The sequence below is a fragment of the Panthera tigris genome, chromosome B3, assembly GCF_018350195.1.
Source record: "Panthera tigris isolate Pti1 chromosome B3, P.tigris_Pti1_mat1.1, whole genome shotgun sequence".
In the NCBI taxonomy this organism is placed as follows: domain Eukaryota; kingdom Metazoa; phylum Chordata; class Mammalia; order Carnivora; family Felidae; genus Panthera; species Panthera tigris.
This window is the reverse complement of record NC_056665.1, coordinates 114,387,696-114,510,455: the sequence shown is the minus strand read 5'-3', so window position 1 is coordinate 114,510,455 and position 122,760 is coordinate 114,387,696. Positions and strand designations below refer to the sequence as shown.

The 122,760-nt window shown below is 50.5% G+C and overlaps 1 protein-coding gene, 1 long non-coding RNA gene, 1 other non-coding gene and 1 pseudogene across 5 annotated transcripts; 2 read left to right on the top strand and 2 right to left on the bottom strand.

Moving 5' to 3' along the window:
- Positions 1 to 15,879: 15,879 nt before the first annotated feature.
- GALNT16 (polypeptide N-acetylgalactosaminyltransferase 16) lies at positions 15,880 to 108,949 on the bottom strand. Its single transcript, XM_042989986.1, has 16 exons — positions 108,864 to 108,949; positions 108,188 to 108,477; positions 48,809 to 48,966; positions 44,737 to 44,835; positions 43,745 to 43,812; positions 42,964 to 43,029; positions 40,754 to 40,875; positions 38,409 to 38,496; positions 36,570 to 36,654; positions 36,169 to 36,272; positions 30,731 to 30,857; positions 29,367 to 29,459; positions 27,649 to 27,732; positions 22,272 to 22,413; positions 21,448 to 21,570; positions 15,880 to 18,030 (listed from the first exon to the last, which is right to left on the bottom strand). The coding sequence occupies exons 2-16, from the start codon at positions 108,362 to 108,364 to the stop codon at positions 17,893 to 17,895; spliced, it is 1,674 nt and encodes a 557-aa protein (XP_042845920.1). The 5' UTR covers positions 108,365 to 108,477; positions 108,864 to 108,949; the 3' UTR covers positions 15,880 to 17,892.
- Positions 32,923 to 32,995, bottom strand: TRNAQ-CUG. The gene has a single exon. It is a non-coding gene; the product is annotated as a tRNA-Gln (tRNA).
- On the top strand, positions 108,086 to 112,722 carry LOC122239644. Of its 3 annotated transcripts, XR_006218950.1 has the most exons (8): positions 108,086 to 108,326; positions 108,571 to 108,955; positions 110,120 to 110,307; positions 110,612 to 110,729; positions 111,196 to 111,322; positions 111,406 to 111,623; positions 111,855 to 111,924; positions 112,155 to 112,722. It is a non-coding gene; the product is annotated as an uncharacterized LOC122239644 (long non-coding RNA). The 3 variants fall into 3 exon arrangements; XR_006218949.1 differs by lacking the exons at positions 108,086 to 108,326; positions 108,571 to 108,955 and adding an exon at positions 109,174 to 109,488; XR_006218951.1 differs by lacking the exons at positions 108,086 to 108,326; positions 108,571 to 108,955 and adding an exon at positions 109,174 to 109,488 and having other exon boundaries at positions 111,778 to 111,924.
- A 7,147-nt stretch (positions 112,723 to 119,869) lies between these two features.
- On the top strand, positions 119,870 to 120,117 carry LOC107180870 (annotated as a pseudogene).
- The last annotated feature ends 2,643 nt before the right edge of the window (positions 120,118 to 122,760 follow it).

Here is a 122,760-nt window from a genome sequence, read left to right as displayed (position 1 = left end):
ATACAGTTTCTGGTATTGGGCTTAAAGAGGAAAATACGATTTTCCTAAGGAATGTGGAAGACATCCGGGTCCTAGATGTTGGATAATGAGAGCAAAGAGGAAGAGATCAGTATTTTGGATGATACTTTATAAGGCTTAAGGAAGAGTAGGACTGGAATAAATGTGGAGAAATACACATTTAACTATGTCCAGCATTACACAGAAAAGGAGCAGAGGGAGACTCATTGTTGAGGTGAAGTCTTCGATAAAACCTTCAGCGGTTTGGCCAAGCTACAGCCACTGTTCCCCTGTTGTTCAAGGGTTGGAGTATTGATTGTGTGGCCTTTCCCCAACCACAAGTAAAACAGGTTTGATTTCTGTTCATATAGCGATCGTTTATACTGCTACCTAAAAGTGAAACCTGCACCGGACCAATTACAAAGTTCCCGATTCTCTAATGTACCTTATTTTATATACCTGAGCATTTCTAAAATATTTCTTGACAATACTACTTCTCTCAGCATTCGATCTAAGAAGTTGTAGGAGTGTAAAGGAAGATTTTAACTGTTTGACTTCACTTGTGCTTCTCTGGTTTAAAATATTTATAGCAACTCATTAAATGCCTTGGGCATTATTTGGACAAGATACATATCTTACTCCTATTGTTTGGGGTGGGAAAATATTATTACCTTTGTTCAGATACATTTAGAAGAAAGGCCATTAATTTATGTGTTAGTGTAAAGCTCCTAGCAATAGCACTTAGGCATAGCATTTACGGCTAAGGAAACATTTCTACATAGATCTTATTTAATCATCATGGCAGCCCTTTGAGGTTGGAGATAATTGTTCCTCTATTAATGGCGAAAAAATAGGTTCAGATTGTTCAAATCCTTCACCCAGGTCACACAGCATAACCACAAAGATTTTGCTAGGTGTAAAAGACATGGTCTTAACCTCAGATCTTGAGGGAAGTAGGAAGCCCCCACAAAATGAATAGCTGTGAGCTAAATAATGGATCTCTGACACTTTTCAAAGGGAGCTTTTGCGATTCGAGTATTTAGATTCACAAGACCTGAATAAGGTCCCATTTGTCACCAGTTGAATCAAAAGCATACAGGACAGGGCGCCTGCGTGGCTCAGTTGGTTGCATGTCCGAGACTCTTGATTTTGGCTCAGGTCGTGATCCCAGCTTTGTGGGTTCGAGCCCTGTGCCTGGCTCCACACTGAGTGTGGGGCCTGCTTAAGAATGTGTCCACCATATTTTTCCTAACCCAAGGTCAAATTTGTCCATGGAGCAGAAGTTTTGCTAATTCTTTATCCATAGGTGTTTAAGAAGTGTGAGATGACACACCTAGCTGGCTTTCATGCAGAAGCTAACACTTGAGCTGGGCCTCGAGAAACGGCTGAGCTTGGAAAATAGGACAACAGGACAGAAGTGATAACAAGGTAGTAAAGCACTGTAACGTTTGAAGAACAGCAAGGAAGCCATGGCCAGGGTAGGTAAAGTGCGTATTTAGGTGAGCAGTGGTATAAAGGCCGGGAAAGCTAGTAGTCGAACCCCTTGAACATAAAGCTGCAGACTTGAACTTCGTAGGCTTTTGTGAATAATCTTTAAAGATTTTTAAGGCAAACCTGTCAAAGCTGCATTAGGAGGATTAAATCCACTGCTCTGTGTAGACTAGATTGGAGAACTGGAGACTATAATGTCCCAGAAGCCAAGTCAAGAGAATTTTTCAGTGAGACAGGTAAGATGAGGAATTATAAAAAGGCTTGGGTTTGGAATTCAGGAAATTTTTTCAGGAGTGTAACGTGAAGACAAAAACCACTTGCAGATAAAAAGTACAGGAAATGACGAAGCATAGGCAAGAAAGGCAAAGTCCACTGGAAACTTGAAAGAAGAAAGTGGTAATACGGAATGAGGAGTTGGAAGGACACATGTTTTTTTTTTTTTAAATACAGGTAATTTGTTCATGTATATAAGTAGAGGAAGGATCTAAGATTTAAAAAATTTATCATAATACATCCATAATCGTAGGTCACAAGCACATCAAAAGGCTAACCATGAAAATAATGTAACATTGTATGGCGATTATACTTGGAAAAAAAAAACAGCCAAGCTCTAGGCTACACAGAAAGGCAAGTGAGGGATGGGCCAAGAGATGAGGGGCTGAGAGACTGAAATCATGAAGACATTTGGGAGAGAAGTTATAAGAGGCTAGATGATAGTCCGAGGGGAATTTCAATGATAGAAACTTGGAAGGGAATAATTTCTCGGTGATTCATTTTCCTGTCTCCTCCACTACTTAATTCTACCTGGAAGCCTGATCTAAGAAAGATATTTGCCCTTTGAAGACAATAGTAGTCCTTTCAGCTACATTTAGAGATCCCGTGTCAACTTACCTGGCACACTCTTTTTTTACAATCACATGCTTTAACTAGGTATTCGATTTGAGGCATACTGTGCAGAGCTTGGTTTAAAAGTCTCTTCTGTGCCAAAGGTAATTTTCTTTATGCTTTCCAAGAGAGTGGGGAGAAGGCTAATGAGGACTGATTAGATCACTTAACTGAGACAGGCCCTCTGTCCTTGTCAACAGATGTTTGAATTTAAAGTCTCTAGACTGGAAGAGAAATGGGATAGAGCATGATTTTTCCCTTGGAAGCCTGAGGGAGGAGGGGTTGCCATGGTAACGCTAACTCACTCACTTACTGGCGTTAGTTGTGGACTATCTACTCAGTTCCAGGACCCCCCAGGCCTGGCCAATTACAGTGGCTCTCTAGTCTGAGAAAAAGAGTATGTTTGAGTCTTGCTCCAGGGTGAACAATTTTGAAGAGCATCTAACAATGCTGGGGCCCTTCTTCCCAGTGGCCCTGGCCCTTCCAGAGACTGCTTTGTCCTTGACACTGACAGCGGGCCCAGATGTGTGTTGGAAGCATGGTTACCCACTTTCTTCACCCACCATGCAACTCCGGGAAGGATTACTGTAATGCCCTTCCAGTTATTAAGCAAGTCCCAGTAGGAGGTTGCAGTTGTAGTGAGGGAGGGGGGTTAGCCTCATACTCCCTTCAGAGGAGTGTTAAAAAGGATTCAAAAGTACGGGTACCGAAAGGCCATTTGAGTGCATGTGCTCATTCATATGAAGTCCCGACGCAGCTCTTCGGGATCTCCAAAGGTGGGAAGTCTTCATACTCCAGTGATTGGGTGGCATCTCCGAGCCAGGTCCTCTCTGCCTCTGTTCAAGTACTTGGATGGGGAAATTACACTTTCCCTTCAAGCAAAAGGCTAATGGTAACTACTTGCTAGAGTATTTGAATCCCGTGTGACCTGTTACGTGAACAGTGACCATCTCTAACATATCCCAGCAATCCCTGCAACTGGACAACCTAGATACTGGGATTGTACGGTTTGTATGAAGGATTCTGTATCCCCCTTTCAGTGGACCACCCAACAGTAAGTCGGTGTCGGTGCTCAACATGGAGCACGCTGTCCTGAGAGTCCGTGGATAGGGAAGGATCACTCATTCCCCCCAAGGACAGCCTCCTCACGCCCCCCGGGCTCTGACAGCACCCCCCATCTGGCCACCTTCTGTATGGGCATCTCTCCCCACTTAGCCCAACTTCCCGCTCCATGCCACCCCTCACGGGCCCTTCTCCTGCTTCTCCATAAAGATGGTTTCACGTGGTAAACATTTACATGGCCATATGATAGAAACGCTACCCTAATAGCAGTTGTGCTGTTCATCGCATTTCCAGTGTTTATCTTACTCCTTAGGACAAATGTAAAGCTTTGTAACTGTTACTACAAAACCATTAAACTCCTAAGAATATTGTGCATGTATATATGTGTGTATATGTGTATATATGTGTGTGTATATGTATATATGTATACGTATATGTTACACTTTAATAAAGTTTATTCTAAAGACATATTTAATACTGTTATTAAAACAAACAACCAGAAAGAAGTCTAAGAAAAGTCATGTTACCATAATCATCCCTGTACCTCTCTAGAGGCCTGGGACTCCGTGGCAGTCCAGACCCCAGCTGATCAAAGATTTTTCCAACACCTGCTGGCTCTCTAACAGGCTGTCCTGTAACACTGGGAAATATCAGAAGACCTGATAAAAATGCGAGGGGTTGCTGTTTTCTTTCCCTTCTCTATTAAGCCTTTTCAAGAAATGTTTTAAAATTACTAACGTTGCAGGGCGCCTTGACTGGCTCAGGCGGTGGAGCATGGGACTCTTGATCTCGGGTCATGAGTTCGAGCCCCCGTGTTGGATGTAGAGATCACTTTAAAAAAAAATAAAATCTTTACAAACAAAAAATGAAATTACTAAAGTTGCCAAGCACATCAGTGGTGATCCAAGTGTGGGCATAACCGTGTCTCACCTTGATCCCATGCCTTTTTCATTGTCTTGCATTTGACGTGTTGTTCCTGTTAGAAATCAGGGTTGAAAACGAAGGGCGTGCGGGAACCTCCCATCACCGGTGTAGATTCCATCAGCATTAAGGAATTATTATGAGGTTTTTTGGTTATCTTTTAGAGCCTGTACTGAACTATTGTCAGATAAAATGACATCGTATCTGTGATTTGTTTCAGAATAATCCAGTACGAGTAATGGAGATGAAACAAACGAGATTGGTCATACATTGATAATTGTTGAAGCTGGGTGGTGGGTATTCATCTCCTTGCTTTTTTACATGCTTGAAATTTTCCACAATGAAAAGTTTAAAAAAAAAAAAAATTGAGAGTGTAATGACAATCCTGTCTTGACGACTGCATAGCTATGGTGTTGCAGCCAGTCTGGTCGTCTCTGGGGCTGGCGACGAGCACCTGTCCCTTGCGCCTGTACCGCACCGTGCCTCGTGTTCTCTGCCCCATCCAGCCCGGAACCCTGCCCGGCTCCCACACATCACGAGCCCGGAAGAGGAAACGCCACATTCTCAAGGCAGGACATATTTGGGTCACAAATGAAGCCTCGCTCTACAACCTGGCCACTCGGGCGGGAGGAACTTGCACGGAAACCGAGCTAGTGTGCTGTGTCAGGCTGGTATTCTGGGAGCCCGAGAGCAGCAGCGGATGTTTGGAGCCACTGAAGCTGCCTTTCTGACACATGCTAATGAGCTGCGTTCCGGGATGTAAACAGAGTCAGCACTTCAAACTGAATTCTGGTAGAATTTAACAACCTTTGCTTAACCATCTCCCTAGTTTGCTTCTGACCGGACACAGCGCGCCAGTCTGAAAGGAGGCATTCCCACCTCTGACAGCTTTACAACGACAGTTTTTAAAAAGCTGCCAACTCACGCCCAGCCTCAGTGTGGGTAATTGCACTTGGCACGTCGTTCCTGTTAGAGGAAAGCAAATGTGTTTTCTGAATACCCAATTTCAAGCTTCTCGGCCCCTCTCCGTAATCTTCCTCAGTCTGGTTGGGAGGTGAGCTGTCATACAGGGGGACCATGTGCTAGGAGTCAGAAGGACTCGTTAGGCTGACACTTGAGAGCTGATTTTGTCCTGCTAACTTCAGTCCCTTCCTAAGTGAGGACCACCAGTCCCCGAGGAGACTGTGATCATTGCCGGTTTGCAAAATTAGGTCTTTCTCTACAGAGTAAATATGCTTCGAGTGCAGGTAATTGTATCAGTTGGTTACATGGTCAGAGCGAAGGAGGCCCACACATGAATGTCCCTCCTGTAGATGGGTTAACTTTTCTGTTCCCTAAGAGCAGACACTCATCTTGAAAACACAGGCCAGTTCCAGAGGGAACTCGTCACCCCTCCCCACTGACCCCATCCAAAACAGCCCTTCCCATCTTAAACAGGGCTGCCAACCAGCCATTGCACGGGCAGCAATAGAGGGGGTGTGGCTTATTGGGTCATATGTCAAACTGCAGGAGAAGCCAGAACACAGATGAATCTCCGGGTCAAACAAAACCAGAAACATGGGCAGTCAGGAATGCCTACCAGTTCTGGTCTCTGTCCCCCTTTATGTGTCAGCTCCGTTTGTCCCAAAGATCAGCTTCTTCCACTTAGTGGGCAACACGGCTGTCTGCAGAGTCTTTAAACCAGTTTAGACTCATCTCTCTGGCTCTTTTTTTTAAAAATTTTTTAAAGCTTATTTATTTGAGAGAGAGAAAAGAGTGAGTATAGCATACACAAGCGAAAGAAGGGCAGAGAGAGGGAAAGAGAATCCCAAGCAGGCTCCACACTGCCAACACAGAGCCCTACGTGGGGCTCGAACTTACAAACTGCGAGATCAAGAGTCAACGCCTAACCGACTGAGCCACCCACGCACCCCGTAACCAGTAGTTTTTTAATGGTTATCACGTGCCAGACCTAATGGCAAGTTCCAGGACAAAGCAGACATGTTTCTACCCAGAACCCTGACTCAGAGCCAGCTTCATAGGCATACAACCTATGCACTTAAAAGTTGTACAGGGCCCCGGGCTTTGAGGGACCCACTCTGCCGTTGTCATTTTTGAAATTCTTAATAATTTATGAATTAGGTGACCCATAATTTTCATTTTACATTGAGCCCTGCAAATTACGTAGCCAGCCCTACCCTGGCGATAACTCCAGAAAGCTCCCCAGCTCTCTCAGAGCTGAAAACAGTTCAAGGACAAGCCAGTAACCCCTGCACACTGTCAATAATTTTAACAGGACTGTCTACTATATTTAAAGAGATGTAAAGAGTAAGTGATTTACAGAGATAGTTAGTTTAAGAATATAATTCTAGGAGGGGTGCTTCGGTGCCTCAGTGGGTTGAGCGTCTGACTTCGGCTCGGGTCATGATCTCACAGCTGGTGAATTCGAGCCCCGGGTCGGGCTCTGTGCTGATGGCTCGGAGCCTGGAGCCTGCTTCGGATTCTGTGTCTCCCTCTCTCTCTGCCCCATCCCTGCTCATGCTCTGTCTCTCTCTCTCTGTCAAAAATAAACATTAAAAAAAAAATTTTTTTTTAAATACTTAAAACCCTTAGGTCAAGTTTTGAGCATCCTGAAAGTGGGTCCAATTGCTCAACCACCTGTTCCCTTCTTCGTGCTCCCTTCCTTTGGCTCCCTCCACTCTCCCTCCACGCTCCTGGGGTGGAAGATCTGGGTCAATGTGAGTGGCTCTGAGGAGAATATTGAGGAGAAAAACCAAGGAATTATGGCCTTCAGGGAAACAATAACGTCTTACCTAAAAATTGTTTGAGCAAAGACTTTGTTGATGTTAGTAATTTGTATGCAAATAAAGACTCCTGCATCCTGAGCCAAGACCTGGCCCTGGACAAACGCTGCAAGGCCACAGCTTAGTACACAGAGAAGCCTTAGTCCTTTCTGCTGCCAGTTTAAACTAAAACTTCAGATCATCCCAAAGCTGTAGTTGTCGCTGCCTTAGCCTTGGACACATTCATTAGTATGTAAGGCAGTTTTCTCACCAGGCAGGTGCCTCTCCCTCTGTGTTTGCTGCACCATCTCTGCTGTCTCCCCTTGTTCTCACGTGCATTGTTTAATCAGGCACTGATTTGGCATTAACTTGCAAATGCTGGGTCTCCTGGGCCTGATGAAAAGGAATTTTTCCTGGTCAGACCTCATCTGATTGCTTAAAAACCCAAATCAACAGCCAGGTTAGAAGAGAAAGCTGAGGGGCACCTGGGTGGTTCAGTCAGTTAAGCGCCCGACTCTTGATTTCTGCTCAGGTCGTGATCTCATGGTTTGTGGGTTCAAGCCTCGCGTGGGGTGCTGTGCTGACAGTGTGGAGCCTGCTTGGGTTTCTCTCTCTCCCTCTGCCCCGCTCCCCGGCTCATGTTCTCTCTCTCTCTCAAAATAAATAAACATTTGGGGCGCCTGGGTGGCTTGGTCGGTTAAGCGTCCGACTTCGGCTCAGGTCATGATCTCATGGTCCGTGGGTTCCAGCCCTGCGTCGGGCTCTGTGCTGACAGCTCAGAGCCTGGAGCCTGTTTCGGATTCTGTGTCTCCCTCTCTCTCTGCCCCTCCCCTGTTCATGCTCTGTCTCTCTGTCTTAAAAAATAAATAAACGTTTAAAAAAATTAAAAAAATAAATAAATAAACATTAAAAAAGAAAAGAAAGCCGAGAACCCTGTGTTCCAAGACCAGACGTTCTCAGAACTGAGGGAGAATAGCAGTTTTTTTATACTCCTTTATTCCCTTGACACACATCTTTGTGCCAGGCATTGTCCGAGGTGCTGTGGACGTGTCTTTTTCTTCATGCAGTTTGCAATCTAGTGGGAGCATAGAAAAGTACAGGCAACTCCAATACAACCCTGATTCACAGTAGAAGGGGAAAGAATGGGCACTCGGGGAACCCCTAGGACTAGGGATGGAGGTGGAGAATCTCAGGGTTGCTCTTGGGCATTCTTGCCCATAAATTACATCCATTTGCCCATCTCTCAGCTCCATGCCTGCCAGTCTCCTCTGTCCACAAAGTTAATGAGCCTAACATGTATCTATCTTGAACACATGCCCCCCTTGGGAGTCCTGGGGACCCTGAGCTAGCGCTGGGACTAAGGTTGGAGTCAAGGGCTTCCCAGGGAGACTCAGTTGCCCCACACAGAGCTCCATTCATTCATTCATTCATTCACTCACTCATTCATTCACTCACAAACACTCTTGATCCCATTCTCTGTGTGAAGGTCTGATGGTCCAGCTGCGACAAGACAAACAGCCCCTCAAAGAGTCTGGGCCCTCCTCTGGCCAACCCCTCCACAAATGTCAGCCCGTTCAGATTTTACAGCATCCCTAAGAAGTAGGCGGTATTATCCCCGCTTTGCCAGTGAGAGGACTGAGGTTTAGAGGGGTCAAGTAACTTGCCACCTGCCGCCCAGGTACTAAGAGAAACAGCCAGGCTTCAGCTCTAGGTTTGGCTCCACAGCCCGTGCTCTTTGTGCCCTGCCAGGCAGAGTGAAGCCTGGGCCGAGAAGGGGCCGCCCAACCATGCCTTCCTCTGTGTCACTAAGTATCTCTGGGGCCTTCTCAATGGTGTGGCTTGGGCATCGCCCCTCAGGCCTTCTGAGAGAGGCAAGGCCGCATCCTGTGTGTCCTCCCACAGACAGAGGCTCCTGGCCTAGGACAGTCATCTCCTCTGCTCCCTGGGGCAGGCCCAGTGAACCCTACTCCATATCAGGGGTGGGGTGGAGGCATGCAGATGAGAGAGGGACCCCAGACGGAGCTACGCTTCCTGCCTCAGCCTCCCTCCCGGCTCCCGTCCTGGCTTACCCCAGGAGTCTGAAGGTTTTCAAAGCCTTCTTGTAACATCAAGTCCCCTGCTGGATATACTACTCTTGGTTCTCAAAGGGAAAAGCAAGTGCCACCAAAAAAGTTTTCATAGGCTTTTTTCATTAGCAGGAACAAGGCGGGACCCTGGACGCCGTACCCCTTCTTTCCTAGGCAGCTTCCCATCCCCTTGGGTCCCCCTGACTGAGCTCTGATGGCTGGAGCATGTCCTTAGCATCTGGAAAACCCTCAGCCTGGGGGTCTAGTAGCTCTGGCCTGCCCCAGGGGCAGAGACACTCCCCGTTTCCAGGCTGCTGCACATGCTTTCCCATCTACAAGGCACATTTTCTCATCTGATCTTTCCCTATGTCACTCCCATTTCTCAGAGGAGGACACTGAGGCTCAGGAAGCCTAAGTGGCTTGCCAGAGGTCACCCAGTACAGAATCATTGGGCCAGGGCTGGAGCAAGGCTCTTACTGCAAGGCTAGAGCTCTCCTCCTCCACCCTTGCCGGCACACAGTAAACCAGCCCGCAAATAACTGGCATGGACACATTTGGTTATGATACATTTAAAATAAGCCCAGCCGCTTGATGAGCATGCAAAGACCCAGGCTTCTGGTTCACACTGAGAGTGATCCCCTGGGCTCCACGAAGCATCCTCAAATCCCCGCCTAGCTGGACAAAGCCAGAGCGGCAGGTCTGCAGAAGATTCCACCCGAACAAGCACAAGGCGAGCTGTTGAGGAAAAATAATGCCTTTGGAAAACACTAGCCCTGGCCGGCATTCAGGGAGAAAGCAGACCACACAGCAAAGCAGCCTTCTGCCTGTGGGGCCAGATCATTCAGAAGGTCTCACCCTCCTGAGCTCCAGAGAAGACAGCTGGCACCAGGCAGAGCCATCAGCAAGTGCTTCTGTCACCGTGATGTGGACCGTCTTGTTCTCCGGTCTACTGAGTCCCGGTGCTTCCCATTTCCTGCCCCGTGGCTTGGGGCTCGTGGCCTCTCAGCCTTTTCTACATCTGTAGATGATGAGTCAACCCCGGCCACCCCTCCCTCTCAGGCTTCTATGAATCAGCTATGAAGCGATGTTGGCTGGCGGGGGACAAGTTTGGGGCCTTGGACTGAGACTGAGAGCTTTGCATGGGGCCTCAGTTTCCTTATGTGCAAGATGGGGAAAGAACAATGCAAAAGTGTTGGCGTCGGGGGCGCCTGGGTGGCTGAGACTCTTGATTTGCGCTCAGGTCACGACCTCACAGTTTGTGAGATCGAGCCCCGTGTCAGGCTCTGCGCTGACAGCACAGAGCCTGCTTGGGATTCCCTGTCTCCCTCTCTCTCTGCCCCTCCCCCCTTGTTCTCCTTCTCTCTCTCTCAACATAAATCAACATTATTTATTTGTGGTGTTGGTAGGAGGATATGAAGTCATATGTGAAGGGCGATAAAGGGCAGTGCAGAATATGGACCCTGGTTCAAACTTCATGATTTTCTTTTCTTTAAAAAAAATTGTTTTTTAGTGTTTATTTTTGAGAGAGAGAGACAGACAGACAGACAGAGCATGAGCAGGGGAGGGGCAGAGACAGAGACAGGGAATCCCAAGCAGGCTCTGTGCTCTCAGCGCAGAGCCTGACACGGGGCGCAATCTCACAAACTGTGAGGTTGTGACCCGAGCTGAAGTCAGCCGCCTAACTGGCTGAGCCGCCCAGGCCCTGCAGACTTTGTGATTTTACATCCTGGCTCTACCCCTAATGGCTGGGTGATCTTGGGCAAGCGTGTTAACCTCTCTGGGCCCCAGTTTCCTAGTTTGTAAATGGAGCGATAATGAAAACACCTACCTGACAGAGTTCCTGCGAGGATTCAAGAAGCTAAAATGTGCGAAGCTCGGTGACTGGCGACTAAGTGGTAGGATTGGCTATGAATGTCATCAGTCAGATGATCCGTAGGAAGGACTTGGCCGCATAACTCGTGGCAAAACGCATGCCTGTCCCGCAGGCTGCGGGGTGGAGTACTGATTCCTTGATTAATGAGTCTTCTAGGCTGAGAGCTCTTCTATAACCATGTCAGCCATCTGTGGCTGGTGTTGGGGAAGAAACTCATCAATCACACAGAGCGAGGTTGGCATGTGGCATCTGGCTCAGCAGCAAACCTTGGCTCAGTCTCATACCCACCCAGCCTCTGCCCCAGAGAGACCCATCACAGCCCAGGGCTCTGTGGGAGGCAGCCTGCCTAGCAGAGAGAGCACGGCCCGCAGCCCAAGCATCGGCTCTCCGAGCCAACTGTGCCAGGTGGTGACTCATGCCCTCCGGTCAGGGGACCAGGACCCATCCCAGTCACCGAACCAGTGACTCTCAAACTTGAGTGAGCATCAGAACCCTCTGGGGGCCGGTTACACTCCGGGCAAGTGCGTGAGGGCAAGCGCTGAGCCCCGCCACAGAAGGTCTGAGTGGGGCCCGAGAGTTTGCATTTCTAGTAGGTTCCCAGACGCGTCTGGTCCGTGGGACCACTCAACTTACACTTCTCTGGGACTGAGTTTAAACCTCGCTATGTGTCCTTGGGCAAGTTTCTTCTCCTGACTGAGCCACCCCTATCCCTCATCCATGAAGTGGGCAAACCAGAACCTACCTCACGAGAGGTGTTGGGGAGCCATGAAAGAATGCACATTTGGCATCTCAAGCTCAGGGCACCCGGGAAATGATCCATGTCAGCCCTCGGCATTACCAACGCATTGCTATTGAGGGCTTAGAGACAACGAAACATAAAAATGACAATTTGAAAATACAAGTAGGAAGGGTGGAGTTGTGAAGATATTGAGCTTTTAGGGACAAGTGAGAGGAAAAATGAACAAATATGGACTGAGTGCTTTCCGTATGCAATGTCCTATTTCCTAAAGGTAGAAATGCCTTGTCACTAAAACAAAACAAAACAGAACAAAACAAAGCAAAGCAAAACAAAATAAAAAGCCCCGCTGGAATCTGTGAGCTCATTCATTGGGCAAGCCAGACTTTACTGTGATTCGGAGAGCCAGGCTCTGTGCTGCGGCTATGGGGAGCAGACACGGGTCCTGTTATCCAAGAGCCACAGCCCACGGCAAAGAGGGGACAAAGAAGGACGAGAGAAGACAAGTCCTTGTCGCAGCACATGGAGGAAGGTGGCCAGCATGGCTGGAGAGGAACATTCAAGACATTGAAGAGACAGGTGGGAAAGGTGCCCTCAGACACATCGGTGACCCAGGGACATTTGCTCGTGGAAGTGGCATCTGTCTGGAAAAATGGGTAGCAGTGACCCATGGAGACAATAAGGTAGAGAGTGGAAGGAACAGCAAGCACAGTCAAGAGAGGGCAGAAAGAAACTTCAAGAAATGACATAGGTGAATGTGGCTGGATCCCAGGGTGAAGGACACGGGGTGGGAGCTGAGGTTGGCCTGGTGGTCTGGTGCCTGGCAATGGACAGCCTTGACCATTGGTGGTTTGCAGGACTCTCTGAGCCCATTGTCTGTCCTCTGGGGGAGGTGCTCAGCACATCACCCTGGGCTCGGTCATGTTCACGGTGAATACACCGCAGGTGTGAGAGACTGCATGATCCATGAGAGGCATCCCCGAAGAGCTCAGGCTCGTCCTGAGTCTCCCCTGCATGGCCTCTCCTCCCCGGGCCTCCAGTTCTCCTTCCTGCTTCAGAGGGTTGCAGACTTCAGGTGCATTTGTATCACCTAGGCCACTGGGCACACACAGAAATTCGGAGTCCGCAGGTCTGGGTCAGAGCCCGGGAACCGACATGCTTACGAGGCACCTCGAGTGATTCCAGCAGGTGATCTGGGCCAAACTTTGAGACACACTTATTTGAAAGGCAATCTGTTGAAAGACAGGCTTGGGTTTCAGGGGGTTTGAGTGTATCAGAGATAACCTGAACCGAGGAGGAAGGAGAAAACAAGTCTTTCTGGAACACCTCCTGGTCATTTGTGTTCATTCTTGCCAGATGAGAGTCATTAAAATTTTCAGGCCATCTATTTCCCCGTCCTTTCTTCTGCCCTCACCAAATAAAGGAAAGTGAGCCCTGGAGGAATGGCCAGTAGCTTAAGAAGCAAAGGGTTTGTCTGTTGGGGTTAAACCGCTGCCATAGCTCCCTTCTAAAATCCTTCTATGATTACGGGCTGGTCTGCATCACTACGATGCTGTGCGCACTGGGGTAACAAGTCTGGGCCACTCACCACTTCCTGCCGAGCTACGAGCCGGGCTGGCGTGGCTAGGGTCTGCCAGGCCTCATCCAGCCCGTTGCCCAGCCGAGGCAGGCATGGTCCAGAGTGCATCGGGACTCCCTGGCCCGAAGGCCACAGCGAGAGGCCCCTCCTTGCTGCTCCCATATTTCCCTGGGGCTTTTATGATGGCCTGTGTGGCCATGTCCCCTGCTAGAATATTTCTGGTTTTTTTTACGTTTGTGTCCCCACCCCTGGCAAAGTGCCTGGCATGTAGCAGGCACCCCGAAAGGCACTGCTTATTAGTAGTAGCACTCACACACGTTTACTAAGCTTTTAGAAAGATGCTTTGCACTCGTGAGGTAGATCAGTCCTCGCAAAACCCCTCCAGTGCTAGGAGTACCCCCAACTTCCACGTGAGGAAACCGAGGCTGAGAGATGAAGTAAGGGACTCAGGACCCCATGACCAGTAAGTGGCAGAGCGGGGACAGACTGGCTGACAGGAGCCTCAGGCCCACACTCCTATTTTCTTTGTAGTATAGAGGGATCGAGTCCCACAACAGAGGGCTGTCCTCAGATGGCTTTGGAGGCTCCATCCTGCTTGGTGACCTCATAGCCCGGCTGCGGGCCCAGGAGAGGGCGGCCCCGGCCTGCCACACCTGAGGTCTTTGCTAAGTGCCCACCAGTGAAGACCTTTTAAGATGAGAAGCTGCCTGTCCTGCCCCTCACCTTCTGGAGGAAATGGACTCAACCACTATAGGGGACATACAGCAATACCAGGGACACTGGGGACATTGTCGGGAATGAAGTTGTGGGTATCATGACCTGTAGCTTTTCCTTACCTGTTCCCTCGAACCCCATTTGGTGCTGGAAGATTCTCCACAGGCGTGGGGCTGCCAGACCCCTTGGAAGACAGGTATTGCCCACATTATTTCTCCCAACTGCGGATGGAGAGACACCTCCTGAGGGACGCAGGACAGAGCCTCTGTGAAAACTGAAGCCAAGGGGCACCTGGGTGGCTCAGGCGGTTAAGCTTCTGACTTCAGCTCAGCTCATGATCTCATAGTTTGGGAGTTCAAGCCCCGCATTGGGCTCTGTGCTGACAGCTCAGAGCCTGGAGTCTGCTTCAGATTCTGTGTCTCCCTCTCTCTGCCCCTCCCCTGCTTGTGCTCTCTCTCTCAAAAATAAATAAACATTTTAAAAAAGAAAGAAAAGAAAAGAAGAGAAAACTGAAGCCAAGTCACAGAGGCTCAGGGATGGAGGAACCCCTCCTTGCTGAACAAATGGGAGGCTGGCCTCACAGCCACGTCCTTCCTGCCCTCCCCACTTGTGTGCTCTTCGAGACTCTTCTGCTGGGTTCTGTAAGGTCCGTTGTTGCTAAGGGCCAACCTGAGAGCTTTTGCTCACCCCTCCAAGAGCTGGCTAAAGGCTACCAGTCTTACTTTCCAGAAAAAAAAGAAAAAAAAAAGGGTCAGAGAGACTGGGCCTCCAGAGAGGTGGGTTTGGAGGAGGGCAAGAAAGCACGACTCAGGAGAAGCAGCACCAGAGCCCTTTGAGGCTGGGAAGGAGAACAGACGGAAGGTGGAAAGCTGGCCCAGCCTGGCCAGGAGAGAGGCCGGAGAAGGCAGTGGGCAGTGGGATGTGCTCCTTGAGAGGATGGACAGACAGAGAGACTTCTGCAGTGAATTGTGCCCTGTGCCCAGTTAGCCCAAGCTGGGCTCTGCAGCCACACTCACCAGCCAGGGCTTTGCTCAGGGCCCGTCGGGCATGGCGGTCCACAGTTCTGGGGGGCCCCGGACGAGCAGCCCCGAGGTGAAGTGGGTGTGGGAGCAGAAATGGCTGTGTGCTGGACAGGTTTAGTTGCACACTGGCCTGCCCACCACGGTTCATCTATGCACTGAAGCGGCGTTTCTTTTTACCTGGGTAGGTTCGGCTTCTGTGATCAGAAGCGGTGGGGGCTTTCTATTGGTTTCCATGGAAACATTAGGCCAAGCATCTGCCATCAGATCAACAAGGCTAGGCTGGTAGGGCTCTTTCTGGAATTCTTTTGCTGTGCCTACCTTGGGAGATGTCCTGCCTGCACTTTACCGCTGCCTTCTTATGTGGTAGGGGTGGGGAAGAGCAGTTCTGAGGGGCTGGGGCTATCACCCAGGGAAGGAGAGAGGGTTGGTAAAAGGCAAGAATTTGGAAAAAAACCCCTTGGTTTCCACTCCAAAGCCCCACATAGGGCCCCAAGGAGGGCCCACGAGGTCACAGGAACCTGGCCTCTGGTGCCAGCCTGCTCCAGAAGCAGGGCCACCTGCCAGCTCCCCTGGAACAGCCAGTCTGTCATCCAGGACTCCTTGGGGTACCAGGGGGCACGTAGGCCGAGAAGCAAGCTGTCAGGCGCAGGAGGGGGTTAGACCCCCGTGTGTTTCATCTTGGCAGAATGGATGCCTCAACTTCCCCTCCATGAGGCAGGGGAGGGCAGCTCTGGCATCAGAAAGGAAGGCACTGGTGCACGTGTACGTGTGAGAAGTGGTTTTATTCCAGATGTGTGGTTCATAAAGACAAGGCCCTCGGGGACAGCTAGTGGCACATGCTTTGGTCAAGAGGAGGAAAAGCAAAACCAGAACAGGGCTGAGTCCCACAAAGGACGGCTGACAAGTGCAGCCTGACCACAGGGAAGGAACGGCTTCTCAGGGGCTTCCCTGAGCGGCAGTCCTCTTACATTCAACAAGGGAAGCCGTGCCCCCCTCCCCAAAGGTTCTCGCTGCCTGTGGGGTGGACTCACACGACAGAGATGGGGGTGGATGAAACATAGTGGCAGAGGACGGAAGATAGTGGCCCTGGGGGCCAAGGGCCCCTTGCTGGGGCACAGAAGCACTGCTTAAGAGGGCCCGGTGAGAGCCAGGAGGTGAGAGGAAGCCACTGAGAACCCCCCACCGTGGGGCTGCTGGCCGGAGGACAGCAAGGAAGAGGACACTAGCAGTTTAGGCACGCCAGGGAGGGAGAAGGGACACGGCAGCTCAGCTGGATGGTCGTGCCAATCCAGAGCAGAAGTTCAGATCCTTTGGGGATCGGGTACCTTTGTAAGAAGCTGGGGAAATCCACGGACCCTCTCCCCAGGAAAATGCATATATGCACGCACATGCACTATTTGGGGGACAATTTCAGAGGATTCCTAGGCCCTCTGGAATCCATGAATTCTCTAGGGGGCCCAGGCTGATTTGCTTTGGGAGGGGGGATTCCCAGGGGTCCTTGTACCACTGGTCTTTTGCTGAAGATCACGCTGCCTGAGCCAGTGGGGTTGGGCAAGAGGAGATGGGGAATAGCAGAAGCCCTTCTGAGACTAGGCCATGGCCCAGTGGCTGTGAGAAGGGGGCTCTCTACACAAACAGGAGCTGCCAGCCGGCCTCCTGGCCCACTGCGGGGACTGACCCTCTCAGGCCTCCCTCTTGCAGTGGGGAGGGGTGGGGATGAGGCTTAGGCTGTACGACTTCCTCCCTAATGTCTTAGGGAATGTTTAGCTCCAGAAGGTAGGTCCTGCTCATCCCAGCCACCTCAATGCCATGATACAGTATTTACAGAGGCAAAGGCTTTTGAGAAGGCAGGGGTCAAAAGGTCTGAATAAAGATGGGGCTGCTCAGCGGTGCGGGGCGGCCGCCTGTCCCTACAGGATCATCACCATGGACCCAGGCAGAGGGGACAGGGCATCAGCTGGTCTTAAGGTCCAAGAAAGAGGTCTTGGCCTGGCGCACGGCCAACCAGAAGTGGGATCTGTTTAATAAACTGTGTCCCAAGGCTGCCCCTGAACAGCCCCCTGCAGCCTCTTGTGCAGAGCATGAAGACCAGAGTGCAGGGCACGGCGCCCGGGGACTGGTACAGCATGGGAGGAAGGATGGGCTGTCGGGAGGAGAGTCACTCTTTTGGTGCTTCGCTGCTTTTCCATCAATGTCCTTCTGCAAATGACCCATCATCCTCTGCTCCAGATCCCATCCCTCCCGCACTCAACCCAGCACCTGCCTGGGACAGGCCACTGAGCTTCTCACCTCCTCCCTGTTCTCTCCCTGCCTTCAGGCTGCCCCCTCCCTGCCCTCCCCATCCACGCCGCCCACATTCGCCTCTCACGCTGACCCCACAGGCGGGCCCTGTGACCCAGCAGGGGCCCTGTGTGGGCTTCTGTCCTTGTTCTCCCCAGCCAACAGGCGAGGGCCCCCAAAACACGGTCCGGAACCCCAGGAGGGCGAAGGGAGGGAACAGAGGGCCAGGGGGCCTGCCCAGTCTCTGCCCAGCAGCAGTCCTGCATCCTGACCGTCTCCTCTTCCGGGGCGAGGCCGGGACGGCAGCCAGGGCGTCGGGGCCTGCTCCCCTGTGGCCCCCCCGGAACAAGCTTTGGAGAAACGTGTGTCGTGGCAGGGGGTGTTTGCTGATGATTCCGGCAGAAATGCGAGGAGATGGGAACGGCCTGCTTTACACTCCCCCACCCTAACCCGCTTCCAGTCCCAAAGTCTCATGCAAAAGGTACAGGAGGCCCCAGGCTACCGTCATGTGTGGGGCAACAGCTGCCACTGCTGGGCCGGGGCGTCGGCCTGGCACTTGCTGGTCACAAGCTGGGCGGGCTTGGCCTCCAGGCAGAGGCCGCTGACCGAGTGCTGGATGAAAGAGGCTTTTCTCCTCCATCTCTGGGGGGGGAAGGAGGATGACGAAAACACAATGATTAAAAATAGTAACAATGCTCAGAACTCCATTTCACATGTATGTAAGTGGCCTGAATATACCTAGGACACACCCTCCTCATTTGAAGCGGACTGTCCCCTACCCAAGAGCTCCCTGACACCGCACGCCTCCTTAACCCCCTCCCCTTCTGATGCACTCTTGCCTCATTCAGCAGTCTAGATCAGAGGCCCACGGGCTGAATGAATCAAACCCAGGGATGTATTTTGTTTGGCCTGCATAGTGTTTAAGCTTTGGCTTGGTCGTCACATGAAACTCTGTGTTTCCAGCTTCCCTTTAGATGTGGGCCCAGTTTCTCATGTGGCATCAGGCGGTTGGGGCTGAGCGGCTGCCCCCTGCTGCAGCTGGGACTCTTGCTGTCCACTGACCAAGGTCCTGCCCGGTCCCTATGTTCTCCTCCAGCACAGCCTGCCCCTCCCTGTTGGCGTTTGAGTCTGTGGGGCCTGGCCTGGTGCATCTTTTGCTTCTTCAAACAAGATTTCTTCTCCCTGCGGCTCTAAGGGTCTGACCTGGCCTGTAACTGTGCGGTGGGTGACCGACACCCTTGAGTGGGAACCGGCCACCATCTCTGCAGTGATGACTCAGTGAGCCCAGCAGGATGGTAGGAGGCCTGGGGTCCCCATCCCAGTGCCCACCCTGTGCCTCCCTTTCCCCAGGCTTCACAAAGGGGAAAAGAGGTGTTCCTGTGGAACATCTGGAGGTGCCTGGGAGGAGGATGGTGTGTCCTTTGGAACAATCAGGAGAAGGGGAGAGAGGCTGGCCCAGGCTTCAAGGGGGTAGGGAATGCTCGCCCACACATGGAGCCCCCAGGGCTCTGAAGGGTGAGGTCACACACTCAGCTGGAGTGCCAGCAGAAGGCCTGAGCCGTACCCAGCTACAGGGCCGGGTCTAGGGCTGCAGGGCCTGAGGTGGGCAGAGAAGGGAACTGACTTGGGAGGTGGACCGGGGGCGGGGGGGCAGGGGGAGTTGCGGGCTGCAGACTCCCCTTCGGAATGTATGCCTGTGGGGTGCCCACGCGGCCCCAGCAGTGAGGGGTCCCTGGCCTGAAAGTTGGGGCAGTGGGTAGGACAAGGCCTTGGTCCCTCTGGAACTCCCAGCATCGGTTGCTTTGTACCCCTCTAGTCCCTGACCTCCTGGAAGGGGCTGGCCACACTCGCCCCTACTGGGCAAAGGATATCCTTTGGCACAGGTAGGCACCTAGCACAGTGTTTACAAAGGATGAATGTGCGCATGAAGGAATGAATCACCCATCACTGGAGGTGGTCCTCAAACTGCAGGATTCTCACTTCTTACCCATGCTGTCATCGGGCAGTTACAGGGTCTTTCCAACTCTCTTGGCCACTCAGCCCTGGGCACTCTCCCATCTCTTCAGCCTCTGTTCTTACAGGTGCCTTGCAAGGCAGGCAGGGAGGAGACAGAGGCTCAGAGAGGTAAGGGGTGGTCGGGCTGGGGTCTGCCAATGCCATCATACTGGCTCCAATATATAGGGCCTCTTAGATACATGATACCCAAGTGGCCTTGGAGGCCAAAAGGGGAGCAAGGAGGGAGGCCTAGTTTTGAGAAGGCACCAGCAGTGGGAGACCTGCTCATCCTGTCCTCTTGGAGGAGAGGCCCCAGTGGCCCAGGGCACTGCTGGGGGCCTGGCAAGACTTGTAGGAGCAGAGTGAATGGGGCCAAGAGAAATTCCCACAAGCCCCTGGGGCTGGGTCAGCATGGAGGGGAAAGGATGCTTCAGCTCCAGAGAAATATTCAGCTGCCCCGGGAGCTACTTCCTAGCTCGGCCTCAGCAAGGAGGAATGGGAGTGGGCTCAATGCCTGATCCTCAGAAAGGTCTGAGACTCCCAGTGAAGGAGAGCCTGAGGGCCTCTCTCCCTGCGGGGCAGGGGCAGAGGGCGGGCAGCCTGAGGGGGCAGGACAAACTACATCTGCCAATCAGAAACTCCTCAGAAGTATCCCTCGGGCTCAGCAAGCAGATCATGGCACACAATTCACACGCGTGTGCATGCACACACACACACGCACTCACATACACCCAGAGGCTGGAGGAGAGGATCTGGCTGCTTTTCCAGAATGGAATAGCAAACTGCCAGTCATCCCTAAAGAAAGAGCTGACCCAGGCAAACAGGAAAAAGGTGGGAGGAAGCCCTGCAGGCCAAGTCAGAGAGCTAGGCGCTCTCCTCGTCCCTGAACTGTGCCGCTGGCTGGCCAGGGTCAGGCACAGAGAGGGAGAGGGGAGGCGGTTGGTGGGCAGAGAAAGGGCCGGAGCAGGCCACCAGCCTTTGTGTCCCATTCCTCGGGCAGAGGGGCACCCTCTCAGCCAGGAAGGGAGCCGGCTGTCACTGGCTGCTGTGTATTCTGAGCAAGTGATGTCATCTCTCTGAACATCGGTTTCTTCCTCAACAGGTGGGCCTGGCCTGTCTCCCAGGATTAATGGAAACAGGGTGGGTGAGTGTTTGACAAATGGAAAAAGCAGTGCTCCTGTGAGCCTGTCATGCCTGGAAATCAGTGTATCTGGATCTCAGTTTCCCAACAGCCACAATCAAGAAATATTTATTGAAGGCACCTGGGTGACTCAGTCGGTTGAGTGTCTGACTCTTGATTTCGGCTCAGGTCATGATCTCGCTGTCATGAGATAGAGCCCAGCATGGGGCTCCATGCCAACAGCACAGAGCCTGCTTGGGATCCTCACTCCCTCTCTCTCTGCCCCTCCCCTGCTTGCACTCTCTTTTTCTCTGAAGGAGAAGGAGAAGGAGAAGGAGAAGGAGAAGAAAGAAAGAAAGAGAAGAAAAGAAAAGAAAGGAAAAGAAAAGAAAAGACAGGAAAGGAAGTAGTTATCGAGCATCTACTGTGTTTTGGGTTAAGACTGTGGGCTTAGGGGTCACACTGACCTGGGTTTGAATCCTGGCTCCACCCCTTCCCAGCTGTGTTTCATCTGACACATGTCCCTTAAATTCAGTGAGCCTCAGTGTAACTCACCTATAAGATGTGGATAGTACTAGGGCCCAAGTCCCTGGGCTGCATGAGGATTAGATGAGATAATCTGTAAAACTCCGAGCATGGGCTCTTGGTAAAAGCCAACACGAGTTGGACTGTGGTGCTTGTCAGGGGCTAGGGATAGTGTTGTAGGGACACAAGACAGACAGTCCCTGCCCTCATGGAGCTCACAGGCTGGCAGGATTGGCATTTAACAGACATTTACTTGAAGAAGTGTTTCCCGGTGAGTGAAACAAGAGATTTGACCTAGATATTGACTTACAGTGACTCTTACTCTGGAGGGCTTACTTGAGTCTATCTGTTTCAACCCAGGGCTCCCCTGCTAGGAGCTGCCACCCCCTTGCATGTCCCCTGGGGGTGAGGAGGCTTACCTGCCTGCCTTCTCTTGGGTTGCACACCTGCAGAACGACGAGGGACCCCGGGGTGATGGAGGTGGAGGTGGCAGTCAGGCACTTCCCCTGCTGCTGGATGAGATGGTCACTGAACAGCCACGCCTACAAGGCAGGGACATCAAAGGCCAAGTCAAAATGCTCAGTGATGGATGGATAGATGGGTAGATTGGTAATAAAACAAATATACTGTGTATTTTGGTAGAATTTTCTACAAATAATAGGAGTGCATGGTATTCACCGTATAATTCTTTCAACTTTTCTGTATGTTTAAAAAATTTCATAATAAAGTATTAGGGGGGAGCTTAGCTGGAATGGCCAGAATAGCAATCAAGGATGTACCAAGGGATGCTGGGGGGATAGGGAGAAAGACAGGACATGGGGCCAGGGCAGCCGGGGGGTTTCCATGACCTGCACTAGTCTTGACATAGGTGCACCCGCACTTGTAGGTGGCACACGCATGCACACACAGGAGTCCGGGATGCTCTGCTGCCCATCATACATGCTGGCCATGGCTGCATCCCGGGGGAGAACTGGGTGCTGCTGGGTAGCATTTCTCCCTCAGCAAGGAGAAAGTGGGTGGTTCACAGAGGGCAACTGTGCGAAGTGTAGGAAAGGGGACGGGAATGTGGCAGAAGCAGAGCCAAGGAGCTGTGTGAGGGGATAACGTGCATGGTCCCCTGTGGAGGGAGCAAGCAGAGAGAAAATGAGCAGGAGCAGAGGGAAGCCCCACACCCCACTCCTGGATGATGACCATGGCTCTTTTCCCCGTCCTGGTCTGGACCTCAAGGCCCTAAGCAGCTTACCTGCGGTGCTGGGGGGTTCTTGGCGGACCCTCTGCAGATCCCCATTCCAAGCAGGAAGTTCCCGGCTGAGTCTTGGCCCTGGGATTCTAAGCAATTAACCCCTTGCTTAATGATGCCAGGGAGCACTTCCTTCACTGGGACTCTGAGAGAAAAGCGAATGGTCAGGCTTGTCCTCTGCCCCCTCCAGGCTCGCTCCTCCTTCAACCAGAGGGCAGCGCTTGGTCAGCTCCCCAGGCACCAAGGTCTGGCCTCAGTCTCACGGGAAGGGGCCCTGGGGAGCAGCCCTCGCCAGCAGGGGCAGGAGGGCAGGGGACAGGGAAAGAGCAGGGATGCCGCTGGGAAGATTGAGCCTCGCCCACTGGGTCTGAGCAGCTCTGGGAGCCCCAGAAGCCACGCCTTGGAAGGACCCTCGGGAGAGAGCTCAGATCAGAAACCCAGGGCTCCCCAGTCCAGAAAGAAGAAAGTGTGGGGAGAAGCTAGGGTCTAAATGTAGACTCAAAAGGCCATCTCAAAATGACAGGGAAGAAGTCACTTTGGAGAGGCAAATTTAACACCCACAAATATAAAAATGCATTCGATCTCACTAACGATCAAGGAAATATGTATTCGAGAGTTACCAGTATTTGTTTACCATATATATGTGCATAAAATATAATGTGTGATAAATATGTATTATTTCAACATATCGATTTATATAAAACGTATTATGTACCCACAATTATATCAACACCAATCAATATCAATCCCCAGTGTTGGCAATTGCTGCGGGATTGGATCTCCTCACACCCTGTGGGCGAGAGCATAAATTAGCCCAATGGTTCTGCAGGGCAATGCGGCATGATGTACCAAAAGCCTTAAAAATGTGCAAACACAGATAAAGGGGGTGGAGAGGTATGAACTACCAGTTGTAAAGTAAGTCAGAGAGAAGAAAAGTACAGCATATAGAGAATAGAGTCAATAATACAATAATACTGTAATAACGTTGTATGGTGGCCGGTGTGGTGACCACACTTATGGGGAGCACAGCATAATGTACACAGAATTATCGACTCACTGTGTTGTACACCTGAAATAAATACAACATTGTATGCCAACTGTACTCCAATAATAAAAAACACCCCCAAAATAATGTGCATACCTTTGACCTAACGATCCCAATCCTCATCCTGGGAATTTATTACACTGCCGCAATAATTACGGATGTTTGCAGAGATTAAATTTAAAAGACATCCATCTCTGAGTGATTGCTTATACTGAAAACATAGATATCCCCCAGTAGGGACGGGCTAAATAAATTCTGATTCATCTGTAGTAATGAAAACCCGGTAGCCATTAAAAATGACTGAATGAGTATCTGATAACATGGAAAAATGTTTATAACGTACTGTTAAGTAAAACAGGCATAGTTCAAAATATTGTATTATTGAAATATTGCTATGCCCAGGAAAATATGCTTATACACACATTATACACACACACACACACACACACACACACACACACACAAATGACACATCGTCTTACTCTGTGGACAATAAACCTAAGGAGACTGCTGGCCCCAGCTGATGCAGGCTTATATTCCTGGGTTCGGAATGTCATACCCTCTTGGATTGTGGCCCCAGAGGGTTAGGGGAACCAGGAGGGCTTAGAGTCTGGCCTAATCTTAACCACCTCTTGTTACTTCTGTCCGAAGAGAACCCGGGTGGGCAGCGGAGGGGGGCATCATAACACTTCCGGCATTCTTTGTTGTGGACACTTGCAGGATCTTGACCAAACCAAGTCTCCCTTCCTCAGGGCTGGCCGGAAGCTCCCAGAACCCCCAAACTGTGACTTACTCCCTCGGTGCGTCAGGAAGACACCTTCGCTTTCTCTCGCACGCCCCTGGCAGGAGCATCCACCTCCTCGAGGCCCCTCTTGAGAGTTTGCATAATTCTAGACCACAGGTTGAAAAACACTGGCCCCCAAGCTGAATCTGGCCCCAAACGTGTTCTGTCTGACCTGTATAGTATGGTTGTTGTTGCTGTTAATTAGTTGGCAATATTAAAACCCTGAGGGTTACACAAAGAAATCTGAATCCAGCTTCTCTTGAGAAAATAGGAAGATCAGGCCACACTGAGCTCGCCTTCCAGAGAGGTGCCACTTCACGGTGGTAGGTAGGAGCTGCCGCATGGCAGGGGGTGGGGTTGCATCCCAGTTTGCCACAGTCCCTACAACTCCCTAGTGTCTCATTGCTGCCCACCTGATTGATTTGCATCACCCATAGAATCAGTGTAGGATTTGAACTTGCAACCCCTGCCAGGTGCAAGGGCGTTGAGATGCAAAGACCCCACTGGAGCTGTGCTAAGGAATGGGACATGTGCAGGGCGATCCGCTTTCAGAGCTGAGGTGGGCACCGCCGTGCATGGCAATGGCCCCGGCACAAAGGAGAAAACCGGGAGCACGGGCAACAATCTCCAAAGCTGATGCGGCTCCTGTGTGTGTGTGTGTGTGTGTGTGTGTGTGGTAACAGCCCTGGAGCAGCTGGGATGGCCACCTTCACCATTCAGCACCCTTCCTCGGCTCCCTGGCCGAGCCAGGCTCAGCTACGTCAGCATCCGCTTCCCTCTCTGTGGGTCTCCTCCCAGCTGGGCTGCCATTAGCCCTTAAGATGCCCTTGCAGAAATAGCAAAAGGCGTCCCTTCCTCAAGACATTTTCCTTCCATCTGTTAGAAAACTGTCATAATATACTGGTTTTGTTGGAAGACTTTTGCCACCATCTGCCAGGAAGTGTTGTGATAAATGTACAATCTCTACTGTGTGACTGGCACCCTTGCAAACGCGGTGTGCACAGTTGTACAACTCTTCCTGACCATCCTAATAAGAGTCATAAATTAGCAATTGCTGAGTCCCGCTGCAGAGCTCGGATCCAAGAGGGGACAGGCAGGGCTGTGCTGGGATTACAGGCGGGCCTAGGAAAGCACAGGCCGCTGCCCTCGGCCTCCTCAGTCTCCTTGGTCTCCCCACTGACCATCTGCAAGTGTGGCAACCATGAGGGTCCCCTGCTTGGAGGAACGTTGGTATCCCTGGGCGTACACATGGCCTTCCAAACCAACCCGAGGCGCTCCTGGCCCCTCAGCCTGAGAGCCGAGGCAGGACGCGAACAGCGGACCGAGGGTGAGTAACCTGGACAGGAAGGAGGCGCGCAGTTTCTATCTGACCAACGAAACTACTTTTTAAAACGTCCCCGCAGTGCCAGAACAAACAGATGACTCATGCTCCTCATTTAACATGGCTGGTTTCAGCCTCTCTCCTGTCTCGTGATGGATCCAGCTTTCTGAGTGTTAGAAAATCCTTCTTCCTCCTGCTCCTCCGGGGATGACATGGGAGAATGTGTGTGGGGACGGGGCGTGGGGAGGAAAGGCACGTTCCGGCTCCTCCCCGATGCATCCCATGGGCTTCCCAGCTCCTGTGCGAGGCCTAGAGCCCATGGCTCCAGCCCAGTGTGGTCTGAACCCTGACAGGAGGTAAAGGGATGACTGTGCTTTTTCCCTCAGAAATGATACGTCTGGGTGAAACTTTCCCCTTAAGAGTGGCCACTGGAAAAAGCGGTTCATTTATTATACTTTTATAAATTAATGTTCTTCCCTTCACAGCCATCGTCGGGAGAGCTGGGTTTTCTAGAAAGGCCGCCGACCCTTTGCAAGGATGCTGCTGTTGCTCAAATTGTTTTGAAATTTTTTAAATCTGCTCCCAGAATCAGTTCATTCTTTTTTTTTAAATTTTTTAATGTTTATTTTTGAGAGAGAGAGAGACAGAGTGTGAGCTGGTGGTGGGGTGGGGGTGGTGGGCAGAGAGAGAGAGGGAGACACAGAATCTGAAGCAGGGTCCAGGCTCTGAGCTGTCAGCACAGAGCCTGACACGGGGCTCGAACTCATAAACCGCGAGATCATGACTGGAGCCAAAGTCGGACCTTAACCAACTGAGCCACCCAGGTGCCCCAGAATCAGTTCGTTCTTGACACTTGATTCAGTCCTTGTCATGCTCTGTGTGGGACCCAGGATCCATTATCTGGGGTAATCGTCTTATTCACTGCACTTGGCGACACCTAATATAGCTGTTTTCCAAAAATCAAATCTGCACTCAAGGAACAACAACTTGCCTTTTTCAAGGACATGCAGGCTCTGAGGGGTGGAGTGTTCTGGAAAGCAAAGCAGCATCCTTGGGAGAAAGCTGGCAGTAATGGAATAACCTGTTCCCTAAGGTGACAGTTATATAGAAGGGAGAATGCTAATTTCCAAGTTATTACTATTAAGGCTTATTAACCATGCAATTTATTCAGTTAAAAATATTTATCGAGCTGAGTGTCAGTTTTGTGACAGACACTGTCCTAGGGGCTGGAGCTAAAGCAGTGAACAAGCAGATGCACACCTCTACCCTCATGGAGCTTACTGTCACATGTGGGGAGGTGATGACAAAATTAACCAGCCACACAGGCGCTGGATGGTGATGAGGGTGAACTAGGCAGGGGATGCTGGGGGGAGGGGGCGGTCTGCAAACAAAGACTGTTTCGGGGAGGTGTCCCTCAGAAGGGGACATTGGAGTCAAGACCTGAAGGAAGTGAGGACATGAGCCATGTGGATGCAGTTAAGCTGCTGAAAAGGATTTTGCAACGAGAAAAAAGGAATCCTCACTGCCCCACCCCTGCCTTACAGCTTCACCCACAGTCCGGGAGCTCAGCTCGTGCACACACACACACACACACACACACACACACACTCAGATGCCCTAGGGCTCCAGCGGGCACGCCATTTGCATTCTCCCTTGAGTCTATCAGAGCAAACATTTGCCAGTGTTTTGTCAGTCTTTATGGTTGTAGTCTTAATGGATGCATAGTATTTGTTTAGACCCAGGAATTGGGACTCAGTAAACCAATCCCCTATTATTAGCTGTCTCTCGATTTTTCACAGCAGCAGAGAAGCCTACAACCGAACATCTGCTTGTCAATAGTTTTTTTTTTTGTTTTTTTGTTTTTTTTTTTTTTTGCTTTGGTTGTTCTTATTTCCTTAGGATAAACTCCCAGAAGGGAGGGAACAGAGTCGAAGGGGATGAATCTTTATTTCTGTGGCTTTTGCTACGTAATGCAGAGTTGTTTTCCTATGGGGACAAAGCCCATCTCTGGCGCTATGACCCAGTCTCTTAAAAGTTTGGCTCCTACCACATCTCACTTTTAACTCCTAGTGGTGTCCTTCCTATTCACCCAGAGCCTTCGTGTGAAGATACACACTGACAACTAGAAAGAGCCAGACTGCCCGCGATGAGGAGATCTCAGGGTGCGGGTCCCCCAAGCTAGCTGCTGGCCCCACCCAGGCTGGGTGTACCAGCTGAGGGCTATACTCACGTGAGCTCTGGGTAGACGTTATCCAGGTACCAGCGGAAGGACTTACAGTTCATCTTCTTCCTCTGCTCGATCCGTGTGGCTACACTGAAACAGTAAGAAAGGCTCAGGCTTTGGCAAGGGGGCCCAGGGAGGAAGCCCCAGGAGGCCAGCCCCCTCTGTCCACCTACCCCCAGGCTGGGTAGGACCAGCGGCTGTCTAAGCCTGCCCTCCAGCCACAAATCATTCTGCAACCTGCAAGGTCACTCCAAGTATCCCGGCGATTCCTCATTTCTTTCCTCAAATTCCCACTCACTTTGCAGGATCAGGGCAGCCCACGGAGGGTCCTGCTTTACCCTGGCTTCTCACTCCTCGACACCTCAGCACTCCCTAGTCCTTTGGGTTTTTTTTTTAAGTTTATTAATGTATTTACTTTGAGAGAGTGCATGAGCAGGGAAGGGGCAGAGAGAGAGAGAGAAGGAGAGAGAATCCCGGCTCAGAGAGAGAATCTAACAGCTCTGAGCCTGATGCAGGACTCGATCTCATGAACTGTGAGATCATGACCCAAGCCGAGATCAAGAATCAGATGCCTAAGTGACTGAGCCACCCAGGTGCCCCCTCCCTAGTCCTTATTTTCACAGAGAGCAGAGCCTCAGTGAACTCCAAGCTTTCCTTTCCTGCATTCCAGTTTTAGCAGAAAGGGTCAAAATAAGACAAGCACGCTTTAAACATCTTTGGGGAATTTTGGCAAATAAGAACCCTCCGATGTGCCCATGGATCCACAGTTTGATCTCCCCAGCTTCCTCAGCTTCACTGACCAGAATGGCCACTGACAGATGACCTTCACTGCCTCTCCGAGCCTCGGTTTCTTCTCTGGTAAACTGGGGACATGACTACCTATCTCGGAAGGTTTTCGGAGAATCAAATGAATTAAGAGGGCATAAGAGCCTACCACAGGGTAGTTAGTCAGTAAATGTCAGTTTGCCACTAACAGAAATAGTGACACAGCTTTTCTTTTTTAAAGGGCTAGGTATGCGTAAACAGAGGCGAGAAGATTCAGTGATGATTGCTAATGTTTTCAGTCTTCTGACCACAACCTTAAGTAAGAAATAAATACATCTTATACTGTGATCGAGTATTCCCATGTGCAAATACGGCTAAACACACACACACACATATAACTGAAATAAATTTCACCGAACAATACTTAGCCTTAACTGCAATCAAGTGCTATTTTCTAGTCTGCTCTGCACTAATCTATAGTGTTCTAGGTCTATCATTTTTTTTAAATGACTGTCACAACCCACGAAATCAATTTTATAACCAATCTACATTTTGAAAATGCTTAACTAGACGGTAGTCACACGAGTCCAGGACAGGAAAACAGGCTAACGGCAGGGGGTGGCGGCAAAACCCCAAGTGTTGTCCGCAGACAGCCGGGCAGGGCACTAAGTACTCCCACAGATGTCCTTTTTCCTGCAGGCAGCTTGTGAACGGGCAGCTCTTCGTAAGCGAGCCCTCTCTGCTTATTTCTCCCCAAGAGGCTGCATGCCCCTCAAGAACCCAGTCCTATCTCACATCGCATATCCTACCATATCCCCCGACTCCCAAGAGCCCAGTGGGGAGGGGCTCAGTTGCCGAGGAGACAGTGAGTTCTTCCCTGGCGTCCACGGTTTGTGTTTTGCTATGGCTGTGCTAACGTGGGCGGAGGGAGGCAAACGGGGCTGGTCGAGGGGGCCCACCTGCCAAAGGCCTTTCCGATGGCCGAGGGCCGGGCCTCATAGTAATACTGCTTGTATTCATCCATCCACACCTCTGCAGTGCGCTTGGTATTCCTAAAAGGGGAGGAAGGAACAAAACGAAGTCACCAGGGTGGTCACAGAGTTAGGATCAAGAGCAGCTCTGCGCAGCACAGGGTGTTGAGGACCTCGGGAGTGTGCGTGAAATAATACTGATGGTATAAATGACTATGTAATCTGACAACGTCCATCAGCTCATGTCTGTGTGCTCCCTGACACTCCACTTGAGGCATCTGTTCTGCCAAAATACCTACATGGGGGCAAAAGGACATGTACCAAATATTTGTTTAGTAAGACATGGGTGGCAACCTAAACGCCCACCAATAGGAGCATAATGACCCCTACTTCTCCAGGATGGAGTATGTTCCGTGGAAGGATGTCTAGAATTTAGTGTGAGCAGCAGGAAAGCACGTTGCAGAAAGAACACACAGCTTGACCCTATTTACGTAAAACACAAAGCTGTGGTATGTGTGCTTCCCTCCACCTAAAGTACGTGCATGAAAATGAGTCAAAGGGCCGAAATGAGAGACCAGAAATCTATACACAGTAGTTACTTCGAGAGAGCCAAGGGGGATAGGAGTCAGACTGGGTAAAAGGGACTTTTGCTTTTTTCTCCACATGTGATGTAAAGAGTAAAAGCACATGTGTGGACAGATATGTATATATAATATCTTGCATTTTACGGTGAACACGTGTTACTTTTATCATTATAGAGACAACGCAAAAAGGGGTGGGGGAGAAGCACACCGAAATATTAAGCCATTCGGTTAGCTAGACTGGGGAGCCACTGCTACAAACAAGGGAGCACGGGCCTGACAAGCCAAAAAACTGTCCTCAAAGGGGGTGCTCATGACACTCGTCCTCGCCTCCCCTTCCACCCCCTCCAGGAGAGCGGGCGATGGCTGGTCTCTAGGACCTTGACCACTCCCCCTCAAGACCAAGCACATCCTGGGGCTGGGGACATGGGTGGGCAGATGCTGACCAAGTCAGGGTCAGGACATGGCATCCATGACCAGAACTTGGGGCCCAGTGAGTGGGGGGCAGCTCCCAGGTAGGCATTGGGTCAGTTTTCCAATATACTCCAGGGCAAAGAGAGTCAAGACAAGGGAGGTCTGGCGTCCACACTCGGTTTCATCCTTCCACCCTTGAAAGTACCTGGAATCCCAGAATTGGAGGGAACAGATGGGGAAACTGAGGCCCAGAGAGGTGGGGTGGCTGCCCAGAGTCACACGAGTAACTGACTGGGCTGGGGTCTAGAAGCCAGGTGTCTTAGCTCCTAGCCTGGTGCCCTTTGCACTGTGACCTACCTGATGTAGGTGAGGGCATTGCCCTCAGGGAAGTTGTAGGGGTGCCGTTTCCTGAAGACGTGGCCCACCCGGCTGCAGGGCACGATCTCCAAGCTTCCACCGCACATCCACACCCTGAAGGAGAGCTCTGCAGGAAATGGCAGCCGTCAGGAGGGAAGAGCCCCTGGCAGGTCCCCACTGAGTGAAGGCCGGGAGGAGCTAGCCTCCCTTGCCTTTGGTGTCTCTTTGAAGGCATGTGCTGGGCTCAGGGTTCCTGGGGCCATTTACATGGGGTATGCCCAACCTTGAACATGTTCCTGACCGCTCGCTCCGTGCATGTACATACCCCCGCCCCCCAGCACACACACGCCCCCTCCACACACACCCCCACTACCCACACCACACACACACATACCCTCCATATACACCCCTTTGACCCACATTCCCCCCTCCACACACACCGCAAACACACACCCTCCACACACGTCCCCTCCATACCTACCACACATACACACCCTCCCTACATGCTCCCCATACACACTGCCCATATCTGAGCCCTAGGAGAGGAAAGGTTTTTTGTTTTGTTTTATTTTTTTGAGACAGAGAGAGAGAGAGAGAGAGAGAGACGGAATCCTAAGCAGGCTCCACATTCAGGGCAAAACCCAATGCAGGGCTCGATCCCATGACCCCGGGATCATGACCCAAGCTGAAATCAAGACTTGGAGGCTCAACAGACTGAGCCACCCAGGTGCCCAGGTGGGAAAGCTTTGAAGGAACACCAAGACCATGAGCAGAAGGAAAACCGAATCAAATGCGGCATCATTTCCAGCCTCTGACTACAAAGCCCCATCCAGACATTGCTAAGGAAGAATGCATTTGCTCGTCAGTCAGTCCTAAACACCCATGAGGCTGGGAAACCCACCACCAATCAGGCCACAGGCCACTCTTTCTGGCCCCGGACCTCCCTCTTGGCGCAGGTGGTCTCCATGCACAGGCTACCACCGGCCCTCTTGAGACACACTTCTGTTTGACAGTGGTTGGGATGCTGAATGAGCTTCTGCAGGTGACTGTGGTCCCTCTTAGTGCTGGGAGATGCAAGAAGGTGGCCATTCTGCTTCCCGGAAGGGAACAGCACAAGCTGCCTGCTCTATTCTCAAATTTTTTTTTTTTAACATTTATTTTAGTTTCAAGAGACACAGAGAGACAGAGTGTAAATGGGGGAGGGGCAGAGAGAGAGGGAGATACAGAACCGGAAGCAGACTCCAGGCTCTGAGCTGTCAGCACAGAGCCCGACGCGGGGCTTGAACCCACCAACAGTGAGATCATGACCTGAGCTGAAGTCGGATACTTAACCGACTGAGCCACTCAGGAGCCCCTGCCTACTCTACTCTACACTCAACAGTCATCACTTCTGGCAAGGACCCATCTTGGCAGCTTGCTGGACCTCACATCATCTCTTCTGATTACTCTTTCATATTAACCCTGCAGGTGGGCACCCAGTGACATTAAAACACCTCTTTCCTGTCCCAGAAAATGCATAATCCCTTTTTGTTTGTTTGTTTTTAATTGAAAAAAAGGAAGACTGTTTTCTCATGAGCTCTAGCCTTGGTCCATCTCCCACTCCCCAGTTGGCCATACAGACACTGGTCCCTGGCCAGGTCTGGGGCTTCTCACCTGGCACAGATGGTCAGGGCCCAAGCCCCCTTGCTGTGACTAACACCCACCTCTGGCTAGACTGTGTGCAGCAGGCAGCTTCCAGACACAGGCCAGGGGCGAGGACTGGACATGTGGCATATCCGGACCCATGCTCATGGTCGGGTATGCTAATGGGCTTCCCAGGTAGGCCTGTAGACTGCCGGGCTTGTGTCCCTTCTCCCGGGATGAGCTTTGCAACTGGTTCAACAACTGAGATTTAGAACTAGGGGCAGAACTGGGGGACAGAACAGTTACTTTCTAGTTCCATTTCTGCCAGACTAGCTTGGTTAGGCTAGTTAAGTCACTTCATCCCACCAGGCCGTACTGTCCATGCTGTTATTGTCATTATCCACAAGGCGGTAACGAACAGTAAGCATCACCCATTTACTGAGCACTTGCTATGTGCCATGCCAGGTCTAATTCTCACAGCAAGCAGATGAAGCTAGTATTATTATCCCCATGGGCTTTTTGTTTGTTTTATTTTTGTAAATTTATTTATTCTTTTTAAGTAGGCTCCATACCCAACGTGGGGCTTGAACTCATGACCCTGAGATCCAGAGTCACACGCTCTACCAACTGAGCCATCCAGGCACCCCTATCCCCATGTTCCTAATCAGGACTGGGAAGCTCAAACATCTTAACCTCTCCAAGATCACCCAAACACTCTGCTGCAGAATTACAATGTCAAGTTCACATTTTGTCCAGCAAGCTGCACTGTTTGAACCAGATTCTTTCGTTCATTCAGTAAAATTTTATTGGGAACCTGTTTATTATGTGTTGTATGCTGTTCTAGAATCCTTACACTGATGGGTAGGAGACAGGGACTCACTAAAATAAGAAAGAAAACGACAAGTAGACCATAAAATGAATAAAATACGTAGTCTATCTGGCGGTAGTAAGTACAATGGAGACAAAGGAAGCAGGTGGGGCTGAAGAAGGGGGAGCTGTTGGGGGGGGTGCTACAGTATTAATTAGACTGACTGGGAAGTTATCACTCAGAAGGGGACATTTGAGCTAAGTCCTGAAGGAGGTGAGGAAGCCAGTCGTGTGGCTTTTAGGGGACAAGCATTCCAGGCAGAGGGACCAGCAAGGGAAAAGAAGTAGAGGCTAGGGTAGGCGGCAAGTCCCAGGCGTGGCAAGTTGCAGGTGGTGGGAAAGAGGCCTAGCAGGGCTAGCTGCTGGAGTGGAGTGAGGCCGGGTGAGAGAGGCAGGAGATGTGGGCAGAGCTGGTAGTGTGCTGTGGGGGAAGGACCCAAGGCACGAGGACTTTGGGTTTTGCTGTCAGTGTTGAGGGAGTCCTTGCAGGGTCGCGAGCAGAGGAGCAGGGGACTGGCTTGATGGGACTGTCTTTTAAAAGGATCTCTAACTGAGAATACACTGAGGGTTGATGGGGGGGTGGGAGGGAGGGAGAGTGGGTGATGGGCACTGAGGAGGACACCTGTTGGGATGAGCACTGGGTGTTGTATGGAAACCAATTTGACAATAAATTTCATATTAAAAAAAAAAAAGAAAAAATAATGAAAGGCTCTTTAATGGGAATCCCAAGGTTTTCATGTTTGTCGCCTGCCCTTACGGTGGCCTCTGGGCTCTGAGTTTGGTTCTCTGAGGGGACGTGGGAATGAGTCTCAGTTTGGACATTTCCCTTCCTTCAACAAAGGAATAAAACGAAAGGCCCAAACCCACCAGCGGCAGGCCTCTCCTGGCTCAAAACTGCTCCCAGCAGCTGAACATCTGAGCACCATGGCTAGCCTAGAAATTTCTTTGAATTTCTTCTAAGAAACAAAACCCTTCCCAGAAACACTCTGTGGTTCACCTTTCAAGTTCCCCAACCACTGAGCCCTTGCCTCAGGCAGAGTTTGAAGTTAGCTATTTGATCAGTCACTTGTTTCTCTGTCAATCACCAGCCTTAAAAAAAAGAAAAGAAAAAAAAGACAAAAGAAAAAGGCTCCTGGATGCAGGAGAGACCATTAGTTTCCTAGTCCTCAGAATCTTTGCAGGAAACTGGCTTTGCCAAAGCTCCCAGGAACACACAGGAGGCCACTTGAGCCAAAAACATGTGCAAAGGAGGTCAGAACGGAAGGGTCAACGCACCCTAGTTCCCAGAATTTACTCCTCTAAAGGCCTGTCTGGAAACGGTTTCCAAGAGTAAGTTACAAAGGGGAGAACATTCCACGCCTGTTTCCACTCTAGTTGGTTTTGAGTTGGGATCAGGCCTGTTGTAAGCCCCGCTGCTCATCCGTGTCCTGACCAGGGAGAGTAAAGGAAGACCCCCTCCTCACCTCTCAGAAACCCAGCATTTGCTTTGATCACACCTCACAACATTTCAAGGGCTCTGGTAGAGGCACTCCATACCCCCGTCAGACGTGGAGCATCCTGACTGAAATCTGGAAGGCGGCGTCCACCTCAGTTTTCCCACCTGGCAAATGGGTGCAATACCACCAGCCATATTTACTTTGCAAGAAACCCGGTCAGGATGAAGAAGGAAACAGAGGGCTCTGCAAAGGACTGGGTCACCACAGGAGCAAGAACCGGAAACCCCCGAGCACTCACTCCCCATCCTTCACCCCACTCCCTGCCGCGTGGGCCGCACCACCAGGCTCCCATCTTGTGGGCTGGCAGGGTCGGTCAGAGCGAGGTGAGGGGAGAGTGAGGGTGGATGTTCATCCCCCCACACCCTCTACCTCGGTGCTGTGGGCTGGCTACAGGTGCCCTGAGACCACAGCTCCTGTCAGAGGGCACTCCCTCCCCGACTTTCAGACCTAGGGTGGCTACACTTCACAGCAGCCACCAGCCCAGCCCAGGACTGTCCCTGCGGCTGTCTGTATCTTGCCTGCGCTGTGTGAACTGGCTCTTTAGTAACCCCCCTTGAATTACCCATGTTGGGTGTTCCATCTGTACCGGGCCTTTATCTAACTGAACCTCACGGGTGACCTGGGGGTTTGCTGGGCTCCTGCCTTTCCTGCTGGAGCGAGAGGGCTCCCATGGCCCCGAAAGTAATGATAATGGCTGCCAGCACCGTGCCATATATTTTTTTAATCTTTTTTTTACATTTCTTTATTTTTGAGAGAGAGACAGAGTACGAGTGGGGGAGGGGCAGAGAGAGAAGGAGACACAGAATCCGAAGCAGGCCCCAGCCTCTGAGCTGCCAGCACCGAGCCCGATGCGGGGCTCGAACCCACGGACCGCGAGATCATGACCTGAGCCAAAGTCCGTTGCTCAACCGACTGAGCCACCCAGGCGCCCCCACGCCAAACATTTTTAACTCATCTCTCATTTAGTATTCATACTGGCCTCTTGAGGAAACAGACTTAGGGAGGCTTTAACTTGTCCAGGGCCAAACAGCTCTCAGGTAGTAGGGCCAGTATTTGTACCCAGGCCATCTGACCCCATTACTTACATTTGACCACCAAAGTCCACTCTGCCCCCGCCCGGCTCTTCTGGAAGAGAAGCTGCCGTATGTTTAAGCTGCAGTCCAGGCTACAAGTCTGTATGTTCTTTCACACACGTCTAGCCATGCGGCCACAGTCTCCCCCTGACCACCTAAATCTCTCTGGCTGCTAGCTGTGTGGCTCTGGACAAATTACTTAACCTCTCTCTCAGTTTCTTTATCAGTGAAATGGAGATAAAATAGTACTTACCTCAGATTGTTGTGAGGTGGTGAGGATGAAACACATTAATACATGTTTAGAACAGGGCCTTGGGCATAGAAAGTGCTCGAGCGGGTTATCTATTGTTATTATTGCTATTGTTATTTTCCAACTTACCAAAATTCTCTCCCCCCCAGATGTCCATCTGGGCATCATACTTTCCCAAATGGTTAAACCAGGACTTGTCGATCACGAAGATTCCCCCAGCTATGACGGGCGTCCTAGGAGCAAGGAGAGGAGAGAGGCAATGCATGAGCTGGAGAAGCTGGGAGCCCTTCTAGATGGTTCCAGAACCCCGGGCCATTTGCCCCGCAATCACCTGCTTGCAGAGTCACAGGGGCAGGATATCTGGCCAGCTCCCTGGCCTCTGTCCTCTCTGTCCCTGGGACCCGGAACCGAGTCAGCACTTAGGTCGTGCACCCACAGGAGCACCAGCAACTAAACGGCCCCCCAGCAGCCTCCCAGGCCCTCAACCCAGGGAAGGATGGGGTCTCTGCAGAGCCCAAAGCTGCACTGACCTTATGGGCTTGGTGGGGTCGGTCCTGGCAATCTTCTGCTCAAGAGGGATCTGCTCCCACTTGAAATGCAGGCTCCAGTCAAATCCTAAGGGACAGAGCAGAGTGAGGACAGAGCTCTGGGCAGAGCCCGCTGGCGGTGGCTGCTCCCTCGCTTTGCCAGCCCTTGGTGTCTCCCTTGATCAGAGCCCAGCTCATAGAGGGCCTTGGGCAATTCATGCAGTCGTTCCTTCACTCAGAATGAGACAGGCCCCTGTCCTCATTGAGTTTCAATCTACTAGGAAAGACAGAGACTACAAAGATAAATTAATAAAAGCATGATCTGCTAGTCGAAGGGGAAAGTGCTAAAAAGAAAAGTAAAAAAAAAAAAAAAAAAAAAAAGAAAGAAAGGTATCCATGCTATTCTAGTAAGGGTAGTCAGGAAAGACTCCCTAATGTCACATTTGACCTGAACGAAGGACTGATTCATGGAGATATCTGGGGAAAGGGAATTCTAGCTGGGGGAACAGCAAATGCAAAGGCCCCGAGGTGGTTTTCCTAAAGGAGAAATGCCTGGCTCCCTTCAGACTTCCACTCAACTCCCAAGATCTAAGGAACTGCTGTATCCATTTTTTGGAACTCTGGGCCCCAAATAGGAAAACCACTCTGCCCACTAGCTCCTAGCAACAGATTGTCTAGTGCAGCTTGTCCGATAGAACTTTCTGCAATGATGGTCATGTTCTGTATCTGCACTGTTTAATATGGTAAGCAGTCGCCACACGTGGTTACCGAGCTCTGGAAATGTGGCTAGTGCAACTTAGGAAGTAAATTTGAATTTTACCTAATTTTAATTAATTTAAGTTTAGGTAGCCAAATATGGCTATTCTATTGAACAGCACCGCTCTGAAGTCTAGACCAGAGCTGTCCAAAGGAAATAAGATGCAAGCCAGAAATGCAAGCCACATACATAATTGAAATTTTTCTAGTAGCCATATTCAAAAGTAAGAACATATGAAATTGATTTGCATAATATATTTAGTGCGATATATCCAATGTTTTCATTTCAAGATGTAATCAATACACAAAATCACTGAGGAGATACTAAAACAATTTTTTTCATGTTTATTTATTTTTGAGAGAGACAGACAGACGGACAGACAGACGGCAAGCAGAGGAGGGGCAGAGAAGGAGGGAGACAGAATCCGAAGCAGGCTCCAGGCTCCAAGCTGTCAGCACAGAGCCCGATGTGGGGCTCGAACCCATGAACCGCGAGATAATGACCTGGGCCGGCGTTGGATCAGTCATTTAATGGGCTGAGCCACCCAGGCGCCCCGTGAGGAGATGTTTTACATTCTTTCGTACTAAGACTTTGAAACTTGGTGCGTATTTTACACTTACAGCACATCTCAATTCAAACTGGCCACATTTGAAGAGCTCAATAGCCAAATGGAGCTAATAGCTACCGTATCAGACAGCCTGTGTCCACACCACCTCCAGCTATACGTATTAGAAGTCATGCAAGGTTGAGGACTCCCCTCCCACCCCCCAAGACACTGTCGTAATCATGCCTTCTGCCAGGACCTGTGGCCATGGTCCCGGGGCTGGCAGCATTGGGGAAGGATGTGTCAGTGTTTGCAGGGAGAGAAAGACAAAAGACTAGCTTGGAGCTATCACTGACTGTGCCAGAGGGCTTTGTCCCCAACCTCGGGGCTCTACACTATCCCTTTCCATGTTCTGGAGGTAAGGGGGTGGAGTGAGACGCTCCTGCACACCAGGAGGAAGAGCACCAAACCCAGGGCTTTAGGTTGCCCTCACCTGCCTCTTTCAAGCCTGCGGCCCCTCCCCCCAGGAGGCCAGACCCACCTCCTCGAAGATCCGCAGACGCAGCGAGGTAGGCAAAATTGTCCAGACTGATGACATCAATGATGGGGCTCACCACGCGGGTGTGGTCCTAGGCGAGGAACGAGAGATGGCGTGAGGCCAGGGACTCCTCGAAGAAAGGCCCAGCCGCCTGCTCTTCAAGGCGTGGGGCACCCAGCCCTTCCTGCAGGACATGTCAGGGTCCTGGAAGCCTGTCCTGCAGCACCACATCCAGGCTCCCGGAAGGTCCACCTGGGTTCCCTGGGCACAGTGCTCTCCCAGCCTCTTCTCACACCAGGTTGAGCCCTGCTGGGATCTCACCTCCTCAATGAAGCCCTGTCTGCTGCAGGCTGGGGATTTCTTCCTCTGTTGAGCTGTTCTCACAATTACAGTCCACACAATTCCTGGGGCACTGAGCCACTGACGTGGCTCTTCTGTTGCTGGTTTGAACTGTGGTTCTATTAACTGTCATCCACCTTTGTACACGTCTGCGTTGAGTCTTCCCAATAGGACCACCAGCAGCTTCAGGGCAGGGACTCTGCGGTCCTTGTGCAACAGGGTGTCACTCTCTTATGACACATCCACTTCAAGGAACCCTTCATCCCCCAAGACACAAATCCACCTCCATTGGTGGGTAATGTTAATTTTATCCAAGTTTTTTTTTTTGGGGGGGGGATAATGGTGTTGGTGGATCATGTCATATACCCTGTGCAAAATTATCAACTGCCATCAGCCTTCTCTTCTCTCTCTCTCCGTGGAGGGACACAGAACAGAGTCTCTTCTCTCCACGCATTCTGCGCGGACCCTCAAAATCCTCTTGTCCGCAACTTGGAACCCAGCTCTGCCCCTCAGTTCACATCCCATCTCAGGACCACAAGAGCCTGGGAGACGGCGGAGCATGGGAGACCACTCATGGTTTCTCACAGAGCCCTGCGGGGGCCTCGCCATCTCCTTTTTAAAGACCTTTTTGTCCTGAGATCTAATTCCCATTTTTATAACAATTTTATTAGCCATAATTGACATGTGATAAAATTCACCATTTTAAAGTATACAATTTGGTGGCTTATAATATATTCACAACATTGTGCACCCATCGCCCCTAATTCCAGAACATTTTCATCACCCCGACAAGAGCCCCTGTACCTGTTAACGGTCACTTCCCAACCGCCTCTCCCTGCTCTGACAACCGCTAATCTCCTTTCTATTTCTGTGGCTTTGTTTCATTCTAGACACTTCGTATCAGTGGAATCGTATAATATGTGGCCTTTTGTGACCTGCTTCGCTCACTTAGGGAAATGTTTTTATCCTTATTGTGGCATGTATCAGGACTTCATTCTTTTTTATGGCTAATATCCTATTGTATGGCTGCCTCACATTTGTTTGCCCATTCATCAGTTGGCAGACTTTGGGCTGTTTCCACAGTTTGGCTACTCTGAATAATACTGCTCTGAACACTCCTGTACAAGTTTTTGTGTGGAGTATGTTTTCATTTCTCTTGGGTATACACCCAGCAGCTGCAAGGGTCACGTGGTAACTCCATGTTTAAACTTTTGAGGAACTGCCAGACTGTTTTCCAAAGTGGCTGCACCATTCTACGTCCTCACCAGCAATGAGTGAAAAGGCTCCTACTTCTCCACATCCTCGTCAGCACTTGTTACTGTCCATCCTTTGGTTACAGCCATCCTGTACGTATCAAGTAGTATCTGACTGGGGTTTTGACTTGCATTTCCCTCAAGGCTTAATGTTAAGCATCTTTTCTTTTCTTTTTTCTTTTCTTTTCTTTTTAGCATCTTTTCATGTGCTTGTTGGCCATTTGTATCTGCCTTGAAGAAATGTCCATTCAAATCTTTTGCCCATTTTTAAGTTGGGTGGTCTTTTTATGGTTGATCTGTAATCACCTCATCCTATCCTCCATTTCTCCTACCCTTGCCCTTCTAGCATAAAACTGGCATGTAGTAAGGGCTCCCTGCCCTCATCTCTCCTTGAGGACACCATCCCCCTCTCCTTCCTTCTCAGGCTTCCCAGCCTTGACCTGAAAATACCCCCTGCCCCAGCACAGGACCCACCTCCCCCAGGAGGAAAACAACACCATTAGGAATAAGAGCTTTATAGCTCACCCAAGCTCTCATCCAAATGAATTCTCACAACAACCTCGTGAGACAAATATTACAATTACCCCCATTTTCGGAGGAGAAAGCTCCATAACATGGAGTCACTCCAGAGGGGGCAGACCCTTTAGGCCCCTACTCTGCCTGTCCAACTTCAAAGACTATTCACACGCCCTCATGCCAAGAACATGGCGGGCACATCCCAAGGGACAGAGATCCTGTAGGGACAGACAGACTCACCTCCTTTACCCGTTGCAGCATAGGCTGTAGCCACTCGGTATTCACTTCACAGTGGCTGTCCAGAAAGGTGAGGACAGCAGCTGTGGCCACATCTGCCCCACGGACTCGGGACCGGATCAGCCCTGCAATGGGAATGGACAGGGATTGGTAACTGGGACTGGGCCGATTTGCTTTCCCCCCGTCCCTCAAAAGTCTCAGGGCTCTGCACCCTTCAGGGGTCAAGGCTTCCTCTGAGTTACTGTGATTGAGGTTTACTTTGTATTTGTTTATTTCCTTCCTCACTCTCCTTTCTCTCATCTACCTGTCAACCATCGCTACTCAAGGTCATTCTCTGAGCACCCTCGATGTCTCAGACACTGTTCGGGACTCTGGGAACACACTGATACAGTCAGTTCAGTAAATGCCAAGTGCAATGAAGTGCGTTTGAGTATCCAAAGAAAAACCAGAAACCAAAACCCTTTCCCCACCTAACCCCGGGGACCTCAGGGCAGTCCCCTTCAGTTGCACCATCATGTGTGACATGGCTAGAATCTTCTAGACTAAGACAGGCTGGAGTTGGTATGGCAGCCCCTTCATTCACCTTAAGCATGTTATTTAACCTCCCTGAGCCTTGGTTGTCTTATCTAGAAGTTTCAGAGAGATTGATCCCTGCCCGTCTGGAAGAGTGCTTGGTGCCTGGGATGCCTACACATGCTAGATTCTGCTCTGCTTCTATCCCGCCCCCGACAGTCTTGCCAATGGTTCACCAACTGTCAGAGAGTGGCCTTGCTTCTGGCAGCTCCCTGGCCAGGGCTGGGGACTGACCTGGTCAGGAGAGAAAGGGCCCGGCTGGTCCTGCCGACAGAGCAGCCACTGGTGCCCTGTGAGCTGTGAAGACGGAAGGGCCTTGCTCTAAGAGCTCCGATTGGAGGGGTTTCCCTGGCCACACCTCTGCCCTGTACTCTGCCCCTGTCCATCTGATTATCCATAATATGTGCAAATATCCATCTGTCCCTTCCTTCCATCCCACAGGAAGCTAGAAAGCGCTTCATCAAAAGTTGACACCTGTGTTGGGCAAATCCCTCAGGAAACAATATATTCCTAGGCCTAAAGGTACCTACAGCCCTGTGCTTGCTAGAAGTCTCTCTCTGGCCTCTTCCACGCCAGTTAGAAGGTCTCCTTAGTCTCACAGTTCTTTCTTAATCACACCTCTCACCTCTCTCTCTAACCTTTAGTGGCTCCCTCCTACCTGCCTTATCAAGTCCAAATGCCTTTCTCTGGCTTCCAAGGTCCTCTGCCATCTATCCTCACCCCACCACTTCCCCTGCTGACCAGGCCCAGATTCTCCCTGGCAGGGAGGAGGTAAGGGAGGTTAAGAGTGGGGTCCCTCCTCCAGGTTGGAATTCTGGCTCCTCTACCCATTACCCTGGGCGCATTCCTAAACCTCCTTAAGCCCCATTTTCTTATGTGCTGTTATGTGGAGTGAACGTGAGAACGCAAGCAGGCAATGTGGTTGTCTGCTACGGGGAGGACTCAGGAAAAGGGCTGTTAGTATCCCATGTGTACCTGTGCCAGACCAATGTCAGTGCCTGCAGTGTCCTCGAGCCTGGACGGACTCCCCTGCCCGTTCCGGCTCCCCTGTCTCACAACGTCCTCACCCAGTCAAGGCCCACTCCCCAGTCCCTCCCCTGTCCTGCGGTCTCCATTCTACCCCCACATAATCATGGCCAGCCTGTCCCTGCGGTAGATTCGGACTCCTTGGCCTTACAATAAGCTCTCCAAGGGCAGGGACCACATTTTATACTTCAGAAGAAGTATAAAGTGCCTCCTAGAGTGCCATGTACAATCCTGTGCTGTGGACGATGCTCCAAAACTCTTCTTGATTGGAAATGAGGTTACATCTGCTTGATAGTGCCCTTTGATTTTCTCAAAGCATTTCCACATGGCCTATCCCATTTAATCCTTACAGTAGCCATGCAAGGCAGAAAGGGTACAATTATTGACTCCATTTCTCAGAAGAGACAACCGAGGCAGCCAGAAGTAGAGCAACTCGCCTACAGTCATGCCGTGGCTGTGGAAAGAAGCGTCTTTCCACAGACCTTGCTCCTGGCCACCCGGAATGCGGCAGGCGCGTGCTGGCTTACCGTGACATTGCTCCAAAAGGGAGTGGGGAGGGGCGGAGGTCTAGGCCAAAACAGGTCTGCGGTGACACCTCGGGTTCAAGAACTTACCTTCCCGCCGATCGTTGCGTAGGCACTTGACCTTGGGGATCCTGGTCAGGAGCAGACAGTCTTCAGCTGAAGGTGAGAAGAAGGAAGCAAGCTCATTCAGACAGGGGCATCAGGCCCTAACGGGTTCGGTAGCCCCTGGAACTGCCCAGAAGGTGTCCCATGGCGAGCCCAGGGAAGGGGCTGGGGTTGGGGAGGTACGCAGGAGCACGGTCATCTCTAATGGCCAAAGGATTGCCCTGTGCCCCACTCCCAGGCCAGACGGAGGAATGCCTGTACTAATGGGATTGCCCCCAGGGGGCGCCAGAGAGCACTAGTAGGGCGCGAGGCCAACACCAGCATAGCCACACTGAAGGGACAATCCTCAGCATATGGATGTTGTAATAACAAAGGAGGCTACTGGTGTTGTTTCAGTTGTTAAAAAGGTCATCTCTGGGGTGTCCCATCCAAAAACACCACCACTCTGGGATGCCTGGCTGGCTCAGTTGGAAGAGCGTGGACTCTTCCTCTCGGGGTGGTGAGTTTGAGCCCCACTTTGGGTGTAGAGATGACTTAAATAAATAAATAAATAAATAAATGAATACAGAACAAAACAAAACACCACTCTTTCCCCTCCTTTGGCACCTGGGAGCAGAGTCAGGGAGGGCACCCATAAAAGACTGAAGATCTGGTCGGGGGCAGAGGTCTGCCTGTGAGGTCCAGAATGACCTCCGGAGAGTTGGCCTCCACATTCTGGGGGAAGGAGGGTTTGGAGGGATGCGAAAAACAGAAAGTGGAAACTTACGATCTGAGCTGAAGTCATCCACTAAAATGATCTCCTGGATCAGGCCGGCTGGAGTTCGGTTCAGGACACTAGAAGGATGGGGACAGAGGATCCTGGATTCAGGGGCCACCTTCCATTTACCTCTCTTTGCCACAGAGCTCCCCCACCACCCAGCTCAAGGGCCAGCACACTGGCCACCGGCAGCTGCTTGCAAACCTCCTGGGCCCTGAGCAGCGGCTGAGGAACAATGTGTTCTCCGGGCTTTTCCGGAGACCCGGCCGCCCCTGCACCTGCGGGGACCTGTGCCGGACAGGTGATGGTAACTGCTCCAGTGTAGACAGGACCTGTAGCTGCCCTGGCTGCTTAGGCTTAACAAGCCCTGCCCGGGGGCAATACACAGCTGGACCCCAAACCGCCTGCCTAGAAGGCTAACGAGTCTCCTGGCCCGATGGGTTAGCAGGGGTGTTCCCAGGGAAGCCCTTTCCCGCTTTCCTTCCCACCGTCCTTCTTCCTCCACTCCCTGGTAAAAGAAACCCATGCTTCCTTAATCCCTGGAATACCACTGGGCATTCCTTTCCACATCCTGTTCTCATTAAAGAAATGGGGTAAGTAGGAGTTGTACTGGACCACAGGACCAAGTTTAGGAGGACAGAGGGGCACCTCCCTCTGAATCGTTGACACCACCTACTGGCCTGCCACCCATCCACCTGAGGCTTCATGTCCATTCCTGCCTCCCTCGGCCCCTGACCCTAGAATTTTTGCCCTTGTCCTGGGGACCTGACATTATGTTTGTGCATCCCAATATCAGTTGGATTTCCGGGGTCTCCCAGCCCCAGCCTCTCAGAAGGAGTGGACTCCCCCTCCCAGTGGCCGCGGTCTTCATGCTGCCTGGCCCAGCACCTTGTCCCAGTGTGCCCCCCTGCCCCCGTGCCCCCCTGCCAGGGGCTTGGCAGCACTCCCTGAGGCCTCGGGGAGCAGCACTACTGAGATGAGGGTCCCAAGGGGTGGCTTACCTCTTCACTGTGCGCAGGAGGGTGGAGCGGGCCTCATTGTGGAAGGTGATGATGACGCTGGTGGCTGGCAGGTCGGCGGAGTAGGCCACAGAGGGACAACTGAGAATGGAGCACAGAGGTCAGAAGGCACTGTGAGAGCCTCCTCAGGGCAGGCTTGAGGCTTCTCTCTGTCCAGCCTGCTGCCCCCTGGAATACCACTGCGGGATCGGGAAGGCCAGCCAAAACCAGGGTGCGAGCCTGCCCCTCCACGGTGTGCCCCTCCGTGCCCACACAGCCCACCCTGGAGCCACAGGTTGGGGCACCTTCCCAGGCCCAGTCACCTTTGCCAAAGACCTAGGAGTGAAGCGTTTAGGAGGGCTCTGGCCCACCATGTGCAGGTACCGTTCCAGGCCCCAGCCTGGGGCCAGCAGACAGAACTCCCCGCCCGATAGAGACAGAGACATGGGGGACAGGAGGCAACAGCCTCTGTTTTGTGCCTGGAACCTGTCGCTTCTTTCTCCTGGCTCATGACATTTGTAGGATCTGGAGAGGAATCACCCCCATTCTGCCCGCATGTGACTCCCGCTACTTACTGCCCAATACTGACAGCAGGCCGGTGACACCCGGCAGGGGAGCAGCCTCCCTCCTCCCAAGCCCTGGACCTCTGGAGCAAACAGAAGTCTCTGAGAAGACACCATAAGCAGCTCCTGCCACACTGCTCCCTCCCCGCACAGCTCTGGGCTCGCCTTCTCCCACATTTTTAGGCATTGGCTTCCCCCTCCTCAGGAAAAGGAATTAAAACAATCCATTCCTGCCAGCCTTCATCCCTGTTGCTACTGCGAATGCTTTTCTTCGTGTTCCTGGGGCCGGTGGGAAGGCAGTTGGTTTTCATGGCAATCTTCTTCTTTATTACAATTGCTCTCTGACTATTTCGGCAGTGACTGTTTTTTTATTCCAGCATTCATTCCACTGACAGCAGCTTATAGTCGAATTCCCAGGCCCATTTCCTGCCCTGCCGGAGCGGACTGGGTCAGGCAGGCAGGAGTTCCACCAGCCTGGGACCCCCCTGGGAGGAATCCTGTGAGGCTTTAAAATAATTCTCCTTCAGAAGCAATGCGGGGAGTAAGAGGGGTGGAGGGGTAGGGAGACTCACCCCTGCCCCCCTGAGAAGCCAGACTTTCCAAGTGCATCCTCCCAGAGGCATGTGGATTTGGGGTTGGGGGTGGGCTTGGCCTGCTGAGCTGGGGAGTGTTGGAAGAAGTAGCCACCTCCGGGGTGCCCAGCTCAGCCCCCCCCGGCACTGACCTCTAGGGGGCCAGGTCTCTCACTGTGAACCCTAACTATCCTGTGCCCAGGAAGCAGAGACCCTGGATAGTGATGCCCATTCTTCACCTGAAAGTGGCGAACCTCCCCATACCCCATCTGGGGGGGTGAACTTGACCCCCTCCCCACCCGCCCCCTCCAACCCTCTCCACTCTGCATTTCTCTGGGATTTATAACTATGAGGATGGGGATTAATCTGGCTCCCAGGAGCCAAGAGCCTCTGAAGAGGTTTGTTCCATGCCTACGTTTTGAGTTTGGGGCTGGTGGGGTTTTCTTTGTGATGCTAGTAGGTCTGCCCTGCCTGGTCTCTCTGCTCCCCTTGAGGGAGATCCAGGCTGGGCTAAGAACTAGCCTGACAGGGGGCGCCTGGGTGGCACAGTCGGTTAAGCGTCCGACTTCGGCTCAGGTCACGATCTCGCGGTCCGTGAGTTCGAGCCCCGCGTCGGGCTCTGTGCTGACTGCTCAGAGCCTGGAGCCTGTTTCAGATTCTGTGTCTCCCTCTCTCTCTGACCCTCCCCCATTCATGCTCTGTCTCTCTCTGTCTCAAAAATAAATAAACGTTAAAAAAAAAAAAAAAAAAAAAAAAAAAAAAAGAACTAGCCTGACAGTTTGGAGTCCAGCAGGAGCTGCAGTCTGGAGGGCCAGGAGAAGAGCGTGGCTCACCCCAGTGCACGAAAGCCAGCACCTTGGCTGCTCCCCCTACACACGCGTGCACTCATATGCACACACACCCAATCTACCTTGGGCTTCTGGGAGGGCGGGCAGCAGCCCTGGGGCAGGAGGGGAGGCTGACCTCACCAACCCACCCCTGCCTTGGATTTGAAGAGTCTCATTTTAAAACATGCGTCGTCCCAAGAGGAACTCCTCCTTTAAGTTCTTCAGTGAACACCTGAGAAGGTGGGGGTTGGGGGCTTGGTGGGAGGGAGGACAGAGGTGATCCAGGCTAACCCTGGGTCAGTTCAGAGATTCGGGTCTGCAGAACCTCTAGGCCTTGGGGTCTAGGTTGGCCATGGCCAGGGCTGCCAAGGAAGGTCTCCAAGTGGAGCCGTGTGGACATGGCCTCGTAGACCCCACAGTGCAGGTAGACTCTTGGCACCAGGACCAAGAAAGAGCTTCTGAGACCTGAGCTGGCCCCTGGACCTGGGTGGGGGTCTCCCCAAGTAGCAGGATTATTGTCCTATTTGGCAGCGTGAGTTTCTGGAGGCTGGCAGCACTGGGATTCCAGGACAGCGAGGACAGTTTGGGCCCCGCCCCCCAACTCAACATCCATCTCGCTCTGACAGGCTGTAAGCCCACTGGATTTCAGGCGCCTCTCCATGACCGACAAGGAAGGTGCTAGAAGCCTGTCCCCTTCTGCACCCTTACTTCATACACCTTTTGTGCTGTGGAGCAGCCGCTTCAGAAGGAAAAGCAACGTTGGCCCGTGTCATCCTCACCTACCCTCAAATCAGGACCAGCCTGGCCCTAGGTACACAGCTAGGTCCAGCCCAGCCCATGATGGTCACTCAAAACGGCAGGCCCGTGAGTGGTCAGCTCCAACAGGCCCTTGCTGACCTGTCTGCACAGAGTACAGAGGAAGCCCCCAAACCAGCCTGGGTCGGCAAGGAGCCTTGCCCGGAGGAGAGGACACTGAGGGGTGTTGTGAAGGTGCGGGTGGTGGGGGCGGGGGTTCCGGTGGAGGAAACAGCCTGTGTGCATAGACAGGGAGAGGGGCAGGAGGGTATCAGACTGCAGGAGCATTAAGTGCTGGGGGAAAGGAGCAGAGGCTGGGGGTCAGCAGGGGTGGCTTGCACTTCGGGCGGAGGGGCTCAGACTGTTCCCATAGGTGAGGGCGGGAAGAGGGCGCTGGAGGTGGTGACTATAATCTAGACAGGACACGTCAAGGACCTGAACCAAGGAGCGGGGCTTGATGACTTCCCCAAGGTCGGTCACTCACACAGGGTGGAATCAGAGCGAGATTCATCATGGAAGGCGTCCTTGGTCTGCTCTGGGGCCTCTCCCACCTACCATACTGACAGAACCAAGAGCAAGGCTGGGAAGCTTTTCTGGGAAATGCTTCCACTGCTGTGGAAGCCGGGGCAGCAGGGCGGGCAGAGGAGGAGGGAAGGGATGTCGATGGGGCAGTGCACAGAACTGCACTGTTTGCACAGTGTGGGCACGGTTGGTGGCACCTCTCCACCTCAGGCACCACCAGCAGGCTCGGCCACCCCCTCAGTCCTCCCTGCGGCCCCCAGGCAGGTCCCTCTCACTGGGACGCTGGACTGAGGTGCTGAAGGGCTTCCCCGGCCCCAGCTGAGTTTTCTTGGCCTTCTCAGGCCCTCAGGAGGTCAGTGAAACAGAAGAGTCAGGGAAACAACTGAGGGTGAGGGTTTGAGTGTCTCAGTAACTAGACTGGGTTTCTGAGTCTCCTGAGTGTCTGAGGGAATCTTTCACATTCCTTTTTTTTTTTTTAATTTTTTTAAATGTGTATTTATTTTTGCGAGAGAGACACACAGAGTGTGAGCGGGGGAGGGGGAGAGAGAGAGGGAGACACAGAATCTGAAGCAGGCTCCAGGCCCTGAGCTGTCAGCACAGAGCCTGATGTGGGGCTTGAACTCATGAGCCATGAGATCATGACCTGAGCTGAGGTGGGGCACTTAACCGACTGAGCCACCCAGGCACCCAAAATCTTTCTCATTTCTTAAATCCACGTGACCAAAAGGAAGCAAGCTAAGTGGTGTTGGCCCTTCCCTCCACGTTTCTTTCTCCATTGGCACAATGGAGGCCATACCTGTAATGGCGGGTGTCCCGGATGGGCCGGTCGGGGCTCAGTTTGTCACTTTCTAGCTGGTTGAAGGCATGCTGCCTGTAAGGGTCCTCTCCAGCCTTCAGCTGTTTGGCTGCCAGGTACACCTTCTCATCAAAGCCTCTGGAGGGTGTTCCTGTCACCTGAGACAAAGGTCAGCATCAGAGAGGTCCCGGGCAGGAGTAAAAAGCAGCCACTGTGTGCAAAGTACTTACTAGTAGGCAGGAGCTAACTGCCTTATTTGTGCCTTATCCCAACTCTGTGAGCAGGAGATCGTTATTTCCCCCATTGTACAGATAAGGAAACTGAGGCTCAAGAAGTTAAAAAATAGTACCCTCATGTGTACAGGGAGCATACGGGAACTCTCTGTACTTTTTCTCAATTTTGTGTACCTACAACTGCTCTAGGAAGAAAAAGAAATCTATTTTTTTTTTTCCTAAACCCAAGGTCAGTGTTAGTAAGTCACAGGTTCTGGATTCAAACTGGTTGTTCTGACCCTGAAGGTCATTCTCTTGACCAGTGCTCTTTGCGGGATTTGGAGAAGGCGACTCCCAAGATGAGGGGTCCTGAGGGGACCACCAAACAAGCTGGAGGTTGTCAAGCAGCCTGTGGCCTCCTATGGATGAACTTGGGCCTGACACCGGCTCGGCATGTAGGAAGTGCCTAATCGGTGAAACGCCCAGAGCTCGGACAAGCTGCTGCACAGAGAACTACCTGTGAGGACCATCAGGCCCCTCCAGGCTCGTGCCAGAGCTGCTAGAAGGCAAACGCAGACAATGATGCATATTCTCAGGGACTTGTGCGGTGCTGCTGGAGTAGCCCTGTGTCAGAGCTGCTGGCTCACAGGTGCTAAGAGCTGGGGAGTGATGGATGACAGATGCCATGGCCCAGCCTCTCTCCTCTTAGCCACACCCCACTCTGTGGTCCCAAAGTCCCCCCACGAAAGACCTGGGGGAAGGACACATCTGAGATGAATGGATAGATAGATGGATACTGACATCTCATTATTTGAACCAAGCTGCTGGCCGGATGTTTCCCAGCGTGTTTTGAAATATCACCAACCGTGAGGCATCCCAACTACAACCCTTCTGCCTGACCGGCAGCCTGGGCGGGAGCTGTGGGCCCCCAGAGGCAGCAGGAAGGTGGGTGAGGATCGCCCATACATAGACCCTCTGCATGAGGACCCCGTCACAGGTCTAGCTCTAGAGGGATGGTCCCTGGAAGGCAGCCGGACCTGGGGAAGAGGAGAGCGAGGTGTTGGGTGATTCTGGAGCACATCCACAGTGGCCCGGGGCCTCCGTGTCCCCCTGGGAGCCTAGCCCCCAGCCTCATGACACAGGAGTGCAGAAGGCTCCAGGAGTATCTCCATCAAAGCTGCCGCCCTGTAGGGTTCCAGCCTCCAGCTGCATCCTGTCCTGGGAGCCAGTCCCTGAGCCCCCTAAGGGCAGAGCCAGTGAGGGAGGTTTCCTCGCGTCCACTGGGCCCAGCCCCACGCTACGCACACATGCTCAGGATGGTGACCACAGCTGCGCCACTGCTGTATTTGGAGTTGGCGCCATGCCAGGGACTGGACAGATGTGGCCCAGCCCCCCTGGACTAGAAATCCATTTCAGGAAAGACGGAAGGAGGGAGGGAGAGGGCAGGGGAGACTGTTCTGACTTGAGTCTTGGATTGCTAGAAGGATGTCCAACTTTGAGAGTGAACACAAGAGGTCCTCTGGGTCCTTCCCACCTGGGAGAAGGTGGGGTGCTAACTCTGCCTCCCCCCCACCCTCCCCCCGCATCCCTCCCAGCACAGGTCAGAGAAATGGAAAGCAGCCTCCAGTTGATGGCTGAGGCAAAATAAAAGAAGAAGTGCAGAAAGCTCCCGAAGGGAGAGGATGCCGCTTTATTATCCTGCAAGTCAACTGTGGGAAATAACCGTGTTTATTTATTTAGGACTTCTGGCCACTCTGCGGGCTCAGGAAACCTCTGAGCCCTCATCCCACACTCACCCATCGCCCAATAAACATTGATTAAGAGTGCCCCATCTACCAGGCACTGGGACACCCCTCTGCAAGTTCCAAGGCCCATCTGATCATTCATTCATTTAAGAACGTTTGACTTCACTCACTCCTTCATCCAGCCACCCATTCATTCAGCAGAGCGCCACTGAGCACTCCCGTGTGCCAGAAGGAAGAGGTGCTTCCCCCATCCCCAGCCAGCTGCCTTCCTGCCTTAAAGGGCTTAGTCCCTTCAGGGCCTCAAAACTAAGCTAGACCCCCTCAAAGATGTCCAGAAATGCCTGCTGCTGCCTCAGCAGATCCATAGCCTCTGCTCCTCCAACTGTCCTCCATGGTTAGACCCTTCACTTGTGAGCCACCTTGTGAAGACGGGTGCCGTGGAAACACAGTTCCTGCTCCCTCCCAGAGGTCTTAGCTTTGCTTTCACGTTGACCTAGCATCTCTGGGGTTGGGAGCTGAAACATTAGTTGGCCCTGAGTCAGCCGAAGTGGAGGAGACACTGAGGAAGGGTAGGATGTGACCTCTGCGGGGCTTTAATTTCCTCTATCCAGCGCCTCCCTGGCCTTACCCGGCAGGCACCACCCAGAACTCTTCTACCTGGTATCTAACCCCCCGTTTACACGCCCACACCCACAGCTCATTTCCTGTGGCCCTGTTCTTTGATCTTGAGACTTGCAGACCTTTGAATGTCCCATGGGTACCTCTAACCCAACACCTCAAAACAAATTCCTCACTGATCACCAAAGCTGCTGCTTCTCCTGCGTTGCCTTTTGCAGAGGGGGGCAGGGCGAAACCCCTGGTCCTCCAGGCAACACATCCAGGGGTCATCCCCGATGTGCCCCTCCCCTTGATGCTCCACAGCCTGACTGAGACCCCTGCCCTGCGCATCCACAGTGGTGTCCTATGGGCGTACCGCTAGTGCTAAGTCAACAAATATTTCCTGAAAGTCTAGTACGTGCAGACACTGTGGAAGAGGCTGGGAAGATAGAAATCAACAAAAAGCAGTATGGACCCCAGAAAAGAAATCTAGGAGTCCAGATCACCCCTCCTTGCTCCCCACTCCATGCCAGACATGGCCATGAAGAGATATCCCCACCCTCAATCAGATCACGGGTAGCTGGAGAATGGGCCAAGGAACTTCATCCCATCCCAAGCCTAGCTGGAACAGTCCAGAGATGGCGCATGCATCACGGATTGGTGACCAGTGAATGCTATTCCCCTTCTCCCCTCTTCTAAAGGGGAAGTGTGTAGCTGTTCTCCTGTTTTCCCACCCACACTGCTTACTAAGCACGTTGGCGAGGGGTAAATGCATCCTTTGGCTCTAGGCTTCAGGACTATGAGGAGCTATATCTGGATCAGCCCGAGAGACCCAAGATCCTGGGCTTGGAGCCAGTTGGAGCCTCTGGATGGGAGGCGTACTGCTGCCCTTTCTGGAGGGGACGAAGGCACTTGGAGCTCTTTGTGCAATTCCTGCATCACGTGACACTGATGTCCGTGCTTTCCTTCTCTTTCCTTTCCACTAGATGGTGAGCTCCCCACCTTTGGGCTCCCAGCACCTCGCACGTGGTAGGCACTGAGCGGATGTCTGCTGAATAAAGGAACGAATGAATGAGCAAAGGAATGAATACCTAAATATTGTCCCTGTCTCAAGTATAATCAACAGGGGAGAAAAACACAGAAAACAAATGGGATTCCTTGACGCATCCTGTGACCTCCAGTGGCTTTCGCTCTCCCCCCAGGCAGTGGCCCAGGACGCTGTGTGAGTGGGGGCCCAGTTAACACCGGACTCGGGTTCTGCCGTTGCTTCCTCCCGGGCTCTGTTCTGGTCACACTAGCCTCATGTTCTTTGAGCCTTCCCCTCAGCCCCTCCGTTCCTTCTGGAAGGCTCTTCCAGGTCTCTGCATGGCTCCCTCCTTGACCCTTCTGCAGGGCTCTGCTCAAACTTTGCTTCTCCGGTGAGCCTTCCCCAACCACTACCGGTAACACTATGACCTCAGCGCCACGCTCACACCCCCTAACCTCCCTCCTTGTTCTATATTTCCTTATGGCACTTAGTGTCATCTGGTGCTCTACGTGTGTATTCTGTTTATTTTATCTTCTTGAAGGCTTCTCCCCACGAGAATAGAAGCTTCACAAGGGCAGGGGCCATCTGTTTTGTTTAGTGCTGGACCCCAAAGCCCAGAACAGTGCCTGTGTGAAGGTAGGCTTCAAGATCAATGGCTAATGAACGCATGAGCAATGAGCTGTCATGACCTCACTCGTCCCCCTTCCCCCTCCCACACACATGTACTTGGCTAACACATTACTTGGAGCTGAGATGGACCAAAGTGGGTGGCAGGGTAGTTTCTGCTTGCCTTGGGGATCTCCTTCCCACTCCTATCTCCTGGCTGAGCTGTTAATCACTGTCCTCCTGCCCCACCAACACCTCAATCTCCACCACGGGGATGGGCACAAGGCCCAGGCGAGTGCACTCCCGGACACAGGGATGGATGAAGGAATCGTCACTCGACTCAATCTGGGCCAATCAGAATCCATCCTGGAACTTTTTTTTTTAAGTTTATTTATTTATTTAGAGAGAAAAAAAATGTACACACACACACACACACACACATGCAAGTGCAGGGGAGGGGGAGAGAGAGAGAGAGAGAGAGAATCCCCAGCAGGTTCTGCGCTGTCAGCACAGAGATGCATGCAGGGCTCCATCTCACCAACCGTGAGATCGTGACCTAAGCTGAAATCAAGAGTCAGAGTCTTAACTGACTGGCCACCCAGGTGCCCCCATTCTGAGAACTTTCTGTAAGATGAGCCCTTATGGTGCCTGGTTGGGTGGTCCAGTTGATTGGGTGTCCGACTTTTGATTTGGGCTCAGGTCATGGTCTTTCATGGGATCGAGCCCCACGCTGGGCTCTGCACTGGCAGCATGGAGCCTGCTTGGGATTCTTTTTCTCCCTCTTTCTCTGCCCCTCCCTTGCTTGCACGTGTGCATGTGTGCTCTCTTTCTCTCAAATAAATAAACATTAAAATACATACATACATACATACATACATGCATTCATACAATAGGCAGGTTTAAAACAAAAAGATGAGCTCTTTTCGTCATCACTGCTAAGCTTGGGAGGCAAAGTCTTCTTGCCTACCACATGAAGAAATTTTGTCTGGAGAAGGAAGCCAAGAAGAAACAATCAGAGCCAAGAGACAGAAAGAAAGCTCTATAGTGATGTTGTTTGGGGTTCCTAGGACTAGTCATATCTGATTCAAATTCACCTTGGGTTTGGGGTTTTTTTTTTGGTATCTGTCTATATCTATCTGCCTATCTACCTTCCTACCTACCTACCTACCTGTCTATCTACTACCTATCTGTCCCTTTGTGTGTGTGTGTGTGTGTGTGTGTGTTTGTGTGTGTGTGTGTTTGTGTGTGTGTGTGTGTGCTTAAACTAGTTTGAGTTGACTGTCCTTCTCTAATAACCAAAAATCCAGAGATGTCAGTCCCTCAGTCATTTCGATGGATAGAAAACCATTCTCCAAAAGTAAGAAACAAATCAAAAACCAAAACCAAAAAACGAGCCACCAATGGCAATGACACAGTTTGGTGGCAGCCATCCATTCCAAGACATCAGGCTGGTCCCTGGAATCTGGCCGAGTGACTTGAGCCCAGAGTCAGGAGGGGTAAGCCCAGCCTTCCCCAGCAGGCAGGGCTGTGGTCAGGCTTTGGGGTAGGGGGTGGGCGTTCCATCTGGACAATAACTTAAGAGCCCCCTGGAGTTGCCCGGGTGAGGAAGGAGGGTTGGGAGATGGTGAGTGACAGCCTCCTGGGCCTCCCACAGCCCTCCAGCCTCCTCCAACAGCTCTTGGCTGACGTTTAGACGGTGGCCTCCTCCCCAGTCTGTCCTTTTGGGAAGTGCCCAACCCAGCACTTCCACGTCCTACAAGGTCAACCACATCTGAAATTGTTTAAGCTGAAATAATGAGTCTGCTCTATAAAATGGGAAGAATGATTTCTCATTTTGGAGAGTTTTATTTTCAGTCCATCACTTCAATTAAACTTTGAATCCTGCCTGACCTGCTTCAGGTTTTTTTCCAGCTAGATTTGCTTACTTCTTCTTGACTGCTAAATTTAGGAAACAAACAGCAAAGGGGGAGGTTGAAAATAAGAAAGGAAAATATTTTCCACATCATTTTTAGCAAAAAACAGTTCAACCCCCAATCCCCAGGCCTTGTAAACTTTCTTTTAAAGCACACATGTACCCCTAGATTGAAGATTTGAACAACTCAAACTCCTTTTAAATAACTGCTGTCTAATTTCCTTTTACTGCCAGTAAAACAGGTACCTGCTGGGCTTGCCTTTCACTAAATTTCAGGGAAACTGCAAATAAAAAGCCTCTGGTTCTATATTATGGATGGCTCCTGACTTTTTGTCTGAGTCTGCTCTAAACCCAAAACACCTGGCGAACAAACTGTGCTCCCAACCACTCCCCACTCCCCTGGGAACAAAATCTCATCTGATGCTGTGTCCTAAGTTGAAAGACTGCCATTCATCAGGAGGGCTGGGAAACCAAACACATGATTCACCAGCTCTGAGTGCAAGGTGTCAGGCTCCCAAATGAAAAGGCGGGTCCCACAGGGCCTCCCTCCCGGCAAACCCAAGCCGCTGGGTTCTGGGGAAGCAGCCAACCCCCGCTTGGCCCTATCCAACCAGACAAGATGCTGGGGTGGCACAGGGCCGGGGACCTCAGCCTGGGCACAGGGAAACTCGCCTAGGGTGTTCAGGGTCCCTCAGGGGCCTGCTCCAGACACGTCCCCATTTCCGTTTTCACATGACCTCGAAGGCAGTTACATAAGGGTTACCAGCCTGGCCTTGGAAATCTGAGGGCTCTGGGCTAGGATGCCAGTGTTGACTGCTGTCTGGCCTTGGGAAGTCACTTCCTGAGCCTGCTTCTTCACCTGGAAAATGGGGATTATGGTGAGAATTAAAGGAGATGATGTAGATAATGTGCTTAGCACAGTGTCTGGCACATACATTGTAATTATTCATTATTATTAGCTCACCTGCCTTTTTACCAGTCGTTGTCAATCTTGGCTGCACATTAGAATCAGAAGAATCAGAAGATTTAAAAAGTCCCGATGCCCAGGCCCTACCCGAGACCAATTAAATCAGACACTCTGGAGGTGGGAGCCTGGCATCAGGAGTTCTTAAAGCTCTCCAGGTGTTCCAAGGTGCTAGCAAGGCTCAGACGTCGCTTTATATCGAGGCAGGACGGAACCAGCGCTAGTCATGGGCTGGTGAAATCACAGGACGGAGGACTAGGAGGGACTTGGAGGTCATCCCCCCTGACCCTCTTTCCAAGGAGCCTCGTCATGGGTCTGGGTTTTGGCCTCCATTTGTACTGTTTCATCATCAGCAGAGCCAACTGGAACTCAGCTGGAACCTTCACTGTTACTATAGAAACCACCACCTTGAAACACATGCCCACATGCCCTGGAGGCTCTAGTTCAATTGCATGCCAAGGAGCACAGGGTAAGGGCCGCCTGGGAAGCCCACCTTGGGCTTCCACTTAGATTTCCCGTCACAACCTGACTTTTCCAAGGGCGCTGATGACCGCGCAGTTTGACGGCACCCGCGGTCTCACCAAGAAAGAAGGGGAGTGCATTCCCCAGATGGTCTCTGTTCAGGTTCAGGGAGATTCCAGGTCCAACCAAGCTCCCTGGGTCCCCTTTCCCACTCTCTGCTTGGCCCAGAGGTCATCTAGGGATGGAGGGACTCTGAGGGTGGGCAATGCTAGGGACGCGTGGTGGGATAGCTCTGTTCCCAGCTGCTTACCCGTTTACTTGGCTTGAGTAGAGCATTCCTGGGTCTGTGAAGGGTCCCAGAACCCTGCCTTACTGTCCCCAGCCACCCCCCCCCCCAAGTCTGTTGCAGCTGCTGCAGAGTGAGGAACAATTAGGTCTCCGCTGCAGTAATGAGCTGATACCAACAGCTCTCTGAGGGCCTACTATGAGCTGGATGCTATACTAGGTGCTTATTTCCAGCTTCAAGTCGTCCTGCCGAGTGGGTGCTCCTCTGATCCTGATTTTACAGAAGTGGAAACCGAGGCCCAGAGAGATAAAATAACACGCCAGCGTCACACAGCTGCTGAGCGGCTGGGCTGGGACTGGAACTGAGGCTGTCTGGCTGCGGAGCCTAAGCACAAAGCTTTCTCTGTGTGTCTTCAGACTACTCCCGGGCGCAGATGTGCTTGGCGGCCCCTTCCAGTACTGAGTCCCTCAGCTCCCAAACAAGCTGGCCTCTGGTGCCCGGAACACAACCAGGCCCTGACAAGTGCAGGCTGGAGGCTGCCTCCCCGCTGGGCTCAGGGTTCAGAGCATCAGCTCATGGCTCAGATGGGGACTTGCCCAGTGCTGTCATCTGTTGGCCTGACACAGGCATGGAAACACTTCTCTGCTTTGGCTAGAAAGGACATGGAAAAAATGAAAAGTGTAAGAGTTTGTATTACTCAGACCAAAACAGCACATAACTAAATTTCCTTGGGTCAGTCCTGGCCCTCCTCAGTCTTTCCGGCCAGGCACGTCCTCAAGGCCCCAGTGAACTTCAGCAGCTGTCACAGCAAAGGGGGACAAAGCCGATTCCTGTTCAGGTTCTTGTCTGCTTGACCATACCAAGCCCCCAAACGACACAGCTCTGCGACTGAGAAAGGAAGGGAGCAGAACGAATGGCCAAGACAGGGCCACCTCAGGGCTCCCCGGGCCCCCACAAACACACTCCTGGCCAACATACGGTGCAGATCACACAAGTGTAATGTGTCAGTGTTTGTGAGCTACCATTGCACTTCTGGTGTTTCATATTCAGAAACCATTGAACTTGAACCTGTCAGATATTAACTAGAAAAATAAAAGCAATAATGGGCCATATAATACACAGAACACATCCAGTACGACTATTTCAAGAGGGTCAACGGCCTCCTGCCTCACCCACTGAGGCTCAAAGCGAGGCCAGGTTCAAGTCCAACCCATTAGAACTCAGCAAGGCCCTGATCATGGGCTGGTGCCTCAGTTTACAACACTTTTTGGAACAAAAAACCAAATTAGAGTAGTGAGCTGGCACAGTACATTATTGACACTGTAGATCAAGTTTAGAGGTACATTACCTGTGCTTCATATATACTCTAATTAATAGAATTAAATAACTAGGTTATACCCACCAGTAGGAGAGAGCATTATAAAGGCAGACTTTTATTTATTTTTTTATATTTTAGTTTGTTGACCTACAGTGCATAATTGGTTTCAGAAGTAGAATTCGGTGACTCATCATTTGCACACAACACCCAGTGCTCAGCACAACAAGTGCCGTCTTTCATACCCTTCCTCCATCTAGCCCATCCCCCACCCACCTCCCTCCATCAACCCTCAGTTTATTCTCTATCATTAAGAGTCTCTTGTGGTTTGTTTCCCTGTCTTCTCTCCACCCCCCTCTTCCTATATGTTCATCTGTTTTGTTTCTTAAATTCCACCTATGATGAAATCGTATGATATTCGTCTTTCTCTGACTGACTTATTTTGCTTAGCATAGTACACTCTAGCTCCGTCCAAGTGGTTGCAAATGGCAAGATTTCATTCTTTCTGATGGCTGAGTAATATTCCATGTATTCTACATCTTCTTTACACATTTCGTCAGTCAGTGAGTATTTGGGCCGTCTCCGTAGCTTGGCTATTGTTGGTAGTGCTGCTATAAACATGCGGGTGCTTTTTTCCCTTCCGATCTGCATTTTTGTATCCTTTGGGTAAATACCTAATAGCGTAATTGCTGGATGGTAAGGTAGTTCTACACAAAGGCGGACTTTAAAAATCAAATTAAGCAAAAAGAAAAAGGAGGGGAAGGGGAACTGGGACAAAAAGCACGTGTGACTTTCTTTAAGGGGCACTCCATTGCTGGGGCAAGTACATGTCTCCACAGCAGCACCGTGCGCCTAGATGGGCACCTCCCCCACAGCCCAGCATTCTACCCAGGTGCAATATACAACGTGGCCAAAAAATCTGGAAATGGGGATAATCCTAAAATTTTTTAATGGACAGAGTTCTTTTGATTAGTTCTGCTAGGATATGCTAAAGCTGCAGCTCTGATTTCAAGCAGAAATCAGAGACACAAATAATCTGATCGTGGCTGAGATCAATAGAAATGTAGTGTTATGCACCTCATTCGTTGCAGTTTCGCACAGTGCACCAAACCATACGTTGTTAATGAGCTACAACACAATGACCATGTCATGCATTGTAACGTAATCTAAATAAACCACTTAGAATATATGTCCGTCCATGTTTTTCCTTGACGGCCACCCTGTGGTTAAACAGAACCTTAAAGGGAAGATGTGGCTCATTCTTGAAAAAGGCTCAGTAATACAGAGGTATAACTCCTCCCTGACTTAATCTATAAATTCAGTGAAATCCCGTGTGTTGGCAGCTGGGGGGGGGGGGGGGGGGGAGGTGGGGGAGGGGAGGAAGATTCAACCAGAAGAATTTAAACATGAGTGATCAGGAAAAATCTAAAGAAAAGAAAAATGAAGATAGGGAAATAGGCCTACCAGATATTAAGACATATGAAAGACTGCAGACTTTATATAGCAAGATACTATTGGTATAAAGCCAAACAAATCAATAAAAGAAAACAGAGAGGTTAAAAATAGAACCAAGTACATATGGAAGGTTGGCACAAGATACAGTTGCATTTCCAATGGGAGGGAGAAGGGAGAGATATGCTATTCTGTGAATGATGTTAGGAAAAGTGACCAGACGATATGGAAACAAATAAAACTGAGTTCATTTCTTAAACCAAAATAAATTCTAGGCGGCTCAAAATTTAAATTTAAATCTTTTTTTTTTTAAGTTTATTTATCTATTTTGAGAGAGACAGAGACAGTGTGAGTGGGGGAGGGGCAGAGAATCCCAAGCAGGCTCTGCACTGTCAGCTCAGAGATGGACACGGGGCTCGAAATCACAAAATGGTGAGATCACGACCTGAGCTGAAACCAAGAGTCGGACGCTTAACCAACTGACCCACCCAGGAGTCCTAAAATTTAAATTTAAAAAGGAAATTAAAAAGTATGCAGAAAAAGTTAGTTACTTTTTGTTCCCATTGTTCTTGTTTTTTGCAATCTTGGATATAAAATCCAAATGTCACCAAAAAAGACCAAAAACTACATAAAGACTTAGGATTCTTATAAGTCTAAAAATACCCCAAAGTCAAGATACAAACATCGTGCTGGGGAAAAAATATTAGCCAAATATAGGCCAAACAAGTAACTAATTCCTTCAAAACGCTGGGCGCCTGGGCGGCTCAGTTGGTTAAGTGTCTGACTCTTGATTTCGGCTCAGGTCATGATCTCATGGCTTTGTGCGTTCGAGCCGCACGTCGGGCTCTGTGCTGGCAGTGCGGAGCCTGCTTGGGAGTCTCTCTCCCTCTCTAGCTGCTCTTCCCCCAATTGTGCTGTCTCTGTCTCTCTCAAAATAAATAAATAAACTTAAAAAAAAATTTTAAAAACCCAAAATGCAAAGAGCTCTTACAAATCAAGAAGAAAGAACCAATAATTCAACAGAAATGTAGACACAAAGGATATGAACAAGTAATTCATAGAAATGTGAAATAAAATGACCAATAAGAAATGAAAGATGTTCAGCTTCATTGATTATTAAATAAATGCAGATTAAAGTAAGATACAATTTCTTACTGATTTGGCAAACTCAAGAATAATATGTATAATGCTCAGTATTTTGAAAGTTTGAAGAAATATGTCAGTAGATTATAAATTGGTATGACCAAGACTGTTCAACAACATCATTTTAATTTTTTTTAACACTTACTTATTTTTGAGAGAGAAAAAGAGACAGAGTGTGAGCAAGGGAGGGGCATAGAGAGAGGGAGACACAGAATCCCAAGCAGGCTCCAGGATCCGAGCTGTCAGCACAGAGCTCGACACGGGGCTCAAACCCACAAACTGTGAGGTCATGACCTGAGCTGAAGTTGGACACTTAACCGACTGGGGCACCCAGGCGCCCCACAATTTTAAATTCTACCTCATTTTAAATACTACCTCTCAACTCAATAGAAGTTCCATTTGTAGGTTAACATAAACCTGGCTTTCCTGAGACAGTCGCAGTATATACCTGTGTTCTCAGGAGCCCCTGTGAATTAGAATTTGTCTTTGTTTAGGTAAGAGATTATATGATCCCTAAATTATAGCTTATCATTACAGTAGAGTTCTAAATAAATGTTAGAAGGAATAAGTTATGTATGTCTATTATGATTCATTTCGTACAAACAGTTCATAATACATGCATATGTAAATGCACAGATATACCCGGAAAAATACACGGCAAGCCGGTAAACAGTGGTCACCTCCAGAAAGTGGCACAGGTGGGGCGCCTGGGTGGCTCAGTCGGTTAAGTGTCTGACTTCGGCTTAGGTCATGATCTCACGGTCCGTGGGTTCGAGCCCCGTGTCAGGCTCTGTGCTGACAGCTCAGAGCCTGGAGCCTGCTTCGGATTCTGTGTCTCCCTGTCTCTCTGCCCTCTCCCGCTCGTGCTCTGTCTCTGTCTCTCTCTCTCTCAAAATTAAATAAACATTAAAAAAAAAAAGTGGCACAGGGGTAGGCTGGAAGACAGAAGAGTTTTACCTTTTCTTTTATACAAGCCTGTTTTCTTTTTTATAAATAAGTATTATTTTACAATAATATTCTTTAAAAGTTTTTTTCTTTAACATTTGTTTATTATTGAGAGATAGAGAGACACAGAGTGTGAGCAGGGGAGGGGTAGAGAGAGGGGGGAGACACAGAATCTGAAGTAGGTTCCAGGCTCTGAGCTGTCAGCACAGGGCCCGACGCAGGGCTCGAACTCACAAACTGCGAGATCATGACCTGAGCAGAAGTCGGTCGCTTCATCAACTGAGCCACCCAGGCGCCCCAACAATAAATTTCTTTTTAAAAACATGTGCCTTAATACTTTTCTATCTAAGATAAAAGAATTGAGCTAAATGATTGTCATCCTCAACATCATCATCTCCCAGATGAATCTCAGATATGAATAAATAGATGAAAAGTAAGCCCTTCCTCATCTGTAACATTTAGGGGCAGAAGTACCAGCCAGGAACGGGTTACTCCTGTTGGAGAGGAGGGGAAGAGAAGTTATGGGAAAGAAAAATAATTTTCCCTCTACCTTTCTGAGTTCTTAGCTGAGACTCCTACACTAAAAGACAGATAAAGGGTCTGGGACCCAATTCCAATATGGCAGGGTTTCCCCCACACCACTAACAAGTGATTCTCAGACACCTACTGGGTGTCTTACAGTTCAACGCAATTCTGACATTGTCTACCTGGAGAGAGGCTCAGATCCCACAGGTCGGGGGCTCAGTCCCCCAGACTGTCCACCACTTCAGATGCCAGCCACAAGCCCAGGCTTGTCACTTGTGCTTCTGACAAACTGGCTAAAAACCCATGACCCCCTCCTAGGGTTCAATTAATATGCAAGAGCCACTCAGAGCTTACTCCATGATGGGGTTATTACAGAGGCTACTGAAGGATATGAATCAACAATCAGATGAAGAGATTCAGTAGGCAAAATCCGGAACAAAGGAGCTTCTGTTCTAGTGGAACTTGGGTGGCACATGAAGGCATTCGGTTCCCCAACCGGGCAGCTCTCCAGACCCCCTCCTTTTGGCTTTTCTGGAGGCCTCATATTACATAGGTATGATTGATTAAATCACTGGTCATTGGCAATTGATTCAAATTTCAGCCCCTTCTCCCCTCCCTGGAAATCAGGGGATGGGACTGAAAGGTCCACCCCTCTATTCACAGGTCAAAATATTCACTCCCCTGGCAACCAGCGCCGCCCCCCCCCCCCCCCCCCCCCGTCCCAAAGTCACCTCATTAACATAACAGAGGACACGAGACCCAATATTATAATAAAAAATGCTCCAATTGCTCTTATCACTCAGGAAATTCCAAGGGTTTGAGGGCTATGAGCCAGGCACCATGGATTAAGACCAAAGCTGCATTTTTTATAAATAGCAACAGGTCAACAAGAGAAAAACAGTTTATTAACATGCATACATGGAAGATGCCCAAGGAAAAATGAGTAACTCCCCAAGGCGCTTAGAATTCAGGATTATACACCATCTTAATAGGGAAAGGGGGTGGGGACGTGGTTCTCTTAGGGGAAAGTAAAGGGCTTTTAGGAAGATGAATGGTCCCTTGGAAGAACAGATGGGAGGTATGATGGTTTGTGACAGTTTGTCTGGATGTGGTATTGACTTCTAGTCTCCTCTCCCATGATAACAGTCCGTCTTCCTTGGTTGTTGAAACTCACGGGAAGGGGATTTATGACCAGTGAGTTCCTGAAACCATTACTATACTGTACGTTAACTGACTTGGATTCAAATACAAGTTAAATAAATAAATAATAAATAAGACCAACGAGTTCCTTTGTTATGCCCAGAATTCGAGATCCCCAAAGACCACTAGGGAGCCGAGTCCGATGCAAAAGCAAAAGAGCCTTTATTCGAGCTAGCTCGAGCTCAATCCCCTACCTGCACCGACGCAGCGGTGAGATACCAGGGAGAGAGAGCGAGTTTCAAAAGGACAAAGGTTTTATTGGGGCCTAGGGGCAGTTGGTGAGGTAATGGCTGTGGCCTCAGCCGATTGACTGGGGAAGGGTCCTGGGGAAGGGTCCGAGTCCTGTTAGGCAGGTGAGGGGGGGGTTACTCAAGGGGAGGAGGTGTGGTCAAGGTGAAGGACACAGAACAAGATGGAGTCGGCCGCGTAGGCCCGCCCTTTCACCTTTTTGGAGGATCTGTGTTTAGGCAGATGATGGAGGTTCAGAGAAAGCCTCTCCCTGCATTTGCTGGTTTTCAAATGCCCACAGCTCAAAATAATCAATATACCAAAGTGGCATATTTTGAGGTGGCCCTTTGTGCTACCCTTCAAAGTGGAGGCGGAGGGGAGCAGTATAGGGCCGCTGAGTCCTGGAGTGTGTGGGTGGGTGTTGTGGCAGGTGAATTCAACATTCAGGGAATGCTGGGAGGCCCAGCTTGATGGCTCCCGATTCTTCCCCAAAGCACGAGCCTCACAGTTGAAAATGGGGTATGGGGGGAGGGGGAGTAAGAAGCCAAGAAGCCAAGCGCTGGTCCAGGGCCATTCACCTCACCTGTACTCTAGGCACCGCCCACAGAATACTCTGAAGGGGTTGGTACTCAGGTATTTCCTCTGCCATTTTATCCACTTTTCACTTTTTTAAAAAAACGTTTTTGTAAAGTGCTTTGGATGGAGTGCTTAACTTAGTAACTTGGTTGAAAGGGGCGGGCAGGCCAAGGGGAGCCGAAAAGTGCTGTCAGTCAAGTCCCTCAGGCTAGCCCACAAGCCGTTCTTGAGGCCTGAGGTAACCTCTGCAAACAGCAGTTTCCAAGGCTGCAGAAAGGAGGTAATGATGCTTACCACCCAGGGGTTGTGAGTGCATTTAAATAATCATGGCACCACATCCACCGGGGATGACTGCGTAAAAGGAGGGGGGTTGAAACAGGTGAGCGAAAGAGGGAGGAAAAAAAAAGAGGCAAACCAAGAAATAGACTCTTAGCTACAGAAAATGAACTGATGGTCGCCAGCGGGGAGGAGTGGGTATGGGTGAAATAGGTGACGGGGATGAAGGAGGGCACTTGTGATGAGCAGCGGGTGTCCTGTGGAGGTGTTGAATCACTATGTTGTACACCTGAAACTAATATCACACTGTATGTTAGCTGGAATTTAAATAAAAACTTAAAAAGAAAAGGTTCAACGATTTTTTTAAGAAGGAGGGGGTTTTGAGCAAAAGGCTCTCTGAGGCCCCTTCCCTCTTGAACATTAAATGATCTGTAACATCCATCTACTCACCCCATCATTCTTCCCTATGTCTATTGCAGATCCTGGGCACCCCTAAAGAGCCAAGAGCTTCTTTGTACGTGACCTATAGCTGTTCTCAACACACAGTAGGTGCTCAGGAGATGTCTGTCACATCAAGAAGGGGTGTACATGGTGCCCCAGAGCTGCAGGAGTGCTCAGCAGCTCTGAGTGGCATAAAAGTGTTTCCTCCTTGAGCTCTGCACAGGAGGTAAGAAGGCACAGGCTCCCCAGGATGGGGAAGCTGCAGGAAGAGGGTTAACCTGGAGCCCCACCAGTGGCTCCTGCCAAGTGCATGAGCTAGGCAGATGGGCACGCTAGCTCTGGGGCCAGGAGGGACAGAAATGTGTGTTTTATTGCAGTTGAAGAGTCCTCTGTGGGGAATGACATTGTTGTGGGTTAATGGTAGATAGTGCTTTTCTTCTTGACTAATATCTTTGAATATTACATTAAATTGTTTTTAAGCCACCAGAATGGTTATTAAATCGGTACCCTTTTGGAAAACAGTCTGGCGGTACATTTCTAGTGCTATATCCTTTGGCGCACAGCCTTTTCTGGTTTATTCTATCCATTATCTTCCCCGAGCCATGGCAGGGTGCCAGTTGGGCCCCAAATCTCCCATATATCCAGAAGGTTTAAATTTAACCTTTGGAAAGAGGGAATAACTTGTGTAAATATGTCTTCTCATCCAGGATTCCTATTTTAATCACTTAATTAGTCATAGACAAATTTTAGGCACAAAGATGTTCACAACAGGCTTATTTATAAGAATGAAAACTAGAAACAATCTAAATGTCAGCATCAGCGAAAAGAGTAAGTAAATTATGTCCCATCAATTGAAAAGAATATTTAGCAGCCATTTAGAATAATTGTTCGAGTCTGTGGGGAAATGAGTGTAACTCTCATGCTTTATTAGAGGGAATATAAACTGGTATAAATCTTCTAGGGGTAAACTTACCAGTATGTATCAAGGGGCTGAAAATGATGTATACATATGATTCAATTTTAGGAATCTGTCCTAAGGAAATTATTAAAATAGGCTCCATTTATAATAGCAAAAGATTGTGGAGAAAAAAAAAAACACCCTAGACTTCCGGGAACAGAGAATTGGTTCAATAACTCCTTGTATAGTCCTTCCATAGAACACATTGCGATTATTTAAAACGATGGTAGAAATGTATTTTCTCTAACCATACAAAGCTAAGTGAAAAAAAAGCAAGCTACAAATTAATATGTGCATTGTGACTCCATTTTTGTTTTTCTGGATGTTCTAATCTGTCTTGATGAATAATTATTACCTGTGAGATCAAGAAAAAATAGCGTCAACAGTCCTCGCTCTGAAAGCTCTGTAGCAGCACAGAAAAATGCTCGCATGGTAATGGGGAGGAAGGGGCAGGATATAAATCATATACGCTGGGTGGCTGCAGCTTTGTGAAAATTATGGAGCTTGACCAGAAAGGCAAACCTAAGAATGGACACAGTGATCTATTTGGATGGGGAGATTATGGATGATTTTTCTATCCTTTCGATTATTACTATGTTTATGTAATTTTTATTTGTTAAGTGGAAAAAACCCTCCTTTGAGAAGTTTTCCTCTGTAGCCTCTCCCCTCCTTGGAATGGCTGTCTTTATGGAATGCAAGCCTGCTAACTAAAAATAATGCCTTAAAACAGGCCTCGTTCATTACAGCTTACTTTTACTTCTCCTGGGTCAAGTCTGTCACGGTGACCCCTTCTCCTTTTATGGCCTGCACATTGCTACCCTATTTCTTACTGCACTTTTTTTAAAAAGTTTATTTATTTTTTCTGAGAGAGCGCCTGCACGCGTGCAAGTGGGGGAGGGGCAGAGAAGAGAGAAAGGCAGAGAGAGAGGGAGAAGAGAGCATCCCAAGCAAGCTCCCCACTGTCGACATGGAGCCGGATGTGGGGCTCAAACTTAGGAACCACGAGATCACGACCTGAGCCAAAACCAAGAGCCGGATGCTTAATCGACTGAGCTACCCAGGCACCCCTACCCCATTTCTTATCAGCCCCGACTCCTGACCCCAAGCACCTAGATGCCGTTGGACTAACCAGGCCCTTCTGGCTATCCTGGACCCCAAGGATCAAACTTGTCCCCCTTGAAGCTTACTGCCTCAGGGTCTGGACAGGGCAGAACAACACCTAACACTAATCATCAATAATGGGTTGATGCATATTTAACTCCTCCAGAAACAGGTGCTTGCATGCAGGGCTCTTGAGAATATATTCCTTGGTGGAAAACAACAGGGCAAATGTGTCAAAAGCCTTTAGGGGCGCCTGCGTGGCTCAGCTGGCTGAGCATCTAACTCTTGACTTCGGCTCAAGTCATAATCCCAGGTCGTGGGATCGAGCCCAGTGTTGAGATTCTGTCTGTCTGTCTGTCTGTCTCTCTGCCCCTCTCCCCCACTTGCACTCTCTATAAAAAGATAAAAAATAAAATAAATAAAAAGCCTTTAGACTGTTTACCACTTTTGGTCTAGCAATTCTGATTCTAGGATGTTATAAAGTAAGTCTATGAAGATGTGGGTACAAAGATATACTGCTCAGTAATTTTTAGCTAGCAAAACATCGGAAATGATCTAAATGTCCAACAATGGGAGCTTGGTCAGATAAACTAGGGCACATAAAGTTGCCATGTAAAATACAGGTGCTTAGTGAAATTAGAATTCCAGATAAACAATGAATAAGCTGTTTAGTGTAAGTATGTCCCAAATATTACATGGGATATACTTATTCTAAAAAAGTATTCATTGTTTCTCTGATATTCAAATTGGAATATAATTACACTAAAAAGTTATTCCATGTTTAGGGGCGCTTCGTGGCTTTGTTGGTTAAGTGTCTGACTTTGGCTCAGGTCATGATCTTGTGGTTGGTGATTTCGAGCCCCACACCGGGCTCTGTGCTGAGAGCTCAGAGCCTGAAGCCTGCTTCAGAGTCTGTGTCTCCCTCTCTCTCTCTCTCTCTCCCTCACTTGCTCTCTGTCTCTCTCTCTCTCAAAACATAAAATAAATATTAAAAAAAATTTTTAATTATTCAACGTTTATCTGCAATTCTAGTTTACCTGGATGTCTTGTATTTTTATTTGCTAAATCCAGCCATGGCCACACTGCACATGCATATGATACAATACTAGGTAGCCATTAAAACTCATTTTAAAAGCAGTGGCTTTCAAATGGTTTCTTCTCTCCCTGTGTTTTAGCTAGAACTCATCTTTTACTTCATATTTTGGACCTCTGCATAAGATTTGGTTTGAAAGTAAGTGTTCTATTATGAAGAGAAGTTTGAAAAACACTCTTAGAAAACTAACAACAGGTGACAGTGCTCATAAAATAAGTAGAAAGAATCATGTTAAAAATCGTTGTGATTCTAAGTTTGCATACACACACACACATACGTGGAGAGAGAGAATGAAAGACAGAGAGCAGACATTCTGGAAGAATCTTAAAAAAAAAAAGTGGCATTGGGATTATAAATGAATTTTAGAAGACTCCCTGAAGAGTTTCTCAGATGTTCTACGATGAATTAAATGCATTTACATTTTGAAAAAAATTTCTATTAGAAGTATCTATCTTCTCAGATAACATTAATGCTTTAAATGTCATTGAGCCTCTGTATCTGTGATTCTTAAATATGGGACTTATGAACCCTTTGGGGATGTAATGAAAGCTCTGTATCCTAGTCTCGGAAGGTATATTCACACAAAGCTTTGCATACAGTTCCCCCTCCCATCCCTTCTTGTTAAGACCCTTCCCTCGATTTCTAGAATGCCATTCCTTTACCCTGCTTGCCTATAAAGCTACTTAACCCTGTCTTCCTGGCAGTGGTTCTTTTTGGGGAGGAGGGGAGTGGTCACACATCTGTCCTGAGACCCTGTTAAGAGCTAAGGACTCTCCTCAGAAAATAAAGCACGCATAGACCCACGTGCTGCTGTGGGCAGCTTCAGACTTGCACAAACTCCCTGAGGTCCATTCTTGGACTCCAGGTTCAGAACTCCTAGTGCAATCCCAAGCCTTTGGCACTCACTGAAGGCCTGACTTGGCTAATTCCCTTTAGGGACAAACTGGTTAAATATAGATTTTTTTTAAAAAAGAGACAAAGCCAGGGATCGAATCTAGCTCAGCACTCCCAGGGCACTGCCACACAGCAAGCACTTCTAAAGCAATGGGGCAGGAGGGGGGTGGGGTGGGAGGGAGGAGGGTGGGGGGGGTGGGGAGGGGAATGGAGGGGGATGTGATGCAGAGAAAGAATGGCTGAAATGTCTCATCTCATGTGACGCAGAGAAAGAAAGCATTAGAGCTGGCGGGGGTCCCGTGGACAGGGAGAAGAACTAGAAGGGAATCCAGAGTCGGTGCCTCTTACCTGTGTGATCTGGGCCTTCGGGATGGCTGAAGGGGCAGGGAGGAGGCAGCGGAGAAAGGAGTATTGTGTCGGCTCTGGGTCTGCTGCCCACTCCCTTTAGTAGCTCTCCTAAGCAGCTGCACAGTGAACCAGCCCCAATTACGCGCTCCCCCAAGAACCAAGCAGGGGCCAACGACAAGGTGGAGAGACAGCTGGGAGCCCAGGAGGACAGCCCCAAGGGGGGGGGGGGTGCCACGGGCAATCCGAATGGAGCTAGTGCCGCGTTAAATGCGCACGCCCTCCTTTCTAGCAACTCTGCCTCTTGGCATCTCTTAACAACGAACGAACAAAACTTACCTACATACCCCAAAACACTGGTCTTGGGTATTTTTGCAGCATGTCAGGCAGCACAAAGTTATCTCCGAGCCACTATTGTTGTTAAACCAAGACGGAATCCCCAAACCCGATGAACATAATATGAGTTTGCATCTCTTTTCCGAGGGAAAGCACAACAATATTCTGCAGAGGGGAAGTTCCAAGCTCAGGTTGAAGCTGCCTTTACCTTTTTCACTGCTTTCCTATGTGATCGAGGGATCACAAGGCCGGGAGGTGCCAACGACAGCCCCGTACGGCGACAGGACCATGGGCTTCCAAACACATGTAGGGCCGACACAGATGCCGTTCCCAGTGGGGATACCAGTCACCTTTGCTTTCATCTTGACAACAAAATTGGAAAGTTCCTCTGGAAGAACAAACATCTGAAGAGGGCGCTGACCTCTCTCTCCCAGCCCCTCCCCCCAAAAAGAAAGCAAACAACAACAAAGACAACAACAGAAGAGACTTGCCTCACCAGTTATTAAACCTAACCTAAAGCCTCTGTAATCACAACGATATGGTGCTGGCTGAAGAAAAAACAAAAAGATCAGAGGAACAGGATATAATCCAGAAATAATATATACAAGAACTCAGTATATGACAAATCGGCATTCTAATTCAGTGACGAAAAGATAGTTTGGCATAATTAGTGTTGGCATAACTGGCTAATCATATGGAAGAAAACAAAATTAGTCCCTAGTTCACAACAGATACTGAAACAAATTCCAGATGAATTTAAAATATACATATGAAAAAAATATTGTAAGAAAATTCAGTAGAATAACCGAACATTAAGAGAGATCCTTTTTAAAAAAAAAATGTTTATTTTTGAGAGACAGAGTGTGTACATGCGTGCACTAGTGGGGGGAAAGCAGAGAAAAGGAGACAGAGGATCCAAACCGGGCTCAGGGCTGACAGCAGAGAGCCCGACGTGGGGCTCAAACCCATGACCCGTGAGATCATGACCTGAGCCGAAGTCGGACGTTCAACCGACTGAGTCACCCAGGCGCTCCAAGTGTGTTTAAATTTAAAACATACAGGGCACCTGGGTGGCTCAGTCAGTTGAGCGTCTGACTTCGGCTCAGGTCATGATCTCACAGTTTGTGGGTTCGAGCCCCATGTCGGGCTCCGGGCTGACAGCTCAGACCCTGGAGCCTGTTTGGATTCTGTGTCTCCCTCTCTCTCTGCTCCTCCCCCACTTGCACTCTGTCTCTCTCTCAAAAATAAATAAATATTTTACAAATTTAAAAAAAGAAATAAAACATATAGAGCTTTGAGCAGTAATCCCAGTGTGGGAGCTTTACACAACAGAAAGAAAGCATGAGTATATAAAGTCGTACGTATGACTGACTGTCTCTTCTAGCATGCGTATTATGTTGGCAAAGCCTTGAAACGCCCTGAGTGTCCATTAGTGGGGGCCCATTAAACAAACTGTGGTAAGGCCGTCCTCTAGAATGAGGTAGACCTAAGCACCCTGCCTTGGAGAGATGTCTCCAGTATTTTAAGGGGAAAGGGACACTGGATGGATCATTTATAAGGGTGAGAGTCCATTTTCTGTGTGTAAGGAGAGAGCCAGGGAGAGAGAGCTAGCTGTGTGTGTGTGTGTGTGTGTGTGTGTGTGTGTGCATTTCTGTGATCACAGGGAAAAGAAAATTGCACGGCAGGCTGTTAATGTTTAGCTCGGGTAGACGGTATTGGAGTGGGGTGGGGAGAAGGGGCAGAAGGACAGTGTTCACTTTTCCTTTAGATAGCTCTGTATTATTGCATTTGCTAAAACAGGCATGTGTAGCTTTTGTGATTTTTAAAAATCGAATAATCTTTTTTAAAGAAAGAACATGGGCTTTCCTTCTTGGTTCTGCCATTCATGAGCTGTCTGGCCTGATGTCTTCACTGTAAAATGGGGACAATGCCTGCCACGCGGCCCTTGTTCCCCTTCAGGGATCTGCCAAGCTCCAGTCCTTCCTGAGTTGTCTGGCTGGGCCAAGGCTAGGGGCACGGCCGCAGCCCTAACACTGAGCACTGCTAGCTGGCCTTCTCAGGTACTGACCAACCAATGTCCTTGGCCTCTGCCATTGGCCAGTCATTCCTTCCTTCTCCTGTCTGGGCAGGACCCTACCCCAGGGACTCCACCTTAGACCAGTGCCCCTCCTCCGCCTCCAACTCCCATCACCCATTAAAAGCCCCGTCTTCAGCCCTCCTCCTGTGGGCCCCAAACTGATGCCCAGCACTTCAAAAGTCAGAGAAACCCAGGAGGTCACGTCTAAAGCCAGCCTACTCTACTCTCCCTCCAGCCTTAGGGTGGATGCTGTGAAAATTCTGCAGATGCTTCAATGGCTGTCCCCCAAACCTACACTCGAAGCGTCTCCTGCACGCTTTAAACATCACCCTGGGCTCTGACTAGCAAAGGCAAGAATGGCTTTCCAAGAGACCACAGACTGCCACCCGGCCCCTGGGGAACAGCAACTCTGGAGGTGGCCCTAGCAGCCATGGCAGCAGCCAACAGCTGTGGTTCCAGCAACATCAAGGGTGAGAACGGTTTCATCCCAGTCCTGACCTCGTCAGGGTTTCCAGTTCTGGGTGTGGCTGCTTGCAGGAGTGTGTGGGTGCACTTGTGTGTGTGTGCACGGGCCCGCGTGTGGGTAGTGCCAAAGTGCTTACATCTGCACACGGGTACAAGCTTTTGTGTGGACAGGGCCATGCTCGTGAGTATGGAGCATATATGCGTGTGTGCGACACACACACGTACACTTTACATATAAAAGTTCTTCAGAAAGGCAGAGGGGTTCATCCCCGAAGGTTAGAGATCTGCCTATTTGGTCACTGATTTTTTTTTTTCTTCAAATTCCAGGAGCATCTGTGCCGCGTGGCTCCCTGAGGTGCGCACGCTGTATGCTGAGAGGGGGCACTAGGGGACTTGGGAAAAGAGAGGTCTGGCTCTCTGGGTCCTCATCCCTTCATCTTGTCTCTGGGGCTGCTTGAATTCTTTCACCAACAGAGAACAGCTCTGTCAGATCCTGAAACGCAGCAGCCTTGGTGTATTAGGAGCAGATAGGGACAGAATCCGAGGGGGGCCTCCCTAGCAGCACCTTCCACCACCCCCACCCCCAGCCTGACGGCCGCCAGCCCAGGGGGCTGTGAGTCATAGCACCTGGAGAAAATGCAGGAAAGGAAAGAAAGATGGAGGGGGTGTGCTCCGGGCCTAGGTGGTGGGAAAGCAGAATCTGTTCCTCTGTCCTCATTTTCAGTGCCCACATCTACTGGAGAAAGGGGTCAAGGATATGAGGTAATCCATTCAGGGAAACACAAAGACATGAGGTAACCACAGTGCTTCTTCCTTTTGTTCAAATATTTGGGAGATCAGACATTATTTTTCTTGTTTTGGCTTCTAAGTTTATTTATTTATTTTTGAGAGAGAGAGAAAGAGAGAACACAAGTGGGAAAGGGGCAGAGAGAGAGAGGGAGACACAGAATCCGAAGCAGGCTCCAGGCTCTGAGCCGTCAGCACGGAAGCCGACGCGGGGCTCGGACTCAAGAACCATGAGATCATGACCTGAGCCAAAGTCAGAGGCTTAACTGACTGAGCCACCCAGGTGCACCTGGATATTACTTTTCTAATGATCAAGAAGCAGGTACAAATTTCTCATGCATCTTTGAGTGAAACAAGAGACTGCCACAGCTTTGTATGGCCTCCAGCCCTGGCCCAGACCTCCGGAGGGACACGTTTCCTCTAAGCAGGGTGAGGACAGGCCCAGGGAGCCCTGCAGTGGGCATTCCAGGGGGCCTCTGAGGGACCTGGCCCTGGAGTTTACCCAGCATGCTCTGCTGGAGCTCTATAGAGCAGCAGGAGGGTAGGGTGCTGGGAGGCAACCAGACTGAGTCGGATCCCAGCTCCTCATGGTGGGCAAGCTGGATAACTTCATCCAGCCTCCACCTCTGCACCTGCAGAATGGAGACGATGACACAACCTCCTCCGCGAGGGCTTTAGTGAGCTAATTCCTGCACAGCACTGTGTCTGGCACTCCCCAGATCCCAGCACTGTGGGCTGAAGCCTTTCGTGCAACAGCATCACAGGTCACCTGGTGCCTCTGTGTTCTTACAGGTGTTCATCCCGAGGCAAATCTCCGGCTTAGAGCCTGTTTCCTGGGATCCTAGTCTAAGTGAGATCCCTCAGGGAGCAAGTGAAGACTGAACAAACCGGAGGACCAAGCCTTAAGCTCTTGGGCCCTCCAAGGTTCCAGGGTCAGGGAAGAGGAAGCCCCAGCACAGACAAGGAGAAGGAACAGCTGGTGAGTCTGGTCTCCCTGAAGCCAAGAGTGACAGGAGACTGGAGAGTGACTCACAGTGTCAAAAGCGGCTGATAGAAAAGAAAGACGAGGACCAGGAATTAAGGATGGCATCTAGTCACTTGGAGGTCACTGGTGACCTTGACAAGAGCATTTTAGAGGAACGGTAGGGACAAAACCCTGGCTGGAGTGCATCAAGGAGGAATGGAAGGAGAGAAGGCATGCAGCAAGCCTGGACAGCTTTTGGCAGGAGTTTTGCTATTTTAACAGCAGCACAGGGCCACTGTGCCCAAGCCAAAATGGGTCCCTGGGGGGGGGGGGGGGGCATCTGCCCTATCCACCTCATTCGCAACCTCGTGCAGAATTTTCAATGCTTTGTCCAGATTTTCCGGCTGTTCTCAGCGGGAGGGCTGCTCTCATACATCATAGCTGGGAGCAGAAGTGCAAGGCCTTGGCCTTGGGTGATGTCTAGAGCTGGGTCTCGGGACACAGGATGCACCTCTGGGCTGGCACCTCCTCAGTCACAGCCCCTGCGTGCAGCCCAGTACCACAGAAGGCACCCAATAAAGCCTCTAGCAGATGCCCACGGGGGCCCCAAATTTGGTTTATTACATTGTCTTCTGCCACAAGGACCACTTACTCACAACAGCTGTTGCCATGGCAACCAAGCAACCAGCCTGCTGTTCCGGTTAACAGCCATGGGCCTCCCGCTGGCTATTTGGCTTAGCAAACTCAGGGCAAGATACCCCCAAAGTGCTGGAGAGGGTGGAACATGGTGGGGGGACGTGGGAAGTGAGAGAGGGGAACCGGAGGGTGTTCATGAAGGGCAGAGGTCAGTGCTTTTACCATTGTCCTGTGATTCTCCACCAACAGGTTGGGGCTGGGACAGTTATAAACTGACTGGTGCCGGAGGGGTCGCCACATCTTTTTGTGATGTAGGCCACTCTTCTAGCAACAGGTGCCCCACTCCCTCTACTCCCTTTCTGCAGGCTAAAGGAGCAGAGAGGGACAGAGAGGGTCCACACGCAGCCAGAAAATCCTGCAAATGCAGAAGGGCGCTGACCCTGAGGCAGCCCTGCCCCCAAACACAGCGGGCCTTCTGGAGGTGGTGTTGGTGGGCCCCAAGCTTGCTCTCGAGGGGCGGTAACCCCCGGGCCCTCCTGAGAGAGCAGTGTCAAAAGCGGCTGATAGAAGAGGAAGATGAGGACCAGGAATTAAGGATCGTATCTGGTCACTTGGAGGCCTCTCTCTTCCTGAGAGAGGGGCTGGTTTCTTTGAACCAGGCCTGAGTGTCTTTCGTATGACGTATAGTTTAGTGGCCAGGACTTCTGAAGTCACACGGATGAGAATTCAAGCCTTAGCTCCTTTCGCTTGCTACCTGTTTAACATCAGGCAGCTTACTTAACCTCTCTGAGCCTCCGTTTCTTCAGCGGTAAAATGGGGTGAGCGCAGTACCAAGGTTGCTAAATTATTTCACGGGTTGGTTGAGATCGAGCGCATAAAGTGTGCAGCACACAGCCACTGGCCCCCAGCAAGCTCACCGTGAGTGGGGCGTATTCTCAGCAGTGTTGCAATTGTTATCATCACGATGGTAATTATGCTGATTTGCAGCCCTACAGGTTGAGGACCAGAGTGAGAGACATAAAGGAACTGAGAAAGACAAAAGCAAACCTCAGCATAGCATACACGTTAGGTCCCATTTTTGTTTAAAGTTTTAAAAATTTATTTATTTCGGGAGAGAGCGTGCGAGTGGGGGAGGGGCAGAGAGAGAGAGGGAGAGAGAGAGAATCCCAAGCAGGCTCCGCCCCGTCAGGGCAGAGCCGTCCCGAGCCCCACACCCACAAACCGTGAGATCCTGGGTCGCTTAACCGACTGAGCCACCCAGGCTCCCCATACCATTTTTGTTTAAAAAGAAATGTTAACAATGGATACCTCTGGGTGATGGCACTACGTTATTTTTCTTGGGGCTTTCTTTTTTTTCCAAGTTTTCTGAACTAAACAGGTATGGCTTCTGTATTAGAAAAAACACTGTTTTAAAAGGTTAGAGATGAGCATTAAAAATGAGCTACAGACTAAACCATGGAAGGGTGTACTTTAAGCAGGTAAATTGGATAGTATGTGAATTATGTCGCCAAAGAGCTGTTCACAAAAATGCTTTAAAAAATGACCCAAGGTGGGCAGGGAATAACCCATTCAAAGACTCTGAACATAAAAATGCATAAACTAAAGCGAAATAAGAAGAGAAAGAAAGAAAGAGGGAGAGAAAATGAGGCAAGATCTGGACTATTCTGCAAAAGTTAAAAAGTCCTAACTGTTGGCGAGAAAATGGAGACTCAAGTGCCTGCACATATTGCTGGTGTGGGTGTAACTTGGTACCGTTGCCAATGAGGGCAAATCAATGAAAATTACAAATGCTATGAATGCATATGTTCTGACCCGGCAACTCCTTCTTAGGAAATTTATCTTACAGACATGCTGGTATAAGTGAGAAATGATGTAGGTACAAGTTTAAGAACCATGGCATTGGCTGTAGACGACCAGAAACAGCCCAAATGTCCAGAGTGGGTGGCAGGCTGAATAAGGTACCTCTACACCATGGAATAACAGAAGCTCTAAAAAAAAAAAAAAAAAAAAAAAAAAAAAGGGTAAGGAAATTATCTTCTGATATGAAAAGACTTCTAAACTATATTATTAAGTGAACAAAATCAAGGTGCAAAACAGTATAATAATATATGCTACCTTTTGTGTGAAAAGTGGGCAAAGACTATATATTCATATCTTCTTATATACGCCTTCTGGTAAAATATATGAAAATAACAGTAGTTGGAAGGCGCTGAGTGAAAACTGAGCAGATGGGGGATAGAAGTTTCCAGAGTGAAACTTTTCACTGTATATCTTTTATACTCTTCAAATCTTATGAATACATTACCTATTCAAAATTAAATAAAAACTCATTTGCCTAAAGGAAGAAGTTAAAGACTGACTGAGATGATAGGGTGTCTGAGAAGGGTCTAGATGAAAGAATAATGGCGGATGTTAGTGCTCCTGCTGAAGCTGGTTGATGGGTCTGTCGTGGCTCACTGCATGGTTGACATTTGTCACAATAAATTATTAAACTTTAAAAGGTTTTCGTAATAGTTAAAAGGTAGAATTAATCTAAATGTCCATCAACCAGAGAACGAATAAACAAAATATGGTCTATCCATACTATGAAATACTACTCATCAATAAAAAGAAACAACCTACTAATATCAACTGTTATGTGAAAGCACCTCAAAAGCATCCTGGGAAGCGAAAGAAGCCAGACACATGACCACCTGTTGGAGGATTCCATTTATATGCGATGCCCAAATGAGGCAAACCCATAGAGACAAAGAGTAGATTAGTGGTTGCCCCAGTCTGGGATGGGGCTGGGACTGCAAATAGGCAGGAGGGATCTTTTGGGGGATCATACAAATGTACTAAACTTGATTATAGTGATGGCTGCACAACTCTATAAATTTAGTAAAAGTCATTGAAATATACTTTAAGTGAGTCAATTTTATGGTATGCAAATTATACCTCAGTAAAGTGGGTTTTGGAATTAAAAAGAATTTATTTTGAATATTTTATTTTTAAACAATCTCTACATCCAACATGGGACTCAAACTCTCAACCCCAAGATAAAGAGTTGCACACTCTAGGGGTGCCTGGGTGGCTCAGTCGGTTAAGCGTCCGACTTTGGCTCAGGTCTGATCTCACCGTTCATGAGTTCAACCCCTGCTGATAGCTCAGAGCCTGGAGCTCACTTCGGATTCTGTGTCTCCCTCTCTCTGCCCCTCCCCTACTCACAGTCTGTCTCTCTCTCTCTCTCAAAAATAAAGCATTAAAAAACAAAAAACAGTTGCATGCTCTACTTAGCTAACAAGGTGCCCCAGTAAAGTGTGTGTGTGTGTGTGTGTGTGTGTGTGTGTGTGTGTGTTTAAAGGAAAGGAATTGGGGCCACTAAGAGGTGGTAGTGGTTAAGTGTATGGGTCCTGGCATCAGACTCATTGGATTAAAATGTCAGCTCTCCCAGTTTAGCTAGGCAAACTACTTGCCTTCCAACGTCCTCATCTGTAAAATGGTCTGCAGTAACCGAGGCTTACTAGAATGTCAGGCACTCTTCCAAGTGCTTTACATTGTTAACCCATTTAAGCGTCACGACTCTCCTGTGGTGACCATTTTACAAATGAGGAAACTGGGGGCACCTGGGTGGCTCAGTCGGTTAAGCATCAGACTTCAGCTCATGATCTCACGGTCTGTGAGTTCGAGTCCCATGTCAGGCTCTGTGCTGACAGCTCAGAGCCTGGAGCCTGCTTCAGATTCTGTGTCTCCCTCTCTCTCTGCCTCTCCCTCACTCACACTCTGTCTCTATCTCGAAAGTAAATAAACGATAAAAAAAAAAAAAAAGATTAAAAAAAAACAAACGAGGAAACTGGGCACAGAGAGGTTAAGTGACTTGCCCATGGTCACACAGGTCATATGATTAGCAAGAAGCAGGGCAGGCAGCCTGATTTTAAGGGCAAGGTGCTTAACCACGTACTGAACTCACAACAACACCACCTAACTCAGGTTAGTATGAGAACTAAATAAAAATAATTAACACAGAATGCTTGATCTAAAGTAAGTACTCAATAAATGCTGGCCAAGGAAGAAACCACTGTCTAATTGATTCAAATGGCTTGGGGTTGTCCAGTTGTATTTTGAAATGTTTATGCAGTAAACAGCCAAAGCTGTTTAAGAAATAGTCTGTCTGAAAGGAAAGTGCTACACCCTACAGAGTAGCCATAAAGAAATCCTTTTTCTATCTGGTTTAAATTTTTTTTTTAACGTTTATTTATTTTTGAGACAGAGAGAGACAGAGCATGAACAGGGGAGGGGCAGAGAGAGAGGGAGACACAGAATCTGAAACGGGCTCCAGGCTCTGAGCTGTCAGCACAGAGCCCGACGCGGGGCTCGAACTCACGAACTGTGAGATCATGACCTGAGCCGAAGTCGGACGCTTAACCGACTGAGCCACCCAGGCGCCCCTTTTTTCTATCTGGTTTAGACATTAAGGGGTGGAGGCAGCAGAAAGGAGTCAGTGCAATCCCTCTTGTGTACCTCAGTGTCTGTTTCTCTGCAAGGCAGTGGAACAGTGTGCTGGCGAGTTTAGAGCAAAGACTTTGGGGCAAGACAGAATGGGGTTTGATCCTGGCTCCTCTACTGATTAGCCATCTGACCCGTGACAAGACACTTAATTTCTGTTGTCTCAGCTTCCTCATCTGCAGAACGGGTTAGGGAAAAAAAGTACCAGCTTGGGGGTTGTGAGGACTACAATACGTGTACAGGGATCAACATAGGTTCGTAGCGTGTACTTAGTGCTTAACGAATGGAGGGGATGTCTTCTAAATTTCTTGTCACCTGCAGGTACATTTCTCTTGCAGATTGTTAGGAAAGCATTGCTCTTCGTAAAGGAAGATTACCCACTTACGCCTCCCAGCGCTGGGATCCGACTCTCCACATTGGGTCAAGGCCGCCCAGTGGGCCAACCCTGTCCTTAGGCTGGAGGGGCCTAGGAACTGCATCCGTTGTTGTCCCCAGGAGGCATCTGTCAGCCTCCCCACAGGGTGCCTGCCAACCAAACAGGTGAGAGGAAGCTGGCGTCTAGACAGTAAGGACAAAGGATGAGAGGGATTGAAGTAGATCTGTGAGTTTGGAAAAAGAAATCTTGTTATGGGTGGGATGGAGTAATTCTCCACCTCCCCAGAGAGCAGAGAGAGCGTGGCTGGGTCCAGGCAGGGGCAGGAGCCTGGGAGGGTTAGGCATAAAGGACATCTTGTGGGCCACAAGACCAGTGAAGGTGTGGAGGAGGCCCCACCTTCGTGTCTTCAGGGGATGAACGAGGAGGAGTCAGATATGTTTCCCCGGGCTCGGGGATGGTGCTCCCACTCCCCACCCTGCATGCCTTGGCTTTCGTCTCTTCTCCCAGGAGGAGCAGGGCCCAGCACCCGCAACACCATCAAGCAGCTGACCCACCTTTTCCCCTCCGTCCCAGGACAGAGGTCATCGTGGGAAATACAGAGGTAACCTGGCACACAGGCTAAGAGCACTAACTTAAGAAGGAGACAACCCGGTAGGGAGTCCCAGCTCTGTCCCTGACTAGCTGTGTAGCCTTGGGCAAGTTACTTAACCACTCGGTGCCCCGCTACCTACCGCACAGGGATGTTGGGAGAAGAAAATGACACTGTGTGTGTAAAGTGCTTAGCACGGTGCTGGGCACAGAGTGAATGCTCCACAAAACGCAGCTGTTATGAAGCTAGTGTGGAGGCTGAGACAAAGCCACCAACAGGTCCCCTTCCACCACCACCCCCCCCACCCCGGGGTTCCTGCCTAAAAGAGGAACCCATCGGGACACCACCTGCTCTGTGCCTAGGAGGGACATCCAAACTGAACCTTCCCTAGGTAGCAGTGCCTGTGGCATTACGCCCACTGCCGGCCTTGGGGAACCCACTACAGTAACGACTGTGGTTCCTTATGCTTTTATGGCACCGGCCAGTTTGTAAAGTAACTTCATGTGACTGTCTCATTTGATAAGCCTTTGTGTATTATCATAATAGTGATTTTACGGATTTAAAAATGGAGAGATTCAAGAGGAGCTCCACAGCTAGTGAAGAGAGCCCAAAACCCAGAGCATCAAGCTCCTGTCCCACACCATTCTGGGCCTTCTTGGCAGAGGCCAGGGTTTGGCCCCAGCAGTCAGCAAACACAGGCCTGGCAGGCTAGGGTCAAGGTCCGGGCTTGGTATATGCCTGTGGAAAGAGCGGTCCCTTCCACTGCCCTGGCCATAAAGAACAGGACAGGTGTGGGGCGCCTGGGTGGCTCAGTCAGTTAAGCATCTGACTTCGGCTCAAGTCATGATCTCACGGTTCATGAGTTCGAGCCCCGCTTCAGGCTCTGTGCTGACAGCTCAGAGCCTGGAGCCTGTTTCAGATTCTGTGTCTCTGTCTTTCTCTGCCCTTCTCCCACTCACGCTCTTTCTCTCTCTGTCTCTCTGTCTCTGTCTCTCTTTCTCAAAAATAAATAAATAAACATTAAAAAACTAAAAATAAATAAATAAAAAGAACAGGACAGGTAGATCAGGCCCTGGCCCCACCAAGCTATATCTGCGCCAACCCAGCTGTCTGTGCCGCTGATCTACCTGGAGTCACCCGGTGTAGAAACGTGGGACAGTTAGAGTTGAGTCCCCCGTGAGTCTTTGGAGACAAACTTCAAACATTTCTATGTAAAATTAGAAAATATTAAGTATAACGAAAAACCAAAAGCCCGTCCTTTCAAAAAGAATCTCCCTTATCCCTTAACCGTAAGGGAAAGAGCATTGAAGTTGAGAATTTAAACATGAGAAGTGGGTCACCGAGCCCCAGTGGGTCTGGAAGACCTCCAACCGCCTCTCCTGCCCTGTGGGTTGTAGTTCCCACCTCCTCTGAGAATCATAGGTGGCCAGGGAGCTCCCTGTGTCCTGGGAAGGCTTTGGGAAGCCTTCCCACGTGACGCTTGCTTCCTCTGACCCCATTTAACTGTCATCAATAATGGAACTGAGATGGGGGGTTTTGGCGTTTAATTCTTTCCAGACAGGGCTGAAATAGCATTTCCATTCCCCACCCTCATTTCCAAGGGCTGGTAATTTTCTGAGACCATTACCATTTGGGCTGCTGTTTTCTTCCCCAGCCCAGAGGTGCAGTGCGCAGGGAATTTTCCTCAGCAGGTCTGAGTGCTGGAAAGTGCTCTCAGGAATCACATTCTTAATGTGACTCTTTCAGTCACTTTCCACCATAGCATCTCGGGGTCAATGAGAACCTTAGTCTTTTTGTAACCTTTTTATTTGCTTCTGTCAGTTTCAAATCATCCACAGTGAAACCAAAAGGAAAAAAGTCCACACTCATGTTTTGTCTTAGCTCCTCTGGGGAGGCACCAAAAACAGATGATTGTGCAGTCCACCCCTGCCGAGCTGATCCCGGCACAGGCCGCCTGGGTTCCTTGCTGATGTCCTGGGACAGTTTCCTCTTCCCCCACCTTCCTGTTTGCCTGCAAGGCCATCCAAAATGTTGGTTTCCTGAGGCAAAGCGTCCTTCTCCTGGGAGGACTGGGTGCAATAAAACAGCTGCCTCCCAAGAACCTTGCAAAGATCGAGCGAGATGGGGTGGGTCAAAGTATGAACTTGAGAGCACCTGCAGCTGTGAGTTCTGACAATAAAGATGCACATATGTGCGTGCAACAATAATTAGCACTGTGGCACGTCTCTCACTTTTAAGAATGCGACATATTACATCATTGACACTGACCAACAAAGCATATGGTCAATTGAGTTAATTCACAAAAATAGCTCAGAACAATTTCCACACTGGGCGTGGAAGACAGTCTGTTTGGGGAGGCCAGTATCCACTTCCCCTTTTGAAGAGGTCTCTGGTTTCCTTGTAAGGAATTGCTTCTTGTCTCTGAGCGCAACCTCACTGGGACGGTAAATCCAAGGGTCTTTTCCCCTCCCCTCTCCAACATCACCACGGAAACCCAAGGGGTCCTTGCAGGCTCTTTTGGAGACATCCCACTTCTTCCTGCCAAAGGGTAACCACAGGACCTAAGCCCCACAACGATATAATTGTAGTGTGAGTCTTCTAGCAGGGTGAAGCCTTCAGAGGTTTTGACCACCTGCTATGGCTGGTTCCCAGCCTTCCAGGTATCCTAGCAATACATCCCCCATGACTTAAGTCTGTCACGCTTACCACCAGAGACTCCAAAACGGGGCTCTCATCAAAGCAATGACTTCCACACGGGCTCAGACACTCTCAGCCTCTCCCAGGCCTCCAGCACCTCAGCATCCCTCAGAGGCCCCAAAGGAAAAGTAATTAAAGACCCCTGTCCACTGGCCAAGAAGAAAGCCCATGTCAACATCAGACCCAGCCACGAGCCTGAGTCACCCATGCATTCTTTCACTCTCTAGGTGTTGACTTTTCCAGACCCTGGGATGAGTTTTTAAGTTTCTGATGCTGTAGAGACTGACTGTCTTCCAATCCATAAGTTCTGTGTTGGTGGAAACCCACTGGAAACTTCTGGTCCTGGAGGATGTAGCCTGTGAAAGGCCTACAAATCTCATCATGTCTGGGTAATTCCTGGGGCCACACTCACTGGGCCAGGCTAGGAGTTCATTAAATGCAGAAGTAATGGAGGCAGTGCCGCTGGCCCTGCTGGGCCTTGGGGACACTCTGGTGCCAGGGTTACTGGCAGGATGCCGCGGTCTCGGGGGCCTGACATGTTAGTGTGCGTTGGGTTTGGTAGAATCTCTGCTGAATCCATTCACCAGCAATTGCCTCAGAGGTTTCTCTGCAGCTGGCTGTCAACCCGTTCCAACTGCCTTCTGGTTTGGCCTAATGCAGAACAACTGTCCTGTGGCTTTCTAAAGAGGCAGCCTGGTGTAGTGGGAAGAGTTGTGGCCACAGGCTGGGAGGCCTGGGTCCCAGCCCTCGTCTACCCAAACAAGCTGTGTGACTTTAAACAGGGGACCCTCTTCGTTTCCTCCCCTGTAAATCACATCACTAGGTGGCCTTCCAGGTCATTCCCTCAGATCCTCCTACTGACCCTTCTTCCAGTCCCTGCTGGAAAACAGGGTGCCAGGACTTGGGAGGGGCAGTGGCAGATACTTCGGCTAGTTTGCTTTGGACTCGCAGGGTCACTAATTCCAAGGAACATGTTGGTTTCTTAGCACCAGAGTCTTTCAGGACTCAGGAAGCTTCAGGGACAATTCAGAGCTCTGCGTACTACGGAGGGCTTTGTCTGAGTCCTCAGAATTATTTACTCAATACCCAGGCAAGGATTAAGTGGAGACTTTTCTACTGGATTTGGGCCCTGCAGTTAGGAGATTTGGTTAGCACCTCTCGCTCAGAGGCAGTCGCATCATTTCCAAGCTGTGGCTTTGCCTCAGACCCGAGCACAAGAGGCAGGGTGGTCCAGGAGAAAGAACTGTGGAGGCAGGAGAAGGGGGTCTGTGTTGGCTCTGCTGCGCGGCAGATTGCTGTTTGCCTTCGGGCAAGTCACTTAACCTCTCTGCATCATTTTCCTCAACAGCAAAATGAAAGAACTGAACTTGATTTTATTCATTTATTATGTATTCCCTGCAGCATTTGACATAGGAACGCAAAAAATCCAGAGTCACTGAGGGAGGGAGTGGGTAGCCCTCCCACTCCCAGTGAGGGACCCCAGGCCACCAGAACAGCTGTCATTGTATTGAATTTCTAGCCACACCAAAAGGGAAGCACTAGGAGCTGCTTAGTCGTCACTGTTTGCTAAAAGAAAGCTTACCCATCAGTCAGCAGAGAGACGCCTCTTTCCTGCGCTGAATTCTACTACTCACCCATCCTTGCATGTAACCAGTAAACATTTACTGAGCAGCTGGGAGAGCTCACTGCGCTGGGCCTCCAAAAGTAACCAGACCGGAGGCCCTGGAGACAGGGAGGATTTTATCTCGGGGACCCCCACACAATGGAAATATGGCAATGATGTCAACAGTGATGGCACAAAAGATGCTCACTGTAAAACTGAGGGTGTGGCACAGCTGTAATGCCAACAGGGAGCAAGATCCCCAATCACCTCCAGGGATGTCCCTTTCCAGGGACTTGGCTTGATGTGGGCCTGGTCTGGAAAACCGGGAGTGGTGGGTGACTCACACATGTCCTAGGGACTCTCTCAATTAGCAACTCCTCTCAGCTTCTGACAGGAGTGAGGTGCTGGTTAAGTGATGCTGAGCCTTCTGTAGCAGGCCTGGGGCACGAGTGCCCGGGAGGAGGAGCAAATTGTGTTGAGATGCCAGGCAGGGCCTGGTTGCTCATGCTCCTTTCCTTTCTCTATTAAAGCTTTTACATCCGGGGCGCCTAGGTGGCTCAGTAGGTTCAGTGTCTGACTCTTGATTTCAAGACACGATCCCAGCATCCCGGGATCGAGCCAGGCTCCGCGTTGCTGAGTGTGGAGCCTGCTTAAAGATTCTCTCTTTCTCCCTCTCCCCCACTCATGCTCTCTTTCTCTCTCTCTCTCTCTCAAATAAATAAATAATGGGGCGCCTGGGTGGCTCAGTCGGTTAAGCGTCCGACTTCAGCTCAGGTCACGATCTCGCGGTCCATGAGTTCGAGCCCCGCATCGGGCTCTGGGCTGATGGCTCAGAGCCTGGAGCCCGTTTCAGATTCTGTGTCTCCCTCTCTCTCTGCCCCTCCCCCGTTCATGCTCTGTCTCTCTCTGTCTCAAAAATAAATAAACGTTTAATAAATAAATAAATGAAATAAATAAGACTCTACAGTTCATCATAAAAATTTTTAGACGTGGGGCACCTGGGTGGTTCATTCAGTTAAGCGTCCAACTTTTGACTTCATTTCAGGCCATGATCTCATGGTTCGTGAGTTCCTGCCCTGGTTCAGTGAGTTCCTACACTGTCTGTGCTGACAGTGTAGAACCTGCTTGAGATTCTCTCTCTCTCTCTCTCTCTCTCTCTCTCTTTCTCTCTCTTCCCCTTCCCTGCTCATGCTTTCTCTCTCTCTCTCAAAATAAATAAACATTAAAAAATTGTTTTAAACGTCCCGAAAAGCTGAAAAAATTGTATAGTGAACACTCACACACCCACCAACTGGTTTCCACCATCAGCATTTTGCTAGATTAGCTTCATCATATATCTGTCCTTCCATCCAGCCTTTCATCTGTCAATCAGTCCATCTTCATGGTTTGGTGAATTTAAAGGAAGCTGTACACTTCAGTATATTTCAGCCCTAAATACTTCCAGCACGCATATCATTCGCTAGAGTTCACATTTGTGTAAGGTTGTGTGTGTGTGTGGATGTAAAATCTTAAGAATAGCTTTAAGTGAATTTTGATAAATGCATACACCTGTGCAATCCACATCTCTACCAAGAAACAGAACATCAGTATCACTCCAGAGAGTTCCTTTGTCTACCCCCTTAAAAAAATTTTTTTTAACATTTATTCATTTTTCGAGAGACAGAGTGTGAGTGGGGAAGGGGCAGAGAGAGAGCGAGACACAGAATCCGAAGCAGGCTCCAGGCTCTGAACTGAGAGCACAGAGCCCAACGCAGGACTCGAACTCACGAACCATGACCTCATGACCTGAGCTGAGGCTGGATGCTTAACCAACTGAGCCACCCAGGCACCCCTGTCCACCCTTTCCTAAAGGACTCTGCCTTCTCTCCACTCCATCCCCGTATCCCCCACTGCCTTAATCTGTGTGTTCTGTGCCCTGGGAATCTGAGCTCTTTGATGACGCCATTTGCCCAGGGTGGGCACCTGACCCAAATGCAGTCCACCTGGGTGTTAACTAGTGACCTTTAACCTCTGTGGCCAGGTTTGGCAGGACAACCTGGGCCAATCAGAGTCTCTCTCAGGAGGTGGGAAACTGAGGCTACCTTGGCTGGGCAAAGACACGGAGCTTAAGGTAGATCTGGGGCTGGAGTCACAATGGTCATGAGCCACATGCCAGCAGAAGTACAGAGAAGGCAGGGCTAGTGAGGAACACGGGGTTGTACCCAGGAGACACAGACCCTCTGTGTAAAGGACAACATAGTCCCTAAGGGAGGGACCGGAGGGAAGGCCTCAGTTTTCCTTCTGGGTCTCTCTGTGCAACTACAACAGAACCCCTGAAAGAGGAATGCAAATGATGACACATAAAATGGTTTGTTTTGAAAATGAGGGATCTTGGAGTGCCCGGGTGGCTCAGTCCGTTGAGCATCCAACTTCGGCTCAGGTCACGATCTTGTGGTTCGTGAGTTCGAGGCTCGTGTCGGGCTCTGGGCTGACAGCTCGGAGCCTGGAGCCCGCTTCGGATTCTGTGTCTCCCTCTCTCTCTGCCCCTCCCCTGCTCCCACTCTGTCTCTGTCTCTCAAAAATGAATAAACGTTAAAAAAAATTAAAAAAAAAAAAAGAAATGAGGGATCTTTCTTACATGACAGCCATTCTATTTCTGTGTGGCATGGGCTGTAGGTATGACCTAAATGTCCCTAAAAATGATAACAACAATAGTAAATGATGGCAGGATAATAAGTGATAATAAAGCCAAGTCCAACAGGACAGGTTTTAATGTGTAATCCCATCTGATCGTCACATCAATCTTTTTTTTTTTTTTTTTTTTTTTGAGAGAGAGAGACAGCACAAGTGGGAGAGGGGCAGAGGGAGACAGAGAGAGAGAATCCCAAGCAGGCTCCCTGCTGTCAGCACAGAGCCTGATGCAGGGCTCCAACTCCTGAACCACGAGATCATGACCTGAGCCAAAGTCAGATGCTTAACCGACTGAGCCATCCAGGCGCCCCTCAAAGCAGTCTTCTTCAAGTAGAGGCACTCTGCTTTCACTGTCCCCATTTTGTGGTTGAGGAAACAGATACAGGATGAACACATAATTTGCCCAAGTTCGCTGTAAGCTGTGAAAGCAGAGCTCCCCACCGCCTAGGAGCCGACCCAGGGCTGGGCCTCCCTCGGTTATGCCCATCGTGTGTCACTGTGCCTGCCAGAACAGCACTGCCACTCCACCCCATCCCCAAGACACCTGTGTTTATCTGTCCGCGCTGATGGTGACAGGCCCGGGGACCCCTTGACGCTGGATGGTGACAGGACAGCGACACTGCTAGCATCAAAGAGGCCACTCTGCCCCCTGTTCCCTGTGGCTGAAGAGCAGGCACCCCTTCCTAGAGGAACCACAGCAGGTGTTTGGGGTGGAAGATAAGAAAGAGGTGCGGGGTCTCCAGGGCCCCTGCCAGCTCCGAGAAGTCAGGATGATTCTAGTCCCAGGAAAAGGCCACAGAGATCGTTCAGCAGGGCAAGAGTGAGCACCCCAAGGCAGGAACCCATTTTTCCAAAGCAGGAGCGGCAACACGGCTGAGCTGAATCCTTCTTAGGTATGTCCTTCTCTGGCATTTATCCAGGCCCCTGTCATCACCCATTCCCATACCTGGAGGACACAGGCCAGGATGTCTTGTTCACCTTTGATTCCTTGGCACCCTGCACAATTGGTGACACATAGTAGGTGCTTAATGAATATATCTTAAATGAACGAAGACATGACATGGGGAAGCCGAGAAAGCAAAGGGATAATAATAACAAAAGTAAGGTGGCATTCTAAGAGAACACTCACAGTGAGTAATCAAATCCTCATAACCACCCTGTGAGGAAGGTACTGAGGCTCAGACAGGTTAAGTAACTTGCCCAAGATCACACAGCTTGTAAGCAGTGGAGCTAGATTTGAACCCTGGCAGAGTCCGTGGTCTTAGCTCCTGTGATTCCCATCACCCTATCTTTCCTCCCCTGGAAAAGCTTCCTGGCATATTACGCCGAGTTCCTCACCTGCCTGAGGCCAAGTGTGAACCTAGCAAACTCGCTGACGTCCTCGCAACCCAGACGCGTGTGGTGCAGCCCACAAGGGCCATGTCATGAGCAAAGAAACAGCAGCCATCCCCAAAATGGTCAGCCTCCCTCCAAGTCCGTCAACATTTGCTGCCTATCTGTTAGGTGCCAGTCACCGGCACAACAAGGCAGACATGTTCTTGGCTCTCCAGGAGCCCCGGAGGAATGACATTAGTGATCCGTCATTGGTGATGTGACTACTCTGTGCCACAAGCCATGTGTATGGTAGGGCTCTTTTAATGTGGCTTTCAGGACTAGTGATGCCCACTGCACAGATGAAGACACAGAGGCTCGAGAGGTCGGGTCACTTGTCCCGTGGTAACTATACATACTAACAGCCATCTAGTGTAGGGAGGTGCACCCCACATCGTCCCTCCTCTCATGGGCTGCACGGGCCAGGGGAGGAGGTGAGATGGAGAACAGCAAAGAGCAAGGTCATCTCCAGGACTGGCAACTGTGTGGAAGGCAATGACACAAGGTAAAGGGCTGGAGAGGGCTGGAGAGAGGAGCCGGCCATGGTCAGCTTGGGAGCGGGGGGGCCCCGGACAGAGGGACAGCCTGCAGGCCTGGGGCAGGACAGCTTGATGCACCCACGGAAAGACAGGAGGGCAGTGTGGCTGGGGCACAGCAAACAGAGGGAACCAAAGAGACCAGTAAAGTGGGGGTGTCGAACCTGGCCCGATTGTGTGCTCCGATGCACAGCAGGCAGGGTGCAAGAGAACCTCGTAGAATTCATCTCTAGAGGACAAGGGCGGTCGGGGGTTCCAAGGCCCTCTAGAGGGTATAAAACCTCACCCTGCAGCTTGAGCTGTCCACATGCGAAGAAAAAACAAATCGGCTAGGGCAGATATAATCTTTGTCAATTCTGACACCTCTCAGAGGTCCTTTGGGGCAAACCCCAACACCTAACTTATGAAAAGTTATAGTCCAAATACTTGGTCTTTGAAGTGCTCGTTGTATGCGAGCAGTCACCGGCGGGAAGTAATTTCAGAATGAATATCGTTTTTCCAATGACCATCGTAGTGGTGTGGGGTTTGGACAGGCTCAGCTCCTACCCAGGACCCCCACGCTGGGCAGAGGACTGTATCTGGAGTGAAGGGAGACTATGTCGGTCCTCAGGCATGAAAAACACCAGGTGTCGCGAACGCCACAGGCCAGTGTCCTGGGAGAAGTGAGAGAGATGTCAGTGTTCCTAAGCAAGCCACGTCTCTGCCGGGTCCCATGAGCACGTGCGGCCCAGGGGGATGGAGGGCTGGGTTGGTGTCATGACCACACAGCCCCGTTGGCTGGCAACAAAGGAGAGGGATTTCCACCGCCAGAGCTCACAAAAGGTTGAAAAACTGGGAGGGCAGACAAGCCGGGCGCTGGGGTCCACTGGCTTTGGAACTGCGCCGTTTCCTCTCACACTTCTCCTCCCGCCCACTCCAGGGAGCCAAGCAGGTGCCCTCAGGGCAGCCTCAAAAACCTGACCAGGTCTGGACCTGAAACGGATTTCTGGATTTCCCTCTCCTTAGATGAGCCCAGCGCCTGCTTCTTATCCCAGCACTGTGACTGTTTGGCTGAAAACATCAATAAGTCACTCACTTTCAGAGCCTCAGTTTCTTCATCTGTCAAATGGAGATGTCAACAGTCCGTGGCTCACAGAGTTAAATCCAAGGTCTTCCAGGCCCTGTAGGCTCAATCATCACAGACTCCCTGAGTGCTCACTGTGGAGCAGACACTGCAGAGGTCAGGTACAAGTGATGACCCTGTCCCCTGGCATGCAAGGAACAGCTAAAGAAAAGCAATCTAGAGCACAGCTGGGCTGAGACACAGCAGCAGCTGTCCCCGCGCTCAGGGAGTAGGGTCGGCCTGTGGCGAACACTCCCAGTTTTGTTTTTTTTTTAATGTCTATTTATTTACTTTTGATTTTTTTATTTTTTGAGAGACAGAGAGAGAGATGCACAGGGGAGGGGCAGAGGGACACGGAGAGAGAGAATCCAAAGCAGGCTCTGCACTGTCATAAGATCATGACCTGAGCGAGCTGAGATCAAGAGTTGGACGCTTAACTGATGGAGCCACCCAGGCGCCCCTAACACTCCCAGTTTTTTATTTGTCGTGAGCTGCCCAAGCTGGTATTTCCTCCTGAACTTGGGTGACCGAAATTGGATCTGTCTGCCCCTTTCTTTTCTTAAGAGTCATGACTGTCACTGGCAACTTTTGCAACCGATTGTTGTGAAGCTGGGGGGTGGGGTGGGGCTCCCGAAGGCTGTATCCTCAGCTTCTACCCCAAGAGGAGGGAAGGGAAGGGTAGGGATGGTGAGGCTTCTCCCAGGACTGATGGGAGCCAGGCCATCTCGGAGAGCCCGTACAGCCCAGAGATAAAGTCTTTGGCCCCTGGGATTGGCGCCTGGGTTCGAATGTGTTCTACCTCCCCTCACCTCCCCTCCAGCTGTGGGATGTTGGGCAAGTTACTCAACCTCCAGAAGCCTCATCCGGGCAACCAGGGTTCACTAGGGGCAGGCACTGGGCCAGGTGCCTTGGTTAAGCTTCCGACTTGGGCTCAGGTCATGACCTCATGGGTCACGGGTTCGAGCCCCATAGCGGGCTCCCTGATGACAGCTTGGAGCCCGGAGCCTGCTTGGGATTCTGTGTCTCCCTGTCTCTCTGCCCCTCCCTCACTCACGCTCTCTCAAAAATGAGTAAATAAACATTTAAAAAAAATAAAAAATAAATTAAAAAAAAATAATAAGACTAGGAAAACAGTATGGTCGTTCCTCAAAATATTAAAAATGGAATGACCCTATGGCCCAGCAATTCTATTTCAGGGAATATACCCAAAAGAATTGAAAGCAGGGTCTCAAACAGATATTTGTACACCCGTGTTCATAGCTGCATTGTTCACAATAGCTAAACGTTGGAAGCAACCCAAGCGTCTGTCCATGAATGAACTGATAAACACAATGTGGTCTAGGCATACAATGGACTATTATCTAGCCTCAAAAGGGGAGGGAATTCTGACACCTGCTACCACACGGATGAACCTTGAGGCCATCAAGCTAAGCGAAGCAAGCCAGTCACAAAAAGACAAGTACTGTATGATCCCACTTCTGTGAGGCACCTAGAATAGATACATTCAGAGAGACAGGAAGTAGAATGGTGGGGACGAAAAAGTTCTGGAGATGGATGGTGGGGGTAAGCTGCACAACAGTGTGAGGGTTAATGCTACTTAATGGCACTGTGTACCATTAAAATAGTTAATAAAGGGGTGCCTCGGTAGCTCAGTTGGTTGAGCATCCCACTCTTGATTTCGGCTCAGGTCATGATCTCAGTGTTCGTGGGATCGAGCCCTGTGTCAGGCTCTGAGTTGACAGTGCAGAGCCTGCTTGGGATTCTCTCTCTCCCTCTCTTTCTGCCCCTCCCGATGCTCATGCACTCTCACACTCTCTCAAAATACATAAACTTAAAAAAAAAAAAGCATTAGTAAAAAAATAGTTAATGCAGTAAAATTTGTGTTATGTATATTTTGCCATGATTAAAAATAAGACAACAAGAAGAAATCAACATTAGGCATCAATGTCACGATTGACGTTACACAGGAAGGTAGCACCCTTGGAAGTGTGAACGGACCGTCGCAGGCTGGCCTTCCTGCAGTCAGCGTGGCTTGGGAACAAGTGGACATGGGGCTCAGGGCAGGATCCCCGTGTCTCCCCCGTTGCCACCCGTTCTTGGCCCAGCAGGATCCCCAGCTGCCACCTGTTCTTGGCCCAGTCCTCCTCCCATACTAACAGAATGACTTGGAGCTGGGCCTCCCACACTGCATCTTGGCTCAGGCCACACCTCCTGCCTGATGTCCCTTTTGCTTCCTGTGCGACCAGCATGTGCTTGTATTAACGACTTCGGGCCACATTATCATCCCTCCAGTGCACAAGGCAAAGACTTCACTGTACCCAGGAAGGACGTGCCCTGTGACGGCACCCTCCACCTTCCCCAACGCTGGCGGGCTCCCTGACATGCCCAAGCAGCTCGAGCACAGGGACCGGGTCTTACTCACCCTGGCATTTAGCTCAGCACCTGTCACGTGCTGGACGACAAATGTTTTCTGAGAGGAGATAAACATAATACTTATTGAGCACACTTATTCTGGATGCCATTCTGAGTGGTTCACAGGCCTCACTCACCATGACAATTCCTTGAGGGAAACACTAGTGCTATCCTGGGCCAGGAGCAGGGGGAAGGACTGAGGCACTCATGTTGGGTGCAAAATGTAAGGGGGCACCAAACAAACTCAGGAATCGAGACAGATTTTTTTTTTTTTAAAGTAATGTCTACACCCAATGTGGAGCATGAGCTCACAATCCCAAAATCGAGAGTTGCAGGCTGTACTGACTGAGCCAGTCAGGTGCCCCAAAATAGATATTTTAAAGACATATTCTGAAAAATCAAAATTAATGCAAAGTATCCAGAATGAACAGAAACTAACATCTGAGATACAGACAGATCTGGCCCTGACTTACACCATTCATTCCACTCACCTCTTCCTAATCCCAGCCCTATCCGATTCTGTCTTTATTGGAATTTTTGATACTGTGTTCAACAATTCCATTGCCAGGATTTATCTAAGGAATTAATCAAGGCTATGTGTAAAGGTGCACCTACAAAGGGTTCATTGTTGTGTTGTTTATGAAAATGAAAAACTGGGGGCACCTGGGTGGCTCAGTCGGTTGAGCATCCGACTTCAGCTCAGGTCATGATCTCGCGGTCCATGAGTTCGAGCCCCGCGTCAGGCTCTGGGCTGATGGCTCAGAGCCTGGAGCCTGCTTCCGATTCTGTGTCTCCCTCTCTCTCTTCCCCTCCCCCGTTCATGCTGTGTCTCTTTCTGTCTCAAAAATAAATAAACCTTAAAAAAAAAAAGAAAAGAAAAGAAAAACTGGAAAACATATTTAGTTGAACGCTGTGAAACTTCCAATAGTGACCATTTTTGACCCAAAAACAACCCGATTTCATATTATCCTATGCAATCTAATCTTCAGAGTCCATGAACTGTGATGGTATATATAATCTATGGAATATTCACCCATCGAAAATCTAGGCAGCCATTAAAAAATATTTGGAAGACGATGACATAGAAAGGTGTTCATGATACAGTGTTAAAAGAACCAGTTACAGGGCGCCTGGGTGGCTCAGTCGGTGGGGCATCCGACTTCGGCTCAGGTCATGATGTCACAGCTCATGAGTTCGAGCCCCGCGTCGGGCTCTGTGCCGACAGCTTGGAGCCTGGAGCCTGCTTCGGATTCTGTGTCTCCCTCTCTCTCTCTGCCCCTAACCCACTCACATTCTGTCTCTGTCTCTCTCAAAAATAAATAAACATTAAAAAAAAAAAAAAGAACCAGTTACAAAACAGCATAAAATGCATGATTTTATTTTCAAAAATCCACCAAAAAAGATCTGAATTGATTATTCATCAAGATGTTAATAATGGTACGATTTGGGGTGATTTTCATCTCCTTTTCAATTTCCTGTCTTTTGTATATTAACCATGTACTATGTCTAAAGGGAGAAAAAAGAATAATGAAGAAAAACCTCATACCTTTGGTCTCATACCTTTATATCAAAAGACTTTTCCAATCCCTTCACCCCTGACAGAGGGTGAGAGACACCCATTTTACTAGTCATGTCCTTTCACAGATGGAACTTCCAGGCTCTGGCTCTCAGTCCTCCTGGCCTGGGCTCCCGGCACCTGACCCTTCTTTTCCTCCGGCCCTTGCACCCTCAACACTCGGGCTTTGTTGGAGAACGTGCTGTCTCCACCACCGCCGCCTTCACTGCCAGCCCCTCCTCGGCTGATCTTCAGGTACAGAAGACACGCCTGAGCACAGATGATTGAGAATCACTTTGCTGTCCTCCAGGCAAGTGAAAACAGCACTGCATGGGTGACAGGCTTTCTGGGGGCCTGGAGGGGGGCAGAAATCTTGCCTTCAGTTTTCCACTACCCTCCTCCATCTTTTTAAAAAAATGTTTATTGGGGTGCCTGGGTGGCTCAGTCGGTTAAGCGTCTGACTTCGGCTCAGGTCATGATCTCATGGTCCGTGAGTTTGAGCCCCGCGTCAGGCTCTGTGCTGACAGCTCAGAGCCTGGAGCTTGCTTCAGATTCTGTGTCTCCCTCTCTCTCTGACCCTCCCCTGTTCATGCTCTGTCTCTCTCTGTCTCTCTCTGTCTCAAAAATAAATAAACATTAAAAAAAAATTAAAAAATAAATAAATGTTTATTTATTTTGAGAGAGAGAGAGAGCGAGCGAGCACGTGTGGGAGGGCTGAGCCACCCAGGCAGCCCTCTTCTCCTTCTTCATGCAGCTGATACTCATCGACTTTGGGGGACCAGCTGTTTCTTTCCTTTCCTTTTAAAGTGTTTTTAGATTCAAGGTTTGTTTGGTGTTTTTTTTTTTTTTTTCAATTCCAGAAAGTACAAAGACTAGGAATCACCTGCCCTGCTACCAGAATTAACAACTTGTTAACATTTTGTCAGATTGGCTGCAAGCCTCTCTTTTCAAAAAACAACGGAAATAAAATGTTGCCAATAAAGTCAAACTCCCTGTTGGTCCCCTCCTCCGTCTCTCTCCAGGAACACTCACTGCTCTAAGTGTGCTGTGTATCCTCTTTGGTCGGTTGTTACACTTTGAGATACACACGCACACATACACACATACATCCAGGAACAATAGGCACAACTATATTTTTCGAATTTGCACAACTGCATCCTACAGAATCGTCTGCAATCCCCCTCTAACATCATGGTTTTAAACACCATTTGTGCAGATACACATTGATCTAGTTCATTTATTTTACTACTCCCAGGTACTCCATTCCAGGTGGGTGGGCCTGATCCCTCTGCATGGAACTCTCTAGGGCGCAGGTAACACGAAGGCTTCCCTTGACCTCAGAAGTTCCGTTAATTTGGAGATCCTGAGCCAAGTGCAGGGAATCTCCCCAGCCCATACCTTTTGGTCCAGCCAACCCTCCAAACCTTGCCCCAGCCCTTTGATCTTCCCCCCAGCGCTGGCAGGTGCTGAGAGGGCCCTGCTCCTCTCCCTTGTCTGACCTGTGAATGTTTCTTGGCTTTCTCGGGTTCCCCATCCTGACTTCGAGAAATACAGAAATTAAGATCCCTCACAAAGTCTGTTTTCCCTCGTAAGTCGTCCCATCGTGAGGTGGGCATCCTGAGAGGTTGTGCGACTCCCCAGGCTTTGGTGCCAGGCAACCCTGGGTGAATCCTGGCTCTGTTGGCAGATAACCTGCCCTCTCTGAGTCAGGTTCCCTACCTGTAAAAGGGGGGTTGTAACACTCGGGCCACCAGCCTGCTGTGACGGATGAAGGGAAAAGTATATGAAACACAACTGGCAGGTTTCTGGCACATGCCAGGTGGTCAAAAGTGCTTCCGCCCTTGCCGAAGCCTCCCGTTCAGACCTCCTGTCTCTTCTCAAACCAGCAGCCACAGCGGTCTCTCAAAATGTAAGTCAGACCACATCACTTCTTTGCTTGTGTGACTTCCCAGGTGAGGTCAGGGAGTCTCTGCCATATCCACCTTGGTCTCCTGGATTGCTTGCCACAGGGGGAGCCAGCCACCATACCGTGAAAACACTCGAGCAGACATGGGGAGACCCCCATACGGAGAAGAACCAAGGCCTCCTGCCTACGGCCAGCACCAGCCGGCCAGCCACGGGAGAGAGCCACCCTCGGTCCCCTGGACGACGGTGGCTGACATCTGGTTACAACCTCACCGAGAAACCCCGAGCCAGGCCACTTCCAAATACCTGACCCACAGAAACAACGGGAGAGAACAAACGATTATTGTTGTTTTCGGCCAATAGGTTTTAGGGTGATTTGATATGCAGCATTAACTAGTAACATGCAAATGAACAAATGATGAGAACTTACAGTGTCATTATTAACTCGTGTACTAACACTCGTATAGCACTTACTATGTGCAAGGCATGATTCTACACACTTTATGGGGATTAACTCATTTAACCTTCAGAGCAAGCAGTCATATGAATGGCTCCATTTTACATATGAGAAAACTGAGGCACGGCATGTTTCAATAACTTGCTAGTAAGGGGCAGAGCTGGAACATGAACGCTGACACTCTGGCTCCAGTGGCTGTGCCCCTGGCCTCTCTCCAGCTGCGTCCTGAGCAAAGCCACAACCAGGAATGTGGCACCAAGAAGCAGGAAAGGTTCCAAAGTTCACAGAGCCCACTGTGAAGGGAGGGAAGATGGAGAGGAAAAGGAAAAGAGCCAACCCTCTTCTCTTCCCTCAGACCCTCCAGGTTTCTACCCTGCTCCTTGGGTTTACAGCCCTGTCTCTTTGCTGCCAGTAGACTGGTCCCAGACCAGAGCCGACCCAGCTCTACCGAGTAAGTGAAAAAGTGCCACTGAACGTTTGCACAGTGGTTTAAAGCTCTTGTCCCATCCCCTTGGTTAGGGTTCTGCTCCACCGAGATGACCAGCTTCCCCTCCGTACATCTCCTGACACAGTGCAAGCCTCCTCCCTGCTTCTTCAAAGTGGCCAACTTGTTAAAACATATCAGGTCTTGAAAGTGGGGGGTGGGGGGTGGAATTCTCAAAGAAGACAACTTCATCAGGGCAGGATCACTCTATACAAAGCCCATGTTCTACAGTCCCAGCCCGTGCCCTTTACAGACGTGGCTAATCGATCGCCTCTTTCCCGCTCAGTCTGCACACAGCTTGGGAATCCTTCTCACCACAGTGCTGCAGGCTGCCACTTCCACAGGTTCTGGGCTGCCAGTAGAGCTGAGACCTATTTATCATTCTGGCTCTAACAGGATAAAGACGAAACACCAAAAGCAACAGACCGGAACTAATCCCTCTACTTTCCAAGGGAGTAAAAGGCTCCCTGCATCCACAGCTCCTGCCCCTCCTACCCCTCCTACCCCAAAACCCATTTTCATCACAGCGAGAGCTTAGAAGGGATTTTGAAAAGAGAAGAGGCTGCAAGAAAACATTGACCTTGGTTTTAATGATGGTGTGAGGACAAAGGCCCACGCTGGGAGGTGTCCCATGCCCGTAGACGATGGTGTGTTAGGAACCAACGCCTCAGCAGCAGCTGGACTGGAGAGGACTTACCCCAAAGTCAAGGTAAACTGGGAATGTAGCCATATTCTTTGCTTTATATAAAACCTTCTGCCTACAACCTTGTAGCCCTTTGGAGAGGGGTCACGAACACACATAAGGACCAGCACAGCCCAAAGAAATGGAATGCAAGCCACATAAGGAATTTCCAAATTTCTGGTAGCCACATTCAAAAAGTAAAAAGAAACAGGCAAAATTAATTTCAGTAATGTATTTTATTAAGCCCAGTACGTCCAAGTATTACCATTTCAAAACACAGTCAATATTTTCAATTATTTGTGAGATATTTTCATTGTTTTTCTCTTGTACTAAGTCTTTGAAATTCAGTGTGCATTTTACATTTACAGCACGCTTCAATTTAGACACGAAATTTTCACCAGAAATACCTGATTTGTATTGAGACTTCATAAAGCTTACAGCTGAAAACGCAGATTCCACACACAGAGTGTTCTTTTAAACACTCCCAACAGTTTAGCGAGAGTTGCAATGAGTGTCTGCTTTTAAATTTCAATCAGTTAAATTGAAACTAAACAAAAAGCCCAGCTCCTCCTGTTGCACTGGCCACACTTCAAGCGCTCGTGGCACGTGTGGCTGGTGGCCACGTATCGGTCACTGCCCGTCTGGACCTTGCAGGGCTCTCCCTGGGCCGTGGGCCGGTGCCATCCTCCACCAGAGCCCCTGTGATGACGCTCAGGGTACCTGTTGGCCCGGCTCTTCAGAACTGTCACCTCACAACCGGTTTCTCTCTCTGACCAGGCCCAGGCCCTTTCTAACCCTCTCTGCGTGGTTTGCCCCCCGACTTGGTCAAGTCAGCCTTCAGCTCACCCGGGCTCCGTGCTTTGCAGTTCTCGGGCCAGCCCACCCAGGCATGGTTCAGGGACCCTGCTGGACTGGAAGGGCTGAGTGAGTGATGCTTCATACTCTGCTATGCAGACAAACCCCCCAAAAAAACCAAAAAACAAAAAAACAAGGGTTGGCAACATTGGGGAGCACCCAGGGGCAAGACATTTTCTCTCCATGTTTTGGGAGAAGGCCCCTGCCATTTTCGTGCCCCCACAAGGTGGCACCAAGGCTATAATAACACATACCATGGGCAGCTTCTGCTCTCTACCTGGCAAATGCCTTTTGGCTGATGCCTCCAAAAAGCCCTCCATCACCTTCCCTGATCCATGCAGTGTGTGTTCTCCGTCCCTTGATTCCCTTTCTCCCTCTCGCCTCGGGTTGGTGAACTATCTGGGGGCTGTGGCTCATTCCTATTAATTCACTCCTCCAAGGCACCCACACCACCGCAGACATCACTAACTGATCACTCTGTTCTGTCTCTGGAGCCTCAGGCAGGGTTCTTCTACCTCAAGCCCTGGGATAATGCCCCCCACCTCCCCCACTCCCCTCAGCCTCTTCCAGTCCCACCCCCCAGTGAGGAATTTCACATGGAGGGGGAAAGATTTGGCTTCTAAGCCAAGAATCTGGTCACAGACTTGTGAGACGCCAGAAGCTACCCCCCCACCCCCGCCCCCAAACTGACTGCATTCTTGGCAACACGGTCCCCTCTGGCTGTGGCCTCCCGGGGCCAGACCCCCGTGAAATGAAAGGCCTTGAAATGTCAGAAGTACTCCCCAACAGTTGGTTGAAAGAAGCTAAAAGCCAGGGCTGCTGTGAGAAGATAAAGGGATGAAAATGTGAACTCTGAAAAGCAGCATCTAAAAGGGCATGACTGACAGCGGTCTGGAATTGAGCGCGTGTGACCTGAACCACAAAGAGAGAGCAGCGGCAGCTTTCCGGGGACACACGAAGCCATGTGGTCCCCGTCACTGGGGCACGGGCGAGCCAGCTGAACAGCAGTGGGCACGGTCCCAGGCAGGCCCCGGCACAGCCATCTTGCTCCTGAAGGCAGCCCCTTTCATCCACTGCCTGCCTGAAAAAAAGCTGTGCAGGGTCCTCCATCCTGCCAGGCCTCCGGTGCCCACCTCCCACCTCCGTGCCCGGGGGGAAGGGCCTGGATGCTTCTGCCTTCGGGGCTCTGTTGTACAGAAGGGGAACCTGCCGACTGAGGGCGGAAAGGGAACCGCTTGCACAGAAGGACAAGACTTCCAAGTTCCTGCATTGCCAGAAGACTTCCTTTCCAGAGTCCCAAATGCACCTGAGGAGGACGCGATGAACCCGGCAACAACAAAGGGGGACTTGATCAGGGACCACCGTATAGAGGAATTCTCCTTCCCACACAGAACTCTCTCTCTGGAGGCAGAGCCCTCCCCCACTCTGCTTCCCTCCAGTATTTCAACAAGGGCCCCATTATCTTTTGTCTTTTAAATCTCTTCAGGCACCAGCACCCTCCATTCCCCCTCACATAAGACACACACACACAGACACACACACACACACAAGTACCTCACTGATCTCACATTATAAAGAAATGAAGCGTTCCAGCCGAAGAGTATCTTAGGTTTACCTCTTTAAGAATCAACACTTCCTATTACATTTGATCATATTTCTGGAAAACGTTCTGAACTGACTGACGGTCCGCTGACGTACCAAGCCCGTACACTGAATGTAATTTATCACTTCCTGATGACTCAGGGACATGTTTCTGAGCCCTCTTCACCATGGCCCACAGGCCTAACGATCTGGACTTTCACCTCGGGTCACTCTTACCCTTGCTGAGTCTGCCCCAGCCAAGCGCACCGGGCACACGCCCTGTGGACATTGTGCCCTGGGCTTTGGCTGTCTGGAACAGTCTCCCCCAGATGCCTGTCTGGTTCACCCTTTCCATTCACAGGCAGCTCAAACGCCATTTAATCGGAGAGGCCTTTCCTGGCCCCCCTTCTCTCATCTTTCTGTCCCCTCTTGTGGCTTTATTTGATTTTCATGGGACTCGCCCCCACCTAATGCACTGTGTATTTATCTGTTTGTGGTCTGTCTCTCCCACTAGGATGCATGGTCCTCAAGAGCAGGGCTTTTAACCTGTTCTGTGATCTCCGGGGCCTGGAACAGTCCGGGCACATAGTAAGCGCTCAGGAAATAACTGTCAAGCGAAGGAACAAATGATGCCGTCAGCACTGAGGACCAGTGTGTGCTTGTTGGGGGAGGGGGTTGCTCCAATCTCCCACGCCCCTTCCTGGTTGGTCCTTTGCTGCCAACTGTCACCTCTCAGTGCAGTGGCAGACTCCTAGCAATTCTCTCATCCTGCTGCTTCTAATCTGCTGTATTTGTAACCCAGGAAAAGCGGAAGATTGTGGGAGAAGGCCAACCTCCCGAACTCCTTAAACTGATTTTTATCGCCAACAATGATCATTTCCAGGCTGCGGCCTCAGGGCAATTCCACGTCTGTCTTCGGAGTCACGTCCAAGGGCGCTTGACTATTAATTCTCTGCTCAGGGCTCTCTGTGGCTTCCTTCTGATCTTCCCAGATTGTTGAGATGTCTGAAGTCCACCCACTGGACACTCCTACATAGGTGTCTGTGAGCATCCCCAGACACGCTCACAAATACCTCAGACTTCCGATTTAGCAGAAGGAGAGCCGTGTAGCTCCGTCCGACAGTGTTTTAAGAGAAGAGAACGGGGGGGGGGGGGGGGGGTAGGTCCGGTTTATTCGTTGTGAGAAGTTAAAGGTTTCACACTCTTTTGCACACAAGTGGTCTGGGTTTTTGTACACCTCAGCCCCCAGCCTTACTCTCCTTCATCTAAGCACCATCAGACCTTGAGCCCTGGCTTGGGGCCACCTCGCTGGTGCAGAAGTGGGTCAACAAAGTCAAAGATGGTTTCAGTTGGGAGGCACCTCAGAGATGCTATAGTTCAACCCTCATCCGACAGATGAGGAACTAAGGCTCGGAGAGCGCAAGTGACTCGCCCGAGAAAACACAGCCCCTCGGGGGCAGGGCTAGATGCGGGTCGCTTGGTTTTCATTCTACATCCTCTCCCCATCCCCTCACACCTTGATCCCTGGCAGCCAACATCTGTCTCCATCCTGGGCCACTCTGTCCTGCTCAGTCCTGGCCCTGCTAAGGCCCATAATGGCAAGTCTCACACTCAGCATGTTAAGAGATGCCACCCACCTTTGAGCTCGGCGACAATGTTGTGTCTGATGTACCCTGAGCCACACCTCGCTTCATGGAATGGCAGGAAAGAGGCACCCGTGCCCTTGAGCTACACTTGAAGCTCTTCCTGATGGGTCCAGGAAAGTAGAAAGGCTACATCTGAGGCACTCTTGCCCTAATGTCTCCCCAAAGGTGGCCTGAGCCTTATCCTGCCTAAGAAGTATAACCGAAAAGTTTCTTCCATTTGCTCCTCTGTTTCAAAATACCCCAGCCTGCCACGCCTACGTGTTCTGATATGTTCACAGAAGTCCTCCGGGGTGGCCTCACTGTCTCTAGGCAGATACTGTTACAGGGTGTAGCTGAAATTCAGGGTGTGGGGGACACAGGCAGGCCTGGGCTTCAGGCAGGCAGGAAACCTTGGTGGGGGCCTCGTTCTGAGGAGCAGAAAAGACACTACAGAGGAGCGTTTCCTACTCCGCAGCTTTGCCTCTGACCAGCCTTGGCGCCCTCTCCCTCCCGGCTTGGCGGCTTCAAAGGAACAGGGAGGGGACAACACAGCGGCAGTTATGGGTCCTTTAGTCATCCTCCTCCTTGGCCTCCGTGTGCTCAGCCAGCCCTGCTTCCCAGGGTGCCAGGTCTCTTGTGGCGCACTAATTGGAGCCTATTTCGAACCAGGTTGCGGAACTGCCTGACATCTTAGGAGACAGGCTAGACAACAAGCCTTTTCTCACCCCCTCACAACTGCGGCGGGAAGGAAGCGCTGACCAGTTGAAGAGGGGTGTGGTCAGCCTTTGGACTATTCCAATGATGGACGGTTCAGTGACAAAGTCTTCCTTCTTCTCTCCCCCTGCAACTTCTACCCACTGGCCCCAGTTCTATTCCTCAATACCCTTGTGTCTCGTGCCTTTTCTGTTGGCTCAACGCTAAGCACTGATGGGAGATTCAGAAGTGCGAGACATGCTTAAGATGTTTACTTTCATTGAGGGGTCCACAGTGATTTTATTCAGCCCCTGAATACTTTTTAAAATAATTATCCTGATGGGCTTTGTTATTATAATGTTAATAGATGTTTATTATAAAAAATGTAGGAAAAGCCAAAAGACAGATGGGGGGATTACTCATACTCCTACTTGCCTACCGCTAACATTTTGTTCTATATGGTTTTTGCATTCTTCCCCCAACAAATATTTAAGGAGTAAACACAATGCATAGTGCTGACCTAGGTGCTCCTGGAAAGACACACTGATGGATGCATCAGACTTGAATCTTGCCCTAAGGGGAAAGAAGATACAGCATGAGCCTCAGAAGCAGACACACCTAGGGTTTGGTGGTTTGTTTTTTTTTTAGGTTTATGTTTATTTATTTATTTTTGAGAGGGCATGAGGGAGGGGCAGAGAGAGAGGGAGAGAGAGAATCCCAAGGAGGCTCCCCGCTGTCAGCACAGAGCCTGATGCGGGGCTTGAACTCACGAACTGTGAGATCATGACCTGAGCCGAAATCAAGACTCAGAAGCTTAACTGAATGAGCCACACAGGCACCCCTAGAAACACCTAGGTTTTTTTTTTTTAATTTTTAAACATTTTTTATTTATTTTTGAGAGAGAGAGACAGCATGAGCAGGGGAAGGGCACAGAAAGAGAGAGAGAGAGAGGAAGACACAGAATCTGAAGCAAGCTCCGGGCCCTGAAGTGTCAGTACAGGGCCCAACACAGGGCTCGAACCCACAAACCATGAGATCATGACCTGAGCCGAAGTCAGATGCTTAATTAACCAACTGAGCCGCCCAGGTGCCCCTAGAAACACCTAATTTTAAAGGCACTTCCTAGTTGCCTGATCATCGGTAAGTAAGCCTCAGTTTACTCATATGTTAAGTGGACCTGATAACAGCACCCACTTATTAGGTTGTTGAGGGGAGTCAGAAAAGTTAAAGTTTGGGAGACATCTAACACAGTGTCAAAGTGTCCAATGAATGGAGCGTCTAGAAATATCATACGGAGGTAAGGGGCATTACAGAGGCCAGTCGGGTACAGATCGAAGACCACAAGAGTCCGTTTAGAGGAGAGAGATCAAGCCCCTGGAAACTGTTTCCAGAGCTAGTCGCACACCATCTGCGAGTGTACCAAATTGTCTGATTCAGTGAATGGAACCGCTGCCCAAGTGTGATCATCATTGACATCATCTGCTCCCCGCTCCTTTCAGAAGCCCTCGGTTTCCTGTCTACTTAGCCTCCTTGTGTCTTTGCCCTCCGGTCACAGGGAAGGTTTCAGGTCTCCTCCAGAAGCCAACAGGGGATAAATCTTCAATCTTCTAACTGTAATGAACTGCTCGGATACAGGCTCACCTCTGACCCCAGGGCGGTTTCCTCCATTACTGCAAGACAGTTCCCTGGGCAATTCAGCCCTGCCTTGCCTATCGCTGCCCCTCCATGTCTACTTAAATGGCATTTCCAGACCTCAGGGCTTCCTCTGCTCACAGAGCTGATAAACCACCAGAGAAGGAAGCCAGGCCCGATGCCTGGAGCAGCCAGTGGGGGAACTACTGATACCACACAGAAACATAGGGCCCACGAGGAGAGTGAGCAGCTCCCTACTACAAATCCTGGGACCTCAGGCTTCCCAGGGAGGTGACCCTTGGGCTGTCAGGCCCTTACCAGTCTTGGTGCCTCTATGCTGTCCCCAAGTCCTATGAGCAGGTCTCAACATGACCCAGGATGGGACCCCCGGGGCAGGAAACCAGGCCCTTCCAATCTGAACATTTTGGCAAAGGGAATTGTGGGTATTTGTGCGTCTCCCTCCTCAACCTCTTCCTTGTGTGTGGCACCTAGATGAATGAAATATAAAATCCTTTTCTGTGATTTAGGCAAACCGTATTCCCAAAGTTCCAAAATGCACACATTATAAATAAAATATAAACTCCTCCAGATCTGACTGAAGCCTCTGCTCTCAGGGAACGGCACCAGAACGGCCATCATATGTGTCCCCTCCCGCTAGGTAAGCAGGGATCCCTGCGAGGCCTCAGGGTTACCGCGGGACCTCCTCCGGACAGGGGCATGTCCGTCCACAAGCAAGAAACCTCACAACACGCATCAGGAAAATTCCCTTAAAGCCATTCATCTGCTTCTAGAAATGAGGCTCTCATCAGCTTATCCAAGGATCAACAAACCTTACAAATCATTTAACCCCAATTTAACAGAAAATAATCAAGGTCCAGAGGTAGAAGGACTTTGTCCACGGTCATCAGCAGTATTCCAAGCGTAGGATGAGAAACTCCAGTTTAAGAAAACTCTTGCCTAAAACTTCCAGGGTTCCAAACAGGACATGTCGCAAATGAGTACCCCTACCCTGAAAATTTTCATAACGGACAGCCTTTAAAAAGTATGTCTGTAAAGTGACATTCCGTGAAACACCTTAGCATCCTACCCAGGCTTCTTGGAGAACTGGCATATGGAACACCTAGGTGCCAAGTCAATCACAAACGTTCTTCCTGACCGTGAGGTCTGAAGACTGAAGGCCAGCCGTGTCTGCTCCACCGCCTGCTTTTCAGCTGCCGCCCAATGCCAGCCTGCATCAATGCAGATTCGAGTGGATTTCCTCAAATCCACTGCCTTGCCCATAAAACACAGCATGAAGAAATCACAAACCCAGCCACATCGCAAGCAGCCACTGAGGGATGGAGTCGGTATCTCCCTATAGTTTTACACATTCCATTACCAATTTTTCACATCACAATTTGTGACACATGGGCTGACAGCAGGACAGAATATTAAAAATCAGGACCTCCTGGAGAAATCCGGGCCATACGGTTGCCATGCCGACACCCCACAATGCCAAACAGCGCCTCCAAGGTCCAGAAACAACTTGGCTGGCTTCGAATAGCCCGGGCGTTGTAAAGGCAGAACTACCCCCTGGCCCAGGCTGTTATGCAGACCCTCCCTTTCCCAGCTCTGCTCTCTGTTCCCCAGGGGAGTGATGATGACGTTTGTCTGAATTTTCTCAGCCTCTGTCGGCAGGGCTGGCCACATCATCCGCTAAGAATTTGAAAATCCACATGCAGCGTCCTGGCCCAAGTACACAGAGACATGTTTTGGAATGGCAGGAAGACCTGTGAGAGGTTCACCACAGTGTTTGGGGGGGGGGGGTGGAGAGTAATCCTCAGCTGCACCTGCCCCTTTCAGGCTGGACATAGGGTTCATAGACCAACACGCATTCCCCCATCTCCTTAGGTATAGTCAGATTGGAGCTCAGGACAAAATATTGGCGGGGTGGGAGGGTGTGAGGCTTGGCTGCTCCCAGAGATGGGCAGAAATCCTGCTTGATTTGCCTAACAAGTACTTAAATCTTGCTGTGTGCATCGATGCCGGGATGTAAGAAGCTTCCAGCATAGTCCCTGCATGATGGCATATATGACTAAGAACCCCCCTGGAGTGAAACAGCTTGGAAGGTAGGAAGAAAATGCAAGGCTGTGTCCAGGGAGGTGTGTGACTGGGGACCAAGGCCTACGAAACAGACACCCAGGGCTAAAATGTAAGAGCAGAGAGGTAGCTGGCCATGCCTGTAGGTGGCCAGAGAACTGTCTGTGGCTCACTCCCGGGAAACCCCCATTCTCCCTCTCTTCTTGCACCCCGACTCCCTGGATCCCTGGGATCTACCTGATAACCCTTCACACTTGAAACTTAGCTTCCAGTTCACTGCCCTTTCCTAATCTGCAGCAAAACAAACCCCAAGAGAACAAGGAGGGGGCCAGCAGGGATATTCACTGGAGCCCCCCATGACCTCCAATTTCCACCCCTCAAAACAAGTGCCATGTGCCCCCAGCAGAGCCCGGCACACCATTCCAGGGCTCTCAGTCTGAGCGGCCTTCCCGGCTGATCTCAGAAGGCAAGGAGGAGTGGGGAGAGGTCCAAGAGCAAGGTCAGGATTCTGAAGTGGAGACAAAGGTGAGAAGACCCAGCCTCAGGCTCTGCTCCAGCAGCAGTTTCTTCCCTTGGGTTCCCCCTCCTCTCCCTTCTTCCCTCCTCCTCCCCCTGCCAAGTCAGACCCTCCCCCTCCAGCTCAGACCCTCCTCCCAACACATCACCATAGCGAAGGACAGAACATCCGGCCAGCCTGCTTCTCCCCTGGTGCTCCAAGCCCACCTACCCTGAGACCAAGGCTGGCCCTCCCCGGGTGTGAGAAGGGGGCAGCTTATGTGGGTCAGTGCTGTGCAAACTCCCTGCAGGTCTGGGGCCACTACGATTTGTTCACTTCCCACTCCAGCCTGTCAGTCTGCCCAGATCCCAACACTCTGGGGTCTTTACACTGGAGGCTTTATCCTCATCAGCCTTTCGGCCCAAACATCCTCAAGTCCTTCGGAAACAGTTCTCAGTGACAGGGACCCTCAGCCTAGAAGGGAACCCTCCACCTAATCAGACTCACCCCCAGAGAGTTCAACCCGACAGGGATCTGGGAATTGAGGGCGGGGGCTGGAAAACCCATAAACCCCAAGGTCTCCTCAGGCAAAGCTGGGAATATGGTTCCTTTGCAGGAGATTTTTACTTCTTCCCGGGTGGGTAACAAGACACGGCATCTGGGGCAGGATGGGAATATGAGAACACTTCCACACTAACACCCGCCTCCACCATATTCCTGGGGCTCAGCTGCCTTTGCACAAATATCCCAGATTCTGGTCCACGCAAGCCTTCGCCCTCCTGAACCTGCACCTCCCGGAGGAGTTCCACACCCTCCCTCCCCAGGCCCAGATATTTCTCATCAGAAAGGCCACCCACCCTCAGCCCCGCACTTTGCTCTCCCTCCCCTGGCTCCTTTTCTGGCCAAGCTGCCCCAGCCCAGCCGCTCGTCCCGGGGGTCGTCCAAGTCTCTCGCCCGCCACCGGCCCGGTCGGAAGAACGCGGCCCGCCCGACGGAGCCTCTCCGCGGGTCCCAGAGCCTCCCGCCTCAACAGGTGCCCCTGCCACACCGAGCTGTCACCCGGGGCCCGGGCGGAGGCGGCGACAGGCACGCCCCCTGCAGGGCGGCGGGGGCTCCGCACGCCTTAGCCTAAGTCCCCCGAGCGCCTAGGGCCCCGGCAGCGCCGCGGAGGCCCCCGCCGTGCTCCGCCACCTTTGTTTCCCTGCTCGCTCTGATGTCGCGGGGCTGACCTAGAGAGAGGGGCTCTTCCAGCCCTAGAGCACACGCTGCCAGCAAACGCATCGTGATGGACCCTCGTGTTGGGGTGAGGGGCGCGTACAGAGACCTTTCCCGGACCCTGAGAACGCCGCGGGTGTTAGTGGGGAGTCCTCCGTGCCAAAGAAGCAAGTTTCAAGTTGATCCGTTGTTGAAAAGAGGGCGCAAAGCCCCCTGCGCCCCTAGACACCCTGCCTTACCCAGCGCCCCCACCCCACGTCCTTTGCCCCCAGGAGACTGGAGAGGGGGTGCGCACGGCCACCTACGCGCTCAGCCACACGAGGTTCCAGCTGCCGGCTCTCTGCGCGCACGGTCCAGTCGCCTTTCTGGGGCGGGCGAGGTGCGGACAGCCCCCGACCCCTGGCCCCCGGCTCCGGCGGCGCAGTGCCGAGAGAGCCACGTTCCCAGTCGCGCGCGCACACCGGGCCCACCAAACTTGCAGCACTTTCTCCCAGCCCCCACCCGCTGTCACCCTCCCTCCATCCGTGCGCCCCGGCCCCGCTGGCCCGACAGAGGTTGCCATAACAACGGGCAGGAATGCTCCAACAGATACAAAGCCGGCAGGGCGCGGCGGGCACGCCGCCCCCGGCCCCGCGCCCTCTGCAGCCGCTCGGGGCTAAGGACGCGCGCCGCGGCTCCCCGGCCGGTCGCCCGGCGCGCAGGGCGTACTCACAATGAGCGGGATGGTGCGGTCCTCGCGGAGCTGCTCTGGCCTCCCTCCGGCCCTCTGAGCGCCCCGGCCGCCGGAGGATGCTGCGTGGGCTCGGTTGTCCTGCCATAAGTAGTAGAAAGTGCCCAGGATCCAGGCTACGGTCAGGATGGCGATGGCATTGGCGCGGATCTTCCTCATGGTGGGCGGGCGGGAGCCCCGAGTGGGGGGCCCGGCCGGCTTGCTCTCGGGGCCGGGGTGAGGGCGCTCGCAGCCCCAGCTGTTTGTTTTCGCTCGCGCCTGGCTGCTCAGTCCTGCAGAGCAGAAAAGGGAGAGAGGTGGGGGGTGGGGGGTGATAGGGAGAGACAGGAGCGCGGAGCGATCCTCACGGTCCTAATGCCCTTCAGCCCCGAGCGCGCGCGTCCCCCGGGCGCCCATTCATTGGCGCGCAGAGCCCGCCCCGCGCTCCAGTCCCCGCCGGCTGCCCGGGCCGCGGCGCACCGGCAGGGGAGCGCGGCGGGTGCGAAGCGGCGCAAGAGCGAGGCCCGGCGAGCCAGACGCCCGCGGTGGAATGGCGACGGGCCAGAGACAGACTCCGCTCCCACCGCTCAGCGCCCGAGCGCCCGGCGGCTGCCCCCGCGCGGCCCTGGTCGGTCCCGCCTACCTCCACCCACCCCCCGCCCGAGCGGCCCTGAGTCACCGGCTGGAGATGCGCGACCCCGGCCCGGGCCCGCGCCGCGAAGCTGCGGTTCTGGGCTGCGCTCCGAACTGCGCTCTGGCGCGGGGCTTAAGGTGTGTTCGGCGAGGCCTTGGGAAGGGATGGCTGGGCGGGAGGAGAGTGGAGTTTGCACGGGAATCCTCCGCAGCCTGGGATTCCGAGCCGCGCGAGGGCCGGCCCCGAGGAGGGATTGGAAGCTGGTGCGCTTGACATTCGAGGAGAGCGAAGGGGACTCGACTCTGCTTCACAGCCAGCGAAAGAGGAATGGGGGTACAACCCCTCCACATCTTCCATTGGCCTGGGGCTTCCAGCTTTCATAAGGCTTCCCTCCAGACCTTCCCCTGTCCCCTGGGCAACCGTGAGATATCATTTACCACTATTTCACCAGGAAGAAAGGAGGCCAGAGAGGCTGGAAGATTGGCCAGAGGCCACGCGACTAATTAGTGGTCAGAGCCCAGTCTAGAAGCCGTCTGTCCGTTTGCACTTTCCACGAAGTGCAAACACCGTGGTGAGACACGGACACAGACATCACTGAGATTTTGCCCCAGGCCTGGAGGCATGGAGAATCCCGGGTGGAATGCTCTTGTCCTCCAGAACAGAAGGAAAGGTGGGCTAGCAGATCAGCACAGTGTCGGGCACAGAGCAGACTCGCAGTGAATAGATGTTGCCTAAACCAAGCAGGGATCACGGAGGAAGAAATATTGTATTCCAAGGGGGGTCTTAGAGAAGGCTTTTCATAGAAGTTGGATAAACTTTTGAATAAATTCTGAAGAGGGAGGGCAGGGGGAGGGCAGGGCGAGGTATTAGATTCATGAACAGCCAGAGCAAAGGTCCAAAGGATGGCAGTCCTTGATGTGTTCAAGGACAAGAGCTGCTTGGTATTGCTGGGGCCAGGATGCTGGAAAGGGCCTGGTGGGAGTCGACTTTGGGCAGGCTGGGCGCTTGAATGCCACGGTCAGAGTTAGCAGGGGGTTTAGTTCTTGCCGATGCTACTGGACACTGGCTCCCACATAGGGTCCTGACCCACTTAAGGTCCTGGCCTCTAAATGAAGCTGCCTTAGGAAAGGGGAGGTCAGACAGCTCATGCCTTCCCCCAACCACCCCCCATCAGCACCACTCATTTTCCCCTGTTTCTCCAGTGTGCGGGACTGAACCCTGCATGTAATAGATGCTTAGTGCATTTCTGTTGGAATGAAGTAAAATGAAGAAAGAAAACCCTAATTAGTTTTTTGCTGCAGAAAGATCATCGTTGCAACTGCAGTGCCCGCCTCCTGACTCAGAAAACTAACCATGAGGACACATACACAAGTCCAAAAATGGCCCTACCAAGAATATGACCCTGGAAAGAGAATGTACAAAGAGAGTCCCACAAAGAGTAGCAGGGAGTCTGAGGCCCAAACCATGCAGCAGTCAGGGACAACAGGAGGTGGGTGTGAAGGGGCCACTGGCCCTGGAGCAGTGGGCCAGCCTTGCTGTCAGGTGTCTCTCACCTGGGGAGTTTAATTAGGTTGCAGTAGGGGCCAGGATCCATTTCCACAGATAATGCCATAGCATTATCCACTGCCAAGCCATAGCCTGGTTTCCACGGGAGCCATGGGGTTGACCCGGTAGTCATGTCCTCTGTGGGAAGCCAAGAAAAGTTTGTTGCTTAAGGGTCAGGCCCACGGACATCTCCAAACAACAAGAAAACATAAGGAAACTGCCCTTCTGGTGTCCCCACTTCCACACAGGCTCTCAGGTCAACCAGGTGGAAAGACTTGGGCAATGGCCCTCTGCTGCCATAGGCTGCCTCCCTCAGCCCAGCCTGGCCTGTGCATGTCTAGTTGCCTTTGGTCTTGAGAAAACCAGGTGAGAGGATGTGGGATCCAAAGACATCGCACCAACCCCTAGTGAGAAGCTCCAAACTCACGCCTAGGCCTGGGGAATGAAGCTAGAACCCAGAATCAGGCGGATGGGGTTTCTGATGGCTCTAGAAGGAGGGCTGTATGAGGAGAGGGAGGCAAGGAGGATGCAGAATTTGGCAGGATTTCTACATGTCTCACCTCTTCCTCTCCAGGGGTCAGTGGTGAGGATGCTACACCTCTGAAGCAATTGTCACTTGTAGCTCTGTCCCAAAAAGAAGGCTGTTTCCCTGCCCCCCGCCCCCGCTCCACCCACCACCAGGAAAACCCCATAGAGACATCGCCTCTCTGGATGATGTTAGACTTCAGAGCCAGCCCTTCCTTAGATGGACATAATAAACTTCCCACGGTGGTGGGGCGGGTGGGGTGGGGGATAGGGAGGCGGGTCACGACCATGCTCATTTGGCCAACAGAAATTTGACATAGGCGGAGGCTAAGTGATGGGCCGGAAGCCACAGCACAGTGGGAAGAGCCGGGAGCTATCACCTGTCACCTCAGCTACAGCCCGTGGTCTTTCTTCCAGATCTGGATCCTAAATAGGTGCGGGCCGAGGCTTAGCCCTCCACGAGATGGATTTCAGTGTTCAGAGATAAGAGTAAGCATTGTTTCCTCTCTGGTCCTAGGAGTGGATTCCAGCAGAATCCTAGGATCAAAGCAACACCTAGGAGACTTGGTGTTGCCCAACACGCACTGAACTTGGAAAACAAGAGTGATAATGATAGCTGCAGTTCACTGGGTACCCACCAGGTGCCTGCCCCTCACACACGTGATCTCTGGAGCACTCACAACCAGCATGCCGGGACTTGGTGACACTCTCGATTGCCAAAGGGCCATACAGCAGGTAAGAGGTGGGGCTGGGTTTGAGTCCATTCTCCATGCTACTGCCTGGGTCCCAGTACAGGGCTTCTGAGCACACTGGGCAGTCTGTAGGGTGATCAGAAGTTCTGTACGCAGGGAACTTACTTCCCCGCTGGGGCCTCCATTTTCTCCTCCAGAAAAGGAGGCATGCAGGGAGATGACCTCTGAGGTCCCTCTAACTGTGCCCTTTTTGGACTTCTGGTTCCTTGGACAGTTTCTCCCTTGTGGCATTACTCTCCGGCATGGTCCCCGTCTCTGTGAAAGCGGGCAAAGCCAGCACTCAGGTAAGCTGGGAGAGCCGTATGCCCCTGGCGCTCCCAGAGGCCCCAGGGAACTCTGCCCGTGTACATTTGATGTCGGGGTGGATAACAGAGGGGGGGAAAGGGAGTAGAGTTCAGGTGAGAGCCTAGCTCTGGAGTCGGACAACCTGCATTCAAATGCCGGTTCTGTCACATATTAGGAGAGTGGCTTGGGCAAACTCTTACCCCAGCCCACCACCCCCCCCCCACCTTAGGCACTGCTGCTGGCTGCTGGGGCGAGGGGCTCGTGCAAGAGATTGCTCAGCAGGGCTATGAAGAACAGACCCCAGAGAGGCCGAACAACGATGACCGTCCTGCCCCACCAGTGCGTGCCTGCCCACCCCTTCCGAGCCTGTGCTGAGCGGCCTGGAGAGGCCGAGTGCAGGGCCCCAGCTGCATCCATTCTCGCCAGCATACCCAGTATCCTTGAGAGTCAGTGGGCTTAGAAGCCTCTTGCCCTGTCTGCAGCTGCAGCGGGGACTCAGACGGTGGGTGAGGGAGACTGGTTAGACCCCCGTGTCTGCTCTAAGCAGGAAAGGAGGCAGAGACAGGGGACAGAACGTGTGTGACCACGCAACAGGCACGGTGCCGAAGCCCGATCGCAGAAAACTCACAATGACCCCACGAGGAAGGCGGGACCCTCTTCAGGCCGGTGCCTTCGGAGGTCACCCAGCAATCAGTGGGACATGTGCTCCCCACTGCCAGCTGGCCACACTCAAGGCACCGCTGTACCTGAGGGAATGTTATTTCTAAGTCTCCATAAACCATCAAGGAGAGGACCTGGCTGTTTGAGAGGAACTCCATCATCATTCTCCTGTTTGGCTTTTCACTGTGTTTTCTGCCACTGGACCGTAAGCTGCATGAGAGCAGGAGTCCTCGTCCTGTTCACCATGGTCTCCCCAGCCCTTGGAACAGCGCTTGGCACATAGCCGCACGTACACGCTCATTAAGTACGGGTTGATGGGAGGGAAGGACGTAGTAGCTGGATGCAGCCTGCAGTTCTCTCTTGAGTCCGGCACCTGAGAGACGATGCAGGACTAGAGCCCAGAGAAAGGAAGCGACTTGGCTGGGGTCAGTGCGGGCCAGCGGAGTGAGTAACCTGGGCTGCCCAACAGGGCTTCCTCAGGAGTGCTGCCCCACCCTGCAATCATGGTGACGGGGGCCGAACGCTGCTGCGCCAGGATGGAGGGGTGAGAGGTCCTCTGTGGTTCCATCAGAAGCTGGGAGGAGTGACCCTGGTTCTGGGGGTTAACTGCAGGAACTCCGAATATTATTACTGATCATGGAATGAGCCAGCTGTTGCATTTGGGAATAATAAGATTGCAGAGGCTGAGCGCTAATTAGAAATGTGTCAGATGCTTTTTCTTAACAGCAAGGAATTTCTACAAAGGAGAGATGCATAAGTAAAGCCAGTTGGTCAGCAGAATTGGTCCCGGAGGCAGAGCCCTTTCCAAGGCTTCCCTGACCTTCCCCATCTCTTATCACGTTCTCCTTCAGTCCTTCTCTCTCTGCACGGCTTCCTGGGAGATGAGTGGCAAAGGTCCTCAGAGCAGAACAGATGGCCCCAAATGCCAGGGCAGTCTTTGTCACATGCCCGTCTCTCACCCTTGAATGGGAATTCCTCTGAGCAGAGCCTGGCAGCCTTCTTTTGTGTCACCAGTTTCTAGCACAGTATTTGGGCATCACGGCAGCACTCCCTGAATATTTGTGCAGTGAGCGAAGGAGTGAATAAATACCTAGGGTGGCCGGCTGCTGCTACTCCCCCTTCTGTCGCACGAAAATGCAATAAGCCTGTTTACCCACTGCGGGGGGGCGCGGGGGTGTTCCCAGTCCCTTCCTTTCCTGCTTGAGGGCTCACCATGCCAGGCAATTCTACGTTCCAGGGATACAAAAATGAACAAAAGCTGATCACAGCTTCCAAGGAGCCCAGTAACTGACCATGGGGAGATACACATAGATTGTCACAAGACGATATAATGGAACTCTATAGAAGCACAAAGGGGGTTTCTTCAAGTAAGAAGTCATCTGAGAGCTGTGTTCAAGGACAGGCAGGTAGGCAAGAGGTGGAAGAGCATTCTGGGAAGAGGAAGAGGCAAACAAAGGGCGCTAAGATGTGCAAGTGAATGGCAGCACAGGAAACGGTGAGGGGGTTGGGTGTACGGGGGAGGGGGTGGTGATGGCAGTGAGGTTAGAGGGGTAGGCGTTGACCAGTTAACAGACGTCTTCCAGGTCTTTATAGGAAATTTGAACTTACTCTGGTAAGCTGTGGGGAACCATCCAAGATTCTAAAACAGGGAGTGACATGATCAGGTATACATTTTAGTGAGGAGGCTGGAGCCTAGTGGCACGGGGTCACAATGATACTGCAATAGTCCAAGCAAGCAGTGCTGTGGGCCTGGACTAGGGCAGAAACCCTGGAGGAGAGACTCAAAGGATTTGGAGATCAGCTAGAAGTGGGGATAGAGAAAGAAATTAAGAACAGCATGTACATTTCTAGCGTAGGAGCCAAGTGCTTTGGTGTAAGGTAACCAACCATTAACTGAAATGGGCAGTGTGGGAGGAGCAGATTTGGGAGGTATGTTCAACTGAACTTGATTTCTCTGTGGTCTGTCCAGAAAGGCAGCCGTAAATCCAGGTCTGGTGCTTAGAAAGAAGAGTGAAAGAAGCTGGTCACGTAGAGAGGAGAAAACCAGAAACACAACTGGGGCATTGCTGGGTGGCTGCCCATGTGCCCGGCACCTAGGCATAGGAGAGGACCATGTGCGTGAGATTAGGACTTCTGGATCCCTCGGGTGAAAATGATGCCACGGAGAACTGGCAGTTTTTTCTGCTTCCGTTGGATGCCCTGTTTCAAGACCCTGGGCCCAAGCTCTTGGGAATGCTCATTTCTTTTTCAAGAACCCCATCACCTGGTGGATATTAGGATGGACCCCTAGACTTAGGGCTGGAGCAAAATTTGGCTCAGAGATTACACAGTAAGACCAGAGAGAATTTGAAGTGAAAAAAGCCCTGCTCCTGCAGCTTCTTTAGTCTAATTGTGCCTGTAGTTGATATCTCCATTTTCCCTGGGAAACTGGGGGTGGGGGGGGGAGTGGGGTGTGGAAATTAAGGGAATGTTCCTGGGATTGGTACATATTTTGAAGCTCTCAGCAAGACTGAAAATATCCATCGATATATTTTGAAGTGTAATTTCCACTCCCTTACCAGCCAAAATAATTGAACAGGAAGAAAAAGCTGTTAATGCAGGAGGCGTGTAACATCAGATCCACATTGCCTGGAAATTTACCATTTCAAAGCAATTGAGGGTTTTTACTGCCAGTGTTTACAGTCATACATGTCCCCTCTCTCTGAAGCCATCAAAAGGCCCATCAATCTGGCTTGGACACTGAAATCGTTCACGATGTCTGGAGCGAATGTCAAAGCAGAGAGTATTTTTAAAAATTATGCTGCCCTTTTGTCAGCATATACATCTTGGGGCGTCTCTTCCTGGGAGGCGGGGTAAACAGTAGGACTGTCTGTGCTCACGGATCCAGTGGTGCCAGAGCGCCATAGTGGCATGGCCAGGCACACTTCCACACGCCCCTTGGCGTTTCTGACCTGGGGTCCATGCACGGGCTGTCCTCTTATTCGACTCTGGGTGGGCAGGCCTCCCTCTTGCCCAACAAAAAGTGCCTGCCTCTGCCTCTGCCTCTGCCTCCAGCCACGAGGCTGGAGGTCCTCCCACGAGGTCCGAGGGATGCAGGTTCCTCAGTAGAGGAGCCAGGTCACGCTGCCCCTCACAGCCTCTGCCCAGCTCAGCGGGACAGACAACAGACAGTAGACTTTGCAGACTTTTGTTTTCTTTCTGCTGCCAAAGCCTGTGTGTGTGTGTGTGTGTGTGTGTGTGTGTGTGTGTACACGTGCACGCACATATGCGTGCTATTTTTCAGTGTGAAATTTGACTTCGGGGTTTTCCCGGAAATGACTGATTTCTTTCCCTGTATTTGTGTCCAATAGAGGAAGTTTCTAAATCCGTGCCCCACCATTTGTCTTTCATTTCGGAATCCGTATCTTTCCAGAGGCCACTACCTAAAAAGTGCCATTAGCTCACTTGGTGACCCTGGAGAAGTCACTTTCTGGGCCTCTTCTCATGTTTGAAGTGAGGCTTTGGTACAAAGGGTCTTGGAAGGTCCTTTCTAGTGCTAGCATTTTAAGACTCTATTATTATTTTTTAATGTGTATGTACTTTTGAGAGAGACAGAGCATGAGTGGGGGAGGGGTAGAGAGAAAGGGAGACAGAGAATCTGAAGCAGGCTCCAGGCTCTGAGCGAGACCATGACCTGAGCCGAAGTCAGATGCTTACCCGACTGAGCCACCCAGGCGCCCCAGTTATTTGAATATTTTAAACCATTCCTGCCCCAGCAAGAATTATTGGCAATAAACCGAGATACAATTTTCTTTATTATCGTTTAGTCCCTCCACACACATTACATACATATACATCCAGTTTCAAATGTTCCATTGGATCAAAAATCTAAAAACTACTAGATTAACAGCAGACCTAAAAAGGAGAAGTTAGAAGAATGTGCAAGAAATTGGTACATCCAGGATGCCTGAAGAGGGAACTTCAGAACAGAAGTGGGAGACTTTTCATCACACGTTCTTTTGTATCTTTTGAATTTTTTGCCACATGCATTTATTACCTCTTCAGTTTTAACATTTTTTTTTAAAGCAAGAGTCTTCCTTTCTCTTTCTTCTACCACAGGCCTCTTTGCAGCTTAGTTCCTGGGCGTAGAGGAGACCATGACGGACCGGCGTCATGCCCTGGAAGAGCCACCCCTCAGCCCAGGCCCTGCCCAACACCAAGTCCCAGCCCTCCAGCTGGGTTGGCCGACAGCCCTGCCCCCCCCCCGGCTGCCCCATGCTCATAGAAGGGTTCTGTGGGTGCGCACCACAGCTGGCTGCCCTTGCTGCCGCCACTCTGGCTGGGCTGTCGGGCTGGTATAGGGACTCCATTCAAGGGGTTCCAGTAAGGGGCTGGCTCTCATGGCTCCAGCAGCCTGATGCGCAAAGGGGCCCAAGAGTCCAGTAAATGGGGAAGTGCAAGAATCCAGCTTTAAATTCTCCAGCTCTTGCCATTCCCTTTCAAAGACAGACTGCTTTTTGTTTTGTTTTCTGCCGATATAACATGAGGGCAGGAACATGAAAGGAAAAAGAACAAAAGGACCAGAGATGCACGGGGAGAAGGGTCTTTAAGGCTCCCCTTTCTCCTGGCCCCACCCTCATGCTGCTGGCCTCTGTTTGGCAGAGCTGGCCTCTCTCACTGGTCTCGCTCCCCTGGTTTTCTCCCCTAGTGTAGCTCCTGCTCAGCTTTCCCTTGTGACGTCTAGCTACCACCCGGCCTTCTTCTTCTATCTCCTGTTCTTATCACCTTCGATGGGTGCAGGCCGTCACTCCTGTGTCCCCTACCTCCCCTCTTCTGACTTACCTATTTCACTGCCACGCTGCCCGGCAACGGCCACCATCTTTGAGGTCCACTACCCAGACTGGCGGTGTCACCTGCCCCGTAACTGGGATTGCTCAAGGTAGGCTCCTCCACCGTCCATTCAAAATCCCTGCACCCGACTTCTCTCTGGGGTCAACGAAGCCCTGGTGAGGGCAGGCTGTCAGCCAGCAGGCCACGGGAAGGTGCAGGCAAGGGGACAATGGAGAAGCCATGGCAGAGTCAGACAAGAGCAGCAGATGGAGACGTGCACTTGACAGAGTGGACACAAGAGATGAAAAGATACAGAGTATGAGGAAAAACAGCTTCAGGGAAGGAAAAAGCAGAGAGCGAAAACCAATAAAAGTGTAATGAATACCAAAACCAGACAGGCCTGAAAAGAAACCACCAGGAGAACTGTGAGAAGAATCAGGTCAGAGAGGAGGAGCAGGAGGGCTGGGAGGGGGCAGTATGTGAGGGGCAGGAGGCAGGAGGAATGAATGGTGCAACAGAAATCTCTCGGGAAGGCTCGTTCACCTCCCAAGCTGTTGGGCTTATTGGCTGCAGCGAGCAGAATCTATTTAAGACACAGCAGGCATTTTGCCTCGGTCTGTTTCCCTGTCCAGGAAAGGCTGGAACCAAAGGCTCCGGGAACCATTCCGGCATTAGGACCCTGCATGATGACAGAGCTGAGACCATGGGATCCTTGCCCCCTCTGGGAATCAGCCCCCTCTCCCCTGACACGAGCTGCCAGGCCCCCTAAACGCACAGCATATTGATCCATGTCCCAAAGGCTGCTTGTGTGCTCCGCTTCCACTGGGAAAGTCTCAATGACTTCCTTCATTCTGTCTTCAAGCTTGTCAGAAAGCAGATGCGGCTCAACTGTGACAGCTGCTCTAAAGGGCTGCTCCCAGGGAGCTCCCTGACCAGTGGGAACAGTCGCAATGGGGACTGAAGAGGCCTTGGGTGATCGGATAGCAGCAAGACAAAGAAGAGAGCACCAAAGGATGTCAAAGATAAAATGGCCCCAGGGAAACCATATGGGACTTGAATTGGAAAACACCAACAGCCTCGCTCCTTTCCCTGGACTGTGTATCTTTGGGAAGCTCTAATCCGGGGAAGACCTGACTTCTCATCCACTTGCCACAGAGGAATACAAAATAAGGCTGGGAGCTAAAACTGGCTAAGGGAAGCCATCCATCCATCAAGCTTTGGTTTCTCTCCAATTGAGAGGGTTGGGAACGAGAAGTCTTCCCTCCCTGGCTCTTGCGCCCGTAAATTGTGTAAAATACTGTTCCAGGCTGAATATAAGTTCTCTGCTCTGCATGACATTTATATTCTTGAAAAATTTAGTGTACAAATCAAGTCAAATTTTGCCTGCCAGAGAAGCTGGCTTTTCAAAATAAATCTGAGGTCAATCCTATGTTTAAAAAGAAGAATGGCTTGTGAAGGTGAATAATTACCCCAGTTCATGTTTGTAACCTTAGAATTATCAATGTCTGATTTGGGTGGCTATGGGGTGGGGGTGACTGTCTAGAGATCCACCTATAGTCTGCTTGTAGGTTGCGATTAAACATTACTTTCAAACAAACAAAAAACACGTAGATAAACGTGTTGCAGGAGCCACTGCTAAAGAAATACAAATTAAAAAAAAATTGATTATGGAGAATTTCAAATATGTATTTTAAAAGAAGCAAGCCTAATATTAAAAAACCCAGCTCCAACAATCATCAACTCATGGCCAATCCGGTGAGAAACTTGGACTTCTGAGCCAGATGGCAGATACAGAAAATGAACTTAACAGGACAGGACAAACAGGATTAGTCATCCTGAAGCTGTAGGTCCAAGTTTCTGTATAAATGCCCTACATCAGAGCCTAGAGTATAAAGAGAAGGCAGAGAAACATATTCTTGGTTAACAACCAGAGGAGAGAGCTGGGACTTAAAAAACACCCCCCACCCCCACCCCGCTCCAGCCTCCACCCTCAGGCTGAACAGGTAGAGTGGTTACCTTCACGAGGGAAAGGATGATGGAGAGATTCCCTTTTCATTACACATTAAAAAAAAAAAAATGTTTTTTGTACTATGTGCACATATCACCTATTTTCAAAAGTAACTTGTAAAAAACAAGTATCGTGAAGCTTTACAGCAACCACATCAAGTAGATGTGACAACAAACTGCCCAGACTCAGATGCCAAGTCTTTATCCCATTTTGACCTGGATTTGCTGTCTTATGGTAATTTGCTCAGGTAGATGAATGCACAACCTTCCAATCCCAGGCTGTACATCGTCAGAATAGATGTTCCATGTGATACAAGAAACCCCAGTCCTGAGAGCTGGAGTAACTGGACTTGGGGGAGGGGTTGGGGGGGGGGCGGGCGACAGGAGTCACAGTCCGGGAACCTCAGGGGCTGGCACCGGCGCTGAGCCCAAAGCCCTGGGTGGGACCCTGGCCCAGACTCGCACCCCATGCCCCACCTGCTCATCAGCACCCCGATCCACATGGAGGTGGGCCCCACTATGGTGGGCAACGAGCACTGTGATCCAGAGTTGATCTGGGGGCCTCAAAGAAAAGCATCTTGGGAAACAACTTTTGTGAGTACTTCATCAATGACCCTCCTCACACAGCCCTGGACAAGCTGGAATGCAAAGGCTCCCATGTGCTGAGCATAACAGAGGTGGGCCAGACACTGATGTGGTGTCTGCACACCAAGTGACTCACACTGAGGAGGAGATGGGGCTCTCCTCTTTTGAGTGGTTTCCAATCCCAAGTCCCCCGTTCACTCGTTGCCTGGCTCCTCTCTTCCCAACTCATCCCTTTCCTTAGCCCAGCACCACTGAGCAGTGAACGGCCTTTTCTGAAACTTGCCTCAGCCAGCGGGAGAAGGCAGGGCCCTTGCCCTGGTGCTTCCAGCTGCCCCTCCAGCTTCAGGCCTGGCCGAGGGCCCTAGAGGAGATCATGTTCTGTGGGCAGGCTGAGGGGCCCACAAGAGCCAGGCTGTCCCTGGCCAGGAACAGGGAGTCCCCAAGCAACATGGCCCCAAGTCTGGGCAGGATGGTCCTGCTTAGCTAATTCAAGCCAGTAAAGGGCTGTGATGAGTGGTTGCTCAACAAAAGAAAAGGAGAAAGAAAGGAAGTTGGAAGGGAGGGGAAGAGAAAGAAGGGAATGGAAGGGATGGGACAGGGAGGGGAGGGAATAGAGGGGAGGCGAAGGGAAGGGAGGGGAGGGTTACATGGATGCATACAATTTGTCATAATTCACGAGCTCTACTCCTAAGATTTGTATTTTATTGTATGTTCATTATGCTGCACTTCAATAAAGTATTATTAACAACAACAAAACCCCGTAGCCCTTGTGAACAAATGAGTCAAAGAATCACCATTTGGGGGTTTATTGGGTTGGTGGTTCAGAGAAAACTGTTGTTTTGAGAAGACAACATGATGTAGACCTTTTGTAAAAACTCGTTCTTTGGAAACCATCACTACAGCATGTGCTTTTGGTTAAGCATTCCAGGGCTGAAACGCAACTCTATGCTAAAATGCCGAGAGGATGAGGCACAATCTTGGCCAAGGTCAAGCTCTGCTGATGGTTTGAGAGGGGGACGGCAGCCAACTGCTCTGCACTTGTATAACATTTAAAAAAGAAAAACGAACCCCAAGCCATCTCCTGCTCCTTTTCCAAGCCAACATTAGTCCTGCTCATTGTATCCAAGCACTCAGAGGAAGCTGTATGTGGCTACAGCTCAGGCCAACCAAACCCTAGGGCCAGACATACATACTTTGGTTAAAAAAAAGACTAAGAACTCTTAAATACAGAGAACAAACCGAGGGTTGCTGGAGGGGTGTTGGGTGGGGGTGGGCTGGGCAAGGGGCATTGAGGAGGGCACTTGTTGGGATGAGCACTGGGTGTTATATGTAGGTGATGAGACACTGGATTCTACTCCCAAAATCATTATTGCACTATATGCTAACTAACTTGGATGTAAAATTAAAAAATAAGTAAATAAAATATTGAAAGAAATAAAATAAGATAAAATAAAATAAAGTAAAATAAAATAAAAAATAAAATAACATAACATAACATAACATAACATAACATAACATAACATAACATAACATAACATAACATAAAAGCAAACAAATGAAGCTGGCAGACTGGGACTCTAGTTGGCTCTGTGGGATATAACAAAAGATGTCAGAATTTTAGATAAAGTTAGGGCTCGTCAGGGCAGAGAAATATACTTTTGCCTCCCATCTGGTTGCTTTTTCCAGAACTACAACAGCAAAATAACCCTAATTTGGTAGAAACATGGGGGTTCATGTCTATATCTGGGTGATTATTGTAACAAGAGCAAGTCTAGCATATTTGGTCCAAATCTGTGCTACATAAAGAAAAGCCAATATATCAACACCCTCTTTGGGACTGAAACTAAGCACTAAGGATGAACTGGGAAATATATTTTCTGCCAGGTCATAGGGAACGAATATATATAGAGAGAAATGTCTTCCAGAAGCTTATTAAATATAAACTTCACATTTTGCAGATGTCTGTCTTGCTGATGGCCAGGCAGAGGTAAGAGGGACAAAGTCCAAGGAAAGTCAGGGTTATACAAGATTCAGGCCCCAGAAACTTTGCAGTCTCCCCGTGAGTTGATCACGTCTTAGGACGTACAGAAGGATAACAATGTGTTAACATTTTGGATCCCTCAAATTTTCTTAGGCAGTCATGACAACATAAAAGAAGAGAGAATATTTTTAACTTATTGGTTTAATGTTTGCCTTTTAAAGTACTTAATTCTATTCAATCCTCTACAGTATAGCCTTAATTTCTCCTATCCTTAAAATGAGAAGCACTAGCTCCTTTTTTCTCACTATCTTTCCATCTACGATACCTGACAAAGTTGCCTCGTTTCCATTCTGTGCTTATCTCTTATTAAACTTTACAGCACTAGCAATGCGACTGAAGATAAAGCTTTCTCTTCTTTCTTTATTGTTAAATAGTGAACTAAGTAGAAATGTGAGTTCCCTAAGGCTGCACACAGCACATCTCTGGTGAGAAATGTATTTCAGCTCCAGGGGGGAGCACCAGATGGAGGAAGCGGGCTTCTCTTTAGTCAGTGAGGCCAGGAGGACACGGCGTAGCATCCTGCTTTCCTCATCCCGCCCCCCCCCCCTTTCCATGCACAGTCTCCATTTCCAGAGCTAGGGGCAAGATGAGGGTGTGCAACGAAGGAGAAGGTACACAGCTCCCAAAGGAAAGTACCACATAAGAAACGGGGGATGTGTTACAGGATGCTACAGTGAGGAGGGTCCTTACAGCACATATAATTTCAATTTCTAACTTTATTGGCAAAGAAAGG

Excerpts from the sequence above, each read along its gene's own strand:
- GALNT16 (XM_042989986.1), bottom strand. The coding sequence starts at position 108,364 with ATGAGGAAGATCCGCGCCAATGCCATCGCCATCCTGACCGTAGCCTGG. Across the intron at positions 22,414-27,648 it reads AACGTCTACCCAGAGCTCAC|AGTCCCAGTGAAGGAAGTGC; the intron begins GTGAGTATAGCC and ends CTTTTCTCTCAG. Across the intron at positions 21,571-22,271 it reads AGAACCCCCCAGCACCGCAG|GCGTGGCTGTTCAGTGACCA; the intron begins GTAAGCTGCTTA and ends CCTGCCTTGTAG.